This window comes from Borostomias antarcticus (assembly GCF_949987555.1).
Source record: "Borostomias antarcticus genome assembly, chromosome: 7".
NCBI classification, from domain to species: domain Eukaryota; kingdom Metazoa; phylum Chordata; class Actinopteri; order Stomiiformes; family Stomiidae; genus Borostomias; species Borostomias antarcticus.
In genome coordinates, this window is record NC_140240.1 from 4,152,985 (window position 1) to 4,295,748 (window position 142,764).

The following is a 142,764-nucleotide window of genomic DNA, read 5'->3' on the forward strand; positions in this document are numbered from 1 at the left end:
CGTCTTTTTTTCATCAAAGTCCATTAAAATCAGGTGAGCAGGTGTGTTTAATCCAGCATGTGGTGGGGACCATGGAGTGTGGTTGGGTCCAGATGTCTCTGTTGGCCACAACACTACAGTCTGTCCACGGCAGCCACAGGCCGAGGCACTCGGGAGGGAGGAGGAGGAGGAGGAGGAGGAGGAGGAGGAGGAGGAGGAGAGGTGGCTGGTCTCGGTACACATCAGAGGTTGAGGAGGGGAAAGCAGTGGTTGTGGAAAGACCTCTCATCAAGTCTTCTCGTTCACAGGCTGGAGGACACGGGGGTACCAAAGTGACAAAGTACAAAAAAAAGCAAAAACAACTACAAGCGTTCCCCATTCACTCCCACAGGACTCAGGCTTGGTCTCCCCCACACACACTCGCAGGGGGGAATTCAAAACTCCATCCTTCCTGGTTCCCTCTTGACAGAGTCATGTTCAAAGGTTCGTCGTGTTCGTCGTCCTTTCAGAGAGGTCAGGTGGGACGGTTAAGTCCTGGGCTGGCAGTCTCTCCCTATGAAACCCTAACATCAGGCCTCCCAGCTCCTGTCCTGTCAATGTCACAGTGGTGGAGAAGCTGGTGATGGGCCTGTACTGGTTCTGGTTCTGGAGGAGCTTCAGTGGGGCTCAGCCCAGGCTGGCGAACGGCCGGTATGGTGGGGGTGCCCGAAAGAGGGGTGGATGGGCGTGGGCGTCTGCAGCATGTGTCCGGTGTGGCTGAAGTGGCCCAGGTGGCCCATGTGGGTCATGTGACCGGCCAGGCCGGGGCCGCCGCCGAAGGGCGAGGACTTGTCGTGCATGCACTTGGAGAGCTCGTCGAAGCCGTCTCCAGCCCGCTTGCTCCTCTTAGACTTGCTGGACATCTTGCGGTTGCGCGTCTGAATACCCTCTTTCTTCATGGTCAGAGGCCTGTTGACCTGTAAGGAGAGCAGGGAAAGGAGATGTGAGCCTCACAGGCAACCAGGCAGACCTACAGCAGATACCCAGGCTACGTCATGATGTCATCCCATCAGGTAAGAGCATTAAGAGTCAGCTCTTATTCATGCATGCATGTTTGTTTGTTTTTCAAAATACATTTTATATGAGAAACTAACATAATGGGTAAAACCTTTGTTTTGGATGACAATGTATAGATTCTTGGTGAACTAATTATTAACAAACATTTCAGTTGATAGCTTTGACAGTAGCCTATACAGTAGTTGTTTAGTGTCTGTACCATATGGGCCCCTCAAATTAAAAACTGACCACATAATTTAGCCTACTTTAAATTGTGCAACATCAATTGAGATTGTCTATTATAAATCATTGAATTAAAGTGTAGAGAGAAACTTCTAAGAAAATGATCATGATTGCAGTAGACATGTTCTAGGTAAACAAAATATACTACTGGCTGTAATGTTGTAGAGCAGATTTATGACCAACATGTTGCTACATTAAAAGGCATGGCGTGAGTGCTTTGTCCCGTTTCAAACTAAACAGAATCCTCCCACTCGGTCAGAATACATGACGATGGAAGCCACGCTGGACCTGAAAGCTACTTTCAGACAAGCTCGCGTCAATGTAACTGACGCCTTTACACTGAATGACAGTCCCACCCTCCAGTCTCTCCAGGGAGTAACGCCCCCATTGAAACAAAGATGGATTAATAATAAGAAAAAACGACTGGCGGGTTCTGCTTGGCGGGGAGAGCAGGCTCGATGCCCCCGGCCTCTCTCTCTCCCTTCTTCTAAATCGATGCAAGCTGTCCGCCCACTTGACCAGTTCGACCTGTAGTTTCTAACTACGCAGTTGGGCTACTTACGTTGTGCAGTTTGTAGTAGAGCCCGCAGGCGTTGCACACCGGGTCGCCATTGCCGTTGCGCCTCCAAAGGGTGGTGGTGGTGGTCTGACAGTTAGCGCAGCAGGTGCCAGCTCGTCTTGCAGCGGACTGCAGAGGGGAAAAAAAAATATTTGGCCTTTGTTAATGCGTTATGAATAAAGCTATTCAACTGTCTGTTCATCTGATTTTGAACCATAGCCTACGTTTCTGAGGGTCAGCGCAGAAAGCGACCTTGACATAGCCTATACGATTCCTGACTTTAAATGCCATGACCATTTAACAACCGCAAAGGTCACTTAAGAAATGCTACGTTTTGAACTTATTTGCCATTTAAAATTCTCAATTGACTTGTAATTTTGGGCTAGGCCTAGTTGCATTTGACGGCATTATTCTCTTTGTTAAATAGGCTTAAAATAGCCTAGCCATGTGTCAATGTTGTAATGTCTCACATTCCGCTCTGCAGAGGCTATCCAAATAACATCAAAGACAGCGTCAGTTAGACTCATTAAATTGAGTCACATCTGAATTGATTTAATTGAATAAAGCCTACGCTATTCTTTAATGTAATTTAATTCCACACATTTTGCAAAACTATAGGCACATAGGCCTACAGTTTCCATTTAAATTCATTATGTTTGTCCCAGTTAACGCTGTCATATTTCATTTAATAAAAATACATTTCATAGGGCACATGAACAATTGATGCCGTCGACTTGCTGTTTTGTCCCTGATCCAGAGAATCAAACGATTCGGAGCAAGCTGGGCGTCTATCATGGTGTCCTGTATGCGCAGTGCGCATTTGTGTCCATTGCGGATCAATTTTTCACACATAATAAGAAACATTAAAGCTCACAATGCAATAACCGCTCAGCCATGGAGGCAGAGTGTTTTTTTTTCAGGTTTACCCAATAGCCTTACTCCCCTTAAAACAACAACAACAGAGATTGCAGGCATTAAACAACAAAAGAGACAACAAAAACATTTCGCATTCCGACGCATAAAGATTGTGCCACTGCCAACCAAGCATGACAAACAAGAGACCAAGAACATAAATCCATTTATTTTCCAATCCCCACTACCACTAACCCCTCCCCTCGCGTTCTCTCTCTTCACACATAACTGGGTCCTACAGTGTTGTGATAATCGCTTTACAGTATATGTCAAAGTCTGGTCTGCCGGGGCCATAGAAAATGCAGCGCGGTTTGTTGAAGGGGGAAACACCCGGGAGCCTGGCTTCCTTATCGGGCCCAGGCAGATATCCGGATAGGAAACAACTGGATGCCCTTTGAACAGAACACTGAAAACACTTGAGTTGAAAATGCAAAGCTGCAGCCGCAGACCGACCCATGGAAAAAAATAAAAAAAATAATAACATAACAGTAGGCTAGGCCTAATGTACTTCTCATCGGAGGAGAACGAGACTGACATAGAGCAGGACAAAAATTCGAAGTGTTCACAGAAAAGGATGCTAAATGACTTCACGGTAGGCTACATTGCCTCCTGCGAAGGAAGAGATAAAGTCTAGGCTTTCTTCCCTTTCCTTGGAAACATTAGATCGCAATTTGATTTTTTTTTCATCAAGAACGAATGAGCAAATACGAATTTGTTTAGGCTAATTAAATTAGGCTACATTTTTGAATCGAGTAAAATGAATGTGCCTGTCTAACTTCACAATATGCTAAACTCTACAAGTGGACGGACTCTATACGCATAAATGGGGGTTAGGATAAAATGATATAGGCGAGTGATTGAAAAACATTGATTCATTTTTGTGATGGCTACTCAACTGATTATTATTCATATACGAAAAATAAAAGAAATCGTTTATTGAACATACTGATAGCTCAGTATCAAGCAATATTTCAGATTTTCTGATTTTGTTGCATATAGGGTCTATTAACGAACTATTAAAAATTGCTTAGCCCTTAACATTTTAAAAGATTAAAAATCTGGAAATCATTGTTTCAAAAAATATAAATAAGAGAAAGAAATAGCTATACAACAAAATCAATATTACACAAATAGCCTACTGTTTCATTAAACAAATTATCATCAAAGGCAAAGTCATGGAAATGGTGCCTAGAATGGTATTGCTCACAGGTGTCTGTGCAGATAAGCTACTGGTTAGAGTATGTGTTTGTATATGAGCAGCACTGTTGTCATTCACTCTAGCATGGTGATAACTAAAGCAGCATGGCTATTGGTATCAGTGACAGTATCAGAAGTACCAGCAATAATGATAGCAGTAACAATGGCAATAGTAGCAGTATTGTAACATGCCGTGTAGGGGATCACCGGGGGGTGAGCAGGACAAACAATTCCAGGAAGATCATAGGGAAAATATAACTTTCCTGGAATTGTGTTGGCGGCATCTGCTTTGTGCTCATATTTGGGACCCTTAAATGTGGAGGAGAGGGGGAGAGAGAGAGAGAGAGAGAGAGAGCTACGACTCACCAGTCTGCGTTTGGGTTTGATGAGGGGTCGGTTCTGGCCGTTCATCTTGTGGTACAGGCCGCAGGCGTTGCACAGATAGTGTCCCGTCCCATCGCGGCGCCACAGCGGGGTGGAGGTGGCTCCGCAGTTCACGCACTCACGCCCCTCTGAGTAGAATTCAAGTGGAGGGAAGACAAAGGAACATTTATATAATTAAAACGTTCAGACTCCATCGAAAGCCACAGTACCTAGTTCACACACGCAAGACTGACCTCCTGATCTGACAACAACAGTGGTGCAATCAATAAGCCTGAATTAAATGCACCACTCTTCATTAGAAATGTAATATGAAGTCCCGGCTCCCCTGCGAGGATGCTACATGGCACCTCTGTGCAGGTGTGCTGGCCAAGGGCGATCCATATGCCTGTCATTTGTGCTGCTGGATGTGGGGCGGAACGCCAAGGACACAGACACCTCTATGTAAGCCGATCCAGGGTGGTAAGCCCAGAGGCTGCCAGAACGTGTCCAGAGGTGTCCAACGACATGAATGAGACACACCATCAAATTAGAGATGGATCATTCATCGGCTTAGGTGGAACACATGAGTGGTAACATAAGTGTGGTAGTAGTATTAAATGTGCACAGAGACAATATTGTGGTCCCTAACAAATAATTGCCCCCTATTTAGCAGAAAAGTTAGTTTATCTATCCTCTTTCCTGGTATTGCCTTAAATACACCAATTTCATTGATTTGAAAAATATTTGCATTGTTTTGTTTTGGCGTAACCGAACCACAACTTTGACCCCATTTGTGAAAACCACACTTGCACAACGCTCATGCATTTTCACCTACAGGCCTAGTTTAACATCTTGAGCTATGGAAATGGTGGGCGTTCCCACACTCGTTCCTCTCCCTGGTTTCACTAAGTTCAAATGCGCCAGTCTCAAATGGGCCGTTGCAAAAACCGACCAAAACGACCCTGTTTAATTCATGTATCCCGCTCTCCCTCCCTGGAGACCTGTTCCTTTATTCCTATTATAATGCCAGCGACACCCACAGTCCCACCCAGACCACAGAAAGGGATCTGGTTTGGACAAAGGCAATACTCCTTTTTGATGTGCATGCTTGAAAACACACCCTCTCGCTATCTCTCAGACCAGGAGAGCAGCAGTAGCAATACAAAATCACTAAGAAGAATGCAGCAGTAACTCCTGTAATTCTGGAACAAGGTTGGAGAGCACTGAAAGCCCACTGCCCACAGGTAGTGGATAGAGAGAGAGAGGAGGAGAGAGAGAGAGAGAGAGAGAGAGAGAGAGAGAGAGAGAGAGAGAGAGAGAGAGAGAGGTGAAGGCCATTAGAGAAAGGAGGTAGTATGAAGGTAAGTGAGGCTAGTTTGAGGTTAGTAAAACAGGAAACCACACAAGGTATGTGCTGACGGCCAAAATGTCAGTGTGGCATTTTATACAACAATCCATCACAGCTACTGGCACTGGCAGGATCGGATAGGCCTAGATAAGGGTATTTTAATGCCAGGTCTAATACTGTACCAGTTCTGCTTCTACCAAACAAGCTTGTAATAGGCTACTTTTCAAGCTTGCATCACCGGATCGATTAATCTCTATGAAAAAGTGGTGAAAACATATTGATTGGGACTATGATTGATTGATTCTTTTTTATATAGATCACTCATATCCACCAACTGTATCACAAATTGCTGACATTGAATTTGATGTAACATCTCAAACACAACAGCTGGACACTGAACAGGGACTTTACAGCACTAGCATGACCAGACAGGTATCCCAACCCAAGTTGCATCACAAGAGTATGGTTCTAAACTTCATAAATCATTAGACCACGAGGGCATCCATGTGGTCTGTAAGGACATTAGAAGAAGATTAGAATCCCTTCAACACAGGAGTGTGGTTCCAAACCACCTGCAATAATGATGACAGGTCCACATCAGAATATTCATGTTGCAATACAACTATCTTATTGACCAGGTAATAATCCATCTGGCTACTTGGATGGGCTAATAATAATAAGTCCGTAAATCCATTTGTATGCATAGGTTAAAATGGTCATTATCGTCATCATTATTATAAAAATAGAACAAATATGGGGACCTACAGTATAACACTGATATCATTAGGGTACTTAGTCTCTCATCAGGGAAAGTCTACTCTGGAGCTGATATTCTCTCGGCATTTCAGCACTAGGCCAAGGCCATGCCTAAAAACACTAACAGCAGGGCTCTGTCGCCAGTGACAGTGCGCCTCGGCGGGGCTTTGTTAGTGTTGGGGGGAGCGCCGGGCGGGGGTGGAGGTCGTGATTTCTTCACTAGAGGTATACAGGATATGGCAGGAGCCAGAGCGTCGTGACTCCTGCATTTTTAAGCAATAAAAGCCAAATTTGAAAGAAAACACGCCGAAGCACAAAGGAGCACTTTTGTCAAGAAAAGGCATGAATGGGAGACCAAAGGCAGTCTGTAGGGAAATCACTCTGGAAAAACGTACAAATTTGGACATAAAATCTTTAGACTAATCATTTTGTCTATAAAAAGATAATAGCCTAGTCTCGACTAGGGTCTGCGCTACTGAAAGAATGTGGCATTAAAGTTAACTTCACTTATACGCTAGATCCCTTCTTCTCATCTATTGTTGTCTAAAATTATTTATACAAGTTATTTCTACAGGCTATGCAAATTTAGTAAATTGGCCTATGAATTATCCCATTTTTTATACTCATCCTATTCTGTTGACTAGCCTACACTTCGGCCCTTCTATTGACAACGTTTAGTCATGATGAAGATAGTTCTGAATATTTGTGTTAAAGCCTAATCGGTGACCCTGATTAGTCGTTTCATGTTAAATACCCCCTAAGTGAGCCTTTTAAGTAGATGGCATTTACAAGTGGTGACGAATGCGATCGAACAGAGATAAGAGCCGCTGGGACAGGTTTGGGGAGAGAGAATATACCTGCGAGCAAATAATCCGAAGAGAGTAGGCTACCCTAGTCTAACTGGCTAAACTGACTAAGGACTAAGGGCCATCAAATACAAATCAAAATTATAGACCGACCAGAATTTACACACTACAAAGCTACAAAGACTTTGTGTCAAATCAAATGAGCTCGCTTTTAAATGTTAGATAAAACACGCACGCACAAGCACGCGCGCGCGCGCACACACACACACACACACACACACACGTCAGACAGACACGTGAAACTCACCTGAGCACGACCGGGCTTTGCTTTTACATTTCGGTGTAAAGCTGGACGAGGATCCGCCGAGCAGACTCCCGGGGTGGAAAAGACTGCCGCCGTACTCGTGTGGTGTTGGGAGAGAATACGCCGGGTATGTTGGGATAGGATGGTGCGTTGCTGGAGTTTGGGCATTCATTGAAGCTAGACTGCTGCGGAGCGGACTACAATTCTCCATTTTCATCCCGTCCGTTAGAGACACTTGGTACTTGATAGATTCTTTTTCATCCATTCGAGTCGAGGTTGGTGAGGTAGGACCAGGGTCAGGAGACACGTCTTTTGGAGGCGTTGGGGGAAAACTGTAGAGGTGAGGACTAGAGTGAGACGCAGAGGTGAGCGACGCCACTGGGGCTGTGCTGGAGCTACTGCTGCAGGGGTAGCCTGAACTCGCGGGGTGCAGTCCGGGTTTGCTAAAGTGGCTGACCGCCCATGCGTTATGGTGGTGGGCAGCAGAGAGAGCCGCTTTTCCGGGGTCAAGCCACGAAATGCCAGGGCTGTGGATGAGGTGTGGCCGGCAAACCTGATTCCCAGTGAGTCGAGCTGGAATATAAAATACATATAGAATATCAATGCACTGCAGTATCATCCACGCGGGCTAAAAAATAACACACACACACAAACACACTATAAAATTCGCCAATGCGTAATTGCAACCAATCCTCACCTATTGATGAGTACTCCAGACTTTTTAAACACGACATTGAATTTTAATTTCTCAGTGCGTAATTTCTGAAATAGGCATAGGCTATAGGATTTAGACATAGGCATGTAGGCCTATCGGATACAAAGCGTCGCTGCCAGCTGGACTATTTGTCTGGCCATTGTATCTGTTCGTTGCCCAGTTCCAGATCGCGGACTAGAGATGTTATTAGTAATTTTGCGGTTTTGAGTTTATATCCGGGAAGTGCCTCCCTCTCTCCTGCTAGAAACCCATGCCCCAATAGAGTGGGGTTAAATGACATACTTCCCCTTCCTCGTGCTGTCATTTGTTAGAAATGCCTACAGCCAAAACATGCTATCGGCAACATGTGGACAAATAGCCTATTGATGGTAGGTAAAGCCTATAGGCCACCTTTCGGACATAGCCTACTGTGTATAGGACAATTTAATAAAATCCTGAATTCAAATAGGCCCGTCTAGAATTCACATTTGATTTGAAATATAATTCTCATGCTTATCTAATTGAGGCTCGCTATAACCTAAAGTTTAGTCCGTACGCATCAGGTGTAGGCTAGACCTTAACAGAGTGAACAAGCGTTATGTAACCTATAATGAACACAAATGAGCATGCGACTAATGAACGCATCTTACACTAAGTTAAAACAGAAGTTTTATCACAAAGATTATGCGTGTCTTACCATGTGCCGGGCTGTACGTGACTCTGGCCCGAGGGTTGGTGTAGTAGGGGTTCCCCTGAGAGTCCAAATGGTTTAAAAACATGTCAACCTCGTCCTGGGGCAGGAGCGGCGCCATAGGCTCCATGTAGTTGTGGGTCAGGCTGTGGTGATGCGAGTCCGGGTGCTGACCGTTCAACACAGCGTGGTGATGCGCCATCCATCGAGACTGATCGGCTGCGACTTCCATGGCTGGGTCTTCTTCTAAATGTCTTGTGTGTCCAAAATACTCAAGCGACACTTTTCTCCAACAGGCTACAAGTTAGGACTTTTAGAACGTTGTGTGATCCGCCTACGCACGTTTCGTCCCCTCCAGTCCTCAAGTAGGATACCGAGAGTAGATTCGTTGCGATGCTTTCAGCAGCTTTCTTCTGATGTGTTTGTTTCAGATATAAAATCCGTGAATCGTCTTGTGCTCAATCACACCTATAGCCTAATAACAAACATGAGAGCGTTAATTATTTATCCTTCAGACAAAACCGGCTATAAAGAGAACTGTTGTTGTCCCGCTTTCAATAGGATACAGAAACATTTAGCTGGAACCAATAGATTTTATAAACAAAAACGTAAACTAGGCCTACTCATTTACAGAAAGAAAACAATACTTACAGTGCAGTGAATCATTGCTGCAATGTTCAACTCATAGGCTATCCGATCAAATGCCTTTGAAAAGAAAGTTTCCCCAGAATAGACTACCAGTTGAATTTTGAATCAATTACTGCGATCAGCTGTTACAGTTCAAACTACACTTGAATCTCTGAAACTCCTGGTCCTGGGTTAGTAGGCTACTCGGGCATACGCGCATTAATGAAATGTGGCTGTACACTGATGCGACTGGCGCCAGCATCCATATCTAGTGAGCCGGGGCGGAGCCCTGATCCAGCAATGGCCTCCTATAAGCCAATCACAGATCAGCCTAGTTACAATTGGCTCGGGTGTCACAGCTCTCTCAATTTCCATTCCAAACAGTAATTCACCGCATTGAGAAACTAAAAGACTTATCAATCAGCGGTGTAATTTCTCAGGGGCATTTTCCCTCTCACGAAACACTGAATGAGCAATTGGTTCATGATAATATCCTCTTTTTTACTTTAACACTTAGAGAAGGACAGGAGACATGGAAGAAAATGTAATCTAGCTTTCAGCAGGTAGGCTGGAGGCATCATAGCGAAGCATATTGTAGCCAAGAAGCCTTGGCCTTATAGTCCATTATTGTTGAAATCTTTATGAACACTATTTTTCACAAGGAAGCTCTAGATCATTTAAGAAACTAACTGTAGGCATAGCAGTCTGAGTACATGAGACATTGCTCTATATTGGTTACAGTTTACTTTGCATTGGAAATATATTTTTGTAGAATAAAATTAATTTTGAATTCACATAGAGCTGCTCTGCAAATAAACACGATTTTTAGGACCTCCATAAATTGCTAATAGAGGAGGAGCCGTTTTATGGCTTTGAAATTGGGCTATTGTTGTAAGCACCTAATTGTCCTTAATTAGTAGACCTATAGTCACGACGTTTCTCTTGTGAAAACACTGTTTTTGTCTCAGAGATAGCTAAGGCAATCAAACACATTTAGCATGTTAATGGCGCCTCTTTCGCCCTTGGTGGTGCAGACATGGGCGTAAGGCCCCACTGCGAAAACCAATAGTGTTATTTGCGAAGCACTGTCAATTCTTGCTCTCACTCATGAAATGTCAAGCTGGCTGGTCCACGGTGACAGAAAGTCGCCGGTAACCGCAAAATCTTCACCAAACTCTCCTTTTCATGATAAAGTAGGTTATTTAGCCTATTATGTATTAAGTAAGCTTTTATGAAGAGAGCATATGTGGCATATGGATCAGTCATTGTGGAGGGAAGGCAATAGGCTAAAACAACTATTCGACTTGAACATAGGAAATTTATTTTTTAGTTTTCTGTAGCCTATAGAACCATCGCATGTGCGTAAAACTTGCAGTGTGGAGTATGTGTGTGTGCGTGTGTGTGTGTGTGTGTGTGTGAGTGTGTGTGTGTGTGTGTGTGTGTGTGTGTGTGTGTGTGTGTGTGTGTGTGTGTGTGTATGTGTGTGATTGATAGGGAATAATTGGAAGGATTTCGGGGCCCAGACTGGCCGCCTCTCTGACGCCGTGACTCGACGTCACAGTGTCACTGAAAAGGGAAAAAAGAACCAGCATCGTAAAAAAAAAAAAAAATACAATAAAAAATTAAAAGGTGAAATGTCCGAGGATAAATCTTTAGATAGACTCAGAATATATATGCCAGGCCCAAAATGGGAGAGAGAGGGAGAGAAGAGAGAGACTTGTTATTTCATCATTGCCATGGGCCTAACATAACCCTAACATCAACAAAACATGAGTGAAGATATCTTATAGGGAGTTATAGCCATGCACCCAACAAAGCTGCAGAGCCTCATGGCCTATAATTAGTTTGGAACCACGTGTGTCTGTTTATCAATTTTCATAAACTGTGCTCTTAAATTGTCTATCTGTCTGTCTCTGGGCTGTGCGGCTGGGCCATGTTGGGTCAGGCCCAGTAAGCAGCCTACCCACTGTCGTATGCATGTTTGCCAAATGGATTACTCAGCAGGATTTACCCCTCTGTAATTTATACCTTCATTAATCCCATTTGTATCTGTGCTGGGGGGGGTCCTCTCTCAAGGACATATAGCATTGTTTCACACATAGGGAGACTATCCTGGCCCTGAGAGTGAAGCACACAACCCCCCTCTCCTTGCCTCTTGCACATAGAGGAATAACATGTGTTCAATTCCTCACATACTGAAAAATTCTGCTGTCTGAGATATGACATTACCCCATCACCGGTCTTCTTGACTCTTTTTATGTTTGTCTTATGTGTCCAGTACATTATTGAAGATTGCACCGTATATAGTATCTAACTGAATTTGCCACTTGTATTTTGATACTGCCCTGTCTTGTCCTTGAACTTTGTTTATCGTTATGCACAAGCATACCTAAGCAAATTCCTAATAGTGAAAATCATACCTGACAATAAACCTCTTTCTGATTCTGATGTGTTAAAGATATCCTCCTTATAAGGTTATAAGATTATTTTCGATCATATACAATGGTCCATATCAAAATTTTGACAGACTGTGCACTCTTGAGATATTAGTGGTCATTGTTCATGTCATAGCTAAGTCACAGCTAACCATAATGGATACGCCCATAAAGATCCATTGTGTACTTATCTGTGACATGAGCAATAAGCACTAATATCTCAAGAGTGCACAGTTCATCAACATTTTTATATGGGACGTTGTGATCATAAATAACCTTATAACTGGGCTTATGATGCTTAATACCAAAATACTCCTTCAACTTCACCAGGGACTGCATGTGTGCTATTGAGCAAATACGCAAGAGCTCATTAATATATGCTATTAAGAATTGGGACTGGCTTTGCCTTTCTCTACCTGTTTGTTCTTTTTGCCATGGTAATCTATCATTATTCTGGGGTGGAGGGTAGGAGTCGATGGGGAGGGGGAGAGACACAGAGGGGTTTGTGAAGATAAGCAGATCCAGTGAGAGGAGAATGACACAAACCAGCTGAAGCATTATTGTCCTTTACTCACGGGTAATTAGATGGAGCTAGGCCACTGAGGGGCTGTAGACACAAGCACACATGTCCAGGATAGAGAGGGCGGGAGGTGAAAAGAATACAGGCATATTTCACCTTTTTTCCAGCTATACACATTTACATTGAGAGGTTAGAACAAAGTTATTTGGTTATAGTTAAGATCTAACCTACCCAGCTGAATGCATACACTGCATGCCCATGTCAAATTCATTGTTAGGCTAATTTTTTTTTCTGTTTTTGAGTGAGTAGCTCTAGAAGTCTGTATTCGTAAGAAGCCATGCTCCATACTGTAGCTGGAAGGTTATTAGCACACACACATACACACACACACGCACGTACACAGGCAGGCACGCACGCACACACACACACGCACAAACACGCGGCACGGGTAAAAGCGCCCCATGCTGAGTTGAGACTAGTGAAGGTGTAATTTTATGAGCTGATGACAGTCATGCAGGTAATAAATAAGCCTGCTCGAGACAACCTCAGTGTTATCTGAGTTCTGGTGATGGATTGGCATTATAAAAAAGATGCAGATTACTCAATTTCGGACACAATTAGGATGGTTTTTCCAAATAAAACCATTAGCTAATTGGCTTGTGTGGCATGTCAGATCAATGGTGAGCCTAAAACTCAAGCAACAATTTTATACCTAGGAAACTCACACAACAGTTTCATACCTGGGAGATTAAAACAAAATGTCCATGGCTACTTTGCCATCTCAAGTAATTTATGCTGTGCAATAGTCTATCACGCCAATAACATCAGTTTTTGATATTTGCACTCGTGTTTTATGCACAGAGCGGTGCATGATAACGCAATGCAGAATACAAAATATTGCGTTCAAAAACAAGCAGTGATTGCGCCACTAGCCCACATACATACCTGTACCAATGGACTTAGATAGTCCAAAATACATGACCTTCGTTGACAACGAAAGTTAGGCACCTAGCCTACCAATTTGAGGTTGCGCATTAAACCAAATGGATTGATCTCGTCTCATCCCAATCTCGCGCGGCGTTGTCTGTGATGTAGCCTACAGACATTATGAGAAAGTGTGTTTAAAATGTCCCCGTCTATCGCTCGCCCATCAATTCGTATGTTTAGGGCGTTTTCAGGTATAGGCAAAGAGATGGATGCGGAAATAGCAAAATCAACCGTTTACCTTTGGGATGCTGCCCTGTCCAGTCGCTCCGTTTTCAAATTGGCAGTCAGTGGCAGCTAGTCTAGCGACCCCTCTCTCTCTCTTTCCTCTCTCTTCCTTTCTATTTCCAGTGAAATGGACAGAAGACGGTCTAATAGGCCTCGTACGCTGGGGCAACGTTACGGTGCGTCTTCCGCGTCATATTCGTCATTTTTCTGGACTGTAGGCCTCACTGGAATAGGCCTACCTATAGCATTGGGACACTATCGCCTTTCACTCAGCAACTCTGAAGCCATGATCACTTATGAACAATGATGAATCAATCCAATTTCAGCATAGTTCATCGTGCAACTTTAAGAATCAAACTCTTGAGACGAGAGCCCATGGTCAGTCAAATGTTTAAGACATGATGCCTTAGCCTATACAACACATTTTAGACTGAACAAAATCTAGCTGTAATAGGCCTATAATAGCTCAAAGGAGCACTTCTAAAATATTAAGCGTTCTATATCCTAGTTAGGCCTATATGTGTGATTGTTTATTTCCTTTTGGCATTTGCTGTTATTCAGTCAGCATTAGTGTAGGCTATAGGCCCTATCCGCTCTCAAAAGAAGACCTGTATTTAATTTCCTTCCCCGCCTATTCAGTGTGTTAATGTGTTGAAGAATAAAAATGACCTATCCTCCTCCCAGCTTTTCTATTCCACACATTAACACAAACTTTTAAAACATGCAAAGCCACCAAATCTCCTGCACGCGACCTGGGCTCGTGCGCCGCCGCTGAAGCGAGGCAGGTGCAAGATCCCGGGCTCGTGTCCCCTAGAGTGCACACACACAAAAAGAGGAAAAACAGAGCTTAGTTCAAGAAAAGAAAGAAAGAAAAAGTGAACTCTGACAGAATTAATTGTATTTTGTTGCAAAAACCAGGGCAATACTCAGCAATGACCTCAGATGCAGAGTGCCCATGGTCAAAGTAACAAGTCAGCTGCTCTGACTATTAACTTTCCTGTAGTTTCATTGTCAAATCCAGTCTCAGATAGTTGATAAACCTATCAAATGGAGATACTCTGAAAGATAGGCTAGTAATGTCAAAAGAAGCGTCTTAGAAATAATAGATTAACAATGAACGAATGAGAGAGAGCGAGGAGACTGAAGAGTGACACTTTCTTTAAAACTAGAAACGTTTTTTGGCCAGATTTAAGATTCAGTTCACATTAACGAAGATCCATCAAATGCTTTGATCTAGGCTATTGGAAATAAATAGTTATTTTGAGGTTGATATTTTGGCAAAAGTAAAATCTTTTGGACCTGTAAATAGACCTAGAATGATTCCGCTAAACAACATATAGCCTAGGCCTAGCCTACAACAGGAAATGTATACCTAAACTAACAAACACAAAAATTGTAGTAGCAGGCTTGTAGAATTAGCCTAGTGTTATTAATAGTATTATCGTTATTATTATGATAATAATGTAGGCCTATTATTATTATTATTATTATTATTATTATTGTTATCATTATTATTTTTATTATTGTTGTTGTTGTTGTTGTTGTTGTTATAATATTATTGTAGGCTATTATTGTCACTAAGCCTATTGTTTTTATCCTTCATTGTATTATCAACATAAATATATTTGTCGAACAAAACCTAGGCATAGGTTAAGTGTAAAGTAGCCTATTAGCCTAGCATGTTTATTCATATTCTGTATTTCTTTTGGTTTTTGATTTTCAACATGTTCTGCAAGACGTTTTTAGGAACTGTCTGGACGTTATTATTTATACATGCATGCTGCATGAGATACCATGGTCCTTCTTCTTGTGGTTATTACCAGGGGTAATATTTCATCGGCACTAAGCAATCTTTGTTCTCTGTGAAGATAATAAATGGCCTAATCGTTATCAGCAAACTGCTGGGGGTGTCAGCACCGACCGAGGCTGGAAGCGGGGTCCAAAGTGCTGCTGAATAAATTGGTGTTCCTTATCTCTCTTTCCCAGATTATCGCCGCCCTTTCAAACTTGCACAACAAATACATTCAAAGCATCTAATGCATCATTTGTGGGGGGGAGATCCCGCAGGTTGATATAGACAGATAGGCGCAGGGAATGAGGAATATTTTCACATTTTACGCGCTCCCGTATATGAGCCAATATTAGCTCCATCGGGCTTTTGAGTGAGTTTATTGAGACGGCCACGGGTCCACCCCCTTTACATATCAATGCATGCTATATTAAACATATATCACTGTGAAGTGATATGATGCTTATCTGACTGATTCATCCTGTCTCATCTGTTATAGGCTGCTGACTAAGGGGACAATGTTTCTATGTCTTGTTTCTTGGATAGGCCTATCCCGCCATTATATTTTGGATTTCAGCAAATAGCCCATCTTTCAGTAGCCTAACCTAAATATTAGCAACTTTTCACCAATCATCGTAAGCTAGGCTATCTGAAGCAACATTGCGCTGTCTCCTAGACATCAATAACAGTGATTTATGGCAACCTGGTGGCAATAATGGACGGATGGATACAGTTCAATTATTTAATTAATTGTCATTAGCCTAGCTCAATAGGCTAATGATAACAATAATAGCCTGATCTAGCTGAATCTAACGAATAGCCAATCATAGGCTAAGCAAGATTTCAAAAACAATTACTTTCTCATAATTTGATTTACGATCCTGTGGCCATGAACCTACGAACCAGTGGCCAAATAAGAAATTATCGTGACTAGATGATTATAATCATCTCATTTTATAACAATGCACAATTACATTTCAAAGCAACACTATAGGCTATAGGAGGAATTCCTTTACGTGCACTTTCACGTTAGGCTATGCATCATGCAAAGGGCATTCTCTCAAGACTGCCATTTGCTGTCAGACCTAAGATTTAAAGCTAATTCATAATTTGACCTTGCTGTAAACAATATTTTAAAGGCCAACATGAAATAGAAAGTCGGTTGCCATTCATGACAAAAATGCATTTTCCAATTCACACAAACTCCTCTTTTAATAAGGAGGCATCTCCACCGGCGCTGCGTACTCTGATGGTCTCCAGGACAACTGAGATAACGGAGCAGCGGTTTTCCATATCGGCACCAGAGTCTATTATATCCCGGGATTAGCTCTCCTTCCGAAAAGGTCATACACAAAGTCATGGAACCTGGTATTTTCACTCTGGCCGTGAATGCAGACACATAGCCTACATAAACGACGCTGCCATTTCATTCTATATCATTAACTTAGTGGAGCTTTTCTTGTTCTAATTATCAGGTTCATAATTATGGACCTTCTGTGACTTAAAGCCTAGTGATCGTAGAGAGCAATAGAAGCTCGTTACTTCTTCAGCTTCTTATCTCGGAAGCCATTGCCTTTAGTCTAATACAATCGCCAATACACTGTTATGCAGTGACCCCTAGTGGGTAGATGAGAGAAGTAATGGAAAGAAAGGACAGAGAAAGAGCCAAATAATGAGAGAACGAGATTAGATAGATAGATAGATAGATAGATAGATAGATAGATAGATAGATAGATAGATAGATAGATAGATAGATAGATAGATAGATAGATAGATAGATAGATAGAGAGAGAGAGAGAGAGAGAGAGATAGAGAGAGAGAGAGAGAGAACAAGAAAGGGAGGGAGAGAAAGAATGAGATAGGAAACAGAGAGAATGAGAGGGAGAGAGAATGAGAAAGAGAGGAGAGAGGGAGAGAGAGAGAGAGCACTCAGTACAAGAAGACTATGCACAGCTGGAATGTTCCAGCTGGAATTCCCAGTGGCTGGACAGGAAGAGAGTGGAGTCCTGACAGGAAGAGCATACTCTGGGAGGGCCAGCAGCCCAACAGGGCGGAGAGAGAGAGAGAGAGAGAGAGAGAGAGAGAGAGGGGGGGGGGGGGTGTTTCCTGTTGGCTCACTTGCCACATTTCACTTAAAGCCTCTCTTTCTAACGGCCCATCTTTCTCTCAACAAGCTTCACACTCTATCCATATTAGGACGTCTAGTGTCCTCCCTACCTTTCACTTCTCATGCACACTCATACACGTCCCCTATGTACTATGTACTATGTTCGTTAACGATAGGGGGGTTATGAGAGAGGAGAGGAGGTCAGTCTGCCATGTGTCAATCAATAGTGCCACAGGAACCAGGTGTTATCAACCCAATGGGACACTTCCTGTCAGTCAGAGCAGTCACTATCATTATTGTCAGAGCGAATGTATTCTATCCTATCGTATGGGCACGTACCAACAGACAACAAAGAGTTAATGTGTTGGAAGCAGATTGAGGGTGGGGAAACAGAAGAAGATAGATATCCACAGCGCAGATGTAATGGAGGGGGACACCAGTTTTGAGAGGAAAAATCTCTTTGTCTCTCCTGAACTGAGTGGACAATCAAAGTTTCCTATCAGCTCTGGAGTAGGGGAAATTGTCTGCCCTGGAAAGGAGAGGGCCACTCTCACCGCCAATGGGAAGTGCCCCTGTCACTCTAATCAGGACTGATAGAGAGAGGGAAGTGTGTGTGTGTGCGTGCACGCGTGTGTGCGTGCGTGTGTGTACTGCCTGTCTGTGAACTGCTCTCAACCCTGTGAGCGGCTTGGTTTCACCCTGCTTTACAAGAGCCCGTGTTTGTTTCACATGTACTGCGACAGCAGTACGATTAGAACAGTACAAGGTAAGGTTTAATAAACACTGGACCTCCTCTCCTCTTCCTGCAGAGATAAATGAGTTAAGGGGTGGGTTGGGGGGTAGTTTTTTTGGAGGGGGGGCAAAATTCCCCCTGAGAGCCATGACCAGTAGTGCTTTGATGGAGCGCCATGTGGCAGAGATCAGGGGGTTTTAGTGGGAGCTGTGGACAGTTACACATAACAGGAGGAGGGCAAGAGGATTACTGTCTCATTGATATGAATCCACAGAGAGAGAGAGGACAGTGTGACATCAATACTCACAAATACTTAGGCGTAGGCTGCCGCTGCACATTTATTGACATTTGGAATAAGGGGAGAATTTACTTTGTGTGCACAAACAACAATAATAGATGTTCTGTTTGACATCTTTTCACCCATCAACTACTCATCTCCTTCTTCCCCAGACAAGAATGCGTCTCTCCACACCCTCGGCCCAATCCTCTGTTTGAAGTCCATCTCCATCTCTCTTTCTCTGTGCCTTCCTTCCCCTCCTCTGTCCGTCTGTCCGTCTATCTGTCAGCGGCGCTGCTCTCCGCCCCCTGCAGCTGCGAGGAGGGCTACAGGCGCTCCTATTGTGCTCCCCGTCCTCGGCCTCGCGCGTCTGCGCCCGCTGCCATCACACCTGCCACCTGCGGAGGACAGAGGCCTAGGGCTGGTACACTTTCATCCACCTCCCTTACCCCCACCCCACCAGACCCGGCCCTGTCACTCTGGAATAACCAACACAGAGGGTGGAGGTGGGCCTTAGAACAGGGACTGCTGTGCAAACTTTGATTTCTGAATCAGGTTAAAATAAACTTGAGTTTGTTCTTTTTCTTTTGGGGTTTTCATGCGTCGTCCATGTGTACGGGTGGCTCCAAGGTGTGTACGTCTATTTGAGAGATAATTTTGACTCGTGTGTTGTGCTTACATGCTAGAGTGTGTACATGTCTGTGTGTGTGTATAGTATGTGTGTGTTGTGGTGTGTGTGTGTGTGTGTGTGTGTGTGTGTATAGTATGTGTGTGTTGTGTTGTGATGTGTGTGTGTGTATGTGTGTGTGTGTGTGTGTGTGTGTATAGTATGTGTGTGTTGTGTTGTGGTGTGTGTGTGTGTGTGTGTATAGTATGTGTGTGTTGTGGTGTGATGTGTGTGTGTGTGTGTGTGTGTGTGTGTGTGTGTGTGTGTGTGTGTGTGTGTGTGTGTGTGTGCGCACATGTGAGTTACAGTATAAAGATGGGATGTGAGGGCGGTGTCTCTGTCTAAGTGATTTATGAGCATGCACTATAAAGGGTCTTCAGTGCAGGATATTGTTCTCTGATGGGTGACTGTAGGGACAGCCTACAGTATGTCTGTGTGTGTGTGTGTGTGTGTGTGTGTGTGCGCGTGCGTGCGTGCGTGCGTGCGTGAGATACAGAAAGAGAGAGAGAGAAAGACATTAGTGAGAAGGTTATTCAGGTGAACCCTCAACATAATAAATCATTACATCACATTTTATTTAACCTTTATGCAGGGAGTTCCATTGTGAAAAATATATATTTTGCAAGGGATACAAAAACCTGTACAATAAAAAATAGATACAAAAACAATACCGTCAAAAATACAAAATACATACAAAATATGAATAAAAACAGCTGAATACAATGTACAAAGTGTGCACAGTTCAATCAATCAATCAATCAATCAAAGCTTTATTTGATACAAAGTGTGCACAGTTATTGTACAATCAGTAAAAGCAATTACAATCATTCAGAAAAAAATCCCAGACCAGCCTTTTAAAGTGTCCTAATGGCACTAGCACGTCCAAGAGTTCTGGAGGTTGTTCCATAGTGACAGGCGCTGAATATCTATCATCTATAACTAGAATTGATCAAAGGGACCTCAAGGGATTGATAACCAGTCTTGAGTTCTGGTGTTATAAGCGAAGGTTATCAAGGAGGTTAGGTATGGGGCAAGCTTCTCCAATAGGGCCTTATTTCTTTTTCTATACAAGAAACCCAATTTTACTTTAGCTTCTCGACCAGTTCATCTATGCTTTTTTAAAGGAAAGTGTATAATTTATCCAAATGCCCAGCTACTGTATGTGTATGCAGGGACATGTTGCCTGTGCATGTTGCCTGTGCATAAGTACATGTGCCTGACTTCACCTGCAAGCGGATCACCAACTTCCTCTCCGACAGGAAGCAGCACGTGAAGCTGGGGAAACACGTCTCTGACTTACAGACCATCATCGGTTCCCCTCAAGGCTGCGTCTTTTCCCCTCTACTCTTCTCCCTTTATACAAACAGCTGCACCTCCAGTCACCAGTCCGTCAAGCTCCTGAAGTTTGCTGACGACGCCACCCTCATTGGGTTCATCTCTGATGGGGATGGGTTTGCCTACGGATGGGAGATTGACCATCTGTTGTCCTGGTGCGGCCAAAACAACCTGGAGCTCAACGCTCTAACAGTGGAGATGGCTGTAGACTTCAGAAGGAATCCAGCCCCCCCTACCCCCATCACCCTGGGTGACTCCTCAGTCGACTACCATCATCTCCCAGGACCTCGAGTGGGAGCTGAACGTCAGCTCCATTACCAGGAAGGCACAGCAGAAGGATATACTTCCTGAGGCAGCTGAAGAAGTTCAACCTGCCAAAGCCAATGGTGGTACACTCCTACACTGCCATCAAGTCCATCCTCACCTCCTCCATCATCATCTGGTACATTGCTGCCAAAGCCAACGACAAGGGCAGACTGCAACGTATCATCCGCTCGGCTGAGAGAGTGATTGGCTGCAACCTGCCATACCCCTAAGAACTGCACACCTCCAGGGCCCTGAAGCAGACAAGAAAGATTGTGGCCGATCCCTCCCACCCTGGTCCAGAACTCTTTGAACCACTCCTCTCCAGCAGGAGGCTGCGGTCCATCAGGACCCAAACCTCATGGCATAAAAACTGTTTCTTTCTTGCAACAGGTCTCATCAACAAGGCACGAAACCACCACTGACACTTATACATTTTGGTAGATTGTATTGTATATTGTACTGTATCACTTTGTTGTTGTTTTTTTCACTGTCCTGTCTTGTTTTGCACTGTTTATTATTATTATTATTATTATTATTTATTGTCACTAGCAGACCAAGTGAAATTCCTTGTAGGTGCAAGCTTACTTGGCTAAACAAAAAATCATAATCTGAAGTCAACATGTACATTCCTATGCGATTTGGAGAATAACATGTATTTGGTCTTATCAGCATTGAGCATCAGTTTTAATTCCATAAATGTTTTCTGTAAGTCAGTAAAAGCAAGTTGCAGCTGGTTCCTGGTTCAGTGAACATACTTTCCCCCATATTACCGCAACCTTTCACGAAAAGGAGATAATAATCAACTCCAAACCTGATAGAGATCATGACAGGCCAACCACATGGTGCCCTAAACTAACCCGTACATCCCGCCAACACACACACACACACACACACACACACACACACACACACACACACACACACACACACACACTGGTGTGTCTCAGCTTTCACTGTTCGCCACATCAGGATACAGTGCTGTTCATGAATTCCGGTTTAAACAGTATTTTGCTCCGCTTTGGCCAACAGTTCAACCGCAGACCTGATGTTACTGGTAATCACATCCGGTTTTAGCGGAAGACAAGGGCCACCAGCAAAAAGAACATACAGAACAGTACATAATGTATCTCCACACTGCTGTCCACCACATATATCACACTGACTGCAGCAACACAAAATACTTTTGTCAGTGATGTACAGTTGTAGTCAAAAGTTTACATACACTTGTAAGGAACATGTACTGTATGTCACGGCAGCCTTGAGTTTCCGGTAATTTCTACAACTCTTATTTTTCTGTGATAGAGTGATTGGAGCACATACTTTTGTAAAAAAAAAAAGAAAAAAGTTTGGTTCTTTTGGTTCAGCCTTATTATGGGTCTTCTGAAAATGTGACCAAATCTGCAGGTTTAAAAATATATGTACATACAGAAATGCTAATATTTGATTACATGTCCCTTGGGCATTTTCACCTCTATTAGGTGCTTTTGGTAGCCATCTACAAGCTTCGGGCAAGCTTCTAGTCTGACCACTCCTCTTGGCAGAATCAGTGCAGTTCAGTTAAATTTGTTAGCTTTCTGACATGGACTTGTTTCTTCAGCACTGTCCACATGTTCTCGATGGTGTTTAAGTCAGGACTTTGTGAAAACCTTAATTCTAACCTGATTTAGCCATTCTTTTATCACTGTTACTGTATGTTTGGGGTCATTGCCCTGTTGGAACACTCAACTGCGCCCAAGACCCAACCTTCTGGCTAATGACTTTAGATTATCCTGAAGAATTTGGAAGCAACCCTCCTTCTTCATTATTCCATTTACTTTATGTAAATAACCAGTTCCATTGGCCGCAAAACAGGCCCAGAGCATAATACTACCACCACCATGCTTTACGGTAGGCATGGTGTTCTTGGGGTTAAAGGCCTCATCTTGTCTCCTCCAAACATATTTCTGGTCATTGTGGCCAAAGAGCTCGATTTTTGTTTCATCTGACCCCAGGAACTTTCCACCAGACGGCCTTTTCTTTTTCCATGTGATCAGCAGCAAACCTCAGTCGAGCCTTAAGGTGCCACTTCTGGAGCAAGGGCTTCCTTCCTGCACGGCAGTGGCACAACTTTATACTTACAAACAATTGTTTGCACAGTTGATCGTGGGACCTGTAGCTGCTTTGAAATGGCTTTGAAGTCTTTCCTGACTTGTTCAAGTCAATGATCTGCTTTTTCAGCTCTGTGCTGAGCTGCTTTAACTTTCCCACTGTAGCGTTTGTGGCTGAGTCTAATGATTTTATCAAATGAGCCCTAGGCTCAGAGAAGTCACCAGCTGTAGTCAATCATAATCACTCAAAAGACATTAAGAGGCCATGTCACAAAGCACAAATTTGATTGACCAAAATTGATAATTCACGTTGCTGTATGTACTGTATATTTTTGACCCAGCTCATTTGGTCACATTTTCAACAGACCCATAATAAATTCATAAAAGAACCAAACTTCATAAATGTTTTTTTGTAACAAAGAAGTATGTGCTTCAATCACTCTATCACAGAAATATAAGAGATGTAGAAATTATTAGAAATTCAAGATTGCCATGAGATACATGTTCTTTACAAGTGTATGTAAACTTTTGACCACAGTTGGAATTACCAGTTAGGCTTACTGTTCATGTTTATCAGAAAACCACTCAATGCAATTCACTGTACTGTAGATCAACTCCAAGTAGGCTAATGGAAATTCTTGATGTGGACGTGTGGCGGCTACAGTCTTTCTGTAAAAGTGTGGTGTGAGAATGAGGGGGGTCCCTCAGCCCCTTCTGCTCCACATCTCTAGTGGAGCACAAACACAAACAAAAAAGCTATTGTGTGCTGCCTTTCACTGCCACCAAGCATCAGTGCTAACAGACATTGTCTTTGCCTTCCTCCACTGTGTATTTTCAGAATGATTATTTTATGGCACGTACAATAATGTTAATGTTGACCTGGCGTCTAGAACTGCGCCTGTTACCATGGCGCAGGAAGTGGCCCATCGAGACCCTAGAGGGAACACAGTGACCTCAGACTGACCCATGTCTCATCTCCTGTTTGTCCTGCACCCTAATTGTAGGGAGGGTGGGTCTGCTTTGGTGCTCCACCCTGCTGTAGCCGTTTCAGAGGTTGCTAGGTGTGGTCTCTCTTCACTAGGGCTCCTGGTGGGTGGTAAATGGTAAATGGACTACACTTATATAGCGCTTTTCCACCTTAGCGGCACTCAAAGCGCTTTACCATGGCCTCTCATTCACCCATTCACACACACATTCACACACCAATGGCGGTAGCTGCCATGCAAGGTGCTAACCTGCTCATTGGGAGCAATTTGGGGTTAGGTGTCTTGCTCAAGGACACTTCAACATGTGGACAGTCGGAGCTGGGATTCGAACCACTGACCCTTCGATCATTGAACGACCCGCTCTACCAACTGAGCTACAGCCGCCCCAACTGGTCTACAATGCAACATGGTGTGCTGGAAACACCTGGAAATCTATTTCTTTACAGCCTTCCATCATTCTAGCTGTACACATTAGCAGGTGATTTCCTTGTGGTTAAAACATAAGCTGTATACTTTTATTTTTTGATACCCTTTCCTTCTTGCCATTACCTGGGAGCAGAAAAGCATGATGAAACATGACACTTGGCCCACAATCCAAGGCAGACTGAAAGAGCAAGGGCGCCCTCATGTGGTGATAAGACGTTTCTTCTCAGATGAAGGAAGAGGTAAACATTATTATTCGCCTCATCTTTCCACATTAAATATCCTCTTTTAACCCAAAAGCTTAAATACAAATGCCTACATTACACACTCAATTCATGAAATCTACATAATTGCAGTAATAAATGGACAGGTAAATGAATTCACTTTTATTTTATTTCAAATTTGGTTCCCCATTTCCTTTACCACTGGATGTTCACATACATTATCAATGTCTTCCAAAGCCCGTGCATTCCCCACACAAAGTAATCTCATTCATTCACTAATCTCATAAAGAAAACAGACCATTTACAAAAACAACAATCAAATGTTAGAAAATATCAGAATGGGGACAGCGATAGTTGTCCAATGGATTGGAGTCCACAATGTCAGAGCTTCCACTCTTGAAACAAAGAAGCATTGAAAGATTTTAAGTGCAAAGAGAATGACAAAAGATAGCAAGCGCCATTTTACTCTCAAGGGCCACCAACCATTTGGGCCAAAGATCTATGACAGCTGTATCCTTTAGAATAGAGCTCAGGTGTAAAGGAATAATGTGAGCCGGGGAAGACGACAGAGGACACATGAACAGTATGACAAAACTCTTTGAGGGAAAAAACAAACAAACTACAAGAACAATTTATTTTACTTCCAACAATCATAAAGATTGAAAAATAATATAAAAGAGGATTCCAAATTGAAAGATGAAAATAATGCATTTAGCACAAAGTGTAACACACGTGCAGTGTAACACTTGAAACACTGCCATGCAAGATGTAGTGCTCTGCTAAGCACAAAGGCACAAGTGTTGTACACATCTACACGTTACTCTATGTATACTTTGTGTCTGGTTCTCAGAGGATGGAGACGAGTGTGTGTTGTTTGAAACTATATTCCTACATATTAGAGCAGGGCAGGTTCCGCATACACGTAGTGAAGTGTGTGTGTGTGTGTGTGTGTGTGTGTCACTTGTGTATTTAAGCACAAACTTGTCGGGTGTATACGCGTTGTCATTTTACAGAGCATCCAGCAGGCTGTCGATACGAGTGATCAGCTCCTGTCTCTTGCTGGCCAGGCCCTTCTCGGTCTCGATGTAAGCTTCCTTCTTCACCTTCCCCGCCACCAGGCGCTCGGCCTCCTGACACGAGCGACAAACCAGCTCCTTCACCTGACCGTCCAGCTTCTGCACCTCGCCCACCTGAGAGCACACGCGCAGGAGCATGAGGCCGTGCGTACAAACAGGTGTGCACAAATACAGCTTTGTCCTTAGACTGAGCACAATTCAAATAAGTGATCCTTAGAACATATTCCGCCCCCTCTCTCTCTTTCTGCCACGCCCACGTGCACGCGCGCGCACACACCCACACACACACACGCACGCACGCGCACACCCACGCACACCCACCTTGTCAGCGAGGTCAGAGCCCTCAGCTTTGAGCCTGGCCTGCAGCGAGCTGACATCGTTGGTCAGCGTGCGGTGGTCGGCCTCCAGCGTCTTGCGGCCGCTGTTGAGGGCGCCCGTGTCACGGGACTGCTTATAGCGGTTCACCACCTCGTCCATGTGGCGGTACAGCCCCAGGCGCTTGTTCACCAGGGTGAGAACCTGCTCTGTGATGGAGGCCACCTTCATACGCACCTCGGCAGCAGGGTCCTGGCAGACAGACAGACAGACGGACGGACACGCCGACGGTCAGCCAGTGTACAGACGGAGAAGTTGAGAACCATGTGTAAAGTGAACTGCGAAAACCACAGCAGTAGGACGAGTTTCAGCATACAGTACCTTAGTGATGGCAAAGTCCAGGCGTACGTAGATGATGACGGTGAAGAAGAGAATGTAAAAGGCCCCGACCACCAAGAGAGGCTCCTGAAGCATCAGGATCTTATTAAAGGTATAGTGAACCTGTGGTCCGGGGTGGAGGGACAAACAGAAGAATTAGACTATTAGTATTCCATTTCAGTTTTGATATGTCTGGAGTGATTGCTTTCAACAACCCTGTCATGGTAAAAGTCCTCACCCACTCTATTACTACCCCTCTACGCTAGAGCGTTGGCTCTGTTCCCTGGATGCCCAGAGAAGACCACCCCACCACTAGGGATGTCACGGTGTGGATTTCTTCCCACCGACTAATAAATCCATGACAACACCGCTGTTACCGGTAACACCTTCTAGCCTACAATAAGAGAGTGCTTACTTTTCAACTTTACCGTTAGACCTTTGCCTTACGTTGAACTGTGCTGAGTTTCCCAGAGGCATCGTAGCGCTATGTTCAACGTAAGCTACGATGCCTCTGGGAAACTAAGCCCAGCACTGTTGTGTAGCGTTTTTGAATTTGGTGTTGTATGCCTCCACGGCTTGTCTGCAAATGCGCTATCAGAGTAAGGTAAGATGGACGTTACACTCGGTCCTGTGCCTCTTTATAATCAGAATTTGTTTATTGCCATGCAGTTTTTCAACATAGCCTACTGTACTAGGAATATGCAACATGCCCAAAGCAAATTCCTAGTATGTTGAAAAACTACATGGCAATTAACAAATTCTGATTCTGATTATAAATGAGCACAGGACCGAGTGTAACGTTTATATCTTACTACGATCGCGCATTTGCAATCTGTGGAGACATACAACGCCAAACTGCATCAGCAGTGTTGTTATGAATGGAACGCTGCTAGAATAGGCGAGAGAGTAGGCTGCTAGCTATGCTAGTGGCTATGGCAACAGCCAATAGGTTAGGTGAACTGAACAGCCACTCCGGTGGCTAGGTTAGCTGAATGTTAGCTAGGCTAGCTAGCCACAACAGGCATAACCTCCCCCTCACCTCTCACTGCTCTCTTCACGTGAATTGAACACCGGTAATGCCGACAACCGTGACAAGCCTACCCACCACTGCTGCCCGTCAGCTCACCACTATATCCTGGATGTGCTGCTCCACCAGGTTCGTCTTGCTGGCCACCAGGACAGGGCGGCCAAATGTGTCCAGATACGTGTAGTGCAGCTGGTCAGGGATACGGTCGATGGGGTAAGGATTGTCCACGTGGACGTTTCTGAGGGTGAACATGAAGAACATTTAGAACAAAAAAAAAGAACACCTCAAATAAACCAAGGAGTCCCATTCTATGCTAACAGTGTTCCAATGCATGTTCTTCTTAATACAACCCTGGACAAACACGCAGTGTGCTCACCTGGCGCCCTCTGGGAGTATGAGTTTCACGGTAAGGGTGTCGATGACCTGGTCATCATATACGTGGTCAACGAGTCTCATCTTCAGAGCATAATGATCACCTGGGGGTCACAGAAGCATTAGGTATAAGCTTTCAGTCAAGCAGGCCTATAATTGTCACAGTGGTCTGCTGTCCTTTTGAGGTAATCAATCAGTCACCGAGGGTATAGAGGTACTCGTAGCTGGGCAGATTGTAGCCGACGATGTAGTGAGTCTTCCAGCCACCGAACAGAGGGAAGCGAGGCCTGATCTCAACCTCCACGGAGTCTTCTAGAATCTGGAGGTGGGAGGTGGAGATGTTGCCAATCTCATCACGGTAGTACACATCCTGAGCAGAAGCAGGGAGGATTGTCTGTAGAAAAGAGAGGTGTGTCGTTATGATACAATCTTCAAGGAAACTATAGATGCAAACAGTTTTTAGACAAAAATAGTGCACCTTTTTCACATTCAACGTACCTTGAAGGACTTGACGGATGAGATGCCGCTGTCGGACTGTCGCTGGTAGTCATACCGTGAGAAAGGCCCTTTTAGGGAAGCCCCCGTGTGTCTCAAGTCAATGGTCTCCTCCACTGCAATGTTGCCCCAGTGAGAGACCTCAATGGTGCGGGTGATACTACTTATGGTGAGGAACGGGGTGTTGTTCTCATAATGGATCTTCATGGCATCCTAAATGGAACAAACACCGTACAAGACAACATTTAGAAAACATTTGTACAGAGAGTGAATGTGGAATGTCATTTACTAATATGACAGTAATCAAATTTACAATCTGATAGTATTCAGCTGGTCTCATCAATAGCCATGTTTCCATCCACACATTTTATGCGAATTAAGTTATATCGAATTAAAAATGCCTTATGGAAACAGTAAAATCCATTTAAAAGTCATGAAAATCGACAAAAAGTGTGTATTGTCGATCTCGTCGGATTTTCTCTTGTTCGATAAAAGGCTTTTGTGATAAATGCTTTATCCGATTTAAAGCTCTAGATGGAAACGCACGTTCACCGGCTTTATTCGCATTCATATTTTTAGCGATCCTCACATAATTCGATTGACAAGTGGATGGAAACATGGCTAGTGGCTCTCTATTCCAGTCAGGGTAGTCAGAGGCATTACCTCGCTGAAGGGGCCGACATCACGGAAGGGTCCATATTCGATGATCTCATCGTTCTTGCTGGGGTTACCCAGCTTGGTGTAGCTCTCGGCCGTCTTGGAGGCGAGGCGGACGCGGGTGGTCTGGCTACGGGTGGGGTAGGGAGAGTACAGGTAGTGGTTGCCTAGGAACACCACCAGCTGCCTCTCGGCCTGGGTGATGGTGTTGGGGAAGGGCTTCAGAACGTGGCTAAAGACGGTCTCCACCTTCACCCGCAATTTAGACCCCCCTGCCAGGCTGGAGGGCAACTTCACCTTATAGAACGCCCCACTGTAGATATAAGGACAAATAAATGGCAATATGTTCAAGAACTGACAGGAGAAACATGTGAACCACTCTCACTTTAGGCTCACAGTCTCACTTTATAAGGTCTCAGCAAAATACAGGCGCAAACTTTTCAATATGAAAATAATGAGTAAATATTATGATGAAACATCTCCCCTTAATGAACACAAGAGTATGAGTTATGGATGTCTGCCAACTTGGAATGGCCCGAGTAAATCCAGTATTCAGAGCTTGTTTTTTTTGTCCCGATACTCCAAACCGAGAAAGAGTATTCCCACCAAAGAGTATTCGAGGCCTGTAAAATGGTATTTGGGACAGCCCTACTGCCATCAAGCTCTAGGGTGTTTTCTGGATGTTGTCAACCTACAGCTATGCTTCTGACTTTTTATTATTAATTATTATTAATATCGCTATGAAGTCGGTTTTAAAGCAATGTATATCTACTCTGGTCAGTGTGTGAGCGTGTCTCCGCATTCAATGCGATGGCCATTCTTACCTTTGACCCTGCTCCTTTGTCTCGCTGAGTTCAAGAGTGCCATCCTCTTCTTCATCACCCTTCACCTAGGAAAGACACTTTTGTTTAACCTAATATTTCGATATATTTCAGCTAGTAGTCTATGTTTATTGTTGGATAACATTCACACATGTTGACACCAAGACCATTTAGTTGAATTTAGGTATAATGCACACACTAAACGTTGAACTGCATGCATTAGGTGCAAACACCTAGGCGAGATCCAATAGGGTATTGGCTAGTTCCCATAAACAGAGACCGGTCAAACCATAACCCCAACCCTAAACGTAACCCTAACCCAACCTTATACCTAAGCCTAACCCTACCTTAACCCTAACCCCAAACGATCTCTGCGTTTATGGGAACTAGCCTTTACCCAACCGATAGAGGTGAACACGGAAGTAGCTCCGCAGAGCGCCTTCTACGTGTCATTCGGAGTGCATTGCGGAAGCGCACATGCGAGCTCACCAAGTCCCAATCAAAACGTTCCACGAAGCACAGCGCAAAGCTAGTACAGTGATCAATTACAATATTTGGCTGATGTCATACAGTTACATGATATCCAGCGCCTCGCAAGAACCTCGCATCAACTGAGTTTGCAAATGTTAAACATGAAAATAGCCCAACGCGTTAACGTAACTTAACTCACTTGCACCGACTGAGCACATCATGCTAGCGAGCCATTAACGATACAGATAAATGATCACTTGACGTGCATCAAACTCTAAGACTTGAAGCATCATTTGCGATGTTCCAATTAAGAACCGAGCGCATATTTTTACTCCAGGTAGCAAAGTTGTGCTACGTTCTTCAGACAGATCAATGAAAGCGAATTAGCTAGCTGCGTGTTGCAAAACAGCAAGCTAGCCTAGCTATGCATAGCAAAGTGAGCTACTTAAACAGTTGAATAATTCACCGCTAATTCACTTACTGAAGCTCCGATGTACGCAAGATGTGCGACCAGATCTGATTCTACTGCAAGAGTGAAGCTTTGCACTGCAGAGTCTCCCTGATTCCAAAGAAGAACCTCCGATGTTATCTTAGCCAGATGAGTGCTAAGGTCCACCGTACGCTTCACCTCCTCGTTGACCAACCCGTTGGCTGCCACTCGTTGGGTCAGTGCGGAGATAAATAGAAGACAAAACGAGAAGCCAAGGATGTGCATGCTGCGAGGCATGGTTGTTTCAATAAACAGTGTAGATTCCTAAATAAATGTTTTAATTGACACTTCAGAAAAGGTAGAGCAGCAAAGAAAGGCCGCGCGCCGCTATACAAAGCTAGCTGCCTGCCTGCAGACGGAAAGATGACGCTTCATTCATTCTAACGTGATGACGTAGGTGGACGGCGTTTAATGAACGTAAGATAATGTACAATTGTATGTGTATGTATATATATATATATATATATATATATATATATTGTTATATTTTGTATACATTGCTTTGTATATTTCTGCATCTTTGAATTTAAAAAAAAAAAAAAGAAAAAGATAATGTACAATTCTTGAATTTGTTAAATTGAGCTAAAGCAAGGGTAGGCCCGGTATTGGTCAAGAAAACTATGACAGCTGTCCAGATGCTCATTTTAATATTCATCTCTACTTTCTACTATCTTTCTCTTATATAAACCATGGATGTGATATATACACGCACGCACGCACGCACACACACACACACACACACACACCGGTGTAGAACTGATGGTTCAGGGCGTGTCCTCATCTGTGATTACGTCAAAGATCGCTGACACAGGTTGTTTTGGAGGAAGATCTCTTGCGCTGCCTCTCACGTTAGCTTTGCTTAGCTTTGTTCGCAATCTAGCTGAAAAGAGCAGAGATAGATAGTAACATCACTGCCACTATATTACACATAGCTAGCCCGCACAGGGAAACTAGCTAGCTGGTTAGTAGTTGCAAATAAATGCATGTTTCTCGAAAACGTGGCTAGCTAATTGTCAAACTAGCTAGTTATTAGATAGGGCGGTAGGCAAAACTACGCTAGCTATCCAGCTAGTGTCTGATTTTCATTCCAACAAGAAGAAAAGACAGTTTGGCAGTTTGTGATTAAGAAGATCCCGTGATCAAGGTAGGCGTTGTAATGTGCCCGTTTCCTTTATGGGAAATGGTGGTAAGGTTAGTAGGCTAGGATGCTAGCTACAGATGTTTAGGATGCTAGTTAGATCACTTAGCTAGGCTTAGGCAGCAAGCTAATAGGTTGGAGATGGATGGAAAACAACGTTAACTAGTTAACGTTAAGTTAGCTATGTAATAAATGTTGGATTTGATTTATATGGAACGGTTTTGGTAGCAAACGAACGCAAACGTGGCTATATAGTGTTAACATATCTGCATTTCGCAAATTGTTTATTCGTGGAATCGCATTATTATGTACTGTACTAGCTAGTGTGTTGGACTTATTAGCTAGTGCTAGTTATCCAGATAGTAACTAACCTATCTATTAATACATCCATGTAACTAACCCACCACTTTGCGTCGGGTAACAAAGGCTAGATAGCTGACTTAACTATCGTTGGTCCTTGCAATCAGAATACGTGGAACAAACGGATGTCGAGACATTTATGAAAACGTTAAATTAAACTATAGTCTGCAGGCGTATATACCGTCTAATACACGTTTATCTGTGCCCCATAGTCCTTGCCTGTCTAAAGTAACGCTAGGCCCCTTCTGCTCTAGCTAGCTATCCCAATTGAGGGGTCAGAAGCCATGTGACTAGTCTCTCACTCGCGAATATCATGGGTTGCAGATTAAACGTGAAGCTGTCAAGCCACAGTCGGAATTGCTATTTGTTTTGTTGCCTAGTCAATATGAAAATCACGGCGTCCTTACAAAGGAATTGTGTCTGATCAGGTCCCTTCTGGTGGCTTCCTCCCTTACCACCATCCCATTCACCAGCTATGGGGAATCAGTGCCGTGCAGGAGGTATCTGCTGGCTTTCTGGGACTTGCACCACAAGTGGAGAGTGTCTTATCAATTATGAAACTGATCCTCATCTCCTGTTTGTCCCGAATGGCGTGTGTAATTCCTGTGAATTACACACCTTGTTCAAATGAAGTGACCACTGCACTGAAGCTTGTCTGATGAGTGTCATTGAAGCCTTGGCTGCTGTGTTTGTTGTTTGTGTACAAGAGCACTCTTCAATGGGGCACATGCTGTACTTGGTTGCATTCCCAGAACTATTCCTTCTTGGAGAATTCTAGCACACGCAGGCACACACACACACTCACACACACACACACACACACACACTCTCTCGCCCTCTCTCTCTCTATCTATCTCTGTCTCTCACACACAAACATACAATTTAGCATTTATGTCCTTGAACCTAAACCTAACCCCAAACAATGTTTGACCACTAACTAACCTTAACCCTACCCTTAAACCTAACCTTAACCTTTACCCTATAACCCCAGAAAATTCTTAAACATAAGCCTAGCCCTAAACATAACCTTTGACCCCTAACCATAACCGTAGCCATAATTGTAACCCAAGCCCTGAACCCTAACCTTTGAACCTAAAATGAACACTAACCTTATGGCCCATGAAAATGGCCTCACAAGGACATTTTGTTCTTGTTTCACTAGTTAAACAATCTCTCTCTCTCTTCTCTCTCTCTCTCTCTCTCTCTCTCTCTCTCTCTCTGTGACTGTGCATTATACATATAATCAGCCCAACCTGGTAGATAGATCAACATTCTTAGTTCTTACTCTCGTCGAGAGGACCCAAATAACAGTAGGAAATCATAATTATAGCAAACTCATCATTATATAACTAGTTCTTTATCCTCACTGCATAAATACATCTAGTCATCATTGGTATGTTGAATCTATACTTAAACTTAAGTGTGAGTACACTTGGTATTGAAAATAATTGTGTACTACAAATAATTGCATTCTATTATTGAGATGTACTGCTTTTTTCTATTGAAAGTGATAATTAGACTGTTGATGTATAGGTTAAGAGAGGCTGATTTTAATTGTGTTTGGGCCCACCCCCCTGTTAGCAATAATAATAATAATATAGTGAAAACAATAATAACAGTAGTAATAACAACAAGAACAATACTACTACTACTACTACTAATAATAATAATAGTAACGATAAGAAAACATTATTTGTATAGCACTCTTCCTACAAATTAATGCAGCTCAAAGTGCTTTACAACAGACAATTTATGTGAGTGCTTCACATAATGGACATAACATTAAGAAAAAGCAGGAAAAATAAGATGGAAGATAAAACACAAAAGAAGATAAAGAAATCAAGTAAAATATGAGACTGTTGAAGTATAGGTTAAGACAACCTGATTTTAATTATGTTTGGGCCCACTCCCCTGTCACCATTGGCCAGACAGTCTCTGACCTGTCTAAAATCCTGAAGAAGTTCCAAGTGATTGAAATGTTGTTTGTTAAATAAAGTACCAGGAGCATTTATACTTGAGTGGTGAGCCCCTTTTTCAAGAATGAAACGCCTGTTTTCTACAGTTTGGCTCAGCACCAATTCAGGGATGTGCTTAAAACCTACTATAAACTTGTAATCTGACTGGGTCCCTATGTACTGTATCTGTGAGGGGGTTGTAGTCTATTTTGCAAAGGAAGTGTTAGGCCTACAGTATACTGTGAAAGTGGGCTAAAAGTACAGCAGGCCTTGTACTGTTGCGATGGAAGTAAGTACACTGAAGCATTTTTAAGGGGACCTACTGTATTAATACAATATATTCAAGTCCATGCTGGCTTGTTAAGAGTTTCTCTTAATGGTTCATAGTTAATACGCTACCCTGTTTGTACACTGTCCAATATATTTATCTCTGCAGTGCTTTTAACCTTTCTATTTGTTGTCTGTCCTCAGTTGCTGCAGCACTATGACATCTAGGAAGAAAGTACTGCTCAAAGTCATCATTCTCGGAGACTCTGGGTAAGGGGGATATCTATTCCTATATCCTACAGCTCAATACAGGCCAATGTTCAGAAACTGGGCAAAAAAAACACTCTTTTGTATGTAAATTAACCATGTACCATACTTTTATGATGTATCATAATCAACATGGATGATATAGGCCTTATATTCCAGAAGGTTTTTTGTTCACCAATCTCTCCCCGTCTCCCTGCTCTTTCAGAGTTGGGAAGACCTCGTTGATGAACCAATATGTGAATAAGAAGTTCAGCAACCAGTACAAAGCCACAATAGGAGCCGACTTCCTGACGAAAGAAGTGATGGTGGATGATAGGCTTGTCACAATGCAGGTACAGAGGAAGCAAAGGCAATTTCCTACTGGCCATATATGAGATACTTTTAGTATGAACAGTAGGCCAGTGAGTATCCTCTATAAGCCCCAACCTCACTGCTCCCTGTGTTGCTTGTACCAGATCTGGGATACAGCCGGGCAGGAGAGGTTCCAGTCCCTGGGGGTGGCGTTCTACCGCGGCGCTGACTGCTGTGTGCTGGTGTTCGACGTGACGGCTCCCAACACCTTTAAGACCTTAGACAGCTGGAGAGATGAGTTCCTGATCCAGGCCAGCCCCCGGGACCCGGAGAACTTCCCCTTTGTGGTGCTAGGCAACAAAATTGACCTAGAGAACAGACAGGTCAGTCCAGGTGTCCAGAATGTGTGTAATATTTTTTTCCCCTTTCAGTTGGAGGGTCTGAAGGGAGTGACATCTTCGTGTTTGTTCATTGAGTTACTGTAACGGATAAAGTGACTCTCAACCAATGTTTCAATGCTTACTGATATTTCTTATATGGTAGTGACTACTGAGAATTAAATCTTTCTATTTCCTTTGTCAGGTAACAACTAAACGAGCACAGGCCTGGTGTCAGAGCAAGAACAATGTCCCCTACTATGAGACCAGCGCCAAAGAAGCCATCAACGTGGAGCAGGCCTTTCAGACTATTGCACGTAATGCTCTGAAACAGGTAACCTTAAAGTAAAGTAGCTGGAAGAGGGTGGCTTTGAGAATGGCTTTGAATTTTGAGATGTTATGTTACATGCCGTGTCTCTTGTCATTTTCTGTATTTTGTCCTTTTGATTACATAAACAAAGTAGTGTCCGCACACTCATGACAACGCATACTTTGATTCAGCTCTACTTCATTTAATCTACATTATTTCAGCCCAGCGTTCTGGCAAGAAGTGATGTGCATGTGACTATCAGACATATTTATCAAATATATATTTTTTTTTCTTAGGAGACTGAAGTGGAGTTGTACAATGAGTTCCCTGAACCAATAAAGCTGGACAGGAATGAGCGGGCCAAGCCGTCAGCAGAGACCTGCAGCTGCTGAGGACCCAGGAGAAGAAGAGTGGTGCCACTGGCCCTACTACCCTGTCTTGCCTTGTCTATAACCTCCTCCCCACACACCCCACTGTGTGCTCCTCTCTGCCCAATATTATCACTGGCCTTTGTAGATACAAGCAGGGTTCCCCTCAGAGTATACTACACACACACACACACACACACACACACTACTCATATCCATCTGTACACAACACCCACACTTAATCTCAAGATGAGTCTCCTAGCCCAGAGAACACCCAGAGGAAAATGATGGCATTTATTTTCAATATACTGGCTTGTTATACCCCCTTCGACTAAATTGTCTCAAGGCTAAGACACCTTTCTGGACACAATTTTTTGCATGGCACCACCCAGCTTCACACATGGTGATAAAAGGGTGGGTCAGGACTTAGCTGTTCACTCTCAAAATTCCAGGGTAAGGCAAAGCTGTTGTGACAGATAAGTAATTTATAGCGATGTGTGAACGTGCGTGTGTGGATCCTGTTGGGAGTGCTACCCACAGTTACATGTGTTAATTGGCTTGGCAGTGAAATGACAACTCTTGACAAAAATGTGTTGTTTGATGCATTTTATTTGCACTTATGTAGACTTAATCAAAGACCTTTTCAAGACACTTGTATTTGAGTCACTATAAACACAGTTTTAGCTCAACGCTGAAGTAGTGTGGAACTCTGCTCAATGTGGATCTTTGTGGAACTACTTTCCTCAATGGTGTCAACCAACATGTAATTTGCTGTTTCTTATTAGTAGGAAAGTCGAGCTTTGTGTCTTAAATGTTGAATATAAATTATTCTTTTGTTGTCAGCATACTGATTGGGAACAAAGTCAACTAAGACCATCCATAATATGCTACCAGAAAACAGTATGGGAGGAGATAGTTTTCTGTAGTAAGAATGTCTCATAACTACTAGTCCTGTAGTATGAATGACTCTACTAGTCCTATCATTAGCAAGTATATCTGTAATTGTCTACTTTTTACTCTTTATCAACTGTTGAAAGACTTTGTACATTTGCAAACCTGTCAATTTCACAAAGGTGAAACCAAGTCCATTGTCAATCTCCATGTCTCTGCCGATAGCTCAGGTTGGCAAACAATTAAGTGCTTGATATTTCTGTTAACCTATCAGATCTTTTACTGTTGGTATGTTTAGAATTTAAATTGCATCATATAGCGGACAACATGGAATACAAAACTTTGAAAAATCGGGGGAAATGTTGGCATTCATCATATTATTGAAATGGTAAATGCATAGCAGCTGCATTGTTTGAAATTGTCTTATGTTTCAAATAATGTTAATTAAACCATTCTTGAATAAAGGTTTGTTTCATTTTTTTTTATTTTTTTTTAAAGACTTCACTGGCCACAGCAAATGCATATCTGCCACATACTCACCACTTCCTAGTTTCGCTTGAGAGTTTGATCTTTGTACTTATGTTTAGGGGCAATACAATAAACCTTTGAAAGATCACAATGGTACTGAAGACTTCATGAGTTAGTCTATTCATACAGAAGGGTCCAAACGGTAAATGGGACCATGGCATTAACCACTATATGACATTGTTCACATCTTTACAATATACCAAAACAATAAGGAACCATTCACTAAATACTCTTCTCACTCACTCTCTCACACACACACACACACACATAAAGACACAGGCCTAATGACAAAAGATCTGGTCCCTTTCATTCTCTAAACGATGTTGAGTAGTTCTGCCTGTTCAGTTGGTCCGTGGTTTCTTATTGGGTCCCTGCAGCCACTGTTGAAGAGCCCCTGCACGCTTTGGCTGCTTTTCTGGCTTGGTTTGTCCCACAGATTCCCCCTCTTTGGTCTCCTCAGGGTCTGCTTCTTCTCTCTTAGAGGACGTGCCACTCTTCAACCAGCTCATCATCATCTTACTGCTGGCTGTGGGCTTTGGCTCCTGAAACAGCATTCAGGTGGTGAAAAACAGTATTATAGACAGCCCAAGTTGTGTCAATCAATCAATCAATCAATCAAAGCTTTATTTGTATAGCGCATTTCATACCCAGAGGCAACAAAATGCGCTGTTGTCATATTGTAGGTAATAATGAAGGCTACAATTCTTGGGATTTGCTGCAGAAAGTCCCATTTAACTTCAGAAATCACCAAATTAAAGTATATTTAACATTAACATATCTTAATATAAATTTTGTGTCAGGTGTTGTCATTCCATCCGTTGTACAGTTTGTTCATTCTTTGTTCCATTTAATAAAACAGACGTTACCTCCGGCCGCGTTTCAGGTCTACAAATTAAATTACAACACACTTTAGCTTATGTGGGGCTGAACCAAGATGTCATTTATTGTATAAGTTAAGCTTCAATGCAAAATTAAGGGTACATAGCCAGCAGGGTTTTAGACAACCATGGCCATATTTTAATGAACTTGTCCTGAGTGCAAAGTTGTACCATGAGAATTAATTATACATTATCTTTATGATATGAAAGCCAAGAACTGTGACAGTACCTTCTTATGAGGATCCACTGGTTGCAAGCACTCAGGAGAGTTGTTGCGTGAGTTGTTAACCAATGATGAGACAGCATGAAAGGTTAGACTGTTTTTAGACTGAAGCAGTTTTAGGGCATCTAACGACTTCACTTCACCGTAGTCCAGCCATTTCCTGATCTCATCCTCTCCATCCAAAATGGCAGGCATCCTACAACAGAAACATAGTCAGCTGTGATTATCCATCATATGCATCCAGCACATTTAACACTTTGTTCACACCGACTGCATTACAACACAAAGTTTATTGAGGTAGCTGTTGGAATTTGTGACTGGTGCTTTGTGATTTTGGTGGAACCCAAAATTCTCTTTAGACTAGCTGCCCAGCTTGCTCAGTCAGTAGAGCATGTGACTCTTGATCTCAGGGTCATGGGTTTGAGCCCCACTTTCAAATCAGTACCCAGCAGAGCAACCCAGCTCATGCAGCAGGTGAAATGCAATGTGATGCAAGTTATCGCAACTGTTTCATTTGTCCATTCCAAAACAATGGAATTTCCACCTAGACCCAGGACTAGGTGGCGGGACTATATCTCCGCACTGGCCTGTGAGCGGCTAAAGATTCCCCAGGCAGAGCTGGTTGATGCTGCTAGGGAAAGGGATGTCTGGGGCCCCCTGCTGGAACTGCTGCCTCCGCGACCTGACCCCAGATAAGCGGATGAAGATGGATGGAATTTCCAGTGCAACGCAAACTGTTAAGTTAATCCTTACCGGTCATGAATGCTCTGCAGGTTAGGGGATGCATCCACTGTGATGACAGTGTAGGTGTAGAGGGGATCTCCACCACCAGGGGGCGTCCAGCAGTCAAACAGCCCAGCCATGGTCAGCAAGCGCCATCCTGTCCACTGCTCCTGGTCCTCCTACACAAGACAACGTGGGGTCTTAGGTGGCCAATAGTCACTGTCATTTTACACAGACACAGACTTTACAGGTCGAGAGGGCTTAGACACAGAAACACGAATGCTTTTAGTGTGGCTGTTCCTTGAGTGTCAAGGCAAACCTCTTTCAGGTTGAGATCATCTTCATCATGAGTACACCGTGGGTTCTCCTGGCAGGTTTCCCCTTGCTCCTGCAGCGCCACTATTTTCTGCTGTGTGGGAGCCTGAGGAAAGTAGATGAAAAAGGGCTGCTTGTCTTTATCCTGTCTCCTCCATTCATAAAAGCCATCAGCCAGGATGACACAGCGCTGTCCTTTCAATAGGGGATCCTGAGAGTGGGAAATACAAAAATGAACTATGTTATGGTGAATCATGTTCTTTGTATGAAACATTATCAATGAGTGAAACGAAGAAGAAGAAGAATGGGAGATACTAATGTCGCATTTATCCTCATGTGACTCGACTCAGTACCTTATAGGACTTTTTCTCTAACAAGGTATCCCTGCGGCAGTTGTTGGTAGAGTACTGCATCTTTCTTGGGTCGTTTTCTCGGAACCAGGCAGGAACCAGGCCCCAACGCATCGCTGCCAACACAAACTCGTCAACTGGAGCATTCTAGGGAAATAGTGATTGACTGTTATCATTACCCTCCTCCTCATTATTTACTTGCTGTTCTAGGGCATGGACGTCCTGCGTAGCCTGTTTACCTTATCAAAATGGCTCTGGGATAGCAAGACGGGACTCATGGACTGAGGACTTTTGTTGTAGGACGGTCTGTATTTATCCGAATCTCCTTCCCTCCATCTGGGTTGTCGAGGCTGCCCAGCTCGGTCTCGGTAGCGGGAGGCGCGGCGGATCTCATCTGACGCGAGGGTGCATGCAGTCCTACCGCACATCCTCTCTACGGCTAGAGAACCTACAACTGAGACATACAAGGCTGCGTACCTGAGAAAATGTAACGTTAGATAGATAGATAGCTACGTTTTTTTGGACGAATTCGCGACTTGTCCGAACTTACAGGTATTTTGTTTTACGGTTCCTTCCCTCTGACCTTTTTCGTCCAATGTGCATTCTCCTTCTTCTTCTTCCTTCGTTGCTCCTCCTTGCTCGGCGGTTGGCATTCATCGTTAATGGTGCATTACCGCCACCTATTGCACTGGAGTGTGGGTCATAGAAAGGGACCTACAAATCCTTCCTGTCAACTCAGAAAAGCAAACAAATAAACAAGCTATTTCAGGCATAAACTCGCTCACATGCTGAACAAAATCGCTCTAGATAAAACTTGCATGAGCACATGTGGCTTAATCTGTATATTAGTGATGTGCAATAACCACGGTTATAACTGCACATTTTATTGTATTGTATTGACAGCACTTTGTAACACTGTTTTTGATTTATACACATTCTTCACAAATTTTCTCTTTGTTTACTTGCATCACCCATTACTGGATACAATATTTTGATTGTGCTGTTTACAATTTAGTTTATTTATTAGAGGGTGAAATACACAGAATAAAAGTGGAAAGTGAAAGTGGCTGCTGACAGGGAGTCAAAACCATAGGGATCACCATTCCTGATAAGGCAGAGCGCTGCAGCTGTCAAAATATGTCACCTGACTGTTTGGACTGTACCCATGTACAAAATGGGCCCACACTAGAGCCTGGGTACCCCATGTAAAAAAAGACTAAATCAAATTTCTCATGGTGACACATCTATTATGTTTGTACACTGCTGACGGAGTCAAAACCATAGGGGTCACCATTTCCGATGAGCAGAATGCAACTGCTGTCAAAATAATTGACCAGACTGTACCCATATAAATAAAAAATGGCCACGCACTAAAGAGGATCTCTCATGGTGACACATCTTATTTTTTTCAGGGGCCCTCTTGGGTTTCCAGCCTCACCAGCACACTGTTTTTCACTTTCTTTTATTCTGTATTGTGTATTTTACCCTCTTCTCAGATGGTGAGGGAAAGAATGATACATTTTAAGTAGAGTTAAAATGTTTGCCTTTGGTAGAGAAACTAATTGCAAGCTCGCTACTAAGACAACCGAGCACATTTACAGTAAGATATTGACATCTGCCAAGCATTAAAACAGTGATTAATTTATTCAAACATTCACAGTAGCGTGTTTTACATATTGGGATGCATAACGTTGGAGTACATGTAATCCACAGCAGAACAAAGTTATGCCATTGCAAAAATATCATAACATTTATTTTTAGACCACTGTGTCAGAAACGTGTCAGAGATGCTCACATGGTACAACACAAAATTATCAAAAGTTTCCTGGCAGTGAGGATTTTCCAATTTTCAAAGCAGTGCACATAATCATTATGAAAATAGTTTCAAACAAAATATGCATGCCTTTTCAACACTGAGTCTTTACTTGAACTATGATAAACATGCTACATCTATATGAACAGTACTTCCAATATGACAGTTTAGTAGAAAATGTGGTAAAGACCACTAGACCAAAGAAGGATGACCCCCGCCCCACCTGCCCAGTGCCACAACTACCCAACTACCCCTCTAGAGTGTAAACCCATTCATCCATCAAGCAGCTTGAGGATGCTGTCTCTCTCCTTCAGTGCTTTCCATGCCTGATCTTTCTCCTTCTTGGTTGGCGTGCGTTTCTTCTGCCTGGCGGCCATAATGCGACGGAACCCCTCCATGACCTCATTATCAGACACTCGGACTCTCTGCCGCAGCTCCTGCTTCCGCATCTCCTCCTTTGCCAGCCTTTTAGGGAGCGGAGACCACACACGGGAAGAGACCACACACGGGAAGAGACCACACACAGGAAGGTTACAGAGGATGATAAATGACTTTTGTACACATGGCTTGCCCACTTCTGTCTGCCTTGTTTGAGTTGCTATATCTTGAAGAAAAAAAAAAATATATATATATTTTTACTCAAAACGCATTTTTGCCCCACTGTCATTTTCTGCTGTCTTACCGGAGCAGCTCCTGCTTGCGGGCTCTGTTGTGGGCACTCAGGGCTTTGAGCTCTGCCTGTCTCTTGTGGAGCTCTGCCAGCACCTCATCCTCCGAGTCTCCTCCCGCTCCAGGCCGCTCCTCAGAGTCCAGCAGTCCCTGAGACACCAGCTCCTCCTTGATCCGTGCCTCCAGGGAGCGAGTGTGAGGAACACTGCATCACGTGAGAGAGAGAGAGAAAAGAAAATGTTACATTAGTTGTTAATATTGGTGGGTGAGTCAAAAGTAAGTATGGCTGGTGATTTGATGGAGGTAATAAACTTGGAGGGCAAGATTCTGGCACAGAATAATGCAAAAGTTTGCGGTCCAATACCTAAAAACTTTGCTTTGGCTGCGAGGTGAGGTCCCAGCTCCATCGTTTCCCCCATCCTTTCCTGAAATGTCTGGAATTGGGGAATCTTCCATGGGGGATATAATATTCTCCTGAAAGATAACAACAGGGTTAGGTTAACGAGGTCTATAGGTGCATTGAAATGGTGCAGTTTGAATGCCTGGAAACGGCTTCAGAGCTGTTATATGGAATCAAATGCCCGAACAAAACTACAAAAAGTGAGTGCCATATAGGCGAGGGTTCTCGTTGTCTGACCTCAACGAGAGCCTGAAGCAGACGTTGTGTGAGAGGACCAAAGGGGCAGCCATCTTCTGGACCGTCGTGTTGAGACTCTGACTTCTTTAACAATGCATCAACATCTGGAAAAACAACAGTAGCCACCGATGAGCCATTATGCATCATCCTTCCCTCTAAAGCTCAACGTTCAATCTTAATACACAGGGTCTTCACCTTTGGCATCCAGCTCAGAGAGCGGTCCCATGAGGCTTTTCTTCTTGTCGTTGGCTCGTGCTCCCTCTCGCTGCTCTTCCAGCAGATCCTCCTGTGCCCACCGCTGGGAGTAGTGTTTGCCCAATGCCGGAATCTACACAACGTAATATAGGCAAGTGATCCACAGTCCTTCTTAATCTAGCATTCTCTCTGATAGGCAGCTTTGTCAAGACAGTGTATGCACTGCTGTAGCACACGAGTTGCCATTTGTTTATTGAATAAAGCACTACACCTTGTAATACTCTGCCTCATCCTCCGGAGGCTTCAGGAGTTCTTCCAGAACTCTGATCTCTTCATTTGTGATGTCAGCACAGTAGGGCTCAACTGATGCCCAAAATCTGGAAACATATAATAGACAAACTTACAAACAAACACATACTGTTACAATATATTTCAAGTTGCCAAATCAGGGCTCTGTGTACATTGATGATTGTATCTGACCTGTTGGGAGCATCATTTTTAGGATTGCGGGGAATGTCTTGAGGATCCTCACTGAACTCGTACTCCTGGACCTTTGGCTGCAGGTTTTTAGATTTGGGTCTTCCAGGTCCAGGCCCAGTCCCATGGCCACCCTTACCTTCTAGCTTCTGCTTCTTGGTTTTGTGTCGTGATGTAGCTGAGAGGTCTGCATCCTTCCCCACCTTCAGGAAGCGTTTGTCCCCTTTCTTATCTTGCCAGTCTGTGAGGATCTGAGAGATAATAGGAAAAGGTCAGTAGCAACATAACACTGAGATCATGTTTGTAACAACATCATGCATCATTCTTCTGTGTGTGGTGATCAAAGAAAATGCTGTAGCAATAGAATACTGATAATCAAGGCCTAAGAAGCTTTTTTTCAGTGCCTATTTTCTCACCTGTCTCTGTTCCTCCAGCGCTCTGAGGCGGCGGTTAGCAGAGGACAGCAGCGTCTCCAGCTCCAGCTGTAGCGTGTCCAGCTCCTCAATGCCGATGCCATCGTCCTCTGAGCGGCTCAGCACAGCAGTGTAGCGGGGGCACACCTTCACATGCTCAACGGGCTTGAAGTCATAGTACTTCAAAGGGGGACAATCCTTTAGCTCACTCATTTTGAGGTTTGGTTAAGTCCAGTAGGATCTGTAATAAAAGGTCAGAGAACAAACATTATATGGTGTGATGGCTTTATTATTGATAGTATGATACATAAAAGGTTAATCATTTTAAGGGTCAGTGATGCAATGAGTACATGCCATGTGATGTCACTACTACAGTGCTATCTGCTGTTACTCCCGAGTCATATTGCAAACAGAGGTGTACAATGTGGCTGGGCTGAATAATGATGAAACTGTATATTTCCACTGTATGAAAGTGTATGTTTAATTATGCTGCTCCATTTGTCACAGCATTGTACTTATAGTTCCACGGTGCATATATATTGGCTGCCTACTGCAGGGTGGGAGCTTATACTACCGAGCAACCAGCTGCTCTTTTATAGCCTAGCTAACGTTACCTTAGCTAGCTAGCGTTATTCGCGTTAGCTAGCATAGAATCTGCGCTCAACACCGGTGTTGCGTTTTATACAAAATAGATTACACACAAACCACCTTAATCACGGCCCAAGGTTGCTGTGTATTAACGCACAAGACAGCATTTTAATTCAAAATATACGACACGTATTGAGTATGAAATTAATAGATTTGATTTAAAACCGTAACAATATTTACCATTACAGAAAGGCGTCCATCATTGGAAAGGCCATTTAGAAAAGGAGGGGGGAGAGGCTTTCGTTTAGCTGCATTTTCAGTAGCATACAGTTCTATTTATTTCATAAATAGCGACCAGACATATACTTTGGTATCATAAAACATACCTATGAGTTCATTTTAGAAACAGCTACTTTAATTTTTAACACAAACCAACCAAGAATAGTAGCAAAGATATTACTAACACACCTCATTTACAGAATGGTATTTTCTATGGACACATCATTGCATCGGGGGGAGAGGAGGGGGTTATTAAAATGTTGCTGATTAACCACAGATCTGAGATCAGGATATTTTAGTACACAGCATGATGTGTCTATGAATTTGTAATCATTATTTGGTTGGAGCGTTCTACCTGAGCCTGATCAAGTTGTTTCAATTGTTATTTTATTGTAACTCACCTACAAAAACGACAACATGACTCGGTCTAGATTTAACCCGTTTTGTTTCACTGGGCAGCAATGATAGGGAGACCTTTCGTTCGGATCGACGGATTAATTCATAACTAGACAAACTCCGCTCATCCGGGGTACTCGAGAGTCAAAAACGCGCAGACCCTGCTGCCGGAGCGTCATTTTTAGTCTATCCCAATGAAATGTGAGATTTACGGAAGAGGAGTTCCATCCAGGCGTGGCAGAAGAACTTCCGCCTTTGAAGCTCACTGCAACAGAAAAATGGTAAGAAACTACGATAGCAACGTCTTTCATACCGATAATGATCTGTACTTTATGTTACGATTACATGGGCAAAACACTGTTTTACAAATGAGCGCGGATGTACTAGTCGTATAGGTTTAGTTCGATTCAATAGCATGCATGGGCGTGACGGGCATCCGTAGGCAAAAGTACAGATGGTTTACTGCTGCACTCATCGTTATTGAGAGTTCAATCTGACTGCTTCTGAAATGATGTCATGCTGGCTTTCTCGAATATCACCATCACCATCAACTTACGTCAGGGTAGCTAGGCGTTATGTTGATAGGTTTAGAGGTGGCTAATTGCATGATACAGTACTTCCTGTCAGGATCCAGTCTACATGGACTGTTAAAGCTATATGTGAGGTTATAGTCTGGTCAACATCAACAATGACATAACCGGGCTGGAAATAAACAGCTTTTCAGTATACCTCATATGGATTAATATTGTACCTCTCCCAGGTAACATTTTGGATTTATTTTTTTGTTAGTTAATCATATGTGCTAGTTATGGTTGATACATTCCATCCAAGTTTCAGTCCTCAACCACTTACACACCTTTTTCCTCCTCAGACAGCGACTTTGCGCCCCTACTTGAATGCGGTGCGTGCCACGCTGCAGGCCGCTCTCTGTCTGGAGAACTTCTCCTCTCAGGTGGTGGAACGTCACAACAAGCCGGAGGTGGAGGTCAGGTAAGTGAGCAAAAGCTGTGTGTGCACAGGTCCACATTCTCAGTCTCTGCTACAGTATGTCCTGATTCTCTAACCCCCCTGGTGAAGTGTGTAGCATAAATATTCTGCCTCTCTATCAATGTCTCTTATCTTACAGGAGCAGTAAAGAGCTTTTGCTGCAACCAGTGGTGGTCAGCCGCAATGACAAGGAGAAGGTTCTCATCGAGGGCTCTATCAACTCTGTGAGAGTCAGCATTGCTGTGAAGCAGGTCAGGGAAAAAGACTCATTCTATTTATTACAATTCAGTGTTTCTCCAAGGATGTTTTTCAGGAGGGGTGGTAGACCCCCCGAAACTACGAGTGTTGTCGCAGACACATGGTGTCGAGTGTCATCATAGATGCACGCAGCAAGCCGTTTGTTAGCATAGATATCCATGTTTGTTGGTATCGGTGCATTTCTCTACACTGAGCTGAAATGAAATGAGCACTTAAATATTAACAATATTTAAAAATATTTATTTACAACACATAAAAACATATTACTGGAAGAAAAAAAAACATTTCCTGCATAAAATGCATGTGAATGCTGAACAGATAAATCACAAAAGCATTGCTGGAAATGCATAGCCTAAATGGGGAAAAATATGAACTTCCTTGTAACACAACTAACCTGCAACGCCATTTAGTACACAAAACAAAGCCTAGCTAATGTTAGCCTACATAGTTACTAACATCAGAAGATATACACAAAACTGTGGTTACATTACTTATGTAGCTAACTACAGCAACAGAAAATATTTTAATTTCATCTCTCACTTCCAGTCAGAAAATGTCCGGTAGCCACAATGCTAATTTTCACTATGTTATACTCCAGTGACTTACGCTAAAAATGTTAGCGATCTAAAAGTGTGAGGTCCCGTTGGAGGGGCAGGTAGGGGAAATACTGCAATTAATGGTGGCTGATGAATTATCTTTATCTCATTAACTAGGGAGCATTTGTCCCTTACCTCTATCTCTCAGAAATAACTTCATTCAGAATCGCTTGCAGCCAAATACATTTTTTATGGTGTTTTGTTTCTCTGCTATGATTGGCTCCCAAGGCTGACGAGATTGAGAAGATTCTGTGCCACAAATTCATGCGGTTCATGATGATGAGGGCAGAGAACTTCTTCATTCTCAGGAGGAAACCTGTAGAGGTGAGAGATTCACTATTGTTCCCATTGATTATAGGAAGTAAGAGGAAGCATAAGACATGAGCTCAAGTTCTGTGGTTGACAGAGACAAAGCTTGAAGGGGAAAGAAAAGTGCCCATGAATAGAAAAATGAAGAAATCAAAAGGTCCTCGTATGGCTTCATGGAATAGTTGCCGATTTACTCACTTGTATGTCTTGTCTCTGTTTGTTCATTCATTCATCCAGGGCTATGACATCAGTTTCCTCATCACCAACTTCCACACAGAGCAGATGTACAAGCACAAGCTGGTGGACTTTGTCATCAACTTCATGGAGGAGATCGACAAGGAGATCAGTGAGATGAAGCTGTCCGTCAACGCCAGGGCCCGTATCGTAGCGGAGGAGTTCCTCAAGAATGTAAGACTTCATATTTACACTCCTAGAGTGATCATGGCCATGTTATTGACGTAGTTAGAGGACAGAAGGGTGATAAGAGCGATAGAATATTGTATTGTAATGGAAAAGTGTTGATGCTTACAAAAACACTCTTGTTGTTGCAGTTTTGAGTCGTCTCCTTCGATCCTTCCCATCGGTCACATGATACAGCCTCTATTCTTGCTCTGTGGGAAGAGAGGTATTCTCATATGGTCCAGCAACATGGGGGTGAAGAAGCCTTCCCGAGTGAACAGCCAATCAGCGAGGACCGTAGATAAGTGACCAATCCACTGAGAGTGTGCTTAGCACCATGCTATATCTCAAGAGTATTTCCCTGTCCTCATGATTATCAGTTACTGTATATAATGAAATATTTCTGTTTCATTTTATGCCAGGAACAAATCCCAAAACCAAGGCGGGTCCTTAAAGTATTAACCAAGTTGATATTCATGAAGACAGGGACAGAATGTTGCAAATTAAAATGGCCTGTATTGTTTTTATACATTCTGAATGTCCTTTCATAGTCTCGTTTGTCTTTCTGTTCGTTTTTTGTTTCTTGGGTCACAATAATGTTCATAAACCTGTTCAGGAAGAAAATTAGAAAGATGTATGTTTGACATTTAATCAATAGAAAACACCACGTTTATGTGATGCCATAAAAGAAACCCCAGAAATCATGTCAGAAATTATGGTGAATGAAAAGATTGAATCACCAATAAAACTCATTGTTTGTACATCTGAGTAATAATGTTTCATTTTCTTTCTCCTATTCAGTCTAACCTGTGATGTTAGATTTCATTTCAGGTTCTCTTTTCAAGATGTCTGGCTCTATTTAAAGTATGTCTCACTAAGCAAGTGGGTTGGCTCTCTGCTGTGATCAGCGAGATGTGTACTTTGCTTTAGTCAGGAATTGTTCAAGTTCTGAGGGGAAGTAGATTTTTGTGGGCCAATTGTGTCAGCATGTGCCAGGTGCTCTTGCATGTCAAGCCACTAGCACAGAACTTTGAGTTGTGCTGTAGGCTAATGTATTGGAGAACTCAGTGTTTCAAGAAGCTTCACTGTATTATATGAGGCAAAACATGGGAAAGTACAGTATATGGGCCTGCTGCTTTCTCATTCAAATTACTTTGGTCACTAGTCTATCTTAATGATTCACTCTCATAACACCGACTCTTCCATTTTTACATAGAAACTATTTATTGTAACATCAATATCACATTGTCACATTAATATAAATCATTTCTATATACTGTACATATAAGTTGTGTTCACAAAACGGGCTCAATCTACTGTACTAACCATAGAATAAGACAAATACAAGTCTATGGTACCAACACAGTGACACTCAAAAGTCCAACAACACTAGTGATTCATAACCATATGAGGTTTTATGTTGCAAAAATATGTCATTATCCCTTATCTAACATGAATTCAGAGAAGTCAGCAGTATCAATTAAACATGATAGGAATGAACAAATCAACTAAAGAAATCCAGAAACACTGAGTTCGGATTCCTTTCAACTGGGACAAAAAATGTACAAGCAGTAATACTCCATTCATTCTGGTCAGACTTCTTAACTACAACTGTGATGTATACTGGTTGTGTGTGTGTGAGAGAGAGAGCTACAGTATATACAGAGAGAGAGAGAGAGCTACAGTATGCAACCTCCCTGAGAAGCCTGGGATTTAGGCCCCTTGACAATGCCTACACTCAGCACAGTTCAGGTGATAAACTGGATTCTTCACAGTACGGCTTCCTCTGCTCTGAGTTGAATGGGAAGAGGTGCGGAGGACTCAACACCCACAAACAGCCCCTCCTCTGAGCAGGCGGCGCACTATTACACCGTCTCTCTAGAAGGCAGACTGAGAAAGAGGGAGAGAGGTCTTGCCAGATTGGCTGGCAGTTCAATGGCAAGGTCAAAAATGAGATGGGATAGTCTGCAAGGCATCTTCAGGGGTGCGATGGATGTTAACATTCTGAAAGAGGAAAAGATCTTTCATTAAGCAGCCATGTAAATGACCAAGCAAACCTATGGAAAGATTTAGACGAGCTGTGCTTTTGTTACCAATAAAAACAATTTATTACATCTGATGTATTAGAACCAGTGAACCAGTTAATTTTTGGGACACAGGTGTGGTTTAGGGACATTGTGCCGCCAACAGTCTTCTATGAATCTAGGTCAAAGTCACCACAGCAGTATTTTCAGAGTATGAGGATTTTAACTGTCACAAACAGTAAGCACTCACAGCTCTATAAACAAACATGCTATTGTGCTGTGTAATGACTGGCCCTTAGTGCTTTCCCTCCGCTTCCCCCTCCCCATGCTCCTGCATATTAAGCAGTTTGCAGCCCATGTCTTGCTGTGTATTCTGTATAACTTACACATTATACAATTGCTACAATGCTTACCCTCACTTCTCTTCAAGCAAAACATATTTGCCTTGAGTCATAATGGAAGGCTGGCTATTAAAGCCAATAGAGATGTTTAGGTATTTGAAATGGACTCATCTTCTACATATTACTAGCAGTAGATTGGCCAAATGTAACATTGAAAACAGACAAGGCATGAGCTTTATTCTGTGTGAATAAAATGCAGCAGAAGACTTTATTAACATAGCTGGTAAACAATGATATAGTAATGATTTCTTCACATTCAACAAGACACAGTTGTGCTTCAAGTTGTCTACAGGGTCTTATTATACAATAGTACGCACCAAAAATAGACTAAAAAGCTCCAAGTAAATTTGATTTCTGAGACAATGTGCAAAACTAGTCAAACTTGGTAAATACACTAACTCGCTTCACAGACGTGTGCTATTTAACTATGAAAACTTTTCACATTGAAACTGATTCAGACCCCCATTTACATTAATTCAAACATACACACAAGTAAATGCAAAACAAAAAAAGACATACAATCAAATACTGGACTTGTTCTATCCAGTCCCCAATAGACAAAATTTATAACATTCTAGCTACTTTAAATTAGGTTTCTGAAATATACTAGTCATTGCTTTACATTTGGCAATATAGCATTGGTTCACAAAAGTTTTGTGCACATAAAAATGGGACCAGAGCTTTGATGAAAGATCAAAAGTTACACTTGTACCCATGATATTGGGTTAATCACAATTAAACTGGATTCCAGTTACTATCACTGTATTATATGAACGGATGGGAAAAGATAAGTGCACTGCTGCTGTTTCCAAAAGCCAGAGCTAGGTTATCATTGTGCCTCTGATGACCGGACGTAAGGAGCTAATGATTGATGATTGAGGTGAGTGTTCAGTGGTTGAGTGAGAAGCCATGGGGAGTGCGAGGGGTGGGTAGGAGTGTGTGAAAGAGCGAGAGGAGGATACTCTCACTGGTGATCTGGTACTGTTAGCAAAGCCTCCTCTGACATCCGCGACACGTCTACATTCTGTTCAGCAATAAAACAAAGAGACGTAGTCAAGCTGGGCAGGGAATGATGAACAAGAATCATTTTGTCGTTTATTCATTGCCGTGCCTCCTTTAGCATGGCAGAGAATGGCCCCCAGAGAGTATCACAGCTTTGCTTCAGGAAAGCCTTACAGTACTTTTCAGCTTTCAAGAATTTGTTTGAACCGTGATAATACAAGTCACACCCTGTGTAGCTATAATCAACCTGAGGAAATAATATGAGGAGTCTTTGTTGTTTATTATTTCATCAGAATGGTCCTCCGCTGAGTTGGAGCAGCGTGGTGTGTGTGTGTGTGTGTGTGTGTGTGTGTGTGCGTGCGTGTGTACCTACCTCTGGCTTGTTTCTGTGAGTGTTTACAGCGTCCACATGCAGGTAGATTGACTCCACCTTACAGCCTGAAGACACATAGAAGTCATTCATTGTTTGTTTTAGACCAATAAAACCTTTTGGAGATATGAGATGTCATTTTTTGAGATATGAGATAGGGACAGAGAAAGAGAGGTCAATCTTACCATATGCCACTGGTGTAAGCTTCAGCACAGTATGCAGTGAGCACTGAAGGTAGGGCAGTTCCTCTGAGAACAACGCAAAGTACCACTGGTCAACATACTGTACCAGAGTCAATCAGAAAACTGTAAATCACTGTACAACCACTCGTATGTCCCTACCAAAAGACAAATTACAGCCATGCTGATAGCCTACATGGAACTACTCTGCCCAAGTCCCCTACAGTATTCCTAGCCGGTGTAGTTGGAGACTGACCTGCTGTTTTATCCAGGAAGTAGGCCAGCAGGCAGCGCATGACGGCTTGGTGACAGATGACCAGAACATTCTCCTGCCTCTCCAGCTCCATGATGACCGGCTCCAATCGCTGCACCAGGTCCTCATAGGACTGAGGGATGAGAGGAGCAATCACATATACTAACAGAGAGGAGTAAATATCAACTCACGCACACACGCACACGCACGCACGCACGCACACGCACGCACACGCACGCACACACACACACACACGCCGAGGCTCACATCAGCAGTACATTTCAGACAAAGATAAAATATTGTTCCCTAGACCTGAATACCCCAGACATCACCAGTAATGTCTGCCTCAATCTCGCCAAGAGGGGGAGATGGGAGGGTAATGAGACAAGACTAAGAACATACCATTTGGGACAGGACAACAAAAACACACAGCGGGTTAAGAGCCTGGAGCACAGCCAGGCTGACCTCTGGCCTGGAGCACAGCCAGGCTGACCTCTGGCCTGGAGCACAGCCAGGCTGACCTCTGGCCTGGAGCACAGCCAGGCTGACCTCTGACCTGGAGCACAGCCAGGCTGACCTCTGGCCCAGGGCGTGAGTGAGGAGGGAGCGCTCCCTTACACCCTGTCAGGGGTCATACACTTGACATGATTACACATCCACTAGCCTGGCTTCGCCATCCTGATCACGCAATCTCACATTCTGTTCCTCTATCGCGGAGAAAGGTCACATGCGCAGGATGGTGAAGCCATGCTAGCGGATACGTGCCATTAAAGTGCAAAAAAAGTGATTTTTATACAAAAGGTGTGTGTGTGTGTGTGTGGGTGGGGGGGGGTTGCAAAGGTAAGCCACCTCAGAGAAAAGGCTTTCAGCGTTCGAAAACCGTCTTCACTTCAGTGAGTAGTGAAAACATATTATCTATACTATAGAGCCGGCTGAGTGAAGAGAACTAAAGGAGAAATGTTTGGTCCCTGACAGGGTGAGGGAAAGCTCCTGCCTACCTACTACCAGAGCTCCGCCGGGCTGAAACAGAAGGGGCTTCGCCAGACAGGCACCCGAGGAATGGACGCACATCAAAGCACAAGTGCAATAGGTGCTCAAGGAAAAGGTAGAGCTTGAGGAGAGAAGGAATGTCCGCACACTATAGTATTGTGTTGCCTCTGGGTATGAAATGCGCTATACAAATAAAGCTTTGATTGATTGATTGATAGTAGCTCCCACAGTGAATTTATTAAATAGGGCACAACGTTTCGGCTAGGGTGGCCTTCATCAGGTGCAATCAGACTCTCAGAGCTTTATTTACAACAACATCATGGAATGCAGACAGTCCAATCTGTATGAGAGGCTCATTAGCAAGGTGTGAGTGGTCATTAGCCTCCTATTGAAACTGTGTGTGTGTGTGTGTGCGTGTGTGTGTAGCCAAGTCTAAGTACACAGCATAAGCAGGTTAAGCGAGATACGGTGAACTGAACATGCTTGTGGACTTTCAGCCCACAAATATGCACAACCATTCTAAATACGAGAGTTGGGACCAGGTCATGTGACTCGAGTCCACACCTTTGCTAAATACAAATACAAAAGAAAATGTTGACAGAGCCGGAGCACCTTATATCAGATATGGCATGCCGTCGTAGCATACTGTCTGGCCTCTCACCTCTCCCTTGGGGTAACGGTAGCGGTACTTGTCCTGGTCCCTCAGAGCGAACTCCAGAGGGTAGTGCTCCTGGATCTCTTCATACATCATCTCCTCACACACACCCTGGTAAAAAAATAAAAAAAAGTTTTTACATTTGTGCTTTAATTGCACATGGTCCCTTTCAAATAAAATTGGAAAAAAAAATAAAAACACACAGACACCAATTCAGTTAGTCGAGTCACACTCACACAGGACAGAGACAGACATTCATTGTTGCACATTTCAGTGTGTTGTGTGTGTAGGATGTCTCACCGCGTCTATTTCGTTCAGAGCCTTCCACTGCTCATAGGGCACAGTGACGCCCTCGGCCGTCTGGATGGTCCTCTTCATCTGACTGGTCCACACCTTGAGATCACTGATATCCTGGGATTGGATGAACTGGCCCAGGTGCTTGGCAAACTGCACACAGAGTCAACGTGGAAAAAGAGCGTTAGGAAGAGATCCTGTACATTTCTGGTGACAGTGACGGATGAACAGACTCCCGTGTCCGACCTCCTTGCCCCTGGGCGAGAGGCCCGAGTCCCCTCCGATGCGGCCCTTGACGTTGAGGTCGCTCTCGCCGTGGCGACACAGGTAGATGGAGCGCGGCGTGATGTGGATGTTCATGAGGTAGTAGACGATGCGGCTCTGGATGTGGTCCTGGACCCGGTTCACTAGGTACCGCCGGCCCACGTCCATGATCTTGATGTAGGACAGGTCCCTGGGAGGGGGAGGGAGGAGGCCGATGAGAGTGTGACGCGGATGATACAACTTCCCCATGAGGAGCGATAAGTAGTCTACTACTAATAGTCGTCTACTACCAAAACTACTACGACTACTACTACTTTTATTCTGATATTTTATTTTTCCTGCATTTTGTTTTAAATGTCCTTTTATGCGTTTCGTTTTTTTGCATTTCGTTCATATTACTTTTTATAATGTGTTTCTTGCACTTTGTCTTGATGCTTTTAATGTCTCATGTAAAACACTTTGAATTGCCTTGTTGCTGAAATGTGCTATACAAATAAACTTTTAAGCCTTACTACTACTACTACGGTTCTACATGTCAATCATCACTACTACTACAACTATTACAACTACTACTACTACAACTACTACCACTACTACAACTACAACTACTACTACTACTACTACTACTACCACTACTACTACTACTACGGTTCTACATGTCAATCATCTTACATCAGATGAATCCTAAAGCTCATTCACCCGAGCAACCCCCTCTCACCTGTCTAGAATCTCATCCAGAGTTTGATACGAGTTCTCGTAACACTTGATTCTCTTCATAAAGTCCTCCACTGCCTCCTCTGAGTTGCAATTAGTGTAGTCCGGGCTGCCCAGCTTCACTTGCTGACCACACAACAGAGGCACGGGAAAATCTTTTATAGCCATAGATAGAAAATCTTCAGCGGGTCTCAGTTATGGTTAGTCACATTAAAAATCAGCCTAATCAGGTCACTCACCACTATGTTCTCTTGAATGACATCTGGGTCTTCACAAACCGACTCTACAAAGAACACCTGCAAGGGAAAAGAAATGGTGAAACAGGAGTGCAGCACAAGACCAGTGCACTAGCAGCAGTATCACCACTGAATGCCGGACGCACGCACGCACGCACGCACGCACGCACGCACGCACGCACGCACGCACGCACACACACACACACACACACACCACACACACCACACACACACCTTGAAGTCATTCTGCTCAGCAAATTGGATGATGGTCTCTCTCCTTTCCCTGGTGGTGTTGGTGGCATCAAACACCTGGATTAAAAGAGCACCCATCGCCATTCATTCACGGCTCACACGGCATAACAATCCCCACGGTTATTATAATAATCCCCACGCTGACACCCCGGGATATAGCATAGCATTTCATGAAAGGATAATGGAGTGTTAAGGGAGAATGTTCTTTTTTCGACAACCTGGACCTTATTTATTCTATTATTCTATTTATTCTATTTCTTCTACAGTCAGAGGAGCAAACCCATCACAGGTGACAAAGGTGACAAACATGCAAAAACATACACAGATCAAACAAATGACCTATTTTGGATTAAAAACAGCTATTTTCTCCTAAAGGTGACAAGTCTGCACCCCTGTACAGGCCTCCGAATTACACCAAAGTTATCTCGGTGTGTCAAACGTCTTATAATATGCCGTAAATAAGGTCCAGGTTGTCGAAAAAGAACATTCTCCTTTAATCTGCAATATAATCCAGATTTGATTAAAACTTTTCTAATGTCATACTCCATTTCACCAGTTGAACGATCAGAGTTATTTGACTCACCGCCACTTGGCCTCCGTCAGTGAGGTATTGTCTGACATCATTAAGAGCTGCTGACGCACATTGCCTGCAAGGGACATAGGGAAGTGTAGTCAGAGACAACAGGTCCATTTGTAGTTTCAATGCTTCAGAATAATTTGAGACAAGGACCAACTGATAATAACAACACCTGGAGATATCTAGGAGCAGTTCATATTATTAATAATATATAAACAGAGACTGGTTAAAAGCTGGTTCGTCGTAATCTTGTGACTGGGAATCAAAGTAGTATTTGCTCATCAGACAGAGAAGTGTCTCTTGTCTCTTACTGTCTGATCTTCAGACCCTCCTCGTTGTCTGGACGGAAGAACTCAAAGGACTTGTAGATCTTCATATACTCACGCCGGTACTGGCCAACGTTGAACTCTGAAAGAAGGAAAAAGAAGAGCCATTAAAGGAGTAGTAAAGGGTAAATGCATGTTTAGCCCTGTTTTAAGGTTACTTATGATCATATACAATGGTTCAGATCAAAACGTTGACAAAACTAGCACTTTTGAGAAAGACTGATAATTGCTCTACCACCGTTTTGGTCATACAATGGATGTGGGTGGGCACCATGAAAAATCATTCAAAACACATGTTACGGTGGTAGAGCAATTATCAGATGTTCTCAAAAGTGCTAGTTTTGTCAACGTTTTGATCTGAACCATTGTATATGATCATAAGTAACCGTAAAACAGGTCTAAACATGCATTTTCCCTTTACTACTCCTTTAACTTCCACAGTATAGTTTATTATGACATTTGAAGCAAACTAAATTGACAGGAGGAACGTCCATCTCTATATTAGCCCATGTTAATGACTGTGAGCTGGTACCTCTGGTGGGCACACCGATCCAGTTGAGGTAGCGGGTCAGCTTCTTAGAGATGTAGGTCTTCCCTCTGGCTGGGAGGCCCACTGTCACGATGAGGGTGGGGCAGTTGGTCATGCATACTGCACACGTGAGAGAGGTACAGTTGGTTTAATCATACTGTACACATCGGAGGGGTACAGCTGGTTTAATCAATCTCCTGTTGCTGAACATGGACATTGCGCAAGGTTGTACACCTGCTATGCTCCTCAAACAAACCATATTACAGACAGCCTATAACACAACACAGAAAAGTATGCTAGGGATGAAACGGTTACCGGTTTCACGGTAAACCACAGTGAAAATTCCTGACGATTAGTACTACCGTTTCAAAATAAATTCAGTCGAGATCCCTTTTGTCAAATTTGAACATTTATTATACATGCGGCATAAAACAGCATATGAATTTTGGCGGTGTGCTCTGTCCGGGGGGACCCCTGCCTTCCACCGACGTGGAAAGCGCATAGCAGGGGGAGGCAATCTAGGTGTTCCCCCCCTCTGGGCCGCTTGGCCCAGAGAGCCAGAAAAGGGGGAACGGCATCTAGCCCCCTGCCTCAATGACGATCAGAGTGGGCCACGATCGGGAAGACGCTCGGAGGTAACTCAGCCCACTAAGACCGTCAAAGAGCGCCACAGGAGGACTGCTGTACATTATAGTCCCTGGCCCCCACGGGCCGACGCTTCGTGGGTTCCGAGGGAGATACAGCCTAGTGTCTCTGCCTCCATGGCGACCGGAGGGACCGCTGGATGGCCATTCGGAGACGTTTCGGCCCACGGTAACCACGGAGAGCCACAGAGACCAGCTAGCGGCTACTCTGGCATCCACTAGCCGACGCTAGTGGAATACCTGACAAACTTACCCCGGACAGAGAGCAACGATGACAACAGATGACATCGACATACGCAGGAGGAGCAGGGGAGGAGGTGGGGCGAGCATGCAATGCACAACCAGCAGTAATGGCAAGCGCAAACAATGACATGTTTTGACAGCTTAAATACATGCGCTCTAGTGAGCTGACCAATGCTATGACAGCTACAGTCAGCTGGTGCTGGCGTCACGCGTGACTGATTAACCTCTGCTGACTACCCCGGCCGTGACGTACGTGCCTCGCCTGAATTTGCGTCGGAGACTTCATTTATCATTAAAACCATGTTCGATTACCATGCTTTGAATAACCAGGGTAAACAGGCTACCATAGACATACAAGCCGACGTCATTCCCCGTTTCCACTTCAGAGGAAATGATACGCTTACCCACCCACATCCACAAATGCCAAATACCTCACTGCTGCCCTTCCATATTACAAAGAAAAGGACATGATGCCCTTTCAACCGCTGAGAGGCCTGGCTTTCCCTATGTTATTTGTGTTGTTTAAAAAATAAAAAATAAAAAAATAAAAAGTTGTTGAAATGATTCCAGACTGTCTATCAGTACTTATTGAGCATTTTCAGCACCACTGTGATTTTGGTCACTATAATCGTGGTGTGAAATTTTCATACCGTTACATCCCTAACGTATGCCATTGGTTTCATATGATCAGGAGACCTCACAATAACATGCCTGGTATACCTCAAAACATTTGTGTTGCCTGTTGTCTATACAGTATCTGTCATTTGAACAAAAAAAAAGAGCAAATAATATATACTCCGTCCGGTGACCCAAGTTTTGGGAAACAACACACATTAGCAAAGATCAGTCCACTATGTCCAAACAAAGGCACAAGCCACTAAAGTATCACTGTCCAAGGCTTGCCATGGGTCTTACCTCAATTAGTGCTTTTACAAGCATCACATTATACCTGTTGTAGGCTGCCCCACGCGGCCCGTCGCCTTACCACCTTGACAGAGAGAATCAGAGCTTTGAGAGCTGTCTGGATTTCAGACTGACGATAACAGACCTGCCAACCTTGAAGAAAGTCTTGGAGTACCACCCATTAAGCGGGGGTCTGGGGGTCCTCCCACGGAAGTATTCCTCCCCCACGAAATTTTAAGCATCAACTAGAGATGGGATGGATACACTAGTGCACAATACGATGCACTTCTCGATACAGGGTTCACGATATGATAGTCCCGATATAGATATAAATCAAACAAGATGAAAAGGCGTATCTGAGTAAACAATAATACTTATTGTGTGAGAGCTCTATGGCATTAAGGCATCATATTGTCTTTTCAGCATAGTGGGGAATGAACTAGAGTGAAGCCAACCTACTGTAGGTTTATCACAGAGAAAGGTGTGGATGGCACTGCATATGCACAGTTTTAAACCAGTGTGTTGCCCTGTCTCCAAACTCTAAAATAATCAATTAAGCTAGCACTACCTAGCTGGCTGAAAAAAATGGCAATTAATGCAACAAGTGTAATGCAAAATAATATGCTAAGATGAAGCCTTATCATCAGATAAATGCACAAAGCTTTAGCTACCTAACTAGCCATTAGGAATGCATAGCAAGCTGCTACGACAGTCAGTGATTGATATGAAGATCAACAAATGAGTTCAAAACGGCCGGAGTGAGGAGGGTGAACGACATGGTTAAAATCCAGGTTGCTGTCAATAGGCTCTGTGCACCAGCTTCACTACTTCCTGAAAGTCACTTGGCTTCTTTATTTCCTGTCCAATATGATTGGATTAAGTGATTAATCAGGTGTGCGCTGGGTCTGCCGGTCACCTGATTAATCACTTAATCCAATCATATAGGACAGGCTGCTGTCTCTCGTTACTGTCCATCTACGTAGCGGGAACTGTCTCTTGAAATGATGCAGCATGTCAATCATCCCCGCTTGCGAATATGATTGGTCGACGAGGGGGTGAAGGAAGGGGGAACGAAACCAGCGCTATGATTGGTCTTCTTGCGTACTTTTAAATGACAAATCGTACCGTACGGTACTTTGATGAGAAAATCAGTACCTGCTATGCAAAATGTGTACATGCGTCGGCAGGTCTGCTATAAATTAGTTGCAAATGTACAGATGGGTGAAAAATTAAAGAAGATGAAGTGTCTTTGTAACACGTGCCACCACGAGCCGCCAGCTTCAATGTGCCTCGGCATTATTTGGTGTTTTGATGATGGTGCGCTGTCTGCACCCCTCCCCTAGTATCCCTCTCTATGCAGCTGCCGATGGCTGACAGTCTGATCACGTCCTGTATTGATATTCTCAGTCATCTGAAGAAGAGTTGCTCTTCTGTTCTTACTTACATATCGCACTAATGCACAAGCATCACGGCCATTACATGTGTGCTTTCGACAACAATTTCCAACCCTATTTACTGATGTCTTTCCCATAGATCTAAATGCAGGTGTCACTTTAGTCACTGTTTCTAGTGAAACACTGGCCAGTTGAACAATATTTGTGACTAAAGCTCCTCATCCGTTCCGCAATAATGAACGTTTTAGTCGTTCAAAGTCACTTAAGATCTTTTCCTCTTGCCATCTTGATCCTAAATCAAGGTCAACTGCCTGCTCAACATTTGTATATATTCCACAGAGCATGATAGGATGTTAATTGCTTAATTGTATCCTGCAGTACACCTGTATGGAAGCATCTGCATTTGTTCTCCACTCATTTATTCCGTTTTTTCCTTGAATTTGTCACCCATCTGTATGTTTACTGTCATCTATGATACAGGAGTCCCAAAGGCTAATGGAGGTAAGACCCATGGCAAGCCTAGGACACTGATACTTTGGTGAGTTGTGCCTTTCTTTGGTTGTAGTGGACTGAGCTTCGCTAATGTGCTAAATATGCAATGTAATAACCAAGCCCTGTTACAGGTCTACATGACACCACCCTGTCCAGATTAGATATGAAGAGAACATTCCCCTCATCATAGGAAGTGAAGCGCTAGGGAACATTTAAACATTTATATCATGCAATAGATTAAATGTTGTCGAGAAGGAGCAGAGTTCAAGAAGATAGTGTTCCTTGCCACGTTGCATGCCTTTGACTTGTGCCAATGGGCACCAGGAGACTTACAGACAGTTTCAACATTGCTGTAGTATTTAGTAGGTGAGAGGGGAGACGGCCAAAGAGTCTTGATTGGGTGAAAGGACACACAATACTCCACTTCACTGGAAAACAGCTTCATACTGTAAGTAGGTTTGTCACCCATAGGATAATGGCCAAATCCCTGCATAGACCAAGGGAACTCTTGTTTCATTGGTTGTGGAGCACAATGTTACAGCCTAGACCATGACAAAGTATTGGGTTATGGTAATATAGGGAAATTCTTCAGCCTAACTGACCAAACGGGTACAATGAGTCTCTACTCTTGGGGTAGGCCTAACACTATTTGTTCAACTTCTTCAAGGAATGGACGGTGGTTCATGACCAAGAAACTGCAAAGCTGTAAGGGTGTCATCAAAGTACATCCCTAGCAAATAATTCACATGTCAGGAAGTGATATTTCACTGGAGGTTATGCATGTGTTCCCCAGACAGCAGTAGGCTGCAGTGCAGGTAGACCTGTATTAGGGCTCAGTGATATTGCACATAATACTTACAGAGCCCTATAACGTACAGTGCCATTGAAAAAGCTCAAGTTCAGTCCACTGTGTCCAAACCCAAAGGCATAACTCACCAAAGAATGGATGTTCACGTACACGTCAAAGGGTTCATACTTTGATCCGTATGCAATATCACTGATTAAGCCATGATAAAGGTCCATAGTGCAGCCAATGGATGTACTAACGTGGTGCAGGCGTGGCGTTATCGTTACATCTTTAGTCATTCGCCTACTAATTGAATTGCATCTTTTCCGTATTAACGCAGCCGAGCGATCATTTTTGGCACAATCTGACAACTCACTAAGAGCTCTGTTAACTAACAACGAGTACAAATGCCCAAACTGCCACACAATTTTACAATACCGGTCCGCGAAATTGATAAATGACCGGTATCCCAGGTCTGAGCCCTCACGTTAGCGGAAAGGAGGCTATGCTACGTCGTGTTGGACGCATATAGCTCGCTACACACCTTTTCTTTGAGAAATGTGTTTCTCAGGAAGGTCATTTTTGCACGGCATCCAGATTTTCTTTAGTGGATTCTGAGTGAGTTCCCGCGGCATTGTGGAATCTGATGGTGGTACGTCCATCTCGTCTTCCATTGGAGAAGCCTCAATGGTGCCCGGAGGAGCCTTTTCCTCTGGTTCAGTGTGATGCATGAGTCTGGTCCTTATCGGAGGGTTTGGTGGATTGGTTGTTGGTTTAGCAGTCAGAGAGACGTGGGTCTACCATAATCTCTCGAAAAAGCACGCGTTTGATATTCAGAAATCATGGCCGGTGTCTTGTGGCGTCAACACAAGACCATAGCCCAACTAAAAACAAAGCTCTGGTACATGTTAAAATATCACAACTCAACTCAATTCGAGAGATACCACCATTGATCTGTGGTGCACCTTTTCCAGTTCGACATGTAGGCCTATGGCATGTATCAGGAACTAAAACGATGATGATAGGCGTGCGTTTACCGTACTAACATTACTAGGCCACCTCGAACATTGAGGCGGCCCCAGTGGGGCAATTTAAATAATAAGTCAGACAAAGTTGTGATGACTAGGCTACCCAACCCAGAAGGAACGGTTGTGCATAAATAAATAAAAAAGAGGATGTGTGCCTTTTTCTGAAATGTAGGTGTAAATATTCGCCTATACATTTTATATCCATAAGATGGCAGCATTGGGCTGGGAATGTCCATGGGGTAATGGCACTTAGGCTACAACAACAGGCCACCAGAACCACTATAATTCAGCAACGACTCTTCGCCATGGGCTATTTGCCCATTCTCAGAATTTCAGAAACAATCAATTGAACGGTGGTCATTGCATTGTAGTTTAAAGTGTGTGTTACACTTGCATGTTTGTTATGTGAGTTTATCCAGCACATTTATTCAATGTCTCAGTATGCAACTGCTATGGTTCTGAACAGTTTCAAGCATCCAGAGTGATAACAGTTGGATCAGCCTTGCTGCAGCAGCAACACATGCAATGACCCAAATATGAGCTGGAGGGTGTCTAATTAAATGTAGAGTAGGCCTACCCTAGGTTATCTCGGGTGGAGTCATTCAACATAGGCTAATAGCCAACTACCCTGTCCTATTTCCGCTGCCAACTACACTAACAATAATCTAATAATAGTCTGAAACTGGCAACATGCCAAAATTAATAAGTAGCCTACTTGCCAAGTTTACAGCAGACACATTTTCAAGCAACTGTGAATCAAACCCAATACTCAACATGAAATTATGTAGGCTACTTTGTTGATTTTCACTGCTTCTCCGCAGCTGTCAAATTGAGCCAGGCCCCCTATTGCTCTCTCGCTTTAGGAATCTATGTCCACATAGACCATCTCAATTATCATAAATGGGGACCCAATTCATCTATCCAAAAAGTAAAATGTTAATCTGACACATTCCGAAATAGTCTTGCGAGCCGTCATTTATTTTCAATCAGTTGTCCACAGTCACATCATCTTTCAGCCCAATCATTATTTTAAGATGGTTAGCCATATAAAATAGGGGTAGCCTGCCTACTTCTTCAGTAAACATCTCGAATTGACATTACCTTCAGTCTATGCTTCGAACAGGCTCAATAGCAATAGCCCTTCATCACAATTAAGCACCCGTAGTCTATTGATTTAATCCGAAATAAAGTCTGCTGGCAGTAGGCTAATGTGGTACAAAATATACGGATGCCACTTCGATAATCTGAAATAGCGTGAGAGAGCTAGGCTCATGTAGCTTCAAAACATCGACGCGTGTTTACGTTCAGCAGAACAGTGAATTCCAGCTCCAGGTAGAGAGGCTTAAAACAAACCGTGAATATGCAAAAGCTTCCTTACCTGTCCGGTCCAGATTCTGTGTGTTTTTGCAGCGACTGGTGCCCCTCATCATCCGTGTTCAATGGTGGTGTATGGAGCGCTGAGGTTGTTGCCTGTTGTATAGGCTACGCGTACGATGAAAGCGGGGCTATCAGACTGAATGAAACGTGCTGCAGCCAGTTGAGGACTAGAATTGTATGCTGCAATGCATGCTGACTATGCACACACCCACTTCTGGAGTGAATGAGTGGATTTTTTTTAAACACTGTCTCTTTTAAGTAGCCATCCCATTCCACATAAGGCCAGACTCCAGAATGATAACCATTTTACCACCCCCCCCCCCCCCCCCCCCCCACACACACACACACCACACACCCAAGCTCTGACAGCTGGCTTTATTGCATGGGGTCACAAATCCATAGGCTACATGCCAGCCACCCTGTCTACTCATGTATCTGCTGGCATGACCATGCTAGCCTGAAGGGCATCGCGTTAGAGTTTTAACTTTAAAAGGCATTATTAATTTGACATAAAAGCAGCTGAATATATCCTGAAGAAGTTAAGATATCCAGAAGACAGCAATGTTATGATAGTTAGTTTGATGGGAGAGCAGATAGGCCCAGTCTCAGCCCTCGAACCAAGCTCTACATCAGGCCGCAGTTAGTGAAGTGGTAACTGTTGGAGGATGTTTCATCATCACTTATTAAGAACTCTAATTACAGCATGCATGAAAACACACACACACCTCCACCGCTTCACCATAAGTTGGCGGTGTGTGGAGGATATTTCGTAATCTGTTACGAAGAAGAGGTGACAGCAAGCATAAGCAGACACAGACACAGACACACACACACACACACACACACACACACTGCTTTATCTGTCAACATAGGGTACTGTACATGCAGGACATTACTCAGAGAGGAAAAATACAAATTATCTTTGAGAAAAAATACAGTTCGTGCAAGATTGTGTATCACATTCAAATCACAATGAACAATATAATAATATGGTCACATGTTTTTATTCTTACTAGGCTACTTAAAAACGTTGACATGTTGACATGATGCAACTTGTGAAGACTCTAAACTGTGCCATTCTACTCTAATTGTTCTGGTGAATACAGTGGAATCTGATCTATCTAACAGATAACAACAAGAACCAAACAGATGTGAGGTCAACATGATCAACAGCCTTTCACACCAATCACCCACATACCAGAGGTCAAGATGAGTTGGAAGCAGGGGCAAAGTGCTTTAGTGGTTGAACCTGAATGAGTGGATTTTTAAAACACTGTCTATAGCTTAAGTAGCCTTTCCATGTTAGATTATATTAACATTTCGATGGCCCATATTATTCAAGGTCACACACAGGCGCTAATGCATCACTCTTGCTTGCAATAGGGACACAGTGAAATGTAGGCCAAGGATTCCAAGTCTTCCACAGCTTGTCTGCCTTGATCATTTTACTAACTTATTAATATATTTTACATCCCAGTGTCAGAAACTGCAACAAGTGTGTGGTGTAGCCTACAGTATAGGGGAATTATAGTTCATGGGATAGCTACGCACACAAATACACTTCAACAATTTCATCCAGCAGAGATAACTTCAGTGTGTGTGTGACCTGTCTATGTACGCCAGAGGCTATTTCAGTGTCTAATGACACCCTTCTATCCCTGCTATCTTGAAGGTTTACCATACGACACATAAGGGGAACATTTTGTGAGTGATCAGATCAACAACAGAGGGGAAAAAATAAAAAATAAAAAAGGCAAAGAGTGAGCAGGCAAGAGTGTTGAGCTAACGGTCATTGTGCCAGAGAGCATTCTAACCCCTACCCTGTCCTCCATTCCACCATAAAGGCCAGAATGATGATCATCTTACTTCTCCTCTCTTGACCCCATCCCCCCCTCCACACACACACACACACACACATACACACACCCTGCACACACACCCACATATCCCGGACACATATATACACGGCACACACAGAAACACACACACACACACACACACACACACACACACACACGCACAGATACATCCCACACACACAACCACACAGCCAAGCCTCTGACAGCTGGCTGTATTCAGACACTGTACGGCGTCACAAATCCGGAGGTGTGTGGCACAGTGAAGGTCAAGTGAGAGGTCAACGGCCAGGCTCAGGTTGAGAGGTCAGGGAAAATGTATAGTTAGGATTGGAGACACACCAGCCACCCTGTCAACGTGTCTGCTGGCATGGCTGTGTTCTCCACATACTAAAGAGGACAGTTTTGGAGAAATTTCTCGGGAAGAGATTAAATAGACTAGAAAAAAGGTATTCATTTGAAATAAAACCAGCTAAAGATATCCTGAAGAGGTTAAGATATCCTGCTATAACATTGCTTTATCTGTGATCATACATTCAGGAAATTACTCAAAGAATGGAAAAATACAAATTATTTTTGTGAGGGAAAATACAATTTATGCAAAATTGTGTTTCACATTCAAATCACAATGACCAATATATATTATGTAATACAATGAAATACAACTTGTGAAATCTCTGTCTTAACTGTGCAATTCCACTGTAATTGTGCTGATAAATACAGTAGGGTCTGATCTAACTGACAACAGCTGTGAGGTCATGATCTTTTACTGCCAAATTTGGCTGATATCCCATATTTACAATAGCAAAGCCAGACACAACATTAACAACTAATCCACCAAATACCACAGGGCAACGACGTGAGCTAGTAGGGGAAAGGTCCTTTGTTTTAGTGGTTGAGCCTGTTCTAAGCTTATCATTGTAAACTTCCTGGGAAGGACATTGAGTCAACTGACTGTGTCCTAAATAACTACTTCACTGTTCCTATTTATAACTAGCTCTCAAAGCTTGATAAGAAGGTTTTATTAAAACAAACTGCCTAGAGAAGTCAAAGGTTTTTCATGTTCAGGTTTTTTTTTTTTTTAAATGAATACGGCATCTCTTTTTACTTCCAGGTTGCTCTTTACATCTCTCATCTATAACACACTTTCATTAAAGGGTGCATGGTTCCAAATTCTTTCCTTGACATAATATGGATGAAAATGTAATGGCTTTGCTACATGACTCGGAGCCAAAACTCTCTTATCTGACCGAGTGCAAATCACACGTTAGAACCAAAAGTACCAATTTCAAGGCAGTGACACAACATTCCAAACTCAGCCTTGGGCCATCAACAACTGCTTAGAAAACACTCTGCTCTCACAATCAGGACAGTGGCTGTTGTGGTACATCTCAGAGCACTATTGCATGACTCAGCTAGGGAGGAGCAACCCTGATGAGAATTGAACCAGTAGTGTGTGTGTGTGTGTCACTACTTCCTTGTTGTGTAAGTCAGTCTGTGTGTGTCACTATAACACTTCCTTGTTGTGTAAATCGGTCTGTTGTGGAAAATTCTGTACTACATAATCCTCAGTCGATCTCGGTCAATTATCTCGGTCAAAAAGTAAATTCTCTAGATCAAGTAAAGATGTGTGTTAGTACAGTAAGTGTGAGGGGCTGCTTAATCTATTTTCAGAACCTAATTAACAGGACAACTTAGTTCCAAATTTGCTTTAATCCCTAAAAAAGGAACAAAATACAGATAATAATGAGACAACAGAGGTACCGTACAGTGTGCTGGTGTCATGGCCAGTCCATGACTGGATCATTACTCTCCTCCCTCTCATCCGTTTTCTACAAAACTTAAACGGTTCCTCCAGTAGGCTGGTGTGTGGAGTGTTATCCTGTGTGGGTTGGCATGTGGAGTGTTACAAAAGAGTGTGCGCTCAGTAGTGCTCGAGGACAAGAGGAGGAATTAGAAGTGGAGAGGTAATCCAGCACACCTTATTATCACCACACACATTTACCAACATAGATGCACACGTATACAGCAAAATAACACACATATACACACACACACACACACACGAAACAGACCCATTCAAACGACGACGGAAGGCCTGCAGCACGCGAGCCCGCTCATTTCTAGTTGTGACGAGACGCGAATGATGTCATTTCTTCACATGTCCTCCAAATGTCCCAAGTCACACCTGGTGGCTGTCCCCGTACCATGCCACCCTCCATCCTCCAACCTCCTCTTTCTGCTGCTCCTGCCGAGCACCCCCCCCCACACACACACACACACACACACACACGACTGTTCCCCACAGCTGCCCTCTGTCCTCTGAGAATCCCCTCCGCCTCGGTTGCCCTCCTCTGCCTCTCACTGGCTGTTGCAGACGGTGCCTCCACTCTTGCTCCCGGCGGCGGCCTTCTTGCGTCTCTTGTTGAGCAGAGGATTGCTGGATGTGTCCAGGTCTTTGATCTTCACCTGGTCATAGTCCACACGCATGGTCGCCAGAGCGCTAGTCATCTCCTCCTGTAGGACGGACACACACACACATACACACACACACACACACACACACACACACACACACACACACACACACACACAGAAAAGATGACGGCCATTTAGCAATTATTTTCATAGATTCTAGAAATACACTCACATTGTATTATTTGCACCCTGAGAATATCATAGGTAAAAAGTGATTCAGCTGGAGAAACGTGTTTGTGTTGTCGACTAGAGGTATGTGAACAGCCTCGGAAGACATATTATTCCCTAGATAGCCACAGGGTGTCAGTGTTGCTCCGTGTCAAACCTTCACATCGTCCCACATCTCCCTGTCCTCAGTCAGGACCCTTGTGGTGTGGAGCGGAGTGGAGGGAACAACCATGGACTGCTGCAATGATTTAACACAGAGTCAGCCATGTTTACACACGTGCGCGCACACACACACACACACACACACACACGCACACACACACACTTACATTGATCCAGGCGTGATTCATGAACTGTGTGATGGTCATTCTCTCATTGGGGTCTGTTTTCAGCAGCTTATGGATCAACTGTTTGGCTGGGAAAAACAAGAGGATAGATGAACAATACTCCTAACACACATACACACACACACACACACACACACACACACACACACACACACACACACACACACACACACACACACACACACACACACACACAGCTGCTTTATCTCAAAGTCAAAGCAGTTCTCTGTTTCAAGGAGATGATGTCCTACATAAAGATAGTAGTGCTATAGTGAGCAGGAGGGACAGATGGAGAGAAAGGAACAAAGAAAGAGAGAGAAAGATATGACAGATCGCTCTAGATCAGTGGTTCTTAACCTGGGTTCGATCGAACCCCAGGGGTTCGGTGAGTCAGTCTGAGGGGTTCGGCGGAGGTCAAGACACACACCCGACTCATATGATTCGTGATGACACGCCCCGCTTGGCCATCATTGGCAACAGCAGAAGTCACACTGATTTGCAGTAAATATTCATTATTATGTTTTTGTTTTTGTGTGAAAATCATGTTTTGATGGTTTTGTTCTTTGAACACAGTGATGTTGATGCACGGTTCATTTTGTGCACCAGTAAAATATATACCTATGTTTTGAATTTGAAAAAATCATATTTTATTTTCCCGATTAAGAAGGGTTCGGTGAATGCGCATATGAAACTGGTGGGGTTCAGTACCTCCAACAAGGTTAAGAACCACTGCTCTAGATATATAGCTCTGTTTTAACCCAGTCCTCTGTTTTAACCCAGTCCTCTGTTTTAACCCAGTCCTATCTTCTAACCCAGCCCTATCTTCTAACCCAGCCCTATGTTCTAACCCAGCCCTATGTTCTAACCCAGTCCTATCTTCTAATCCAGCCCTATGTTCTAATCCAGCATTATGTTCTAACCCAACCCTCTATTCTCACCCAGTCTTATGTTCTAACCTGTCTCTCTGTTCTAACCCAGCTCTATGTTCTAACCCATTTTAACGCTATAACCCAGCTCTCTGTTCTAACCCAGCTTAATGTTCTAACCCAGCTTTATGTTCTAACCCAGCCTTATGTTCTAACTCAGCCTTATGTTCTAACCCAGCCTTATGTTCTAACTCAGCCTTATGTTCTAACCCGACTCTCTGATCTTACCCAGCTCTATCTAACCCCAAATTATGCTCTAACACAGTCTTATGTTGTAACCCAGCCTTATGTTCTAACCCAGCCCTATATTCTAACCCAGTCATCTGTTCTAACCTAGCCCTCTAACCTAGCTCTCTGTTCTAACTCAGCTCTATGTTCTAACCCAGCTCTATGTTCTATCCCAGCCCTATGTTCTAACCCAGCCATCTGCCAAGGCTCCTGTTCAGGAATAAGGCACCAATTGGTCCACATGACACAGACACCCACAATGTGAAGCCATTTATGAGCTGCTATTCCTTGAATTTATGAGTGCCTGAACATGTGCATGCTCCTCACTTGTGTTTGACCCCAGGAAAAACTGTTTTCTGTGTGTGTGTGTGTGTGTGTGTGTGTGTGTGTGTGTGTGTGTGTGTGTGTGTGTGTGTGTGTGTGTGTGAGAGAGAGAGAGAGAGAGAGAGAGAGAGAGAGAGAGAGAGAGTCTGTTTGTGTGTGTGCTTCTTGTATACTGTACATGCTAGGGCTGTCAATTAAACACATTAATTAGATTAATTAATTATATGTGTTGCAAATTAACACAAATTAATTGAAATTATGACTGTTATTATTACTTTTCTTTAAATTGATCGATTTTGCCCAGTGGACCCCATAGGATACTGAGAGCAGGCAGCACAGAATGAGTAGGCTAAGTTTACTTCAGACAAATTGCCAAACTCGGTAGCAAAATGAATTGCTATGGACTGCAGCTCAATTGATATAGCAGAAGACAAGGGCTTAATGGAAGCGTTGCAAATTACGTCTTCCAATGCAGCTACAAGCCGGCAACAAGAGGCACAATCGTTTGGAAAATCCACATATGTATTGGGAAATATGTTGCTCAGATTGACTGATAGCCTTACACATAACAATATATTGCAAGTAATAATTTAAGAAAACAATATATTGTAATGTCAATTCAATGCTAACTGCCATAATAATTGTCACAATAATGTAATGTCTTTTAAATGAAATATCTTGATTTGGGGCCTTTTCCCAGCAAAAAAATTATATACTGTATGCAATTAATTGCGATTAATTAATTACAGAATCCATAATTTATTAGATTTTAATCGATTGACAGCCGTAATACATGCCTACAAGAGTTTGTTTTTTATCTACAGTCAGTGAAACCGACAACTCTGGAGGAATGCTGATTAAACAAAAGGCCTGATGGCGAGCAGGGCGGAGCGTGACAGACAGGGTGACATCTGGGCGGAGGGTGACAGACAGGGTGACTGATCCAGTCTCACCTTCCTCAGACACCTCAGCCCACTCTGGGGTGGGGAACTCATACTGGCCGTTCCTGATCCTGCGCTTCATCCCTGGGGAGATGGCCTGGCCCGTGTTTGAGTAGAACGGAGGGAAGCCACACAGCCTGCAGCGCCAGAGAGAACATTGTCCTGTTGTATATAAGACTGAATACGGCCTTATTTCTATACATGTATGCTGTTGTTATACATACTGTCATTTCAAACCGCAGACACAGAAGTCAGATCTCAGTTTCAGGTGGATATACAGTATATTTAGAATGTGCACATACAGTAGTGAACACATACTCCCACACAAGACACACAGATTAATACAGACTAACCTTTTGCTCTCTCTTTCTCTCTTTCTCACTGTCTTTCTCTCTCACACACACACACACACACACGCACACACAAATGCACACAGACATACATTCATGCAGTACTTACAGGATATACATGATGACGCCCAGCGACCACATGTCACATGACTTGTCATATTTCTCTGGGCCCAGAACCTCTGGGGCTTATTAATGAGAAAGAAACATACAGTACTTTTAAACATAGTTACAGCAGAAAGTCAGCATCTCAGTTACATTCATTCATGAGCTCATAATATACAGTACAGCCCATATCCTCCTGCAACATTGAACATTTAACCCAACCTTAGTGGATGGCCCCTTTCACAATAATAGATCACATCCAAACTTTATTTAACAAGTTGCATGTTGTTCCTGTACTACTTGTGAAACATACCGTGTTTCTCTTCGTCCTATATTTTCCTTGTGACAGGGAACATGCTACATGGAGCAAACCCTCCATGGAGATGTCAGATCTCAGATGTGCAACTTACCTACATAGTAGGGTGTGTAGCAGGGGGTCTGCAGCGGGTTGTGTAGCGAGGTCTCCTTGGCAAAGCCAAAGTCTGTCAGTTTGAGGACACCGTTGCTTAATTGGTTGGTGTAAAGAAGGTTTTCAGGCTGAGAGAGAGGGAAGAATCATATGTCTGTCACTATAAACATATTTGCACTGTCACTAAAAGCTATAAAGATATTTTCCTGTGCTTTTCACTTCTCTTTATTTCTGTAGTGTGTGTGTGTGTGTGTTCAAGATTTAAGGTTTCTTTATTGTTACATCCATACAAGTATAAGGGACTATGGGAGGAAATGCTTGGGTTCTGGTTCTACACTTTACTCCCTTTGCAACTTTGCAACTTTCTGTCTACCTGTCTACACGTGTAAATGTGTACATGACGGAGGCCCTCTACTCACTTTAATGTCTCTGTGTGCAATGTCGAAGTTGTGAAGGAAGTGGATGGCCGTGCCGATGTCTCTCATGATCTCGGAAGCCTCTGGAAGAGGAGACCAAGACACAGACCTCATCAATGCAAAATGACATGAAAGTAACATTAATCTGCATGATTCCCAGTTCTATGTGGTCCGGTCTGGTTCCCCTGGCCTCCTCCTCACCTCTCTCCGTGAAGGCCTGGTCTCCTCTGGCCTGGATCCGGCTGAAGAGCTCCCCTCCCTGCATACTGGAGACAGAGAAACACCCTCACATACTGTTCATGTATCCAGCCTCCAAATTGTCTTCATACACTCTAAAAAAATTTCTATAAAAAAAAAACAGTTCCATAAAAAAAAACAGTTCCAAATAGAACCTTTAAAGATGTTGTCTGGAACCCTATAGGGTTCCTTTCTGACTTGATAGGGTTCTATGTAGCACCTTTTTGACAGTGGTCAAAGTATGGGAGGAGTAGTACATACAGTATGAGAACACATCACCCTGTCCCTCACATTCCACTCCCTCACACTAATAAACATAAACCAACGAAACACATACTGTAAAAGAACAGACTCACTCTCCTCGACACTCTTTCTCTCTCTCTCTCTTTGTACTCTTTTCTGCACTGTGGAAAATGTTCATTCTCATCTGAGTGTGTGTATACAGGAGGAGAGAGAGAAAGAGAGAGGGACAGAGAAGGAGAGAGGGACAGAGAAAAAGAGAGTGTGTGTGAGGGAGGGGGGCATTAGGAAAGTAAAGTGTGTGTGTGAGAGAATCAATCACAGAGAATACTCTCTCTTCATTGGGCAAGCTGAGCCAAGCGTTGGCCCTGCTGTCCTGCTCTGACCCTTCCTGCAACAGGAAGAGCTGACCGCAAGGATTACTTTACCCAGGAACACTCAGACACACACACACACACACACACACACACATACACGCACACACACACACATACACGCACACACACACACACACGCACACACACACACACACACACACACACACACACGCACACACACACACACACACACACACACACACACACACACACAGCTCCACTCAGACCTTTTCCAGTACAGGCCGGCTCTAGGAAAATCAGAAAGTCTTCGTCAGCATCAAGAGCATCATGCTGGAGCATGTGTCATTTCCTTGAAGTGTTGCTTCACTGTCTCCGGTTATGTCATCAACTCTAAACAAGAGACTAGGGACAGCACACTGTGACGGACTAACGTGTCATCTCTGAGAAGTGAGGAGCATCTGGTGTAATATGTGAGGCACAGGTGGCTCCTACATACTTGGCCTCCATAGACATCAAGCCACATGACTGACCTTCCCGTGGGTCTAATGGAGTCACCTAGCTACTGTATGAGGTCTTGGTTTGCCCTCAGCGTATGGGCTGTAGTTTATGTCCACTTCTCCCCCTATTAAATTGACCCCTGCATGTTAGTGTGTGCGTTCGTACATCCGAGAGCCCACCACCTGGGGTCGCTCGCCACCATGAATTTTTCCCATTGCCAAGTACATTTTGCTTTGTAAATAAAAACTATGCTTGCTATCTCAATAAAAGTCGGATTTGTTAAAAATTAAAAATAAAAGGATTTGTTTTTCGCCATTTGTACAGGTGAGTCAATATTTTTCATTCTGTCCTAAGGGATCAATGGTATTCAATAGTCTGATCCATCTCCTCTCTGCCCTTTGGCGTTGAAATTTGAACCAGTTTTTGTTTGCCTCCAAACCTTCTTTTAAGTCCTCAAACCAACGTGTTCTAAAATGTACGTATAATACAGTGTCTCTATCCCCCTTGTTAGTGTGGTATACTGTATGTGTTCTTATAAATGTTAGGATTCTCATAGGTTAGTATCGGGGTTAGGTGCATTGTGGGTACAATTATTAGTTATAGATCAAATTACTCTTATTTATGTTGTATGTTAGTTGGATCATGTTGGATAGATCAGAGACAGAGTATGGCGAGGTCATGAGTCATACAAGGATATAAGTCCCAATTGAATGGCGGTCAATGGCTGGTTATTCTCTGTGCTAATAATGACTCTAAACGGCACTCCAAACTGCTCAAAACAAGGCTACAGTAGCTAGATTCTGTAGGCCGAGAGGAATCCAATTATGTCCATCTCTTGACATTTTGTTGATTTTACTGACTTCACGGTGTACTTGTTTAGCTTACAGTTATTCAGCACTCTGTCAATATTTACGATCCTTGCTGTCCTTGGCAGCATGTTCTTTCACTCCCGTGGTGTAATGGTTTACACACCATCCTCTTGGGGATCAGATCCAGGTTTGTATAACGCTGTACAATACTGATTGAGATGAGGTGACCCTGTGGAGAGAGAGGTGAGATCTGTATTCCCCCCTGACAGGGGACACCTGTCCAAGAGCAGGTTGGACAGGGAGAGGGGATTCTGGTAAGAGGGACAGCAGGAGGGGTCCTACCATTCCATGATGATGAGCAGGCACTTCTTTCCATGGTGCATGTTCTCGTACAGGCTGAGAATGCGAACTATGTACGGCCCCCCTGACACCCGCCAGTGTAGCTCCACCTCCCTCCTCGCCTTCGGACTGTCATACAGAATCTGAGACAGGAAGGAAGACTGAGGTTACTGCATGCAGTTCACTCTCCAATGAAGTACAATGATTCAAAGTACAATGAGTCAAAGTACAATGATTGGCATCTGTAATTCACTATTATCTCTAGTAACTAGTAGCTCTAGTAACTCTGTCTTCAGGGCATGAGACAGAAGAGTCCGAGTGGATATGCACACCTTGTTAATTATTGAAACGACTATCAATATAAATTCCAAATACATTTCACCATAAATTCCCCAATTCCCAGAATTGTGCGACACTAGCCTATTGTCTGTTCTTTACCACACATGACAGGGGCAAGAACATTTCCTGCACCCACAATCTTTAAATAGGGCATTGGGGATGGGGACTCTCTCTCTCTCTTACACACACACACACACACACACACACACACACACACACACACACACACGCACACACACGACACAGATGCACATACACACAGCAAGTGAGGTGCCTTCACATAGCATGTGTCTTCCATCAGAGGGTATTTATAGGAGCTGACACTGATGGAGTGATCTCCTGCTATTCACAAGGCCAGCTCAGTGTCACACACACACAGACACAGACACACACACACACTTTTTCAGTAGATCAATATTCTACATTGCATCTCTGATGTGGTTCTGGGGGATCTCTAATGTGGTTACTGTGTGCTGTTCACCAACTTGTTTTTTCAAGTTTCAGCAATCTCAATCAGATCAGTTATCAAACCTCTTCAATGATTTACAATAGGCCCCAGGTTTCATGTTAACTATAAGCAACGTAAAAGTTACACTTTGGACTGTCGCATGTGCATTTTGTGTAGTCGCATGCGTGTCCACTGCATGGATGTGTTGTTGATGAGATGAGTGTTCTCAACCCTCTCGGACTTGTGAGAATATTTTATGACCATGTTCATGATAAAAGAGAGGAAGTGCTTGCCTTGTGTTTCAGAGGAACATGTAGAGGGTGGAAGTCGAGGACTTCCGTTAGCCTCCTCAACTGATGTCTTATCTAACCTCACCATTACTACCCCCCCCCCCCCCCACACACACACACACAGCATGTAGCGGACCTGTTGTGTTGGCAAATCCCATCTGAATGATAGCTTGGTTTAGCTATTGTTTGCAAGCTAGCTAGCTACTACAGTATTTTGGGTGGACAATAGAACACACTAATGTTGGGCAAAGCTGAGCAACAGCAAAATAATAGATTAGGCTGGCGCAAGGTAATAGTTCAGTGTTTCTATCAGGGCAGTCTCACTAATTTTGGGCAAAGCTGCAACTCCTTGATGAGCAGGCAAAACAATTTTAGAGTAGGCTGAGGCAAGGTAATAGTTCAGTGTTTGTATCAGGGTAGCTGCACTAATTTTGGCCAAAGCTGCAATTGCTGCTAATGAGCACTGCAATTCTAGAGTACGCAGATGGAATGCTGGGGGCGGGCTTCTGTTAAGAGCTGTATTTCTACTGGCTGGTGTATTTTATTTTAATTAGCCAAAATTTACATTACAAATGTACAAACAAACATGTCATTGTTGTCTGCTACTGAATAAGTGTGTATGTTGTTTGTACGCAGGGCCCATACAGTAGGTAAAAGAGACCTAGTATGTTCTTCCATGTCTAAATAAAGGCTTCTATCGACCTATCTACTGTATCTATCTTCCATCCCCACACGGCATCCTATTACTGTATACCTGAAGGAAATCATTTCACTTAGCAAAGCTCTGGTGCCTTTCACACCTGCCAGCAGCATGCTACCACCTCGCACATCGTTACAATGAGCAGGTTGTAGGCCGTGTATACACTGTTCTAGGTTGAGGGTATAATGCAGGCATATTGTCCCATTTGTCATAAAAACATGGTTGTTTGTTCTTCCTGGCCTTTTACAACTCTTCTAGCCCAGTATTGGTCCTTAAAGCTGAGAAGTAAATAAGGAAGATATACATAAAGCATGGTGATATTTAGCTTGTTGAGCTACAGCACAAGGGGGGTGGAGAATAAAACTTGAATGACGTCAAAATATCAGAACCTCGATCGACTGAGTGTGGTTTTCATTTATTAGTAGGGCATTATAATAAGTAAGTAAGTAAGTAAGTAAGTAAGTAAGTAAGTAAGTAAGTAAGTAATTATAACTTTATTTATATAGCACCCTTCCCAGCACGAGTGCACAGAGTGCTTTACAGTAAAAAAAAAACATAAAAGTGCAATCAGTAGGTAAAACAAACACACACACACACACACACACACACACACACACACACAAACATGAAAATAGTCACATAATAAGAAACATGTAATAGTGCAATACAGGTATACTGTATTTGCTTGGTTTTCATACTTTTAATTGCCACAGCATGTTTCTACTATAGTACAATCATTAATTGCTTTTAACTTCATGTAGTTCAATGTAAAGTAGAATTGTGCTGTAAGGGCTAGACCAACCACAGGACCAGATTTCTGCTGTGTCAGGCATGCAGACTTCCTGCAAAGGCTGTCTCCCCAAACCATCAACGATCATGAGAACTAGAAATATACATTTTGTGTGTTAGAACCCAGATGGACCACCACCATGCACCAGCAGACAACAGGAATGGAGGAAATGAGTAGCGAGATGGAGCCAGTGAAACACCCAGCCCTGGAAGAAGGAGAGGTTGAATACACGAGTTTGACTGCTGAAACTGGATGGAAGACACAAACAGACCTCCGGGATGGAACATTCACCTGCCAAATATGAGACTATAATAGAATCAACAGCAAATGGAAGCTTTTTACTCCACGGAATAAGCACAGACCCTCAGAGCTGGCAGTAGTACAGCAAGTCTATGATGATATGTCTATGAAGATTTTCTTCATCCTGCTCCTTTTCGAGCATGGGTGTGTAAATGTGTTTATTTGACATAGATTGAATGTCTGTTGAGTAATACACATCCATGAACGAAATAAATAAGAATGAAATGAAAATGAAAATGAGAGAACCCTGATCACTGTAATTGGATTAGATTAAAATGGCTTCCTACCAGGGCAGCAGAGTAGATGAAACCACTAGCCATCAGTCTAGCTTTTACGACTGGACGTTATTAAAGAGCAACTGAGCTGTGCTGCACACCTCTACCACAACCTCCATCTGCCTGTTTGCCTCGTGATTGAAAACAATGGGTGTGGATGGGGAGGTCAAAACGTGAGGCTCTCCCAGGAAATTGTAGTTTTAATCACACAGCACACACATAAAAACAGGCTGCTGTACAACTACTAATATTGCACGGCAAACACACAATGATCACTAATATGCCAACACAACTTCCAATGCTACTTTCTGTAATTCACAGCGTTGAGTTTTATTTAGCATGGTGGGTGGTGTTCATGCAGATAGAAACTACTCTTTTTCCACCAACAGGTTATTTTGTCAATACTGAAAGAAGCACTCCATCTCCCACTGCACACAATGGTGAATGACCAATTACCTACAGCTGAATGTAACAAAGAGAAAATAACTTCCAGCACAAGGTACAGCATACAGCTCCACCCACAGCCCCACCTGCATCAACAATGAAGCCGTTAAGATGGTGGAGTGCTTCCAATACCTTGGACTCAATCTGGACAACACACGACTGACATCCACAAACACTAACAAAAACTCTCTACCATGCGGGCGCAAACTCAAAGCGCTTTCTTTTGCCTCCCATCTTGTTGCTGCTGGCTGTATATTTCAACCCTTTCTCTATTAATAGATAACAATGTTCCTCCTGTTTCTTCAACATGTTAACTGTCTCCAATAAGAGCGATCTCATACGCATCACATCCTCAAAATGATTGGCCTCCCCACCCCCAACCTTTTCAGACCTCATCAGTACAGTCATTACACAAGAGCAAGTACTGTACCATTGCACATGACCCTAGGCACCCCCTCAACCAATTCTTCACACTGTTTCCATCAGATTACAGATACACATATCTAGTCTGGAAACGGGCACGCTTTGGCAGGAGTTTTGTCCCCTCTGCCATACCATTGTTAAACAAAGCACCCTGGTAGCTATCATGTGCAAAGGTGTTATGTATAAGTACAGTATGTGCATAAATGACGGATGTATCATGTATGGTGTTGGGTGTATATTGTATCTATGTCGCGTACATGTTTATGTGAGGCTCTGTACAGACTGTGGCAACACATTTCCTTGAAAAAGGACAATAAAGAATCTATCTATCCATCTTAAACAGTGTGAGCTTTTCTAAGTGCTTTGACTGGACGGCTACTTGAGTAACCATATGTCATTAGGTCACCATGATCTACTTCTGGCCCTGTCTGATTGTGTGAGTTATGAGCAGGCACCTGTCAAGACAGCTATGAGGTGAGAGTTAGTGGCTTTGTGGTTGGTTGAAATGGAACATTTTCACAGCTTGATACCGCCCTAAGCAAATTAAGGGCAACTTTATCTATGCAGGGATCATTTTAGTGGCTTTCAGTCAGATATGTTCAGTTAACTAATAGCTAAAATTATCCCCTAGCATTTGTGAAATAAAAGTTGTTTCCTTAGAGTATTGGTGCTTTAATTTGGACTCAGGACTAAGGATATTGTCAGAAGATAGGTTTGGTTTCATACCAGACCCCACTCTTCTCTGCATTAACCCACAGCTCTGCGATGACCTCTCTCCGTCTTCTCTTGGGGTTCTATCTCTCTTTCTACCATCCTTCAATTTTCTACCTTTTATCAGCTATCTGTTTATCAAGGCTGTCCCTCCCTCTCGTGTACACCATGTAGGAGACTCTATGGCCTATATCTGATCCAGCGGGATTACTGGAAGCTAGAAGTGGTAACAGGTGATGGCTTTCCACTAGCCAACCAGGACCGGGTCTGTGTGTATCAAACATGTCAAAGTTTCCACTGCTCATGTCTATTAGATCCAGCATAACCATCATGCCTCAGCTGATCCAGTCATAGGCCAAACCCTCCTTCCTGGAACCCATACAGCAGGTGCTATGTCAGTACTGTAAGTGATATGCATAAACATATATCATGGCCACACAGGCACGTACAAAAAGCTGAAAGGTGGTCACTGTAAATTACCTTTCCCCATATAGACCTATCCGAGCTTGTTATATCTTTAAGTTTCTTTTATTTTAGACTTTTTTTGAGGTTGGCACACTGCCACTCAGAGACGTTGATATTGAAAGTGGCCATGAGCAATAGTTCAGCTCTGGAGTCTTAGAGCTTGACAACACAACCCGAAACTGCCTACCGTCAGGTCACAGGTGGCCTACCTTGAGTGCGCACTTCTCCTCTGTCTTCTTGTTGAAGCACTCCAGAACTTTCCCATTGATCCCCAAACCTAACACCTTGCTGGAAATCTTGTAATCGTCCGTCACTGCGTTACGCTTTATCTCCAATTTAGGGTGAACGGGCATTGGGAAGTGCGTGGAGTCACTGTCAGAGTTCATCTCGGCCGTCGCACTGTCAGTCGGCGCGGTCTGTTTCTGAGGTTCCGACGGGGCACTGGGATCTGGTTCTGGTTCAGCCTTTGGGGCCTCCAACGGTTTTTCCTTACAGTTACCATTTTGAAGCATGGTAACACAGTTGCTGTCAGTGTGAGAGCTCCACCAAAGTAGTGACAGAAGAGAAACTAAGTGATGAAATGATTACTACCGCTGCTGTTCTGTAATTTAAAGCCGTAATGAAACCGCTATGAGCGCGTTCGGCAGTAGCCTACAGTCGCTGTGACTTTGGATACCAAAAAGGACTTCTAAAAACGAAATCTAAAAACAACACGTTCAGCAATCAGTCCTATGCGAAAATAGTTATTACCGTACCAGATAAATTTTTTATTCAAACTTTTTACAAAATATTGAAGTGAATAGGCTACTTAAAAACAATTACCTATTAACCTATACAAATAAAACCATCGGGCTACCTATAGGTATGCAGTGTTGAAGGTCTTCCATTCAGATCTCATTCACACATATTCAGCATATCCAAATGGTCCAAAAATAAGTATTCCCATCAAGGATATCCACATCAGCTCACACTGAGTGGGGGTGAATAATTCTGCTCTGAGATTTCCCACTGGTCTCTTCACTTTCCGACGCCCCTTCGCTACATTGACATGGGCTCGCAGACACAGCTTGCGTAACAACCGAAAGTCATATTTCTCAACTGGCTGTCTGCCTCTTAAAGGAGCAGTACAAAGGTCGGGAGTCTTTAAAGCTGTCAGAGCAAGATGCTTATATTAAATGCATGTTCATGGTCTGAAAGATTGAGCATGTAAAAAGTTAAGTGAAGAACTTAGCGTGTGTTTATGTGTTTCTGGTTTGCACAGGTGTGTGTGTGTGGCCTCAGTAGAATGACCATAAGAATTTTATTTGGCTAAAGGGAATAATGATACAGTAAGAGGGAGATAGAGAATTGAGGCAGGACTCGACACCTATTTGGGTGTTAATTCCACACAATTAATGCTTAATGCTTAATTAGTGCTATAATCTGGCACCAAGACTTATTGCATAGATACTAAATATTTATATTGAATTGAACTACACATAAGATCAAAAGTGGCTAACCCATGTGCCTCAGCATTATATTCTTAAACAAGACAAGAGTTACGAAGCACCTTTCGCTCTTCTGCTTAAAATACAGTATCATAGCTACAATAAACTCCACGGTGGTTGGCACAGCCGCAATATAAAACCATGCTAAACACCTCCATTTAAATCCTAAGAAGTGTTAGAATGTGTATGTGTGTTCAGTAGTCCAGTGCACAGATGAGGGCCACTCCCTGTTTGATCCAGTGTCTTTGGGTTTGGTCCGTGGGCAACTCCACAGCGATGACGTAATTGGTGGAATGACCAGTCGTAGACAGAGTCCCTATAAAGGGAAAACATCAGCTTGGTTAGAACGAAAAACTCTGGATAGTGAAAAGCTGTACTGAATCAGGTATAGCGATCTCATAGTGATCTCATCTGGTCCACACAGAACGACCTGCTGACGATGGAAAATACTGGCCTACACCTTCTGGAGACATTTTTGTAATTGGAGACGACGGTAGGGCTATTCTGGGCAAGTAGTAAACCACCTAAAAGAGAGACGCACGAATCCAAGTGCATGCACAAATGTGCTATACCAGGGTCACACAAACACAAACACACCATCGGTGCCACGGGATGTGTGATGTGGACGCTGGCATACAGAGATCCCCTGTCACTGACCGGCTCGTGTGAGGGTCTTGTAGATGGGGCAGACGTAGACCCCTGAGTGGGGAGGCTTGCGGTTGGGCTCCGGGACCATCCAGATCACGGCCATATCTGTGTAGAGCTCCTTGGGTCTGGACTGTTTGAGCCGACCGACCGCGGCGTCCCAGCGGGCCCCCTCCAGGAACAGGCCGTGGATGTAACAGCCGATCTCAGGGCGCCGCCTCAGCTCAGAAGCCGACTCCTTGATCACCTTGGGGGAGGCGCAAGGGGAGAAGCCGAGATGGGAGAGGAGAAGTTTCAGGGTTCAGCCTATGTCTCATGGAAACATATTTAAGGAGTCAGCCTTCGTCGGAAGAGCAACCTCTGCTCAAATGAGATTCATGTCCATGCAGCCTGTAGAGGGAGAGGGACAATGAGTCTCACCTTAAAGTCAAAACCAATGGTATCTATGGAGACCACGGATCGCCGAGCATAGTTCTGCAGCGTTCCCGTGAGGAAGGCCTGGGGGAAGAAGAAGCCGCTGATCCAGAAGACGGCCGGGATGCCGTCAGAGATCCAGCCCTTCAGGAACTTGATCCTCAGTAGCAGGTCGGACACCCAGGAGGCCAGGGGCTTCAGAGACGGGTAGGCCTGGAGAACGACATGGGGTAGAGGACCAGAGTTTAGCGACCTAAAAACATTTTCAGGTTGTTTTATCAAGTGGACGGGTACGAAACCGTGACCGTAATCTTTTCACAGTATGTGTGTGTGTGAGGTTTGCGTGTGTGTATGTTGAAGTATTTTCATTCTTGCCTTGGCCTTCCACATGTCTGGTACGACATTCATGAAAAGGCTATTGGCCATAAGCTCCAGCTCAGATGACATCACTACTAAACCCTTCAGAGCCTTCACCAGATCACTGAGGCTCTGGGAGATGACCTCCAGCAACCGGTTATACCTGCGAGGGGGGCACAGGGGAGATAGTTAGAAAGCTGAATAGTGCAAAGTGAATGGAGTTACATGGATAATATGATTTTTGGCCCTGTCTGACTGTGAAGAGAGAGAGAAGGAGCCACTGGGAGTGTGATGCCATGAGGAGTGTAATACCTGATGACCTCCTGGATCAGCACTGTGTTCATGGACTCCTCATACAGGACTGGGTACTTGGCCATGACCTCCTCAACACTGATAGGCGGGGGTATCTTCTCAGTGATACCGGCCACTATCTCCTCTACAATCTACAAGGACAGATACACAGCATACATTACTATATATTTGTATATAATTTACAGTAGTTTAAAATAGTTCAGTCTAGCTCTGTCACTAGGTCAACAGAATGGTGTCCAAGGCATTTCCTAAGCTGCTTTGTTAAAACAAATACAGAGTACATCTGTCATGCTGCAATTCAAACTCTCCTCCTTGCCCAGTAATGAGCAAAGTACAAATATACTTAATATTATAAATATTATACAGCCAGGACAATGAAGACAATACAAACTGATACAAACAACATTGAGAATCTCTTCCTGATGAGGTAATTCTCTCCAAGAGCAAAATGCCCACCCACAAACACAAACACATACACAGGCACACACACACGCACACACACACACACACACACACACACACACACACACACACACACACACACACACACACAGGCACACATACACGGGCAGACATACACAGCCACACAGGCACGCACATACACGCACACACACACACACACACACACACACACACACACACACACACACACACACACACACACACACACACACACACACACACAGTACCTCCTCCCTGGCCTTGCCCCCACTGGCGGCTGCTCTGGGCTGAAGCTTCACCACTGCTCCCAGCAAAGCAAACGTCTCATTCTGGGCAAAGCTTATGTTGGCATTGTCATGGAGGCCGAAGATCTCAGGTGTGTCATTGATGGGCAGGCCACGGATGTACGTCAGGTAGCCCTGAAGACAGAGTCAACATGACTAACAGGTCGTTCACGACACACAAGACGCACAAGAGAGCGTTAAGAGACAAGCTAAATGGACACGGTTGTCAACTGGCACATGGCTAGTGCTGGGAACACCCCTGAACAGAATATATACTTTTTATACAAATAAAGCTTTGATTGATTGATTGATTGATTGATTGATTGATTGAAGTACCAGCAACTCTACCCCTCTGTCCCTCAGTGGTTCTAACCGTGATGTCGAGCTCTGTATCGATCTGTCTGTACACTCCAGAGGGGGAGTACTGGTGCTCGGCGGAGAGCACGTCAGGACAGTAGAAGTCCTCGAGCACGTTGAGGATGCAGCGGCGGTCCCAATCATCAGTCACACGGCCGCCATAGTTGATCTCCCCGGCTGTGTACTTCAACACCTGGACAGATGGACAGGAAAACAAGGGCATAATCAGTCATGAAGAGATTTGTCACACACACACACACGCTATCTCTCTCTCTCTCACACACACACACACACACACACGCTATCTCTATCTCTCACACATGCACGCACGCACGCACACACACACACACACACACGCACACACGCACACACGCACACACAAATGTGGAGGTCTCTCTGACTTTGGAAAATAACAGAAATGCCTACTCTTGCTCTGAGTTTTTATTTCCCATGGGTGATGGGTCAAATATCTGGGATGATCAGAAAGTAATTTCAATGACAACCTACAGTGTTTGGAACATTTGCACTGTGTATCAGGTCAGAGATAAGACAGAAGAGGACATGAAGAAATTAGAAGGAAACAGTGTGAATAACTGCAGAGTGGTGCAAACTAAGCTGTATAAGAAAGCTGAAAGCAGCAGACAGAGAGCAGAGAAGATGATAAAGAGAGTGACGTGAGAGAGTTTCTCACCTTGTAGGGAACGTCCTGGTACTCGTCCAGGAACATCTTCAGCTGGCTGATGCAGATCCGCAGGTCTCCATCGGTGAACTCGTATGGGATGTTGAAGCCTAGTGGGCCAAACTTCCTGCGCTCGATGGCGTTTCCGTGGAACAGGCAAAGAGACAGGAGCAGGCTCTTAAACTCTGCAGCCTGGACAAGGTGAGAGGAGAGGGAAGAAGTGGAGGAGGGTACTGGTCGATAAAGTGGTTTCTCATGAACAACAACATGAACATTATTCAACTCAACTAAATTAAAATGTTATTTATAAAGCACATGTAAAACAACTGAGGTTGACCAAAGTGCTGTACAGCTCCAGAGCAACAAACACAGCACAGCATGCAACAGAACACTACAATACATCATACACAATACATAATATAAAATACAGTACAATACAGGGGGCATTGGGTGTCCAGTTCAACCTGAGTTGAAGGCCTGGGAGAACAGGTGAGTCTTTAAAGAAGAAAGTCTTTAAAAATCTCTATGGTCTGGGCAGACCTAATGTGCCAGGGCAGACTGTTCCAGAGCCTAGGGGCCGCCGCCCCAAAGGCTTGGTTGCCTCTGAACAACAGAATACAGCACAAAGAACACAGGTCTTCCTAAGGTTATACTCTGATGGATGCAGTATTGGCAGGGAACTACTGTAATAGGAGTGGGGATGTTTTGTAACTGACCATGAACTGTGAATGAGCAGAAAATGAGAAGAGAGGTGAGGAGGAGGGAAGGAGACAAAGAATGAGAGGAGAGGTGAGGAGGAGGGAAGGAGACAAAGAATGAGAGGAGAGGTGAGGAGGAGGGAAGGAAACAGAATGACAGGAGAGGTGAGGAGGAGGGAAGGAGACAAAGAATGAGAGGAGAGGTGAGGAGGAGGGAAGGAGACAAAGAATGAGAGGAGAGGTGAGGTGAGGAGGAGGGAAGGAGACAAAGAATGAGAGGAGAGGTGAGGAGGAGGGAGAATGGGTGTGAGCCATACAGACCTTGCTGCAGGTTGTGATGAAGTCATCAGTGAGGCTCAAATAGGTCTTCAGCAGGTTGGCCTTGATGCCTCTGGGCGGCTCGATGGTCATTTTAGAGCCATTCTGCAGGATGGACACCGGGAACTTGTTGCTGGGCAGACTGGTGAGCCACAGTCGGAAGTCCCTGTGCACCTAGGAGAGGGGAGAAAAGAACCGTTTGGGAGACATGGTACATGGAAATTTCAGGGGGAAAAACGTTATTTGTGTCTATTTGTGTTGTAACTAGGGATAAAACAGTTACCGGTTTCATGGTAAACCACGGTAAAAATTCCAGATGGTTAGTATTACCGTTAGTATTGCCTTCTTAGAGGACTAAGTATGAAGTTAACTTGCATGTGGGGACTTTGGAATGGATGGAAATGTCATGGTTTGTCTGTCTAACTTGTGAATAGCTTGTCAATAATGTAACCTGAAGCTTTCAGTGTAACCTACTCTTGTAAAACACTACAAGTTGTTCTGCTGCTGTAGGCTAGTCGTCCGTATAGCGTTTAGTTTCCCTTTCATTTTTGTATTTTCTATTTTTGTATTCAAGAAAGAGAGGCATACTATCAATGGAGAAAAAGTGTGTGTGTATGATTGAGTGAGGGATTGGGTGAATTATTGGGTGAATGAATAACAATTATAATAATTTCAGTGTGTATGATACATTTTAAACATTTTCAGCATATTTTAACAATACTGTGATAATACATGGTAATTTTGGTCACTATAATTGTGATATGACATTTTCATACCTTTACATCCCATCTACAGTTAGGCCCATAAATATTTGGACAGACACTGACAATTTTCATCATTTTGGCTCTGTACACCACCACAATGGATTTGAGATGAAACATTCAATATGTGCTTTATCTGCAGACTTTCAACTTTAATTTGATGGTATTTACATTGAACAGTGTAGGAATTACACAAATTGCTGTGGTACCCCCAACAGTAACTGGACAAACTAACATAATCATAAATCAAATTGTCATTTTTATATTTCATTGCAAATCCTTTGCAGTCAATGACAGCCTGAAATCTGGAACCCACAGACATCACCAGACTCCGGATTTTGTCCCTGGTGATGCTCTGCCAGGCCTGTACTGCAACTGGTTTCAGTTCCTGCTTGTTCTTTGGGCTTTCCCTTGTTCCTTGGGCAGTTTCCCTTCAGTTTCACACCTCAGCAGGTGCTCAACTGCTCAACTGGATTCAGGTCATGTGACTCACTTGGCAGTTGCAGAACAATTGCAGAACATACCACTGATGAGGTGGTATGCTTTGGATCATGAGCAGTTCCTTCCGACTCCATACTCTTCTCTTCTCATCATTCTGGTACAAGTTGTCTTTGTCTCATCTGTCCATAGGATGTTGTTCCAGGACTGTACAGGCTTTTTTAGATGTGTTTTGGGAAACTCTAGTCTGGTCTTCCTGTTTTTGAGGCTCACCAATGGTTTACATCTTGTGGTGAACCTTCTGTATTTCCACTGGTGAAATCTTCTCTTGATTGTTGACTTTGATACAGATACGCCTTCCTCCTCCTGGGGAGTGTTCTTGATCTGGCCAACTGTTGTGAAGGGGTCTTTCTTCACCAGGGAAATCATTTTTCTGTCATCCACCACAGTTGTTTTCTGTGGTCTTCTGGGTCTTTTGGTGTTGCTGAGCTCACCAGTGTGTTCTTTCTTTTTACTGTAAGAATGTACCAAACAGTTGATTTGGCCACACCTAAACATTACTATCTCTCTGATGGGTTTGTTTTGATTTTTCAGCCTAACGATGACTTGCTTCACTTATAGTGACAGCTCTTTGGATTTCATATTGAGAGTTAACGGCAACATTTCGGATTTGGTCCCTTAAAAAGGGGGGGACCACGTAATTGTTTGTAATTCCTACAGCTACACCGTTCACCTGATTTGGATGTAAATACCCTCAAATTAAAGCTGAAAGTCTGCACTTAAAGTACATCTTGATTGTTTCATTTCAAATCCATTGTGGTGGTGTACAGAGCCAAAATGATGAAAACTGTTTCAATGTCCAAATATTTATGGACCTAACTGTCTACATCTTCAACACACGCATCTGTCAAACAAAGTGAATGCCTGTTCTTCTTGGATAATCTTATTTGATGATCTTTTTGTATGTCCTACCTTATCTGGGTCAATGTTCTCAATGAGTCTCTCCAGGGAAGGCATCCAGCTGGGTGCCAGGTGGCAGTTCTGGAAGAAGACCCACTTCCCTCTCTCCATAGCGCTGTGCATCATGGCCTCAGCCCAGGGTCCCTGGGACAGAGTAACACAGAGCAGAGGTCAAAGATACATGACTAGACGGTACATCAACAAATGCAAATTCAGTTCAAACTTCGTATATCGCCTATAGCAGCATTTCTCAAAATGTTGGGGCTGGATTGCAATGCTGAACACCTGAATGATGTGCCTGTTTGGACGGGGATACAGGGCCCCATACTCTCACTCAAAATAGACCCAGTAATTAGCACTGAGGTGGCATGATGGGCTTTTCTTAGCAGGACAAATGAGAGGGAGCTCATTATGTGAATAGTGATGTCCAGCTTTTCCCCCTGGGTGTAAGAGGGTGGGGGAGATGTCCCCGGCCCTGACCTGGCCCTGGCCCAGAGAGATGGCGTTCATCTTCTTGGAGAACTTCATGACGTCGGCGAACTTGTAGAGGTCAGCGGCAGGGTCGGTGCCGGGGGAGAGGACGAAGATGAGAGACGTGGAGGGGGACGACTCCTTAAATACCACGGACAGATCTGACGTCTGACGGACAGATGGAGGGATGAGGAGAGAGAGAGATGGAGGGATGGTGAGGGAGAGATGGAGGGATGAGGAGAGAGAGATGGAGGGATGTGAGAGAGAGATGGAAGGATGAGGAGAGAGAGATGGAGGGATGGTGAGGGAGAGATGTGAGAGAGACATGGAGGGATGATAAGAGAGATGGAGAGATATGAGAGAGATGGAGGGATGGTGAGCGAGAGATGGAGGGATGAGGAGAGAGAGATGGAGTGATGTGAGAGAGAGATGGAGGGATGAGGAGAGAGAGATGGAGTGATGTGAGAGAGAGATGGAGGGATGAGGAGAGAGAGATGGAGGGATGGTGAGGGAGAGATGGAGGGATGAGGAGAGAGAGATGGAGTGATGTGAGAGAGAGATGGAGGGATGAGGAGAGAGATGGAAGGATGGTGAGGGACAGATGGAGGGATGAGGAGAGAGATGGAGGGATGTGAGGGAGAGATGGAGGGATGAGGAGAGAGAGGGAGGGATGATGAGAGAGATGGAGGGATGATGTGAAAGAGAGATGGAGGGATGATGTGAGAGAGATGGAGGGATGAGGAGAGAGAGAGAGGCAGGAATGATGAGAGAGATGGAGGGAGGTGAGAGAGATGGAGGGATGAGGAGAGAGAGATGGAGGGATGAGGAGAGAGATGGAGGGATGTGAGAGAGATGGAGGGATGAGGAGAGAGATGGAGGGATGATGTGAGAGAGATGGAGGGATGAGGAGAGAGAGAGAGGGAGTTATGATGAGAGAGATGGAGGGATGATGTGAAAGAGAGATGGAGGGATGATGTGAGAGAGATGGAGGGATGAGGAGAGAGAGAGAGGCAGGTATGATGAGAGAGATGGAGGGAGGTGAGAGAGAGATGGAGGGATGATGTGAGAGAGATGGAGGGAGGTGAGAGAGAGATAGAGAGTTGTGTGGGAGAAAGGGAACGACAGAGAGAGGTCAAATGTTAGGGTGTGAGAGAAAAGTTATAAGCTAGTGAAATTGGAAAAAGACGTTTGTCTGTGACATCTGAATGTGATTGTGACTGCCAGAGGGGGTTCGGACCTGTGGCTCTATGAAGCGCTGGCCCAGCTGAGCAGACACAAAGTCCTGCAGGCCGTGGGTCAGACGGTCAGACCTCAGACAGCGCAACACCAGCAGCTTCTGGAAGGAGTTTAGCTTCCTGTTCCACTCTCCTGGGAAAGGCTCCCTTCACACACACACACACACATGCACACACACACACACACGCACACACATACACACACACAATTATCAGTTGAGCCAAGCGCACTAAACACACTATACACTACAAATGGCTAACATATGGTAAGGTGTGGAGACAGTGTGAACCTGTGAGGCTGGTTGCTGTCAAAGATCCTCTTGAAGCCAAGCATGTATTGGGAGAAGCTGTCCGCCAGGCTGCTGAAGTTTGGCTGGGCACTGAGACCCAGGATGTCCTGCCAGGCCCGCTCGGACAGCCAGCTCACCGCAGGGTTGGTCAGCTGCTGCTGGGGCATCCCTCCAGACAACAGATACCGCCACTCAGACTGGCGCACACACACACACGCACGCACACACACACACACACACGCGCGCGCACACACACACACACACACACACACACACACACACACACACACACCGGGTATCAGCACACTGGAGGAAGATAGAACAGGGCTAGGAGGTTGAGGAGGAGGTGACAGAAGGAGCTCACCATGTCTATCTTGTCCTCGTTCATCATGATGCGAACACACAGCAGGAAGGCAAACATGAGCTTGTGCTTCTCAAACAAGCTGCGGCAGACGTTGCAGTACAGGCTGAATGTGAAGAACTCGTTGATGTTGACAATCCTCTGCGCCACCGTGTCTGGGAGGAACACAGACAAGGGCAATGGATTGATTGATTGATATATTTTATTAGAGTGTCATGCTTCAAAAAGCCCAGCCCATATGGGCTTACAAGACACTATTCAAAAGACATATAACAACCAAAGTAAGCAACAGAAGAGAACAGAAGCAAGAGAAAGACAAACAAAAACAGGTATAGCTCTACGTTCCTCCAAAGACAACGTGAATAACATATGTGCACACACACATACACACACAAACAGGGACATATACATACAGTACAAATACAGTACAAATACACACAAACAAGCACATATATATGGATGTTATGTTATGTTATATGTTTCTATCACATGATATTTCCATGTATTGTATGTTAGCAGGTTGTAGCACATGTAACACTTCAAAACATGACATATATTTCCTGTAGTAATGTGGTATTCGTGCTCCGATCACAATGTTGATGACGTTTATTAAGCCTTTTGTCAATTCATTGATTGATGAAGACAAAGACAAATTTCCACCCCGGTGGGCAATAACGTTGTTCTACTGTAATCCAGTTATCCCTACCTGTAAATGAGAACGTGTTCTCTCTACAGTACCTGCTCTCTCGGAGTGTGCGATGCCCGATAGGAAGATACCCAGGAACCACTCCAGGGAGTACTGGTACATGGGGTCCACGTTGGACAGGTCCGACACGCAGAAGAAGAGGATCTGAGTGCGCACGGCCACAGGCACGTACTCCAGACGGGTGGCATCGATGTCTCGCTCCGTCTCCTCCGCCACCATCACTTTGGCCTGCCGGGTCGACAACGACAGCGCGGTGCTGTTATATCCTCCCATCCCAATGAGGAACATCACGCAAAAATGGCAGCAATCACTGATCCACCTCAGTCAATGTGCATTTCTGAAAGGACTAGCCTAATAAATCTATGTATCTATGAATTTCCAGGGTATCAGCGTGACAGTATTTATGGCTGAGACGAACATAACTTATTCCACATCCACTGTGGCGCTGTTCAGACAGGGTGGGCTAGCGATGATGCTCCACACTGACCTGGATCTCTCCCGCTTTGATCTTGGATGCGCCCAGCACGCGTATGAGCTCCTGGTCATCCACGGGGTTGCCCTCCGAGGAGCTGAGACGGAACAGGATCTGGTCCTCGATCTCCTTCAGCTCCTGCTTCATACGGGCGCTGCTCACTATCAGCTGGTTCTTAGCCTCCTCCAGGTCAGGCCTCTCCTCAGCCACCACCCGGCCCAGCAGCTGGTCCTCCAGACCACTGAACACACACACACACACACACACACACATGCACACACAAATAAGTACACATACACACTTACACACACACATGAATACGCTCATACATGCACCACGCACACACACACACACACACACACACATATTAATACGCTCATACATGCACCACGCACACACACGCACACACACACACACACACTAGAGATGCGAATACTGCGGATATATCCGCGACATCCGCGGATATCCGCATCCGCGGGTGGGTGGGCCAATACAAATCAACATAGTGATTCATTTCGGGTGGATGGCGGGTGGATTTGTCAGTTATATTCGTATTTAATAACTACTATAATTATATATATTATATTATAACAACTGCGAGAAAGCGCGAGACCTGCCAGCAGCTCACTCAAATACCCTCGACCACTTTGTCAACCGAGATCCTGCGAGCCTATAATCTTTAAATTGTTTAAGTCAAGAAAATGTGCCTATATGAAAAGCGAATGAGGTCACAGCTGAGCTGGACATAATTTAAATGTAAATACAATAACTTCATGTTTGGCGGATTGGGTGTGGGTCTCTAGATTTGAGAAGATAATGACGTCGGGTGGGTGGCGGGTGGATGATTGATGAGTGCACGCGGATTTTGGTGCGCCCAAACTCCATCCACGCATCTTTAACACACACACACACACACACACACACACACACACACACACACACACACACACACACACACACACAGGAGGTTCAGATCAGGTTCTGTGTGGGAGGTACTACTTGTGGTCCTTAGTTAATGAATGATGTGGGTGTGGTGGTGTCATCCATTGAGAAGGCCGGGTGGCTGAGTGCTGTACCTGGGGGACAGGGTGAAGTTGATGAGGGTGACCTTGGTGGAGATCTCAGGGGAGTAGTGTGGGTTGGGCAGTTTGGTGGTGAGGTACATCTTGAAATCGTCGTGGTAGGGAATGACTGCATCTCCCAGCTTCAGAACTGTGCTGCCCTGCTGCTTGTACGTCTGAGGGGCACAAGTCAGAACGGGTCCCAGTTCAGAAGTCTTATGCCCAGGGCTGAAAATTAACACCTGCCACCGGCCAAATGCAGGTAAAATTTCCAATTGGCGACTATATTTCGGAAGGCTATCTGAAAAAAAAATATACTTGGCCGGTAGATTTTTTCATCTACAGTCCCCTTGGCAGGTGACTCACCGTGAGCCAAAAAGTTAATATTCACCCCTGCTTATGCCTTTACGAGTTGATATTGATAATAACCATGTTCTAAGAGGTATTCAAACTTGGGGTGTGACCCCACAATTGGAGAACCAGATGTTGGTGAAAAAAGAAATGTTCGCCAAATGTTTGTGGAAAATAAACTTAGAGTAGGATGCAATCAGACAATCATGATATAATGATATAAGCTCTAGTTAGTGCACAGACCTGTCTCAGCAGGACGGGCTCCAGCGCAGGGTCCACCTCCTCGCCCACGTTCTCCAGCAGGCAGGGTTTCCCGAAGCGAATGGCGTTCTCCAAACTCCTCAGGAAGTCCCGATCACTCAGTTTCATCACATCCAGTCCATTGTCACGCTCCTGAGAGAGAACAGAACACAGGGCCAGATATATTGTGAATTATACTTTTGTCTCTGGCCAAAATGGGAGTGAGAGATAATGTGCCACTGTCAAAATCCGTACTAAAATAACAACAAGCAAGATACAGTCTTTCATATAGTGTCCCCTATGTGAAATATACTGTAAACACTGTTATTGTTCTTGGTCACAGGTTTGTCTGTCTGACTCCTCTGTGGGTAGAAGGAGACTAGAGCACCAGAGCGAACAGAGGCTCTCACCATGTTTTTGACCCACTTGTTGGCCTGTCCCTGTGGGTCGATGAACAAAGGCCAGCGCTGGGAGAACTGGGTGATCACACCATTCTCTACTGACAGGTTGTCCTTGGGCAAACCAGTGATCTAGACACATTCAACCAAACACATAATTAGGCCTATACACACCCCACCACGCCACAATTAGATAAGCACAGAGGACACACACAAACACATCCAGGAGGCTTTTATCTGTGTTATTTGATAGTAAGCTGGTTCGTACCTGCCAGGAGCGTATTTTGACCTTATCCCCCAAGGTGCTGATCAGGTTGGGCTCTTCGGTATGAGGGACACCCAGCTCTGTGAAGCAACGCAGCCACTCCTCAGCCATGGACGCCCGATACTCACCCTAACCAGAACAAAGAACACACTTAACACACAGACACACATGCGCACATGCAGAGCACACACACATATAGTACACACGCTGTCGTGAGCACTACCCACAGTGAAGGGTCCCAGGTAGGCCACGTATCCCGCTGCCAGCAGCACGTCTCCGGCCACGTTGTTGACCATGAACTCCAGGTGCTGCACCGTCTCCTTCCAGCGCACCTTCTCATCCGCCAGCCCTCCAATCAGCTTTTAGGCACACACGACAGAGCACACCACACACAGTTAGGGCCGACTCAGCATCCCCAAGCAGGCACAGCAGACAACACTCGCTCATTAAGGCGAGCACATACGAGAACCTTGTTGACTCTCTGACCTTGTCTGCGCGGACCAGGCGGTTCTCGCACAGCTGGCACTTGTTGTCCAGCTCGTCTCTCTTGGCCAGGCAGTCGTGGTACTTGGCCTGCAGCGTGGCGATGCCGTCCTCCACGGCCGCCAGCTTCTCCTTGGCGTCGTCCAGGATGCGCTGTGTCACAGCCAAGTCCTCCGACGCCTCCTGGAGGGCTTGCTGCTCACACACACACATGCAAGCACGCACGCGCAGAAGTTTTTCCCACTGGTGACAAACTGGGTAGTGCAGTTTGTGTGATATGTGAACAACTAAATAAGAAGAAAGTCCTACCCTTTTAGGCTCAACACCCTTGGCCACAAAGTGGTACACATGCATGGCTCGCACCCACTGACAAATGGAGGTGCAAGCTTTGGACACTTTGGCTATGGAGGCTGGCTGGAACTCTTCATTATCAATGTAGGGTTGCACTAATTTGATGACAGAATCAGGGATGTTTTCCTAAGGAGATGATTAGTGGGAGAAAAGCTGATGATGTCAGTCATTGTTGGATAAAACTTTGATCAGATCAGATTAATCAATGTTGACACTGAATGACAATTAAAGCACAGTGCACATTTCAGAACGGCTACCTTGTCAAATTTGAAAAGACCGTCCAAGAACTTCCCGGGGTCCTGCAGCAGGCCCTTGCCGGGCTCCCAGTAGTCGTCCACCTTGGTGCCTGGCTTCTCCCCGGCCACCTTTTTGGGCTTGATGCCCTTCATGATGCAGACTGCCTCAATAACCAGCTTCACCCCGTGGGGAGGACGCTGCATGGCCCGCACCTACAGAACCCCAGTTCCACTGATAAGCCAATTAGACGCAACTACACAAAGCCATGAAGGAGAACACTAAAAGTACTATGGGTGACAGGAGGAGAGCGTAGAACCTCTATGACGTCGTTCTTGTTGAGAGACTTGAGGCTGGTGAGGGCGGCGTCCAAGGCAGGCAAGGCTTCGTCCAGGTCTTTCTGGGCGTCGCTGGCGATGGCCTGGGCAACGCGCGCCTTTTCAGAGGCTTTGGCCTCCTCAGCCTGCACCGCCACGCGAGTCTCCTCAGCTACCAACGTGTCTTCCTGTCAACACACACAGGGGGGTTTACATATACGCTGGTAGACTGGAGATAGTGGTTAACAAGCTCTACTGCTTGCTTCTATTCTTCTGTTCTTACTTTGATTTTCTCCATGGTGGCCACTGTGTCCTTGGCAGCTTCCTCCAGCAGAGGCCTCATCATCTCCAGCTCCTCCTGCATCTTACTCACATCATCCGCTGTACTCAGGAGCTACACACACACATGCACACACATGCACACACACGCACACACACACACACACACACAAATACACACACACAGAGGCATTCCTCAGTCCTCTATCCGTGACGGACACCCACAGACCTGAGGCCAGATGTCTTCATCCGAGCCTCACCTTGTCCAGACCAGTCTTCATACGCTGCCGAGCACTGTGCAGCTCCTGCTTCTTACGGCCAATGAGAGCGGAGAAGATACTGAGCAGCTCCAGGTAGCTTTTGGGCGTGACGTAGTTGTAGCGGGACAGCTCGGCCAGGTACTGCTCACACTTTCTGGCCACCATCGTGTGGATCTCCACGCACATCATAGTCTGGGAATGAACACACAGCAGGTACGGTAAGGTGAAATGAAAGGTCATGCCTTAAAGGTCATGCACGCACATTCGCACATGCATTCGGTCCTCACCAGGCCTCTCATAGCTTCGGGGCTGGCCTCAAGCTCTGGCAACTCGCCGAGGAAGGAGGCCGCCACGGACTGCAGCGCCTCCTCTGGCCAGGCGTTGAACCAGTCTATCGTACAGCAAGTCACCAGGGAGGGGAACTGCCTCAGGCGCGCTCGGAACACCTCCCCGATAGGACTACGGACGGAGAGAGAGGAGGAGAGAGAAGAAGGGGTGGGCGAGGGAGGGGGACAGAGGTCCAGAGAAGCATTTGGAGAAAAGAAGGGAGAATTCATTAAGATCACACGACAAAGGGGGTAGGGGTCGGATTTAAGCGGTTATGACCCCATAAAAGTCGCTGAGGCGTGCTCACCTCATGCAGAGCACGGTGTGGATGTTGCTGCGGAACCTCTTGATGTAGGCGGCCATCAGGTTGGCCTTGGTGGGCTGCTGGCCCAGGTCCTGCACCACCGGCTTCATGGCCGTCAGAATCCGCTCCTGCTCGTCCGCCGCGTACAGGTTGGGCACGTCGCCCGAGTTCAGGATGTTATTGACGTCCTCCAGGAAAGACTCACTCTTGATCTGGACACAAACAGGTCGAATGGAAGTGTTACAGCACTACAAACATCTCTGCGCTTTCTTGGGGCGGCTTTTCTAGGGGCGGCTGTATAGCTCAGGGGTAGTGCGGGTCGTCCAATGATCGTAGGGTCGGCGGTTTCGAATTCCGGCTCCTCCTGACTGCATGTCGAAATGTCCTTGGGCACGACACTGAACCCCAAATTGCTCCCAATGAGCAGGCTAGCGCCTTGCATGGCAGCTGCCACCATTGGTGTGTGAATGTGTGTGTGAATGGGTGAATGACAGGCCTTCATTGTAAAGCGCTTTGGATAAAAGCGCTATATAAGTACAGTCCATTTACCATTTACCATTCTTCATATATCTTTTTATACTTGCATAATTGTATTGGACATTAAAACAAGGTAAAGAGGCGTTTTTGATCCGAGCTTGATTATGAGAAAGTGCGACAGCATAAAAAGGAAACGAGGGTGAAGGGCCCTTACCTGTGTGTCCACAAACAGGAAGGTGATCTGTACGTTCTGCAGGCCAGCCTTCAACATGATGCTCTTGATGTCCTCCCTCCACTCGGCGTGGCCGTAGTTCTTCGAGAGCTCGATCTGGAAGCACTCGTAGTCTGACCTGAGGTGGGGGGACTAAGAGTATGAGAGAGAATCTGGGAAACGAGACACACACGCCCCTTCAATGTCCCGGTGACAGACAGTAGTAACTTAAGTTCACGCCTCACAGGTGAGTGGCCAGCTTGGTGAGGGACTGGCGCCCGCTGCCCCCCACCCCCAGGAGCAAGGCGTTGCCCAGGGGCTGGCGCAGGATGCGGCTGATGCGACAAACGTGCTGGATGGCGTCCATGAAGAGCACCAGCTTCATCTTGGTGGTGCTGATCTGGTTGTAGTCGTCCATGTACTCCTCCATGACTCTGACCAGCTGGGGATACGAACCACAGGGATGGGATCAACACAACGAATCCACTCGACTGTCTCTATCTAAATTTCTACTGGTGTCTGACTACCGTCCTGACACTTTAGTTAGGAACACAGGCCGCTCAGAGATCCTCACCTTCTCTCTGTCCTCAATGAGCTGGTAGACTTTGTTGTCTGCCCCCGGGATCATGAAGTCTCCAAACAGGACAGGCTGATGGGGCACAACCTCCTCGAAGCTGCAGCCAAACTCCTGGATGCGAGCCTGCAGCAGCCTGTCAAACCAGTCCCTGTCCTCGGCGTTCACCAGACGATCCTGGAACACCCGGCAACTCTCGTGGTACCACAGCTGCAGCAGCTGCATCTTGTCCTGAGCACACACGTACGTACGTACGCACGCACGCACGCACACACACACACACACACACACACACACACACACACACACACACACACACACACACACACACACACACACACACACACACACACACACACACACCTCATCAGCTCAACAACTGCACTAGTTTCTAAGGCGTGTGTGTGACAAAAGGCCATTCAACACCAAGACACACCATACACATAAAATAAAATGAAAGAGGATTTCGAGTGAGTCCAGCACCTCTATCTTGCCGACCTCAGCCATCAGGATGCCCTGGAAGACCTTGGAGAGATCTCTGAGGTTGAAGGTGTAATGAGACTTGGCTGGCGTGGGGAGCAGCTGGGAGGTGATGGTGGAGTAGACCTGGATGGTGGCGTCCACCAGGGGCCCGTTCAGGGGCTGGATCTCCGGAACGGGTCCTGGGGCAGGAGAACGGGACAGCATCTCAGACTTTTCAGTTTCCTTCGGATCCAAAAAACCCTCAGGGCCTACTAGAAAGCAATATAAGTGACTCAAATAATGATGGATAGAATCAGATATCTCTATGGTCTCTATCTCTCTTCTCTTCCTCGTCTTCCCTCATTCTCCTCTCTCTGACTTACTGCCTGGGTCCTTTTTACTAATATTTCCATCTGAAAAAGAACAACAACTCTATTAGAAGGGTATAAACTCAAACAAACATTGACCGTAGCAAGTTTAGTAACCTAACACCTCTCCTATATCCTCAATATCCTCTCACGACCATCTTCTGGAATGGACTTAAGTTAGATTCCCATTCGCTATCATTCTGACTCACCCATCCAGTTCCCCAGAATAGTGGAGAAGATCTTCTTCTTGCTGGCGTCCTCCATCTCGTTGAAGGAGAGGAAGTTGAAATGGCGGGTGAAGCGCTGGGTGATGGGGTTTCGGCCTCCTCCTGGAGGCCCCATGGCACAGGCAAAGTTGATGTCCACCAAGTGCTTGAAGGTCCCTGCAGAACAGAGCAGGGCAGAGAGAAAGAGAACAACTTGACACTCTGCTGTCAAGCTATCTCTCTCTTCCCTACTCTATAGCGGTGGGTGGAGGGGGTCCTTACCTATCTGCTTCCTGTCGTACCAGCCTCCGTGGTCCATCCACTGGCGCAGCAGTTCAATGGGGGGCTGGGCCCCGTACGTCTCCAGCATGGGCATGTTCAGGTCGTCAATGAAGAAGATGAAGTACTTCCCCAAGGGAGGCCCGAACACACCCTTCCGCCTGACAAACACACCAGCATCCTTCTCTCAGTGGTCACTAAGACATAACTTAACCTCAAAGATCCGATCGTACTGTAGAAGTTCAACGAGACGTAATCGCTAGGTGACGGTCTACGGTACCTCTTGTCCAGCTTGCTGTCGATGTAATCTTGAGTCTGGTTGGCATTGGTGCGAGCGGAGAACATGAGGAAGTGTGTGATGTACTCTTGCGGCATGTTCTTCAGCAGCTTGTCTGACATTGTGAGGGTCTTTCCTGTGCCCGTCGGTCCGATACACAGCACCTGGTCAACACCGGACGACTGGTTTACAACAACACCCTACTCGCACCTAGTCAGGGATAGGATAGGATGACGCAGCTCAGTGGGATGGGTTTAGGGAAGTGAGAGATACAGTAGGGGGCACTTACCGGCTTCTTATTGGACAGTAACATGTCCATCAGGAAGGACATGCGCACTGTGTCTGGGGTGGGCACGATGATGTCAGAGTAGCTGGTTTCTGGGGTGATGACCACATTCTGGGCAGATTCCATCCAGCTGACCCAGTGCACCTAACAGCACATGACACAACAGACAACTTTTATGACAGTACTGGATCGTTATCATAGATGTGATGTTGTAACTTTACAGTGTATTTTGTTCCACCATTCAGTGTTTCTTGATTATATTCTTGAAATCCTAACCTTCCTCCCTTTCTCTTCTTCCTCCTCCTCTCCCAGGTTACTGATCCCTGCATCATCAAGCCGGTAGTCATACACCAAGCCCTCCTCTGGGAAACACAATTGAACCTGCAGGACACACACACACACACACACACACACACACACACACACACAATATGCATGGTTACACAGGCAAACACACAAGGACACATAAAGTATAATTGCATCAACACAGACCTTGAAAAGAGTTTGAACTTGATCAACTCCACTGCACATAGAGGGGGTGGCTTCATCGTGGTTTCTCACCTTCTCCTCTGCCATCTTTCCCCTGAGCCAGGCACTAAAGCGCTGGCAGCTGGGGGCGTCTCCCGTGGCGCCCACACTCCATACAAGGGAGAAGATGAACCAGGGCTCTATAAGCTCCTTGAGACGGTCTAGCTTCTCCTGGGGAGGAGGCCTCGCACCCTGCCCAGGAAAACAGAGGTAGGAGATACCTCAACCCTACACACAACTCTTACTGAATACACAACACTTTCACCAAAGTCTAGAGTGCATCGCCAACCTCTCTCGGGATGAAGGGCTGGAAGAAGCAGTCCAGCAGTTTGAGGAGACTGCAGGTGAGGTTGCTGTCCATGGAGGATATGACCTCTTTCACTGACTCCCGCAAGAACTTGATAGAGTCCTAGAGAAACACACGACAGACCGACTCAATATCTCTGAATCTCTGACACGGGCTTGACAGAGACAGATGCTCTCTTTTTTTTAATCTCTTACAGACCCCTCTCTCTCTCCCTCTCCCTCTGTCTCTCTCTGCCTGTCTCTCTCCATGTCCTTCTCTGTCCTACCTGGAGGAACCTGGTGAAGAGAGAGTTGAGCTGGTCTGTGTAGGGCCGGAGAGGGCCGGGGACTCTCTTCAGCCAGCACTCAGTGAAGGGAGCGAGTCCCAGGATGCTGGGCTCCAGATACACCATCCCACAGCGGGACACCGTGGCGGGGGACGCCACCGCCAGGTCCTGAACCTCGAACATCATCGTCATCACCTGGAGGGCCACACACACACACACAAGATAACACAGCTGTTTGATTAGAATTCCATTCAAAGGAAATACAGTAGGTTAGAGGAAGTCAAATGGAAGCTCTTCTAACGTCTGTGAGTTTGATGATCTCTCCAGAGCTCAGACACAGCTTCTTGTTGTCGTCCAGCACGGTGTTCATGTTCTCGATCCACACAGCGTCCACCGGCCCGTCAAACATGTACCACTTCTTCTCCTCGTCCATGGTGGATGCTCCGCCACGGATCAGAGATGAGAGGATACCATCTGTCCTATAGGGACCCAAGGGAGGGCTGAGTGTGCGTGTGCGTGTGTGTGAGTTGTATAAATGATGTACTATCTATAGTATTTTGCGTGGTGTAAGTAGTTTATGGTATTGAGCAGAGGGTATAAGTAGTTTATTGAGCAAAGGGTGTGTAAGTTCTCACCACTCGTGAGTCAGCAGGTCAAACTCTCCGTAGAGCTGCCCCATGGTGATGGACTTGGGGTTGAGCACGTACATATGAACGGCCTCATACACACCACCACTCACAGACGGCTGGCCCTTTAGAGCAGTTATCGCCGCACCTAGGATCTCATAACACTAAACGCACAAACACACACCAAACTGACATGTCATAACTCTCACAAGCCAAACAAATACTGTACACACCAACACACAGATAATGTACCGGGTACCGACCTTGGTTTTACCAGAGCCAGAGGGTCCCACCAACATCAGGCCATGTCTCACAACAGTGGTCTCATACAGCTGGATACACTTGGTGATATACCCTACATTATCATTATGGGAGAGATGAGATGTGGAACAACATCGTCATTTACCTGAGCTTTCCTCCTCATCTGTAAGATACAGTTGCTCTACGGCAGATATGATGAAATGCTTTCATTTTGACACAGAAAAAATGTTTGAGTGTGTGTGTGTCATTACAAACCATCCACATCCTTGAGGTGCTTCTTGGCACAGATGTTGCGGATTGACTCCTCCAGGCTACCGTATTCAATGGGCTCCTCTTTGATCTTGGGGAAGAGGTCAGACACGATGCCGTTGAAGAGCTTGAGGTCGTCTTGGAGGAACTTGGGAACGTTGACGTCTCGTATGGCCCGCAGACAGATCAGCTCCTAGATGACGGTAAGAAATTAGGCTGCTTGTTATTTTGTTGGAGGGAAAAATGACAAGTCATATTTTTTGACAAACCTACCTCATCCATATCAGGGTTTTCTCTCTTCAGGTTTCCAGCAGCAGAGATGACAGTCTTCACAGCTCTCATACCAAAGTCATAGTGATCCTGCATGCATAGGATAAAGCATGATAAGACCCGGTTTACAGTACAACACTATCACTGCTGGACCCTCATGCACCTAAATGCACTTTAAATCAAATTTAATTTGACATTGTCCACGCACCTGGGAGCTGAGCTGCTCTGAGGACAGTTTGAAGGTGGTGGTGATCTTCTTAGAGAGGACTTTGGCGTCACTGAAGCCAAAGGAGTACAGGGAGATCTCAGCAATCATGGCGTAGTCAGGCACCATCATAGCGACCGGGCGGAACAGGGCCTGTGAACGACAGGCAGAAGGTGTTCAATAATAGGATCTCTGTGAAAGGAGCGCAGGGTGTTCAATCATAATGTGACAGCCAAGGAACGCACTGTACTGTAGGGTGTTTAAACAGGGAGGCTACCTTGAGGTTGTCTGGCAGTTCTGTGCGTCCTGCATAGCCAGGGTTCATAGTAATGAAGACAGCACAGGAGGCAACCAGTGGAATTTCTGCCCCCTCAAACACAAAGCGCTCCACCTGTGCACACGCGCACACACGCACACACACACACACACACACACCGAAAACACGCATACTAATAAGAATGTTTAGTAGTGTAATGCTTAGGATTGTATGTGTGTAATGTGAATACCCATTCACTGGCGGTATCTATTTGTCATGTATCATCTGGGAGTCTGACAGTATCTTCTTGGCTCACCCTCTGTTGCTGGGCTTTCTGGATAGTGGTGATCTGCTGCGCCACCACTGACAGCACCTCCACATCAATGCGGTTAAACTCATCGAAACATGCCCAGGCCCCTGAGCTGCAAGAGAGGGATGTCCATCGTAGTAAGCGTATGGAAATACAATGTGAAATGTAGGAGATCAAAACGACTGAATTCATACACCTTTGTAACAACTGAACTGAAATTCCAGTATGTTGGGTTATGTCATTATGCCATTTCCAATATGCCAATATATTACGTTATATGCAAGTTCTGCCTCACCTGGCCAGACCCTTGAGGAACTTGCCCATGGCGATGAAGTCCAGTTGGTCGGAGCAGTTGAAGACCACCGTCTGGATGGCCAGGGCCTTCCCCAGGTCTTTGGTGGTCTCTGTCTTCCCTGTCCCTGCTGGCCCTGCAGGAGCCCCCCCGAACTTCAGGTGCAGCGCCCCCGTAAGAGTCAGATAGCACCTGGGGGTGACGTGTTCATAGTTCAGAGTGGATGTGCTGGTGGGGCAGCTCAGTAGCTCCAGGCTCCTAACAGTTTCCTTTTAGGGGCTGACTTGGCAGTTTGCTCTCTGAAAACAGGGATGGCCAGGGCTTACTGTACCTGTCTGTGAGTGGGGTGATGATCAGGGCTTACTGTACCTGTCTGTGAGTGGGGTGATGAGCTTACTGTACCTGTCTGTGAGTGGGGTGATGACCAGGGCTTACTGTACCTGTCTGTGAGTGGGGTGATGAGCTTACTGTACCTGTCTGTGAGTGGGGTGATGATCAGGGCTTACTGTACCTGTCTGTGAGTGGGGTGATGAGCTTACTGTACCTGTCTGTGAGTGGGGTGATGAGCTTACTGTACCTGTCTGTGAGTGGGGTGATGACCAGGGCTTTACTGTACCTGTCTGTGAGTGGGGTGATGAGCTTACTGTACCTGTCTGTGAGTGGGGTGATGAGCTTACTGTACCTGTCTGTGAGTGGGGTGATGAGCTTACTGTACCTGTCTGTGAGTGGGGTGATGACCAGGGCTTACTGTACCTGTCTGTGAGTGGCGTGATCACCAGGCGTCCTGAGTTGCCCAGGTACTCATATCCATACAAGAACTCTGCATTTACTGCTTGGATATACAGGTCCTCTCTGGCCCAGTAATACCTGGAACGTTCACAGATTTGAGCGGATTACTCAGATAAGATGAGCATCGACCCACATCACTTTCCAGTGTGTTTTGTACACAAACAAAGTGCTACGTGCTAAGAGCAGCGACATGAGCAGCGGGACAAACCTGAGCTGGCTGATCCATTCAAAGTCATTGACACTGGACACCCCCTCCTCCACCAGCTTGGCGGCCACGTCCTTGGCGTGGACCTCGATGACGATCAGGGCGGAGAGCACGGCCCTCTGCATCTTCGACAGACGGCCCCTCACCAGCTGCACCAGGTCACCGAGCTTCACAGAGGGCAGCGCCCGCGTTAAGTCACACAGTGGGCGCATTAAGTAACTGAGCGCTCACGCTTAGAATGCTCACTGTGAGCGCTGGACGCATTTTAAAAACACTTAACGTTCTGCTCATTCTGAGCGCTGATCAACCGTCATATGTCAAAAACGTTCACTGAAAATGGCTATGCAAAAAGCAGTGGTAGGTGCGTTATTCAATGTTTTGGTGGAGGAGGCAGACATCCCTTCATCTATGCGACTCATTTCCTCTTCGGTCACTGAAACGGAGGCCTTTTGTGTGCAATCAGCACTGGAGAGCTGTACGAGCATCCTTATGGGATCCATCTCCTTTTGCGTTTGCTCAGACTGATTGTAGTTTAGAAGTGCTCTCTTGCGCTCTGAGCAGATCAATCTGAGCGTAACCGAGCAACCCGTTAAGTGTGTTCTACGCTCTGAGCGAAGCTGAGCCGCTCAGATACTTAACCCATTGTTTTCCCACAAAGAGGTACGGTATAACACAGCGTCAGAGCCCTTGATGAAGCATTGAGGATGTCAGACCAGCCTTGGTCACACTAAACTGCGGCCACACACCTGGGTCTGTAGCTGGGGGTAGAGGCGGTCAGCCATGTCTCCCTGCTCCAGGGCCTCGGACACCTCCGTGGTCCAGAAGGTCTGACAGCCGGCGATGACCACCTGACCGGGCCATGACAACACCCACTCTGTGCGCGGTTGCTGAGGGGAGAGGGAACGCTCTCGCTTGTCAAATCTCCCTTCTCACTTTCAGAATTCGGTTTGTGAATCGCTACGTCCCAACGAGATGCTGAATCATCAGTTTGCTGTTGGGTTTCTAACCTGTGGATAGATCTGCAGGGAGCGGTCGATGTTGTCCCTCAGACTGGCCTTCATAGACTTCTCCACCTCCCGCAGCCAGTCCTCCACATTCCCAGAGGGCCACACGGGCAGACAGAGCATCACCTCCTCCCCCTCCCCCGAGTACATATGGGTGATCTGCAGGTCTGACTGGAACTTCAGCTGAAGGACATGGAGGAGACAGTATATCAATGTCATAAACATGTTACTCAGTTGTTGTAAAAAAAAACAACAAAGGTAAAAGGTGAAGACAGAGAGAAAGAGAGAGTGAGAGAGCAGACAAACCCGAGCAATGTTCTCGAAGCACTTGCGCAGATGAGGCTGTACTGCAGTAGGATCTTTGGTCTGGGACAGAATCTCTAACAGCTCGTCGTCTGACAGGAAATAGAATCTGCCAAGACAAACGCAAAGAGTCAATCACACACACACACACACACACGTTTGACAGTTCTCTCACTCACAAGACAGCAGGTCAGGGAGTTTGGGCTGTGTCACTGGGCAGCATACCTGGGGAAGGTGCCTCGCTTGGTCTCCAGGTACTCACTCAGGCCCTTCTGGACCATCTCCAGCAGCTTGTTACAGTCCCTCAGGCTGTCCAGCAGACGGGGGTCTGGACACAGGTCAATCACCTACAGACGCAACACAGGGGCAAACTCGCGCATGAAGACTTCTATGATCTCTATGTGTATTCAAGCACAATATATGGACAGTATCACCCATGCAGGTCTGTCAATGCCTTGATGTGGTACTGTGTTGTACTGTGTACACAGAACTGGAGCATTCACTATTTGTATGTACAATGTGGATCATAATGTGCTTCATAATCAAATATATTTGAACCAATGTGTCCTACTGATGACAATCTGACCTGTTTGTTATCGTGAGCGGTCCTCATGAGCTTCCTCCAGGTGCGCTCCATGGTCTGATACCTCTTGCCCTCCACTGGCAGCTGGCGGTTGATGTCGTCAGAGCTGAAGATGGGCTCAAGATAGAGCCAGGACCGCTGGCACGTCAGCCACTCCTCCAACACATCCTGCCAGCAGGGGGCAGCCACACACAGGGATGACGATCAGGAACTTGTTACTCAGTAGAACACGGATGCTTTTGAATGGAGACAAGGCTGTTCAGCCCACTTGACTCATGGTCTATCTAGAATGGCAATGCTCATGTAACTTAAAGGACTGGTCTGACCTTTTGCATTATAAGCCATGTTATAAGGTTATTTACAATCATATACAACGGCCAATATCAAAATTTCGTCAAACTGTATACTCTTGAGATATAGCCCGTCGCTGCTAACACACATACAATGACAGTCTCTCTCTCAGTTGTACCTGAGTCATCCTGAGCTTGCTCTCCCAGGTGCTGATGCGATCCTCGAAGGGCTTCTTATAGGGAGAGAAAGACATGCTCTGGGTCATGACGATGTGGTCGTCCAGCAGCTGGGACGCCTCGTCCGAGCTCTTCAGGATGTACGTGCCCGTCTCCTTATACGGCAGCACCTCAAAGGCCACCGATGACCACTCATGTTCCATCTTATCCAGGGCCTGAACAGGCAGAGAGGGAGAGCAAGGGGTTCACAATTTACTAGCACACAACGGAATAGGTGTAACATGCTACATATTTGTTTATGGGATTGTTTTCCAGCTCGACACAGCACCTGCTGGATGGCGTACTCCTTCCCTGCCACCTCGGCCACGCGGGCGATCTCATCCACGTGGTCCTGCAGGCCCAGCTCCAGGCAGCGGGAGAAGGTCAGGTTAGCCTTGGGCTTCACGTTCATGTGGATCCGGTCCGACAGCAGCTGCCAGTGGCGGCTACGCATCCCCGGGTTCCTCAGCCCCTGGATCAGAGGGATGTAGGGGCGGAAGTCGTCGATCTTCCCCCGGATCTCGGACGCCACATCCTGACAGGCTGGGCGGATGGGTTGGAGAAGAGGAGGAGGAGCGTGTGTGGAGAGACAGAAAAAAGACAAAAATCACACCCAGGCAGGTGGTGAAGTATGGTGCAAGCAGGTTATACGAAATCTCTACTGCCCTCTGCTGGTGTGCAGTGTGGTATTGGCTACTCCTGATTGGTCTAGATCTCACGCTAAGAACGGACACACAAACACGCACGGACGGACAGACTCGCACATAGAGGGGGTTGCGCCGTTTAAAAGAAAGATACAGGATGAATAAGAAAGTAGTCACTGTAGGACACACACTGTGTGGCTGCCTATGGTTAATGAACTGTGTCTCATGTGACTTTAGTTTATTCTCCTCACCGGGGATGTCCTTGAACTGTTTCACACACTTGTGCATGGTCTTGAAAGCGTCCGTGACGTTGCGCTCCAGCTGCTCGGGGTCGATGACGGACAGCGGGTCGTTAAGCCAGCTCTCCTGCCAGCGGAGCCAGTCTGACGTGGTAGTCCACAGGTCTCGGAAGGGCAGGAAGTCCCTGCTCAGCTTCTGCAGACGCTCGTACTGCGACATGCACACGACGGTACGCAATCACAACTGGAGGGCATATTTCTCCCTGCCTATGTCCTGACATGTGTTTATTTATGGCGGCACAACACATTTCTCCTTGTGTGCAATAAACTTGCATTGACCTTGAACTTCACCTTGACCAAGTAAACAACTGAAAAGCAATGATGGAAGTTGATCATGACAAGAGTAGCGCCAAGAGCCCCACTCACATTGGTGACAGGGATGCCAAACAGGCGTTCCCGGTTGTTGTAGGTCTGGGCCATGGTCTGGGACTCCTTCAGCTGCTTGCCCACACGCCTCACCTCATTGGCCACCTCGTGGGCTCTGCTAGCGTCCGTGTATCCGGAAAAGCCAGCCACCACCATCTGTAACCACGCACCCAGATGGTTACTGTACTTTAGTACCTTATGTGATGGCTTAGATGGGTGGGGGATGTTGCCGGGAGCTCCACCGACCTGCAGAGAGTCAAGGCGCTCCTGGAAGTTGTTCTGGTCGGCCAGCTGGATCTTGTGGAAGCGTTCTTCATCCTCCACATGCTGGGCTGAAACTGTCTCCATCTGGGTGACGATCTTATGTGGCCACGCCATGGCTGTCCACCTGCACCGAGACAGGGAGTGCTTTTATTCAGAATTCACTATCTCTCTCTTTATTATCCATGATCATGTAAGTTGTGGCCCGATAATCGAATTTGTCCTGAACAAAATCACTATCTCATTTCTAACATCCAGCAGAAAGTTTTGAAAACAATGCTGTACGTCATGATGGATGGTCTGTCTTACTTTCCATTGAAGTCATCATTGGACAGACTGTAGAAGAACTCGTCGATTAGCTCATAGTCCGACGTAGCCTTGGATAGGACCTCCTAAGGGGAGATTTGGAAAGTGAGATCGACAATGCGTCTGATTTACAAGCTGTGCTTCAATTTAAGCGGGCGATTTTTTCACGAGTGAAAACACAGAAAACACCTGGGCTTCCCTCACCACACAAACAGGCATTGACGCATGACGGCACGCCCTATAGATGACATGCCCCCATGAGGCAAGGCCCTGAGGAGGATTGGCCCTAACGCCCTGTAAGGTGTTTAGCTTAATATTCTTATACAAAGCATGTCTGTATCATTCTATCAGTCTGCACCTCATTGGCTTTGAGCTGGTCTGGGATCTGCTTCATCCACTCGCGCTGCTCTGTCAGCTCCTCGATGGTGTTGGGTTTCTCATACAGCTTCTTGCTGATGGCCTTGCACTCTTCGCATGCCTAATAACATACACAATACATACAATAGAGTGTTTCTGTGCACTCTATATCTCACACAATGAATAAATACACTCGGCTCTATACCTGTCTCTATACCTGTGTCCCATGCAAATGAGAGACTCACGTCTTCCACTTGCTTGCGTAGTTTGAGGGCGAGCCGGTTGAGCACGGCGTTGGCCAGGGCTCTGCGTTTCTTGGACAGGCCCTGGCGCACGCTCTCCACGCTGACAGTGAAGGGCCCTATGATGATGGACGCAGGGAGGGAGTGGTCCAGACACTCCTTCTCCTTCAGGTGCTGCACCACCTCCTTCTTCACCTCCTGAGGAGTCTGCTCCTCCTGGCTATGGGCTCTGTGCACATGAAACACAACCATGGGATATTGCCATTGCATAACACCAGCCAGCTAAGACAGATTAATTTAACGGGACAACTTCATCGCGCCTATCCCACAGTGGCAGGTCTTACTTGAGGAAGGTTTCGATGTCGGAGTTGTGCAGCTCCAGGTGTTTCTCGTACTGGCAGGCGTAGGCCCTGAGGGGTATGGCTGCCTGGCGCAGGGCTACACCGATCCTCTCTCTCAGCTCGGCCACCGCAGGCTCCCACAGTCCCACCGACTCCAACAGGGGAACGCCACTAATGAACATGTTCTGCATCACAAACTGAGAGACAGAGACAGGGTTATCATTATCATCTCGTTAATCAGAAAAGGCATCATCTTCACTATCACCATAACGGCAGAGTGAATATAATCGAGATAAACTTAAAACAGTCTATCATACACTTCATTGGTCTACGTAAATCAGGCCAAACAAATGCAGTTTATCTTGCCTTGTCCAGTTGAGGTACGTTGTGGGTGGACAGTATTCCCTTATCAAACAGATTAATGATGGATATTTCAAAGTTCTCCAGAGGAATACTGTAGCGGACCCCGGTCTGGTCCAGAACAAGGTCCACCAGAAACAGAGGGTTCTTTTTAGGCCTGCATGCATAGGTATGGTAAATACGTCATCAGTGTGCAATAACAGTATCATAACAGTATCAATAACACTTCAATATCAACAGTTAGACATGGTTATACAGCGAAGGAAGAAATGTATGATGATTTCTTTGTTTTCCACAGAGAGAGACAGAGGCAGAGAGTTTGACGGGCCATATCTGACTTGTAGGGGCTGTTGATGAGATCGGAGCCCCAGACCAGGTCCTGAGGGCAGGTGAGGACGCTGTGGCAGGCGTCCAGCAGCAGCTGAGCCAGGCTGACCATGGAATCCTGCACCAGGAAACGCAGGGAGTCCTGGAGGCTGTAGCGCACCAGAGCCATGAGGCGGCACAGCTTGGACATCCTGTACACCTCCCAGCGTGACTCTGTCAGACTGAACCAGCCGGGCCCCACATCTCTCAGGCTAGAGCGGATGCCATTACACAGGGTGGTCACCCATGAGTCCCTCAGGAACAACTGGACCTGAATAAATAAAAATACAATACTTGCATATTTGTCATGGGAGAAAGACGTGAGAAAGATGTCACAAGTTCCTCAAATGACACAAATGTCACTTTACCTGTGCATGTGTCTGAGACTGGGTGAGCTCAAATTCTTCAAGACGCAGTGATTTGGTGAAAGTTATGTGGAAGAGACTCATGGCTGCCACTCTGTTGCACTCGGCTCGCACTTTGGCCAAAGCAGAGATCACCTCTGGCTTGGTCAGCAAGGAGTTGAAGGCGAATGCAGCTCGGTTGTTCTCAAAAAGGTAGTCAGGGACTGACACAAGCCCTGTGGACATGCAACATTGTTTAAGTGAGGGCACTGCAAAAAAAAAATCAATATTCAAGATTGTATGATAAACAACACCTCTGCCTTAAACATTTACAGTATAATGTGATAATGAGATATCTGCCAATGACCTCTAAGTGGCCTCTTCATAATAACCTCTCTTATTTGACCAAGGAGCTCACCCTTCAGGGGCACGTGCTCCACTTCCTTTTGAGGCAGAGTGATGTGGGAGAACTTCTCAGGGTTGGACAGCACTACTCTGTCAAAGCTGATCCGGTTCATAGTGCGGAGATACTCCAGGTTGATCTCATGCCCCAGACGAACTATACACTCCTGCAGACTGGATTAAATATGACCAAAATGATATGGTGAAAAGAGTACAGACAGTAACCTTGCAATGGCACACAATGAAATGCAAATAGGAAACGGTACTGTATAGGAATGTCTCTCACAGTTTGAGTCTGAGGCCAGGCGTGGAGAGGGCATGCTCTTTGATGCGGGCGAGGCTTTGCGTATTCATAGGCGGTGTGCCACTCCACACGGGCATACAGTCTACAGACAGGTGGTAGAGCAGCATTGCCTCTGTGTTCTCCCTCCAGCGATGGGCAAACTGGACCCGCTGGGCAAACAGACGAGGGTCCTCAGCGCAGAACATCAGTCTGATCCTAGGGACCCAATGCTGAGTGGCTGTAAGCAGGTGCACACCTACAATAGAGTATAGAACACACAGGAAGAGGCAGAGATAAGACACATTCTATACGGATCAAAATGGACGGTGAGCGCTTTTCTGACTGACCAGTGTGGCCAAGGGGAAAGAGGGGACAGGAAATAGAGGTGATCTATGAACTAAATCTGAGTATCTAGACCAAAGTCTATGAACACTACTTGCCTTTTGTTCTCTGTCCCCCGTTGATGACAGGTTTCCCTCTGGCATCTCTCACTCTGCCATTCCTGTCTGCCTTCTGGACCAAGTAAAGGCCTTTCTCCTTGCAGTAGTCAAGAACCCCCACAAACTGCCAGCTGTACTCCAGGGTGGGGCTTTTTGGGTCCTCTTCAGAATAAAAGGTGATGAGACAGAAGGGAATTGACAAAAATCCTCTCCTCTCCTATAAATTAAATTGTATACTTTTTAAGAACTAGCCTATGACCATATAAAAAGACTACCTGGGGGGATCTTGTCAGTCATGGGCAGCAGGGCTTTGGCAGGTAAGGGTTTGCGGTCAGTTGATCCGGCTTCATAGCCCAAGGCAAGCCAGTCTTGAGGAGTGCGACAGTCATACTCCTCATTGTCAAACACCTGGGGCAGAAAGTCGATGACTGTTGAGAGACAGCCACTCTCTCAAACAGATAAATCATAATCAGCGGCATAGTCCTTTAGACATATTAGAGAGACCGTGATTCACTGTGCCTGTGATTAAGGCAATATAGCTAACTTGGTCTGAGACTGCCTCTCACCTCCAGAGGCAGGTAGTTTGACACAGGTGGGAGTGGATTCTCTGGGGTGGTCTCATGTTCCGCAGTGCTCTGGTGTTGAGGCATCAGAAGGTTTGAGTCAATGCCTTGCTCTGCCAGGAGCTGGGCAATGTCCAGTTTCAAGTACTCTCGCCTGCGCCTGAAAGACAGAAACAAGGGATTTGGTATAAGAAAGTAAAAAAATGGACTGTGTTTAAGAACGGACGCTTATGCCTCAAGCTCCACTTATTCGACGCCATCGTGGGGGCCGTTCTGTATGGCTGTGAGTGCTGGACTCTGAGCCACTCCCTTGCTGAACGGATGCTTCACCAGAATGCTATATCCAGGACTGAACATAAGTCATAACGCACACGTCAGTATTGAAGATCTGTACGGAGAGAGGCCAAGAAGAATGAGGCTGGCTGGGCACTGCTACAGACACCGAGAGCTTCCAGCCAACAAGCTGGTATTACGGGAGCCATCTCCATGGCACGGACACAAGTCGCGAAGACGTCCTACCAAAACATTTGTGGACATAATTAAGATGGATGCGGGAGTGGAGATCACTGATGAGATCGCCAGGTGACGGAGGACCGGGATAACTGGCGACAAAGATGGGAGGCCCGTCTGTGGATGACCCGATGATGCCCGTCTACTTCGAGCTGTTGCCTACACAAATAGATGGCCACAAACACACACACACCTTTCAATCTCTATCCTGCGGGGGATCTGTCCCGGCAGGCTATTGTAGGCCAGCTGGACCTTGGCGGTGTAACCTCCTGGAGAGAAGTCAGTCTGCTGATGGTGTTGGGTGCTAGGTCCATGCCTGTCCTTATCCACCAGACCGTGGAGGTCAGGGGGAGTCCGGAAGGTGGTCACTAAGAACAGAGTACAAACAGAGAGGGACGTCACATTGGTGAAAATACCTTTTTGCTAAATTATAGGTGTCTAGTGGTTGATAAAAATAAATTAAACATAAGATTCATGTAACTCTCTAGACACATTCCAAATTGTTGCATAAGAGCCTCACCTTTCGGAGTGTTGGAGTCATAGCCAGATTGGCACAGTAAACTCTGTTGAGTCTCTGGTCCCTCTGTGCAAGACTAAAGCATTAAGAGGCAGATTTGGTCACTGCTCAGTACTAGAAAGATCAAAATAGTGCCATGCTAGTGGTAGCCAGTTGTAGCAGCTCCTTATTTTTTTAATGTTGTCTTTTGAGGCTGTAACAGTGCCCCCCCCCAGCCCCCCCAACTACTACAACTAATACTACTAGAATCTGAGGCAAAACAACACAATGGCAAACCTGAGCCTGAATGTATGTAGCAAATGATTGATTGTGCTGTACAGTAATTATCTACCTGCAGTCTCGGTTTGCCTGCTGTCGTGATGAGCTCAGAGTAGTATCCTTTCTGCTCGATCAAAGGGTACTTTCTTTTTGTTGGTAGTTTGTTTCTGTGAGATAACTTGGGCTCTGCAGGTTTGCTTGGGGGGTGTGGCACAAATGTACCAAAACCATGGGGGTGGCTTTGGTGTACCTGCTTTGCCTCCATCTCCACACAGATGGAACTGTCACACAACAAAAAAGCAAAAATGAATATGGCAAGTGACAAAATACTTTGCTAACAATGAAAATGTGATGTCACTTGCTTAATTACAGTAATGGACACAGTAAAAATAAGCCTACAAAACACAATATTATCACGACTCTTAGTTATAACATTACTAGCTAGCTGGTAGCTAATTTAGCTAACGTTAAACTACGGGGAGATTAAAACAGTTGCCAGGCAGTTGGCACAGTTGGCATGAACCTGGTTAAACACAAGTTGTATACGTTAGATTTGTGTTTCACTTTCTAGGATACTCCTGAAATAGCCTACCTTTGGAAGGTGCTATTCGTTTTCAGACATCACCCTTGTTGCGTGGAGTTGACTTTGACTTTTCTTCTTAGCTGAAATCTCGGTTTCTATGCAGAGTTGGAAAGTTGAGAACGCGGCAACGGTTGTCAGGGGCGTTCCTATCAAACAGCTGGGGGAAGGGGGGGGGGGGGCAGAGCACGTGACCCTGTTAAACGTTAACTATCTATCCAGCTCCATTGTAAAATATACAGTAATCTGGGAAGATGCAATTTATAGTGAATGTTATGGTTTTTCAGGGGTACATTTTACATGAACAAATTACACAGGATCCTCGGATTTCAAGCTTTTAATTCTGAATGTTGATCTCTGGATGCATAGTCCATACATACATACAAGTCTATGTAGTGACTTATTTTGATCAGATAGCATATTTAATGTAATGCAAGTCTGTCATCATTTTCGTTTATTTACTTTTATTTCTTGGGCTTGGGTGGCCTGGTCTTGTGTTCCTTCATAAAAAAAAAAAATTAAACAAAAAAAACAAACTTCGGTTTTTCCTATGTGTGAGGACTAGGGTCAGACACGCCTTTGTCATAGGCTAAACAAAAATAGTGTTTTAGGCTCACTTTAATCTAGCTGTAAAGGCTGTTCCATATAAAGCCTGTGGGCCTGATGACAGAAAGTCCTAAATTGTACTGAACACATTCCTCAAAATGTCTTCTCTTCGGCAACTATCTCCAGGGGACCTCCATTCCTCTGCCAATCTTGAGGGTGATAATGATAATTATGAGCCAAAATACACCGAAATGGACAGGATCTTGTACTCAAATTAGCACTGCCTTCCTGTCCCATCTAGACCTGCCTAAATGTGTCTGGCAGGGGGAGAAACCCCATTGACCTATGTGATCCCCACATTTTTGGGTCAGGGGGCCCCACATCTCCTTCTTTTACTCATTGCAGATCACATACACCATGCCCTATGACCCTGCCCCTGCCTAAATCCAGCAGCGCTGCCTAAGCCTGTGTAATAGAGCATAAATACCTTGTGTCTTGTAACTCTCATGGTTCCCTATGGAATGATACACTGCAGAGGGGTTCAGTGTGTAAAAATCTAAACTGAGACCACAGGAGGTCCCACATTGGCCTGCTGTGTGAAACAGGGAGATTATGAACTGTTCTTCTTCAAGAAATAGACAATGAGTGGGGAAGCAGAACAGAAGCCAATCGAAATCCTAAGTGTAGGTACTATTGTTTCTGGTGCTCTCTAATTAATCCTTGTGCTTTTTCAACTGCATCAACTACAGTTTTAACTAAAGGAAGGTTCATCCAAGTTCTTCTTTTGACTTGTTGGCCATTCATGCTGGCACGGAGCGATTAGGATGAACTCACTGATCTGGGGAGCTTGATCCCGATCTCCCAAGTGAATGACCACACCAAGGCAATAACCCACATCTGATAATGCCATTTCATATTAGAGCTCTCAGCTGTTTGATCCCTGGTCTGAGCAGCCTCATTAATCGTTAGCAGGTGTGTAATCATTGATGAGGTCAGCGAGAGCTATCTGGCCCGGGGGAACCAAAGCAGATTGAGGTTAAAATATAAGCTCCAGCGTGTCTGGTGAGGAGGTGGTCCTGAAAACAGGACAGCCAGCCAGGGTTTGGCGGCCAGGCTCTAGTCATAGCTGAGGTTAGAGGCCGCCACTGTGCTTGGCTTTTTTCAGACAGATGTGGCCAGGGTTAGCAGCACTCTGTGTGTGGAGCTGATTAAAATCTAACAAGCCTTTCATAGCTTTGATCCACCCTGTACCACTCTCTCTCTCTCTCTCTCTCTCTCTCTCTCTCTCGCCCTTAGTCCCTCTTTTCTCTCTCACTGTCCAGCGGCAGCATATCAACCAGTTGGCATACCATCAACCAATATGGCCATATTGATATTAGCCCCTCAGACACACAGCCACCTCCCTCATCCCTCCTCTCACCCCTCTCGGCCAGATTCTCTCTTTGGCTTCCTTCCTATCCACCCTCCCTCCTTCACCCGTCTTTTTTTAACCTCCCCACAATTGCCCTCCTGCTTTTATAGAGCTTGGCTGTTGTGGTGGTTACGCCTGCATGACTGTGACTCCCATTTTACTGTAATGAGAGCAGCATGTTTAGGAGGCTAACTTTAAACTCTCCTGATGGCCAGATGTTGGCTGGTGTGATCAAACACTAACACACATACACATACACACAGACACACAGACACACAGACACACACACACACACACACACCACCACCACCACCACATCCACCTCCACCTCACTGTCACTGTAGTTGGGGTAGCCAGAAGGAGTGAATGGTCACATACATACCCACCTTTTTTACTATGTTAAGCCCCATATACCACCAAAACTGTAAACATACTCTTGCGTGTGTGAATTTATTTGCGGGCATGCATGTGTGCCTAGAAGGATGTAAACAAATATATTCATGAGAATCGTACATTGTAGCATTGCAGATCACTTATTAATTACACATAATCTCACCAATCGTCCATTGCAACACCCTATTCTCAAAAGCGCTTTACCATTTTATGAGGCGTCCAGTCCACTCCCAGCAGCAACACCACTGTTTTGCATGCATTTCCTACATACCACTACCATTTAATGGATGAAATGGATACACCGTTAGGGCAGCAAATGTCACATTAACACTGCAATGTTTTGTGGCTGTGAATTTAATGAGCGCAGGCCAGAGACGAGTGGCACGAGAGGATGACCCAGGGTGTTCGTTGCTGACCACTGGCAAGTTAGTGAATGGAGATTAACTGCGACCCCCATGCCTCAAAGGGCATTGAAGTGGCCGCCCATAGTTGGATGTGCTTCACAGATGGACCCTTGGCGTGCTCATAAAGAACAGCTTTAATGGGTGGCGAGTGGCGACAGAGCTTAGGGCAGGAATGCTGGCCAGACAAAGTAAGAGCCCATCTCACATCTTACAGCCCTGGATCCAAAACAGATGCAGCTGCTTTTTCTCTCCCATTTGCCCCATTTCTCACTATGGCATTTAGAGTGGAGCGTAGATCACAAACTCAAATAATTGAAACTCAAATAATCAGAAACCATACAGTAGATTATAAAAACATTCAGTGAAGGGGAAGGCCCTCACTGGTCCAATGTCATTGAGTACACTGGTGTATGTGTGTGTGTGTGTGTGTGTGTGTGTGTGTGTGTGTGTGTATGCAGGCAACATGTGTGTGCGTACATGTGTGTGTTTGTGTGTGCGTGCAGGCAGCGTGTGTGTGTGTATGCAGGCAGCATGTGTGTGCGTACGTGTGTGTGTGTGTGCGTAAGTGCGTGTGTGTGTGTGCGTTTATATGATTATGAACTCTACAATAAGGTAAGTGAAATGTATTGATATCCTCCAGTTTCATTATCTTTAATCTTATAATCCATATTATGGGTGACCTTTTTCAACTCTTGTATACTGCTCTTTCGTGGCATATTATCTTTATTTGGGCTATTGGACGGGAAAGCATAAAATCTGAGAGAGGGGAAGCTGAGAAGAGTTTCTGTGTAGGCATGTGTTTGTATGTGTGGTGGGTGGGACAGTTTGTCTCTTTTAGACTTCAGGCAATGCTTCATCTGCATTAATGAAATAAGTCACTGCCACTCAACTTAAACATCCCTAAAATTCCAATCATTTTTCTTATTGAGAATTAATAAATCATAAATGAAAAGGATGTTGAGTCAAACACATGCTACTTTTTCCTTACACTCACATGAGCAAACCAAACACACCCGCACGCATGCACACACATGCGCGCACACACAGACACACACACACACACACACACACACACACACACACACACACACACACACACACACACACACACACACACAACACAGTATGTTATTACTTTGGCACTCTGCCAAAGCGTTCCACAAAGGCTCGGTTCTGTCATCCTGCCTCATCTGGTCTCCATCAGTCCTTGGCCCTGACAGCTTCATCTGTGTCATTCATTCTCTCAGATCAAAGAACCTCTCTGCAATTTAAGCCCATTTAACCCAAATGGAAAGACAGATACCCATGTGCAAAAGATACATGAGAACGCATGAGCAAGTACTATACACACACACACACACACACAAATACATATGCACACACATATCTATCAAATGGCGATATGCATAGTCAAAGAGGAGTCACATACTGTATTGAAAAAAACACTGATTATGACAGAGCTAACTTCAACATAAGGTGTTTAAAGACAACTTACTGTAGCCTTCAAGATCAAGAATCCTCACTTTTTTGGGCATGACCTAGGCCTCTGGGGCTGAGTTCTAGCCTTTGACCTCAGACAGCACCCAAGCCTCACAGGGAAATGTAGGGAGACTCTTGATTGATAATGATAACAAGTGCACTCAAACTAATTTCAACAGGGTGACTGAGCTATACTGTGGCGCTCACCCAAGCATAGACCATGACAACCATGGCTTTCACCATCTGGGCTAAGAAACATTATCCTATTATTCGACCACCCAATTGGATCAAACACATGCACCACACAGAATCAACTATTGATTTTACCTTCTGGCTCATTGTATCTTGCTACTGAGGAAAGACAGTCATGGTGACAGACACTTCAGATAAACTGACAAAACAAATACAGAATGTTTCCACTGTTGTACTTATGTGACCAGCAAGAACACTAAGCGATACCGCACGGCAGACACAAAGATGTATTTGAGGAGACGGGAGAAGCACAGATTGACACCATGTTCTGGACACACGCATGTAAGACCTGCCTGCACAAACACTGAGGATATAGGGGCCGAGGGATCCCTGATAGTCTGACCCTGACACACTGACCCAAGCCTCCATTAAACTTTGTAAATGAGAGAGAGTAGCAATTAGTGCCAGAGTCATGGGGCAGTAGGTGACCTGTGTGATCTTGCCTGGCTGGTATTTGAACCCTCACAGCTGGGGGCCGGTGATGAACAGAGAATCAAAACTCGATGTGTTCCAGTGAAAGTGGTGGAAAAAAAACAGCCTCTACTCCTTCCACTTTCCCTCTCTCAACAGTGAAAGTCTAGACCATGGTGTTGTGGATTTCCTTGGTTTTGCTTTCCCATGTTGTAAACAACATTTTTATTCATTGTGGGCTGGCACCATACAAGTCACTCCGTATTCATAGTAAATTACCCACAATTACTATCAAGTCAATTAACATTTCACTGTTTTGTATTTTAAGCTGAAATGAACAGCCAAATACAGATGGCTGGCAGACATCGGTTTAAAATGGTTTACAGCTCCCTACTTATACTGTTAAATCCTTCTAAATAGCTCTCCCCTAAGTGAGTATACTGTACATAAATCAAAATAAACAACCATTTTGAGATCCAACCCATTTTTATTTTCAAAATACACAAATGTAGGCCTACAGTATGAATCATACATATCACACCTAGTATGATGTCGATTAAAATATTGTACAGTATCACTTTGATAACATTCCATGAAAGAGCAGTATGCAAGAGTTGAATAAAGTCACCCATAATACAGATTATAAGATTAAAGATAATGAAACTGGAGGATATCAATACATTTCACTTACCTTAGAGTTCACAATCATACACACACACACACACACACACACACACACACACACACACTTGAAAGCTTTCTCTCTCCCTCTCTCTCTCTCTCTCAAACACACACACACACACACACACACACACACACACACACACACAAATACTGAATCAGCAATGACACCATCTTACATCTGTACATCACTAACATTTCGGGCTAACAGCTTGTCCCTCATAAACAGGCTTAACACAATTTCCCATGAAGATATTTATGACACATACAGGCTGCAGCTTGAACATGGACCAAAAGAGAAACAATTAGATGTTTGAGGATGAAAGAGAGCCCTCAGTATTTTTATTACCTGGAGGACTTCCAGGCGCTGGGTGTTATAAGGGAGTGGAGAGTAACAGTACAGATGGAGATAAAGAGCAAGATGGATGAAGAACAAATTTAGAGGAGATTGAGAAATTATGAGGAGGAGGAGAGCTGAAGAGGGAAATTGTTCTGTAGAATATTCACTGAGATTACGTTAATATGTAAAATCACTGGCTGGTGGCCAACAAACATTAGATGGTATGATATGATGGTATGAAGTATGATATCCATCCCTGTGACAACCTTTTAGGAGCTATATGTTGTACTGTACATAGACCCACTGCACACCGCCTCCAGTTTGTTATTTACAAAATAGCATAGGCTATGATGTAATTTCCTTGTGCAGGAGTTTTGTTAGATGATGGGTTTGATGAGGCTAAAAATAGAATGCTGGATATCAGAACCATAAAACTGAGAAGACATGGTGTTTATTCCACTGACTCAGCATATTTGCCAGGGAATAGGAATGCATCAACAAGTTTACCGTGGATTGTTCATTTCCATAATGTGATTGAAAGGGAATTAATTAAAGCATTTCATCACTGTCATGATGGAGTATCTCTGTGTTGTTTTAAAGATTCGGAGCCCAAGTCAGATGCTGTGTATGGTAGACCTACAGTATTCTGTAATAACCATGCTCCATCACATGATGTTGGTGTGCCAAAGAACAATTAAGCTTTAACAAATATAGGTAGACTATAAGGCTATTTTCACCGACGTTTCGTGTTTCTCCAACCTGGGCTTCAAAGAGACCCCTGGTTATATAAATTACTGTGGCTAAAGAACAGGAGGAAGAAGTAGATAAACTAATTTCCTTCCCCTACTATTAGGAGGCCCTGGCTTGTGTGCTCGCGATGGAACTTAGTTGGAATGCACTACGACTGGTTCGCATTAAGCACGTTCATCTGACTACCTCCCACACCCTACTCACGCTCCTTTGTGGGGTCATACCTCATTGTGTGGGGCCCTTGTGTTTGAGGGACAATTTGTATGTGTACTGCTAGAATGAAATGAAAAACTCCCTTGGGTCAACTGTTGTTGTAATACACCCAGTATCCACAGAGTGGCTGAATAGAGCGCGTGCTCGCCTCGTGCGTAATTGGAGTTGGGCATGTTCCAGGCGCGTGTGCGCTAGGGCAGCCCAAAGATCTCACTCTGGACAACACTTGAGTGAGAGCAATAGCAGGCAGTGTTCGAGAGGCAAGGAAGTTATATGAATGTGTGGATGGAGCTGAATAATAGTACATATGGAAACAGGTTATTGTTATTATTATTTTTTATTATTATGATTATTTTGACATGTCATCTGGAATGTTCAAACGGGATTAACCTACGGCTTTTGGTCAGTCCGTCATCAACGCGTCATGGTGGACCAGACACACACCAAACACTCAAGATTTTCAGGGAGTTTTAGCCCCGTAATGGTCGTAAATGAAGGACGTTTTTCTCTTTCTAATAAGTGAAGAAACTGAAGACGAAACCTTTGGATGCGACTCAGGAGGATCATGCGCAATCGTTCGCGTACTCCGGAATGCGCTCTTGTCTGGACAAATGCGATGCTGAGGTTTTGTCTTACCTGATGAAAAAGTAACCGGGCTAATTTGCCTAAGAGACAGAAGAAAGACTCAAATGTTTTGAATGTTTTCGCGTGAAAGTCGCCTCCGAATAGAGATGCTTGCGATTAACTGTGCGCTGTTCATAATGATTATGCACAGCGGAACAGGTGAGCAGTCTACTGTAGCCTACCACTGTTTTGTATTATTTGTGTCCTGTAGAGACTGTTGCTCATTTGAACAGGCATGTCTGGTGATATTTTTGATGACTACGTAATTTTGGAATTTATCGTCATAAATTCCATCATGAGCTTGGATAAGATAGCATACTAGCAGCCTCTGAGTTATTGCTTTACGTCCCCGTTATCAGTGGGTTAATTTAGTTGCAAAGGTTGGTCCTCCTCCCATGACTTCAATATTCCACGTCAGGACTAAAATATGTATTCATCATTGATTAACATCTGATTACTCGATGAATTGAACCTTGTCTGGCTGCTCCTCTTTCTCAGTTACTTTAGTAAACTTTTCCCATCATCTCTCAAATCTATGTCCTTTTACTGAGCCGCTCCCTCTGTGTCTTCAGCCTCCAGGTGCATGGACCATGCCTGCAGTCCTCCTATAGGCAACCTGGCCAGTGGGCGGAGCCTCAGCACTCTCTCAGGCTGCTGTGGGTACAGCTCTCACCATGCCCCATGCTCCTCTCCTCACCACCCCTGTCCCAAGGACCTCCACCCACCGGCCCACATGGCCGAAGACCCCTTCCTCTACCCGGACACCTGGTGGACGTCCAGGGCTGCCGCTGGACAGCAGGAGGAGGTCCGTCTGGACCTGGAGACCAGCTTCTGTTTGACCCACGTGGTGCTGCTGTTCCGCTCGCCCCGACCCGCCGCCATGTCGATGGAACGCTCCCGGGATCACGGTCGGACCTGGGAGATGCTCAAGCTGTTCTCTCAGAACTGCAGCCTGGAGTTTGGTCTGCCCGATGACAGCATTCAACCCGGGTCACTGTGCACCTCCCGTTACACCAGTGCTTCGACATGCAGGGGTGGAGAGGTAAGGGGCCAAGGTGTCTGATGGACACTCTTTCTACTGCTTATATTCCACACTTTTGTCAGTTGGACTTGGCATATACAGTAGTGTGACCCTATAATACAGTATTTCTCTCATAGGTGATCTATCGGAGTCTTGACCCTGGTGGCGGTGGAGTTGTTGACCCCTACAGTCCAGAAGCCCTTTCCCAGCTTACACTCACCAATCTCCGTATCCGACTCCTTAAGGCCCAGACCTGCAAATCCTCTTCCTCCTCCTTAAGTTCCTCAGTTGAACCCTCAAACCCTATTACGGGGGGGAAAATTCCGACCCCCCGGCCCACAACAGAGCTCTCCACCATAGAACCCTTTTCCATTTACACTCTACTGGCGAGAGGGACCTGCCTGTGTCATGGCCACGCAGAACACTGCCTACCACACGACAGTAGCCAGGACACACCACAGGATAACAACATGGTAAGTGTGTGAGCGAGTTTGTCGCTGTCATTGACCCGGTCGCACAAAATAGTTGTCCGGGGGATTTTAAGTAAGAAATAACCCTGGTGCTGATTGCAGGTGCTGGGCAGGTGTGTGTGTACTCACCACACAGCAGGAGAGCACTGTGGGAGGTGTGCCCCACTCTATAACGACCGCCCCTGGAGGCCAGCCAACGGGAGCAGTGGGGAGCCACACCCCTGCCAGAGTAGGTGCACAGCCTGGCACACAAGCCATCAAAGTACAGCTTTTTTTATTTTCTAAACCAAAAAGAAAAAAGAAAATAACAGGGACCGTGCACATTAATAAACATTGCAGTAAATGTAATTAGCCAAAGAGAGTTAATTTTCATCTGCAGTCCCTGGACAGATATTGAAAATAATAGCTACCCGGAAAAGGGTGTTAAAATTGAATGCAGACAAAACATCACGTGGCAGTGCACAGACCACAGAAGCACCTGGAACATAGCAGGACATTAGCCACAGGACACCGTTTACACATTAAGCAAAGCACACAAAGCATAGTTTGCAGATAGACAAACAATGAGCACAGCAAGGCCAGGCAGAGAAGAGCAGGACCCAGACATGCACAAAAGATTAGCAAAGCTAGACATGGTGACCACATGGGCATATGTCATTACAGGACAAACAAAGAAGTTGGGGACACAATAGACACTGCTATTAATCTGGCCATTCCTCAGTGCTCTCTGTATCCTATGAATTACCTGGCAACTAGACGCTTTAAAACCTTTTATTCTCTCTCCCTCTTCTCCATCCCTTCTTTCCTGGAGAGGATTCAAGGGGGTGGGGGTGGGGGGGCGTTTTTGTACATACAATGCAGCAATCGTCCATCTTCTCTCACCCCCTCTTCCTCACTGTTCTTCTCACCTTCTCACCTGTCCTTCACTCCCTGTATTCCAGAGTGCGAGTGTCACGACCATGCAGACAGCTGCCACTTCTCCCAGAGGGTGTGGCTCTCCTCGGGGTGCACCAGCGGGGGCGTCTGTGACGACTGCCGTCACAATACAGCTGGGCGCAGGTGCCAGCGCTGTCGGCATGGTTACCACCGCCATCCGGCTATGCCCCTCAACTCCACCCATGCTTGCACACGTAAGACATGAGGAAGGGGGTGGGGTTGATCAGTGTCAATACATAATAATAATAAAAATAATAATAATAATAATAATAATAATAATATAAATAATACATTTTATTTGTAATGCATTTTACATTCAAAACAACTTACTTGTTTGTAGCCTGTGCTCAGTTACTTACTGTGAAACATCCTATCATCTCCCTCTTGTGGTATAAAACTGTTATCGCATAATAGAGAGGGAGAGATAGAGGGAGAAAAAGCATTCTTCATGGTAAGGTCTAGTCTTTATATACTTTTTCTTTCTCTGTCTCTTTCTCTCTCACTCACTGTACTATTTCCAGGTTGCTGGTGTGACCCAGTGGGATCGTTGCCAGGCCTTTCGGGGCAGGAGGGCCCGTGGTGCCATTCCAGGAGCGGGCAGTGCCCCTGTAGGCCTGGTATTGGAGGTACAAGCTGCACCCACTGTCTCCCTGGATACTGGGGCTTTGGGGAGCAGGGTTGCAAACCCTGCACTTGTCCTCAGAGCTGTGATCCATCCACCGGTCACTGCTTAGACAGGTTAGACCCATGCCTTCTCATTACATCCTGACAGCAATCAATAAATAAAGTGCTCTGACACTTAAAGTCGCACTGAAATGAAAAAAGCATTCTGTCCCATTTGGTTCACATAATTGGTCATAGTGTTCACCTATTCAACGATGTATGGCAAAACAATTACTTTTGTTGTAATCTTATATCAAAGTATATAATTTCTTACTTCCTGGAAAACGGTAGGTCACGTGCAATTACGACAACAGGTACCATAGATTTTAGGCCAATAATCTCACGACATCCACCCGTCAATCAACGCTATCCTTCTATCGAATCTGTCTAAAGTTCTTAAAACCCGTCCACTTGTCAATGTTCCAATCAAATTCCTCGAAACATATGTCCCACCCTCATAGCTTGTTTGCGTTGGAAATACGTCAAACTACGGAAGTAAGATGATCTCAAACGTCCGTTTCAGTGCGACTTTAAATGAAATAAATCCATAATCTGTAGAAGTTGCAGGACTGTAACAAATGTGTTGTTTATTATGAATTGCCAACTTGGAGTGATTGGATGGCTTACCTGCATGTCAACCTACCTACCTGCCTAGAGAGTTTCATTTGTTTTCCGCCAGTTTGGAGGAGTGGCTTTGAAGGGAGGCCTGATGGGATGGTTGGCGATTTTGTCAGTTGCATTTTTCAATTTGTTTTTCCTAAAACCAAAAGGAAATCACAAACTGCATACTGTACCTTTAAGATGCACCGTGACTTCACACTGACCCCAATATCCCCCATTTCCACTTCATCAGCTTTGTGAATAACCAGGTTTTCAATGTGCCGATTGGTGGAAAGATTCCAGAAATTATGATGACTAATGACGGTAATTCCGTATGGTCAAAGGAGCTTGCTGTCTCTGCCCTACATTACACAAGTGAGTGAGCAATGTAAAATTGCATGTTCACTTCTATACATATAGCTATAATATACAGTATGTCATTTAAATATCAAAGGGCTACAACCCATTCAGTATTGTATTCAGCTGACAGCTTGTCCCTATGTCTCTCAACAGGAAAATGTAGCTGTAAGGAGAGAAAACTGAGGAGTGTCTCTGATATTTGTAAGACCAAACATGACTATGGTAAGACACCGTTTATAGAGGTTAGAAGTGAGGTCATGATAGGGTCTAGAATACTTTCCTTTGTACTTGATTTCTGGGTGTGTCTGATTTCTCTGTCTGTCGGTTCTGGCAGTGATCAAGGCCAGTGTGTTGTCTGCTCATGACAAGGGGAGCCATGCAGAGGTGCTGGTCAAAGTCTGCAAGGTCCTGCGATCAGGACAGGTGGCACTGTCCCAGGGCACCCTGAGTCTTTACCCCCTGTCCTGGACCAGCCGGGGATGCACCTGCCCCATTCTAAATCCAGGTAGTCCAACACTGATCATAAACACCACAGAACGCCCCTGAAATTCTTCTTTATGTTATGACCCAGCTTGTACAGTGTACCTGATTCAGGCTGATACCAAGTCATGTACAGTAAACATACTGTAGATCATAACCACAATAATGCCTTTATAAACTGTATAAACCGGTGATGACACAGCTTGAATAAGAGTGAAGTGAAGTCTGAACTAGCTCCACCCCCTCTCTTGACCCTCCTCCTCTAGGTGTGGAGTACCTCCTGGCAGGCCCGGAGGATGCTGGGACAGGGCGGCTGCTGGTCACCATGCAGAGTGTGGTGGTTCCATGGACCCCTCAACTAGGGGCCCACATATTAGGGGGCCTCAGGCAGGGCTGCCCATGACCTGGGGGCCCTGCATACCCCAAACGTGGATGGGCAGGGCACTCAGAACTGAAATGGACAGTGTTCCCGTGGATTATTCATCAAAGAAACTCAAGACACTTCACAAACAAGGCCGCTAGTCTCTGCCTTCCAAAATGTCCTCATGCCATGTGTTGAGAGTATGTTGGACTTCAAGAGCAAGTTAAAGGTGATTCACCCGGAGTCATCACACGGACAGAGAAGTGTTTGCTCTGGACTCAAGGACTCTTGGATAGTTATAGGTGGTCATGACAGTGTGACCTATTGGACACAACACACCTGGAATATAGGCTTTATAGCCTTTTCTCACACAATTATAAGTATACTGTAGCAGTCAAATACGATGCCAATTTGGATTTGCCTCAATATACAGTATTCCCATAACAGTCTGTTTTTGATTCACAGGTTATACTTAAAGCAATACATCGCGATATTTGGACCTTTACAAACATGTCTGGTGCTAATTCTGCAATTAGATTGACTAAAAGTAAGCTGAATCGTCCAAACAGTCTACTCAGAAAGATAATACATTGACATTTATTACCTTTTAAAACTTGCGCCCCCAGGACGCAAGCATTCAGTTGAAGTGCGAATGCGCAACATTGTGCTTAAACAACACAGTAGTATTTAACTATTCCGGTGTCTATGGATATCATGCAGGGATGTATTAAAGGAGTAGTAAAGGGAAAAATCATGCTTAGCCCTGTTTTAAGGTTACTTATGATCATATACAATGGTTCAGATCAAAAAGTTGACAAACTAGTACTTTTGAGAAAGTCTGATAATTGCTCTACCAGCGTTTTGGTCATACAATGGATGTGGGTGGGCACTGTGAAAAATCATTCAAAAAACATGTTAAACCTTCAATTTCAAAGACAAGAAACTCACCGAGGTGTTAGTTGGCGTTCTGACATATAATTCGTTCTGACATATAAATAAAGTAAGATTCTAGTTCATCTGGAAAGGCTTTTTTAAATATTTAGCATAGAACTATTTAGTCGGAACACGTGTGTAAACTTCCGCAAACTAGGTAGCCTAGCAACATAAACAATAACAATAGCTACCGTAAGTAGTTCCGCTTCCTGAATCCCCTCTGCGGATTGATCTACACATCTAGCACGGTCGCGTCAATAAAAGTCAATGGATTTCATAAAATGATCAATAAAACCCTACAGGATTCATACTTTGTGGCGAATTTTATGTAAGAACACCAACGGACACCAATTACCCCCTCTGTGAGATTCTTGTCTTTGAAATCGAGAGTTTAACATGTTTTTGAATGATTTTTCAAGGTGGCCACTCACATCCATTGTATGACCTAAACGGTGGTAGAGCAATTTTCAAGTTTCTCAAAAGTGCTAGTTTTGTCAACGTTTTGATCTGAACCATTGTATATGATCATAAGTAACCTTAAAAAAGGGTTAAACATGATTTTTCCCTTTACTACTCCTTTAATAGAACATGCATGCATGCATATAATGGCGGAGGTGAGAAAACCGAAGCGAAACATCAAGGAGGAAGCCAGAAAAAGAAAATCTGATAACTTTACAACAGTGCACTTACTCGCAGAGCCTGTGGTGGCGCAGTTCCGAGAAAACCGGAGAAAACGCTATGTATTGCTTTAATAGTTTGTCAAAACATTCTTCATGTAAGATACTGAAAGGGCAATGCAATATAGACAAGAGTCACATGATTGTGTACATTACCAGAAGAAACATCAACTCTACAATATCAATGTAGCATATTAATCAAAAAGGTAATATGGGTAGTATGGAAATTGTTCTATCAAACTTTGGAACTTATGATGTAAAGAAAACTCACATGATGCATGGTTTAGTATTCAGTTTAATCTTGACAGGTTAAGAGAACACAAGTGCATTAAGTTATAACATGACTTGGCTGAAATACATTTCAATAGACTGAAACAAGCACTAAGGTTTTAGCATTAGGCCCTAGGACAGCAGGACTTACACAATAACAGTTTCATTCACACATAGTGTAGCACCAATGACTGGACAGATGCTTATGAGACATTTTTTACTTAAGGAACTACAGAAAAATAAAAACCAAGGTATTTGAACCTCAAGGTCTGAAGTCCCTTCAAGTTGCTTGACCTGAAAGCTCCCTTAGTCAAGTACTGAATATTGACTAAAATCAATCAAGATTACACAACTCCCATTTTATAATACAATGTCAATGTGAGATTGAATTATTCTCCGATGGCCTTTCTATGTAGGAAAATATTGCATAGCTATTTAAATGATTTCCACTTTATTGGGACATGGCTTTAAGAGAATGATATATAATAATGAAAAGAAAATCACTTAAGACTTCAGCAAAAAAGGTAATCAATCAGCCATGAAGGCCTTTACAAGTGAAGTGAAAGGACAGTATTGCCATCACAATCTTTGGCATGAAGTTCGGTGCCCGACTACGCTTTAATGAACACTAAAAGATAAAAAATAATCTGTCAAGGATAAAGACTGAGCAAGCCTACGCCTAGTGATAATGTGTTGACCAGTAACATTAACAGTACAGGTAGGTTAAATCTCCAGTGTTGTATTGATGAACAGAGGCACAGAATCGTATGATTTGAAGCAGAGAAATGCACAGTGAAACCCTGTTAGCTGTGAGGACTATAGCAAACGTTTCCCAACAACACAGAGCATCGCATCATGGTAGGGACCCCGAGTGCTCAAGAACCTTAGCATACCATAGCTTAAGAAATATATCTTAGCCTATTTCTTTGTATTGTCCTCCGAGCATGGCTTTTCCTGATATTCCCTAGAAGAGAGAGATCTTATTTTGAGGGTCTAAGCCTGTGTCTCTGGTCCTCCTCCCTTGTGATGTTGAACCCAGAAGGCAGGTTTAGGGCTTCGAACTACACAGCTGTCCTCATTGTAGAGAGCCCTGTGCTGGGATGTTTTTTCCCCCAGAGCCTGTAGAGGGTGAATGAACTTGATTTTTTAACTGGCAGCTGGGCTGTCTGCTGGTGATGTGTTCGCTGAGGGGGAAGCGGTAGAGTCAGTGGTGGGGGCTGAGGCTGGGCCAGAGTCCTCAGTTGGTGCAGTGTTGTCGGGAGTTCCCTGGGGGGTGCTCTCATTCTCGTCCTCCTGGGGGTAAAGCTCAGGGTACTTTTGCATGCATTCCTGCATGTTGCGAAAGCTTCCAATGCACTCAGAGCCCTTCACCTCCTCATCGCTGTAGTGGAAACACGAAAAGGCCTCCTTGAACTGCTGACCACATGGACCACTGGCCATGCCCCCCAGACACGGGCAGTTCCAGTTAATGTCACCGTTGGGTAGGATGAGGCCTAGGGAAATAGGAAAGCACAACATCCAATCATGATGCTGTGAAGTATTGTACCTTAAATGAATGCATTCCACAGATTCCAATCATTGGCTAACCTTGGTCCTCGTAGGGGTCATTGGGGTCATCTGCAATGAGTTCAGCGTTGCTAGGCTTCTCATGGTCCTCCTTGGTTACAAAGATGATGCGGTCTTTCCCTAGATAGGGAAAATAAGTGGGGAGCTGGCTAAGAATCTCATTCTCAGACGAAATTATGAAAACCGCTCACCATAATAACCATAATAACAGGACTTAACAGAATGAGATGTGGGAATGAGACAGTGGGAGGACACTATGCCCAACATTAGACCTCTGCTGTTTGTAGAAACTGCATGCTGTGCTGAATCACCTTCCATGTTTAGCACGACGTTGGTGTACATTAGATGCACAAGTTGAATTGACCCGTGATCCAGCAGCTCCACGAACCCCCAACTGGTCTATACTGGCTATACCACCGTGTAACGTTAGTCTAGCTTTAGCATCAAGTTCACTAAGGCGCATTATTGCCTAAACTACTTGACTTTAAACTCAGGCGTGTACTTCATGGACAGGGGTTCTTCTGTTAACGTTAGTTTGGAAATCACCAACCATACATAATAGACATGCATGGCTTGGCTACCGTAGATAGCAAGTTAGTTAAAATGTCAGGCTTCTCTGACATTTAGAGGCTGATATAAGATCTGCCATAAAGCTAACGTTAGCTAACCTCAACTAGCGGCCAGATCTCGCAGCCATTAGGAAACGCATGAGAAGAATGAATGACCGGCCCCCATGCAGCACCGTGACACGTACCTTCTTGCTTGCAGAAAGACATTGCTGCTAATGTTGGTGTCCGTCGGCCCTCGTTATATTCACGATGGTTGTAATGTATATTTAACTGACGTTACCTGGCACTAGTTAGTGATCTGATCTTGCTTCTTTCGTAAACTGCCCGGTACGGCGAGTGACCTCGTATTGCCAGTCGCACGCCAATGACGTCAGCTCCGTTGCAATTTGCAAGCACACTGTACATTTGTGTTACGTGTGTAGTTATCTCCAAAATCCACAAAATGAGATGCCTTGGTGCCTCTTGGGCACTTCAGACGATGATTATCATTTTACTGCAACATGTTTTATTCAGTTTTACTTGTATTTGTGTTAATATTTTATTCGAATTGTGTATCTCTATTGCTTTAGTCTATATATATATATTTTTTATAAACTATTTTTTTCTAATACATCTGCAAGGGACCATTTTTAAATAAATACTAGTAAGTAGCAATGTGTATTCTTGAATATCATTCATATTGTACATCATTTTCCATTAAATGATTAGACATAACTTCAAAGTGTTGGAAAAAAAAAAACTCGTTTTTTTTTAATAATACAATTATGTCCAATACAGAAAGTAAAAACCAAAAATGAATCCCCTTTCCATCCCTACCAAACCCACCCTCATCCAACCTCGTCAGGCAGTTTGCAGTGATTAAGTCTTGGAATAAAGAGCACAACGACACAAACTCTTCCCTTTTAGGACCCAGAGACAGAAGACATACATGTGCCCTTGATAAGACCAGCGTGAAAACAAATATCTCACGATTTAATGCTTCAGAATAAAAGTAGATGAAAACCTTGTTGCTTGTTGGCGGAGCCAGCCACACATCCTAATATGTGGCTTTTAAAGCCCCACATGCAGCTTTCAATGACCTGAAATGAACATATGGCTTTTTCCACTCTCCAAAATGTCATGGTACAGTGCTTGGACTGGTTTAAGCACAAACATCAGATGGTGTCTTGATCAGCCAACTATGTCTGACGTATGTCAAAGACAGAATCAGACCTTTGTGCTTTTCACCATTCTAAAGGAGATGAAGACGGTCAGTAGGGACTTGGGGAGCCTGGCTGGTCGTGGGCAGAGAATAAAGGGTCAGAGGCGGCGCGATTCTATGCTGAACACTGGGACAAACTTCTACACTTTCCACCCAAGCAAGCCCAGTTTGTCTCCAAACACTGAGGGCTAATGGGAAAACAGAGCACCCATCCCAGGACGAGAATGTATTGATTGTGCGCACTAGACGAAATGGGAAATAAAACATTTTATTTTGACGGAGTGGAGTCTGTTTCTGTCTGTCGCGTGTGTTAGAGGGGTTTTCTAGAATAGCAAAGCTCCCATGCTGCCCATTTCACTCTGCTCCTTGACGAAGATCTCAAAGTACTGGTAGATGATGGTGACGGCTAGCAGGATCCCAGTACCAGAACCGATGGCACCCAGGAAGTCAGCCATGACGGACAGCCCTCCTATACACAGCCCACCGAAGGCAGCAGCTGTTGGGATGTACCTGCAATGAGAAAGATGTTGGAAACATGGTGTTTATTTTAGCCAAGCCAGCCTAATAAAATATAAAGGCATGGTTAAAATGCATTCAAAGCTACTTATGTACGACCATTTATAAATCAAACGGATGCAGAGGAATTGATTAATGCTTTTATTTCAAGCCGACTCGATTACTGTAATGCATTCTTCACTGGCCTCCCCCCAAAAACAGAGAAACTTCAGCTCATTAAAAACTCTGCAGCTTGACTATTAACCAGAACCCAGAGGAGAAAGCACATTAGTCCAGTCATCTGCTCTGCATTGGCTTCTGGTAACATTTAGAGTTGATTTTAAGGTCTCCTTATATACAAAGCCCGTAATGGGCGAGGACCAACCTACATTGCTAACTCCCTTGTCAACTACATGCCTTCAAGAACATCGCAATCATCCACTGCTGGTTTACTAGAAGTTCAGCAACAGTCGGACAAAGATCGGGAGTGCAGCCTTTGGCAATTATGGCCAAAGGCTATGGAACACAATACCTATAGATATACTGTAAGGGAAGCCAGCTCGCTAAATACGTTTTTAGCTTTCTTTTAAGTATCTCCTCACTTTAGCTTTTAACTGGCTCCTTTTGCACTTGTGTGCAATCACACTTTTTAAAAGTATATTTCTCTAGTACAATATTTGATTAAAGTGTTGTATTTTACTTGATTTCTTATTTTTATCTTTTATTGTTTTATCTTCCATCTTATTTTTCCGGATTTTTGTTCATATTTTTGTTTATGTGTATTTTAATGTGAAGCACTCTGAATTTAAATTCTCTGTTGTAAAGCACTTTGAGTTGCATTTATTTGTATGAAAGGTGCTATACAAATAAAGTTGTATTATTATTATATTTTTTTTTTGTTTTAATTACCTGTTGAGCTCATGCACCATAGACGTCTCCCTGTGGCCCCTCATCACCATCTGTTGCTCCTTCAGCTGCTTAGCCACCTGTAACACACAACAGTTGAAAACTCCATTCACCTGACCGTTTAATTTACCACAGCATCGTACAGGAATATCTGAAGGGCTTACGTCTTTGGCAGAGGATCCCGAGACCTCAATCCAGGTCTTGGAGAAGAAGGCGCAGGAGCCCAGCATGAAGACTATGTAGATGCAAGCATGGACCGGGTCGTCTAGGACAGAGCCAAAGGACTCTGGGGGAGAGAGGTAGTAGCAGAGACCACCTACTGGGTAGGCACGCGCTGGTCCTCCAGTGGAAGTATCCTAAACACACACACACACATACACACACATGCACACACATACGCACACACACACACGCACACACATTAAGCCCCTGTAACTTGTCCAGAAAGCTGCTGCTCATCTGGTGTTCAACCACCCCAAGTTCACCCACACAACTTCCCTTCTCCGTTCTCTACACTGACTCCTCGTAGCAGCTCGCATCCAGTTTAAAACTCTGGTACTACCCTACAGGGCAATGAAAGGGAATCTTCACTGTATTCCTACTGTATACATCAGTGGAAGGACATCAACGGTTCAGGGGCTCGGTGTGAGGTCTCGGGGGCGTGGTCACAGACTTTGATTACACCCGGCGACCATATCTTCCTAAGATACTCAATTCAGGGCAGGCATGTCATTTTTACACTGCATTTTACTTGATTTCTTATATTTAATTGTTTCATCTTCCATCTTATTTTCCTGCTTTTTCTTTGTTTTTTGTTTTTTTTATGTGAAGCACACCATGCATGTACATTCTCTGTCAAGCAATTTGAGCTGCATTAATTTGTAACCAAGGTGCTATACACAATTATTATTATAGCTCCCTCGTACCATCAGGCCATGGTCAATCCCTACACCCCCTAACTACCACTACATTCTGCTACCTCGGAGTGACTGGTTGCCCCATAACTTCGAGGCCTCCTGCGGTCGATCAACATGGTCACGGCTCTTCTCTGTCCTGGCCCCGCAGTGGTGGAATGAACTGCCCACTGATGTCAGTTGCCATTTGCTGCCCATCTTTCGCCGCAGGCTCAAAACTCACCTCTTCAAGAAGTACTACCACGATCCTCCCTATTGTATTTTTAGTTTGCTATTCTTGCACTTTGCCTTCAGCACTAGATAATGCTCCTCTTTGAACCTCTACACGAATAGTACTTTGTTCACAATCCTGTGAAAACTGATGTGTGTTACCAGTGTAATGGCTACTAATGCAGCAATAACAGGGCGTTTATAACAGGTACTTACAGACCAGGTTCCCAGCAGGTTCACAATGAAGTTGCCACTAAACCGCGTCGACAGCATCTGAGAGATGACGTAGAGGTTGGATACGAGGGCAGACTGGAGGATGATGGGAATGTTGGAGGTGTAGAAGAGCTTGATAGGATAGGTGTTGTACTGGCCGCGGTAGCGAGCGGACTTGATGGGCAGATCTACTCTGAAGCCCTAGAGGAGGAGAACAGAGAGCAAGTTCAATTCAATTATTAAATGAATAACATCCTCAGTCAAAAACCCATTGATCTAAAAAGCAAGCTATATCCACTGAGAGGGTTATCAGCTGACCTGGAAGTATATGACTACGGCGAAGACGAAGACGGTGGCGATGAGGTTCATGAGGTTGGGCAGGTTCTGTCTGTAGAAGGCCTCTCTCAGGGCGCGCACCTTGTCTGTGCGAGTGGCCAGCAGGTGGAAGAGGGCGATGATGGCTCCTTCAAACTCAGTGCCTGAAACATCGCAGACACAGTTAGTCTGATGATCTTGCTGAAGGAAAATCCAGCCATTCAGAGACGCCTTCAAACTAATACAACAGGACAGAGTACCTTTCATGCTAAATAGTGTCCGGTTGCTAAAATGAGTCCAGGTGACGTCATCGGAATGACGTTGCTATAGTATACCAACGTGACATGCTAGCATCACTGACATTCCTGAGTAGCGTTTGCATGTTAGCTTTACCTCAGAATTGCCATTTATTACTGGACTAGCTAGCTTAAAAATGCATGTGAAGTTCATGTACATAGCTAAATCTGTCCATGGAGGGGGGGGAATTCAGCAGATACCTTAGCTACAACAACATTGAGCTAACCAGGCAGTTTTGTATTTATATGTGTGGTATTAGAAAGCATTAGTGCTGGATCAGGCTGGATCTAACGTTTTCTCGATCGTGGGATTTCCCAAATCGATTTCTCATCATCCGGACACATTTTAGCAACCGGACACGATTTGTCATGACAGAGCCACAAAATCTTTTTGTATCCCAACCTAGCTTGCTCGGTTGCTTTCACAACTGTCCCCCAGGAGGCTGTACGTACCTCGGCCAGTGTTGACGGTGGTGGGGCTGAAGGCCTTCCAGACGATGGTCTCACAGATGTTGGTGGCGATGAACAGGGAGATGCCAGAGCCCAGACCATAGCCCTTCTGGAGGAGCTCGTCCAGCAGCAGAACAATCAGACCGGCTACAAATAGCTGGATAGGCAGGACAAAAAGGACATTTTAAAATGAAACTAGAAATGGTGATCAGAGAGCACAGACCTCCACCCCTGAATGCATTTCGTGGCTCTGTGCACGCCAAAATTGTATGGGTTCTAAATTGGCCCACGCTACACCCCTCCACCGACTTTCAGAAAAGCAGTCTGGTGGTTTTTGTGTAATCCTAGTCCAAAAAATAGAATTATTCAATTATCTGACAGATTTGTCAAAATAGTTGATTCTGTTCAGTCCACAGTGCTAGACATGTTTAAATTATGTGACCGAATGGACAACTTTATTTTTCAGGCAGGTAAACATGACCTTTGTGTGAGTAGACTAACTACTAAAATCCATGTTTCTCCATGCGTTTCATAAAAAGCAATATGGTATTTTTTGGGTAATCCTAGTCCAAAAAATGACTGGAGGTGAATGGGTGGTTGCATTTGGCTGGCTCTGTGCAGGGACTGGATTGAAGTGCATCTGTTCTTCTGCATGTTTTTCATGCTGGGTGGAAACCCTTGCGAACACGGGGAGAACATGCAAACTCACACAGAAAGGCCCGGAGACCTTCTTGCTGTGAGGCGACAGTACTAGGTACGGCGCTACCGTGCCGCACGTGAGCCACTTTGGGGTTCAGTGTCTTGCTCAAGGATGGGATCGAACCGGGGAGATCACGATCCCCGGCCGGCTGCTCTACCTCACGAGCTACATGCCGTCACACTTGGAGTTGTGAATGGTGGTAAATGCAAACATCGAAGATCCAATCACTCATCACTCATATTGATAATTCTCAATGGGTTCTAACCTGAATGATGATGAGCAAGCAGATCCCAGCACCCATCTCAGAGGGGTCTCCATACATGCCAGTCATCACGTACACGATGGCCTGTCCAATGGTGATGATCATTCCGAACACTGCAAGGCACAATGTGGGTTGCGCTCAATATCCTTGATGTTGTTTAGAGAATTGCGAGATACAAATGCCTGACCGTATTGTACAACTATAATACACTTTTAAGAGAGTGACTCAAAACTGTGTTTGGTGGTTGTGTGGTTTCTGGTGATGAAAGGGTTGTAGAGAACACATACATTTCTGCGCTCCATTGAACAGGGCTCTGTCCTTTGGGGTATCCCCAACCTCGATGATCTTGGCTCCAGCAAGCAGCTGCATGATGAGGCCGGAGGTGACAATGGGTGAGATACCAAGCTCCATCAGAGTACCTGAACAATGCAGAGAGAGAGAGAGAGAGGGAGAGAGGGAGGAGAGAGGGAGAGACAAACAGACACACAGGATGTGTTAGAACTTAGATGAAACATGACATTCATGCTGTTAAATTGCCTGTAAAGTGAACTCTGAGATTTGTTTCTAAACACAGTATACATGTAACATGTTAGAAAGTAATAGCTGAAAACTGTGCGAAGTCCGTGAACTATGTATTGTGGTACTGAATTCTGGAGTTAGACCAGTAACCAGTAAACTGTTTACATCTACGCTCTTCTACTAATGATGGGATCGGGTGGACAGGCCGACCAGTAGACCATGCACTTCGCCTCCTAGCCACCAGAGGGAGATGCCACAGGATTTAAATGTCCAAATTTCGATGTGGGAAGGTTACTGAAACAGATGGTTTACACTGCCAGAAAGGTCTCGATGTAACGGACCCATTCATTTTGACTTGAGCTCAGGAGCCAAAATGTCAGTTTTAGATAGATAGGATTGATAGACAACGATGGCTCCACAGGCACTGTGCACTAGTATTTCATAAATATCTTTTTTTTTAAATAAATTAATTTAAAATGATGCAATGGAGCCCTACTTATCATGGTCCCTCCTCTACCACAAGCGAGTGCATTCGCCGTGGTTTTCCCACTCAATTGCGAGTCTGCACTCATCTTACTACAGCCTACTGTAGGCCACTTGAACAGTTTGCTAGCTAGCTATGCCTTCGTCCCATCAAGGCATCTGGCAGAAATGACCATTGGGGTCCGTAAAGAAGGGCCAGTCGTCTTGCATAAGATGACATATTATAGAACGCCTGTAGCGATGTATGTTCTGAATGAATAAGTTCCCCATATCAAGGAGAACGCAGTCGGCGTCGTCTTGCCCGGTGTGACACGACAGACCAATACTGTCTAACAAAGTGGATTTGTTAGACAAATCAAATAAGAGGTGGAATCTTGTGTCTGAATATCCTAAATACATTCTCCTTCATATATGGTCACGTCTTGGATCTCCTGTGTAGGCGTGAAATCTACTCAATTGCACACTGCAGTCCTGAATAGGTTCTTAATTCGTGGACGCAGAGAAATGCATGATGTCACCGTTCCATATCAATAAGCGGTTTCTGGCCAGACGCAGATATGGAGTGGAGAGGTGGGATCACACAATGATAGCTGTTTAGAGAATAAGCCGACGTGTATGAGGCACTGTCCTGTTGTACAACGCTTCCTATGAAGGAATGGGAGAGAGAGTGTGTGTCACCCTCGTTCCGTTTACCCATTGCAGTCTGCCGCGAACGAATATCCCATCGTCATCATCTCCAGTACGGCTGGCTAGCCTGTACAAGCCCTGCAGCTGGGTGCTTATGTTATACAGTAATTATAGTAGGTAGTCCACACAGTAACTTGACCATTACATTTGGTAGCTTACGCATCACCAATATAGCCATGACAAGGAATATGTAGCCTAGATCGGGGTTTTACGTTTGTGGGTCATGGCAAATAAGGACCGAGGGACACCTCTCCTTCCTTTAGCATCAACCGGTTTCAGCGCCTTCACCAGACACGCCCCCAGCATTTCAGAGTAGATAATACTGCTTATTTGCAGCACATACAATTACAGTACATTATTTACAGTACATACAATTTTGAAACCAAAGTTTATATCTGCCATCTATCTTTGTCAGGCTGGTTGATAACATTTCTCTGTGGTGTAAGAAACTCAGAACACATTTATCATTGCTTTACTGTCACTTTAAGTCAATCAGCTCTGGCCAATGTAGGTTGCTGATAACAGCAATTTCTAGTAGTCAGATTGCTGTGAAGCAAACTGTAAAAACAGTTTGAAGGATCACAGTACTGCACAGAATTGGCACCGCCACCTTCCTACTGTCAACAACACACTACAACGGTATGGTGCTCACCTCTGTTGGAAGCCAGGATGACTCTCATCCAGTAGAAGGGATCTGCAGAGTCTGATGACATGATGCCGAAGAGGGGGATCTGGAGAAGAAGCAACAGTGAGAGCAAATATCCTTCAGAATTTCTATGACCAGAGCAAAAAAGGTTTGAACCATGCATTCTCTGGTTGAAACTTGCAGTTATGACCTTTGCTGCATTGTCGGCTAGTGTTAACCAGATACAAGATATGCCGAACTAGTAGAAAAAAACACTGTTGAGCTCGACATTCAGCCTGACAGATACTAACCTGGCAGCACACCAGGAAGATGAAGAGAGTGATGGCAGTCCATAGTACTTTTTCTCTGAACTGAATCTGTAGTGATAAAAGAAAAAACAAATGATCAGATCATAAAACCCAGCTACATAAAACTACAAAGTAGGTAACTTGTATGTTTTATAAGCACCATGTAGCCTACCTTTCTCTCTGGTTTCTGGATCTCGGGCAAGACCGCACAGAACGGCTTTATGACTTCCAAAAATTTGACTGTAGAGATAAAAAGGAAAATGTATTAACAGTACACACTTACATCAACATGACACCAACAGTGTAGACAGACATACAGATAGATATAGGCAATTTGGGTCAAATATACAGAACATTGCTGGGTATATGAAACGTCATCACGTTGACAAATGAAAAAAGGAGATTTCACCCACAGAAACAACGTTACTGGTAGGTCACCAAGCTTAGTAAGATATATCGACTCAGACTAGTTAGGTAGCTATCTAAATGAAGAGTCATTCTTTATTTCTACAGGAATAACAGAGAAAGGACATCGACATACTATCTCATTTCAGTCAGAGAAATTGCCTGAGTCCGATCAGATCAGCTGACCCAGTAGCTGTCCATTCATCACGCTAATTGATTGGATTTGCTAGCAGCTATTTAGCCGTGTGTCAAGTTTGATTACATCTACGTTACAGTGGAATCAAACAATGCTAAATTAGGATATTAAACTGTGCTGCAAAGTAGGTAAAATGTTGAATTCTCCCTAAAAGTGACTGTATGGCGCAGTTTCTTCGCAAGTTAGCTAGCTAACGATAGCAACTATTATAGTTAGCCATCTAGCTAGCGTTAGCTGGCAATCCCATTGGTTAAATTAGCTAGCTTGTCAACCGGTGGTTATTGATAAAGACGTAGCTAGCTAGTCTATCTAACTATGCATTCGATTATTTAGTTACTCTATTTAACGAATAACATACGCCTGGCAAGCATGCAAACTTACTTGCTAGCCAAATCAGATAGACTACCTAGCTAGCTAACGCTAGCTACAATTAGCTAGCTAGCAAGCTAAATGTCCATTCATGACCAATACACACATTCAAACGTATATTAGCACATTGATCATGCCTCACGGGTGTATATGTCTGTTAAGAAGACTACTCACTGCCCATGGTGTCGTTTGTCCGGTTCCTAATGTGTCACTGGTGCCACTTTGAAGGATCAACACAGTTTGTGTGGCACCATCCACTCGCTCGGCACTGAAAAGAAAGGGCTGTGAAAGACACGTCACCAATGAAGCTGCTGCTACACGTCAGATCTGCGAGGATCTTTCATCTCCTTGAGCCAGTCACTCCTAAGATCCAGTGTCTCAATGTGAATGATTGTATGAAATGTTTCATGATGGTGTGAAAGACACTCATTATAGGAATAACTGGGAGATTAATACAATAACTTTGTATAGGCTACTGTGCATATACATTTATCATACAATTTGCACTGATTTACTTGTATGCATGCAGCCAAAGGTTTTGATGATATCCCAAAAGGATTTTATTGGTTTCCCCACCATGATCATTCCAGTGTGTCAACTTATTTAATGTAACGTATGTACTATAAGTGCTCTATTTAATTGCACTGGTATTTTGTACTTGCTCTTTGCACTGTCCTGTCTTTGCACAGTCCTTGCACTGTCCTGACTTTGCACTGTCCCGACGTCCCTGCACCATGCCCGAAAGCATTCCCAATGTGTTTAAAGACTACAATGGCAATAAAAAGAAATCTGATTCTTTTGCAAATAGAGACTTTAGGCCATTGATGATTGAAGTCATTTGCTGGTGTTTTGAGGTTTGTAGTAGAGGGTATATTGTGTTGTTGTTGTTGTTGTTGTTTTGTTAATACACTGTTTATATACCTCGTAGAGTAGGTTACCCCATTTAGTACAGTAGCTACAGTGCCAGCATTCACTTGGATTTTCCATATATTATTAGAAAGCGCAGTTTCTCATCTTTCAGGAAGTGTTGGATTTTTTTAAAGATTTTTTTGTTTTTTATTTTTTAATAGACATGTTTACAAATTTGGCGTCGAGACGGTCGCGTTCAGGGTAGGCTACTGTCAAGAGGCTGATGCGATCCGTGCCCATCAGAGGGACAGCGACCGCCCGGGGGTCGCAATGGTCCCCGGTTCGATCCCAACTCCCGGCAGTGTGCCGAAGTGTCCTTGAGCAAGACTGAACCCCAAAATCGCTCACGTGCGGCACGGTGGTGCAGTCCTAGTAGTGTCGCTTCACAGCAAGAAGGTCTCTGGGCCTTTCTGTGCGGAGTTTCTATGTTCTCCCCGTGTTTGCAAGGGTTTCCTCCAAAATAGCCCAATACGAAACATGCAGCAGAACAGATGCTCTTCAATCCGGTTCAAGACCAGGACTTGGAATGAGCACTTGGTCCCGACGGCTTGGGTGGGATAAATGCAGGGAACGATTTCCAGAATGGTCCAGTGGTACAGAATTATAATTGTTTAATTAATTATTCTTTGCCACTAGGTGTCAGTATTATATCAATGATGAGCGTCATACGCCAGACTTCCTCAGAAAAAAACGAAAAGGCGAGGAGGCCTGGCTTCCAGGCTATCATAGCAGGGCATAAAATAGCCTACCTTTAACCAGATAACAATACAAATAAATCTTAGTATTTCTTGTAAGAGGAATGAATAGGTCTAAACAAAAGGTGGAATCAAGGATCCGATCCATCAGGCGTTGGAAAGTGGCCGGGGCACCGTGCACCCCGAAGGGCAGCACAGTGTACTGGAACAGCCAAACCGGGGTCGCAAAAGCAGTTTCTCGCCTGAGGGGTGAGCGGCACCTGCCAGTACCACTTGGTGAGGTCCAGGGTGGAGACAAACCGGGCTCCTCCTAGCCGCTCTATGAGCTTATCTACTTGGGGCATTGGATAGGCATCAAAACTAGATATCTTGTTCAGCTTACGAAAATCGTTGCAGAACCTCCATGTTCCATCGAGCTTCGGTACCAGTACAATCGAGCTGGACCAGGGGCTGTGGGACTCCTCACTGACGCACTAAGCGCACGTGTTGTCCTGGTGGGGTGTGGATGTCATGTTGCACCAGGGTGGTGCATCCCGGTAGCTCGGAAAATACATCCCAGTGTTGCATGACAAGTTCCTTCAGGACAGAGGACATGAAGCATGAGCCCTGATCAGTGAGAACTTCCTTAGCTACAGGTATACCCACCTTGCTGAAGAGCAACACCAGTTCCTTTGCTACTGCCTTGACAGTCGCGGCCCGAAGGGGAAGGGCCTCGAGTTAGCGGGTGGCGTAATCCAGGATCACTAGGATGTACCGATGGCCCCGGCTGGATTTGGGGAGGGGGACCACGATGTCCATGGCTATGCGGTCAAAGGGCACGTCAATGATAGGGAGGGGTATCAATCAATCAATCAATCAATCAATCAAAGCTTTATTTGTATAGCGCATTTCATACCCAGAGGCAACACAATGTGCTTTACAGAGAACAAGTATCAACCCGTATCAACGGGTTCCGGTAATGGGGAAGTGGGGCATTCACCTGGCAAGCTTCACACCTTCTGCA

At 44.8% G+C, this 142,764-nt stretch overlaps 12 protein-coding genes across 13 annotated transcripts; 3 read left to right on the plus strand and 9 right to left on the minus strand.

Annotated features, from left to right (window-relative positions):
• Positions 1-635: 635 nt before the first annotated feature.
• gata2a (GATA binding protein 2a) lies at positions 636-9,119 on the minus strand (the record flags this gene model as incomplete). The annotated part of the gene is made up of 5 exons (XM_084441543.1): positions 636-935; positions 1,820-1,945; positions 4,292-4,437; positions 7,506-8,075; positions 8,894-9,119. The coding sequence occupies 5 exons, from the start codon at positions 9,117-9,119 to the stop codon at positions 636-638; spliced, it is 1,368 nt and encodes a 455-aa protein (XP_084297669.1).
• Positions 9,120-24,774: 15,655 nt separating this feature from the next.
• On the minus strand, positions 24,775-31,064 carry rpn1 (ribophorin I). The gene is made up of 10 exons (XM_084441177.1): positions 30,709-31,064; positions 29,760-29,824; positions 28,942-29,248; positions 28,282-28,491; positions 27,985-28,177; positions 27,788-27,887; positions 27,511-27,649; positions 26,388-26,507; positions 26,013-26,258; positions 24,775-25,805 (listed from the first exon to the last, which is right to left on the minus strand). Exons 1-10 carry the CDS (start codon positions 30,952-30,954, stop codon positions 25,623-25,625), a joined length of 1,809 nt encoding a protein of 602 aa, XP_084297303.1. The 5' UTR covers positions 30,955-31,064; the 3' UTR covers positions 24,775-25,622.
• Positions 31,065-31,548: 484 nt separating this feature from the next.
• Positions 31,549-37,390, plus strand: rab7a (RAB7a, member RAS oncogene family). The gene is made up of 6 exons (XM_084441275.1): positions 31,549-31,861; positions 34,642-34,707; positions 34,910-35,036; positions 35,160-35,378; positions 35,578-35,706; positions 35,979-37,390. Exons 2-6 carry the CDS (start codon positions 34,655-34,657, stop codon positions 36,072-36,074), a joined length of 624 nt encoding a protein of 207 aa, XP_084297401.1. The 5' UTR covers positions 31,549-31,861; positions 34,642-34,654; the 3' UTR covers positions 36,075-37,390.
• A 144-nt stretch (positions 37,391-37,534) lies between these two features.
• Positions 37,535-40,507, minus strand: hmces (5-hydroxymethylcytosine binding, ES cell specific). The gene is made up of 6 exons (XM_084440650.1): positions 40,198-40,507; positions 39,962-40,105; positions 39,613-39,819; positions 39,324-39,472; positions 38,577-38,766; positions 37,535-38,011 (listed from the first exon to the last, which is right to left on the minus strand). The coding sequence occupies exons 1-6, from the start codon at positions 40,384-40,386 to the stop codon at positions 37,811-37,813; spliced, it is 1,080 nt and encodes a 359-aa protein (XP_084296776.1). The 5' UTR covers positions 40,387-40,507; the 3' UTR covers positions 37,535-37,810.
• A 1,118-nt stretch (positions 40,508-41,625) lies between these two features.
• tada3l (transcriptional adaptor 3-like) lies at positions 41,626-45,008 on the minus strand. Its single transcript, XM_084440778.1, has 9 exons — positions 44,991-45,008; positions 44,166-44,403; positions 43,753-44,000; positions 43,544-43,649; positions 43,273-43,405; positions 43,078-43,181; positions 42,805-42,914; positions 42,454-42,645; positions 41,626-42,236 (listed from the first exon to the last, which is right to left on the minus strand). Exons 2-9 carry the CDS (start codon positions 44,373-44,375, stop codon positions 42,044-42,046), a joined length of 1,296 nt encoding a protein of 431 aa, XP_084296904.1. The 5' UTR covers positions 44,376-44,403; positions 44,991-45,008; the 3' UTR covers positions 41,626-42,043.
• A 651-nt stretch (positions 45,009-45,659) lies between these two features.
• On the plus strand, positions 45,660-48,698 carry arpc4l (actin related protein 2/3 complex, subunit 4, like). The gene is made up of 6 exons (XM_084440784.1): positions 45,660-45,706; positions 46,297-46,415; positions 46,552-46,663; positions 47,495-47,590; positions 47,813-47,983; positions 48,127-48,698. Exons 1-6 carry the CDS (start codon positions 45,704-45,706, stop codon positions 48,130-48,132), a joined length of 507 nt encoding a protein of 168 aa, XP_084296910.1. The 5' UTR covers positions 45,660-45,703; the 3' UTR covers positions 48,133-48,698.
• A 2,665-nt stretch (positions 48,699-51,363) lies between these two features.
• On the minus strand, positions 51,364-63,961 carry pfkfb4a (6-phosphofructo-2-kinase/fructose-2,6-biphosphatase 4a; the record flags this gene model as incomplete). 2 transcript variants are annotated; one of them, XM_084441089.1, is made up of 14 exons in its annotated part: positions 51,364-51,423; positions 51,775-51,839; positions 51,957-52,019; positions 52,207-52,336; positions 53,855-53,959; positions 54,149-54,295; positions 54,389-54,596; positions 55,125-55,246; positions 55,360-55,416; positions 55,591-55,665; positions 56,192-56,255; positions 56,497-56,593; positions 57,044-57,160; positions 63,910-63,961. In XM_084441089.1, 14 exons carry the CDS (start codon positions 63,959-63,961, stop codon positions 51,364-51,366), a joined length of 1,362 nt encoding a protein of 453 aa, XP_084297215.1. The 2 variants fall into 2 exon arrangements, with proteins under 2 accessions (XP_084297215.1, XP_084297214.1); XM_084441088.1 differs by lacking the exon at positions 63,910-63,961 and adding an exon at positions 62,048-62,138.
• Positions 63,962-68,125: 4,164 nt separating this feature from the next.
• Positions 68,126-80,611, minus strand: mapkapk3 (MAPK activated protein kinase 3; the record flags this gene model as incomplete). The annotated part of the gene is made up of 10 exons (XM_084441094.1): positions 68,126-68,281; positions 68,568-68,648; positions 68,740-68,825; positions 71,189-71,313; positions 71,636-71,711; positions 72,039-72,165; positions 72,457-72,536; positions 72,655-72,719; positions 74,918-75,057; positions 80,309-80,611. 10 exons carry the CDS (start codon positions 80,609-80,611, stop codon positions 68,126-68,128), a joined length of 1,239 nt encoding a protein of 412 aa, XP_084297220.1.
• Positions 80,612-81,780: 1,169 nt separating this feature from the next.
• Positions 81,781-113,878, minus strand: dnah1 (dynein, axonemal, heavy chain 1; the record flags this gene model as incomplete). Its single annotated transcript, XM_084440975.1, has 78 exons — positions 81,781-81,902; positions 82,244-82,478; positions 82,652-82,858; positions 83,021-83,165; positions 83,315-83,445; positions 84,004-84,174; positions 84,413-84,589; positions 85,088-85,267; positions 86,095-86,265; positions 88,263-88,394; positions 88,731-88,889; positions 89,959-90,103; positions 90,247-90,443; positions 90,611-90,762; positions 91,346-91,541; positions 91,801-92,026; positions 92,862-93,022; positions 93,441-93,590; positions 93,848-93,967; positions 94,104-94,229; positions 94,328-94,459; positions 94,587-94,778; positions 94,893-95,060; positions 95,192-95,383; positions 95,488-95,673; positions 95,769-95,879; positions 96,025-96,216; positions 96,312-96,483; positions 96,659-96,867; positions 97,347-97,482; positions 97,589-97,785; positions 97,918-98,148; positions 98,401-98,579; positions 98,763-98,792; positions 98,957-99,130; positions 99,236-99,393; positions 99,513-99,673; positions 99,799-99,939; positions 100,072-100,176; positions 100,357-100,515; positions 100,613-100,732; positions 100,896-101,090; positions 101,197-101,374; positions 101,531-101,685; positions 101,785-101,876; positions 102,038-102,224; positions 102,305-102,391; positions 102,510-102,659; positions 102,784-102,897; positions 103,079-103,184; positions 103,368-103,556; positions 104,118-104,231; positions 104,362-104,525; positions 105,105-105,245; positions 105,366-105,545; positions 105,669-105,774; positions 105,891-106,012; positions 106,252-106,416; positions 106,718-106,930; positions 107,044-107,297; positions 107,650-107,848; positions 108,064-108,219; positions 108,310-108,451; positions 108,634-108,716; positions 108,989-109,108; positions 109,233-109,458; positions 109,574-109,767; positions 109,937-110,087; positions 110,269-110,567; positions 110,665-110,876; positions 111,059-111,216; positions 111,329-111,581; positions 111,766-111,927; positions 112,041-112,173; positions 112,332-112,488; positions 113,032-113,206; positions 113,359-113,431; positions 113,687-113,878. 78 exons carry the CDS (start codon positions 113,876-113,878, stop codon positions 81,781-81,783), a joined length of 12,645 nt encoding a protein of 4,214 aa, XP_084297101.1.
• A 7,917-nt stretch (positions 113,879-121,795) lies between these two features.
• LOC311311396 (netrin-4) lies at positions 121,796-126,630 on the plus strand (the record flags this gene model as incomplete). The annotated part of the gene is made up of 10 exons (XM_084441091.1): positions 121,796-121,856; positions 122,270-122,739; positions 122,856-123,191; positions 123,291-123,417; positions 124,130-124,318; positions 124,646-124,862; positions 125,641-125,762; positions 125,901-125,969; positions 126,082-126,252; positions 126,494-126,630. Exons 1-10 carry the CDS (start codon positions 121,805-121,807, stop codon positions 126,628-126,630), a joined length of 1,890 nt encoding a protein of 629 aa, XP_084297217.1. The 5' UTR covers positions 121,796-121,804.
• Positions 126,631-129,614: 2,984 nt separating this feature from the next.
• chchd4a (coiled-coil-helix-coiled-coil-helix domain containing 4a) lies at positions 129,615-130,845 on the minus strand (the record flags this gene model as incomplete). Its single annotated transcript, XM_084440976.1, has 3 exons — positions 130,789-130,845; positions 130,056-130,154; positions 129,615-129,961 (listed from the first exon to the last, which is right to left on the minus strand). Exons 1-3 carry the CDS (start codon positions 130,808-130,810, stop codon positions 129,615-129,617), a joined length of 468 nt encoding a protein of 155 aa, XP_084297102.1. The 5' UTR covers positions 130,811-130,845.
• A 1,211-nt stretch (positions 130,846-132,056) lies between these two features.
• On the minus strand, positions 132,057-140,450 carry LOC311311392 (protein transport protein Sec61 subunit alpha). The gene is made up of 12 exons (XM_084441086.1): positions 140,332-140,450; positions 139,360-139,427; positions 139,191-139,256; positions 138,907-138,985; positions 136,853-136,984; positions 136,569-136,678; positions 135,607-135,760; positions 134,861-135,021; positions 134,546-134,743; positions 133,370-133,561; positions 133,209-133,285; positions 132,057-132,314 (listed from the first exon to the last, which is right to left on the minus strand). Exons 1-12 carry the CDS (start codon positions 140,336-140,338, stop codon positions 132,128-132,130), a joined length of 1,431 nt encoding a protein of 476 aa, XP_084297212.1. The 5' UTR covers positions 140,339-140,450; the 3' UTR covers positions 132,057-132,127.
• Positions 140,451-142,764: the final 2,314 nt, after the last annotated feature.

Excerpts from the sequence above, each read along its gene's own strand:
- rpn1 (XM_084441177.1), bottom strand. The coding sequence starts at position 30,954 with ATGCCTCGCAGCATGCACATCCTTGGCTTCTCGTTTTGTCTTCTATTT. Across the intron at positions 29,825-30,708 it reads TTGCGTACATCGGAGCTTCA|GTGAAGGGTGATGAAGAAGA; the intron begins GTAAGTGAATTA and ends TGTCTTTCCTAG. Across the intron at positions 29,249-29,759 it reads ACAAAGGAGCAGGGTCAAAG|TGGGGCGTTCTATAAGGTGA; the intron begins GTAAGAATGGCC and ends TTATATCTACAG.
- rab7a (XM_084441275.1), top strand. The coding sequence starts at position 34,655 with ATGACATCTAGGAAGAAAGTACTGCTCAAAGTCATCATTCTCGGAGAC. Across the intron at positions 35,037-35,159 it reads ATAGGCTTGTCACAATGCAG|ATCTGGGATACAGCCGGGCA; the intron begins GTACAGAGGAAG and ends TGCTTGTACCAG. Across the intron at positions 35,379-35,577 it reads TTGACCTAGAGAACAGACAG|GTAACAACTAAACGAGCACA; the intron begins GTCAGTCCAGGT and ends TTCCTTTGTCAG.
- arpc4l (XM_084440784.1), top strand. Across the intron at positions 46,416-46,551 it reads AAGCCGGAGGTGGAGGTCAG|GAGCAGTAAAGAGCTTTTGC; the intron begins GTAAGTGAGCAA and ends CTTATCTTACAG. Across the intron at positions 47,591-47,812 it reads TCAGGAGGAAACCTGTAGAG|GGCTATGACATCAGTTTCCT; the intron begins GTGAGAGATTCA and ends TCATTCATCCAG.
- tada3l (XM_084440778.1), bottom strand. The coding sequence starts at position 44,375 with ATGAGTGAGCTAAAGGATTGTCCCCCTTTGAAGTACTATGACTTCAAG. Across the intron at positions 43,650-43,752 it reads AAAAATGATGCTCCCAACAG|ATTTTGGGCATCAGTTGAGC; the intron begins GTCAGATACAAT and ends ATATGTTTCCAG. Across the intron at positions 42,237-42,453 it reads CGCAAGCAGGAGCTGCTCCG|GCTGGCAAAGGAGGAGATGC; the intron begins GTAAGACAGCAG and ends GCTCCCTAAAAG.
- hmces (XM_084440650.1), bottom strand. The coding sequence starts at position 40,386 with ATGTGCGGTAGGACTGCATGCACCCTCGCGTCAGATGAGATCCGCCGC. Across the intron at positions 38,767-39,323 it reads CTGCAGAGCATTCATGACCG|GATGCCTGCCATTTTGGATG; the intron begins GTAAGGATTAAC and ends TTTCTGTTGTAG. Across the intron at positions 38,012-38,576 it reads CAGTGGATCCTCATAAGAAG|GAGCCAAAGCCCACAGCCAG; the intron begins GTACTGTCACAG and ends ATGCTGTTTCAG.
- LOC311311392 (XM_084441086.1), bottom strand. Across the intron at positions 135,761-136,568 it reads GCTTGCTCATCATCATTCAG|CTATTTGTAGCCGGTCTGAT; the intron begins GTTAGAACCCAT and ends CTGCCTATCCAG. Across the intron at positions 132,315-133,208 it reads ATGGTGCATGAGCTCAACAG|GTACATCCCAACAGCTGCTG; the intron begins GTAATTAAAACA and ends TTCTCATTGCAG.